The sequence below is a fragment of the Carcharodon carcharias genome, chromosome 7 (genome assembly GCF_017639515.1).
Source record: "Carcharodon carcharias isolate sCarCar2 chromosome 7, sCarCar2.pri, whole genome shotgun sequence".
NCBI lineage: Eukaryota > Metazoa > Chordata > Chondrichthyes > Lamniformes > Lamnidae > Carcharodon > Carcharodon carcharias.
In genome coordinates this window covers 193,027,972-193,172,150 of record NC_054473.1, presented here as the reverse complement: position 1 = coordinate 193,172,150, position 144,179 = coordinate 193,027,972, and the positions used below count along the sequence as shown (strand labels likewise).

Sequence of the window (144,179 nt, the reverse complement as noted above, 5' to 3'; positions counted from 1 at the left end):
GCGCGGGGAGAGCGGCGGATACACAGGATAAAAGAGAACGAGGAGAGTGGAGATAGAGGATAAAAGAGCCCAAGGAGAGCGGTGGAGACACAGGAAAAAGGAGCCCGAGGGGAGCAGAGACAGAGAATAAAAGAGCACGAGGAGATCGGCGGAGACACAGGATAAAAGAGCATGAGGAGAGCGGCGGAGACAGCGGATAAAAGAGGTTGAGGAGAGCGGAGACACAGGATAAAGGAGAGCAGAGACACAGGATAAAAGAGCCCGAGAAGAGCGGCGGAGACACAGGATAAAAGAGACCGAGAAGTGCAGCGGAGACACAGGATAAAAGAGCGCGGGAAGAGCGGCGGAGACACAGGATAAAAGAGACCGAGAAGTGCAGCGGAGACAAGGATAAAAGAGCCTGGGAAGAGCGGCGGAGACACAGGATAAAAGAGAACGAGGAGAGTGGAGATAAAGGATAAAAGAGCCCAAGGAGAGAGGCGGAGACACAGGATAAAAGAGCACGAGCAGAGCGGCGGAGACACAGGATAAAAGAGCACGAGGAGATCGGCGGAGACACAGGATAAAAGAGCATGAGGAGAGCGGCGGAGACAGCGGATAAAAGAGGTTGAGGAGAGCGGAGACACAGGATAAAGGAGAGCAGAGACACAGGATAAAAGAGCCCGAGAAGAGCGGCGGAGACACAGGATAAAAGAGACCGAGAAGTGCAGCGGAGACACAGGATAAAAGAGCGCGGGAAGTGCGGCGGAGACACAGGATAAAAGAGAACGAGGAGAGTGGAGATAGAGGATAAAAGAGCCCAAGGAGAGAGGCGGAGACACGGGATAAAAGAGCACGAGCAGAGCGGCGGAGACACAGGATAAAAGAGCACGAGGAGATCGGCAGAGACCCAGGATAAAAGAGCACGAGGAGAGCGGAGGAGAGACAGGTTAAAAGAGGTTGAGGAGAGCGGAGACACAGGATAAACGAGAGCAGAGACACAGGATAAAAGACCCCTAGAAGAGCGGCGGAGACACAGGATAAAAGAGAACGAGGAGAGTGGAGATAGAGGATAAAAGAGCCCAAGGAGAGCGGCGGAGACACAGGATAAAAGAGAACGAGGAGAGTGGAGATAGAGGATAAAAGAGCCCAAGGAGAGCGGCGGAGACACAGGATAAAGGAGCCCGAGGGGAGCAGCGACACAGGATAAAACGTGAGGATGGCAGCGGAGACACAGGATAAAAGATCGCGAGGAGAGTGGTGGAGACACAGGATAAAAGAGCACGAGCAGAGCGGCGGAGACACAGGATAAAAGAGCATGAGGAGAGCGGCGGAGACACCGGATAAAAGAGGTTGAGGAGAGCGGAGACACAGGACAAAAGAGCACGAGGAGAGCGGCGGAGAGACAGGATAAAAGAGACCGAGAAGTGCAGCGGAGACACAGGATAAAAGAGCGCGGGAAGAGCGGTGGAGACACAGGATAAAAGAGAACGAGGAGAGTGGAGATAGAGGATAAAAGAGCCCAAGGAGAGCGGCGGAGACACAGGATAAAAGAGCACGAGCAGAGCGGCGGAGACACAGGATAAAAGACTGCGAGGCGAGTGGAGACAGAGTAAAAGAGCACGAGGCGAGCGGCAGAGACACAGGATAAAAGAGAGAGAGGACAACGGCGTAGACACATGGTAAAAGAGCACGAGGAGAGCAGCGGAGACACAGGATAAGAGAGCACCTAGGAGAGCGGCGGAGACACAGGATAAAAGAGCACGAGGAGAGCGGAGACACAGGATAAAAGAGCGCGAGGAGAACGGAGACACAGGATAAAAGAGCCCGAGAAGAGCGGTGGAGACACAGGATAAAAGAGCCCGAGAAGAGTGGCGGAGACACAGGATAAAAGAGCCTGAGAAGACCGGCGGTGACACAGGATGAAAGAGCGAGGGGAGAGCGGCGGTGACACAGGGTAAAAGAGCGCGAGGAGACCAGTGCAGACACAAGATGAAGGAGCACGAGGAGAGCGGAGACACAGGATAAAAGAGCGCGGGGAGAGCGGCAGAGACACAGGATAAAAGAGAACGAGGAGAGTGGAGACACAGGATAAAAGAGCACGAGGAGAGCGGAGACACAGGATAAAAGAGCACAGGGATAGCGGAGACACAGGATAAAAGAGCACAAGCAGAACGGCGGAGACACAGGATAAAAGAGCACGAAGAGAGCGGCGGAGACACCTGATAAAAGAGTTTGAGGAGAGCAGAGACACAGGATAAAGGAGAGCAGAGACACAGGATAAAAGAGCCTGAGGAGAGCGGCAGAGACACAGGATAAAAGAGGTTGAGGAGAGCAGAGACACAGGATAAATGAGAGCAGAGACACAGGATAAAAGAGCCCGAGGAGAGCGGCAGAGACACAGGATAAAAGATGGCGAGAAGAACGTAGGAGACGCAGGGTAAAAGAGCCCGAGAAGAGCGGCAGAGACACAGGATAAAAGACCCCAAGAAGAGTGGCGGAGACACAGGATAAAAAAGACCGAGAAGTGCAGCGGAGACACAGGATAAAAGAGCCCGAGGAGAGCGGCGGAGACACAGGATAAAAGATCGCGAGGAGAGCAGCAGAGACACAAGATAAAGGAGCACGAGGAGAGTGGAGACACAGGATGAAAAAGCACGGAGAGAGTGGCGGAGACACAGGATAAAAGAGCACAAGGAGAGAGGCGGAGACACAGGATAAAAGAGCACGAGGAGAGCGGAGACACAGGATAAAAGAGCGCGAGGAGAACGGAGACACAGGATAAAAGAGCCCGAGAAGAGCGGTGGAGACACAGGATAAAAAGCCCGAGAAGAGTGGCGGAGACACAGGATAAAAGAGCACAAGCAGAGCGGCGGAGACACAGGATAAAAGAGCACGAAGAGAGCGGCGGAGACACCTGATAAAAGAGTTTGAGGAGAGCGGAGACACAGGATAAAGGAGAGCAGAGACACAGGATAAAAGAGCCTGAGGAGAGCGGCAGAGACACAGGATAAAAGAGGTTGAGGAGAGCGGAGACACAGGATAAATGAGAGCAGAGACACAGGATAAAAGATCCCGAGGAGAGCGGCGGAGACACAGGATAAAAGATCGCGAGAAGAACGTAGGAGACGCAGGGTAAAAGAGCCCGAGAAGAGCGGCGGAGACACAAGATAAAAGAGCCCAAGAAGAGTGGCGGAGACACAGGATAAAAAAGACCGAGAAGTGCAGCGGAGACACAGGATAAAAGAGCGCAGGGAGAGCGGCGGAGACTCAGGATAAAAGAGCCCGAGGAGAGTGGTGGAGACACAGGATAAAGGAGCACGAGGAGAGTGGGAACACAGGATAAAGGAGCCTGAGGGGAGCGGAGACACAGGATAAAATGTGAGGATAGCGGCGGAGACACAGGACAAAAGATCGCGAGGAGAGCGGCGGAGACACAGGATAAAAGAGCACGAGGAGAGCGGCGGAGACACAGGATAAAAGATCGCGAGGAGAGCAGCGGAGACACAAGATAAAGGAGCACGAGGAGAGTGGAGACACAGGATGAAAAAGCGCGGAGAGAGCGGCGGAAACACAGCATAAAAGAACGTGGGGAGAACGGAGACACAGGATAAAAAAGCACGAGGAGAGTGGTGGAGACACATGATTAAAGAGAGCAGGGAGAGCGGGGGAGTCACAGGATAAAAAAGAGCAAGGAGAGCAGTGGAAACACAGGATAAGAGAGTGCGAGGAGAGCGGAGACACAGGATAAAAGACCGCAAGGCGAGTGGAGACAGAGTAAAAGAGCACGAGGCGAGCGGCAGAGACACAGGATAAAAGAGAGAGAGGACAACGGCGTAGACACATGGTAAAAGAGCACGAGGAGAGCAGCGGAGACACAGGATAAGAGAGCACGGGGAGAGCGGAGACACAGGATAAAAGAGCCCGAGGAGAGTGGCGGAGACACAGGATAAAAGAGCACAAGGAGAGAGGCGGAGGCACAGGATAAAAGAGCACCTAGGAGAGCGGCGGAGACACAGGATAAAAGAGCACGAGGAGAGCGGAGACACTGGATAAAAGAGCGCGAGGAGAACGGAGACACAGGATAAAAGAGCCCGAGAAGAGCGGTGGTGACACAGGATAAAAGAGCCCGAGAAGAGTGGCGGAGACAGGATAAAAGAGCCCGAGAAGACCGGCAGTGACACAGGATGAAAGAGCGCGAGGAGACCAGCGGAGACACAAGATGAAGGAGCACGAGGAGAGTGGAGACACAGGATAAAAGATCACGGGGAGAGCGGCAGAGACACAGGATAAAAGAGAACGAGGAGAGCGGAGACACAGGAGAAAAGAGCACGAGGAGAGCGGAGACACAGGATAAAAGAGCACAAGCAGAGCGGCGGAGAAACAGAATAAAAGATCGTGAGGAGAGCGGCGGAGACACAGGATAAAAGAGCACGAGGAGAGCGGCAGAGACACAGGATAAAAGAGGTTGAGGAGAGCGGAGACACAGGATAAAGGAGAGCAGAGACACAGGATAAAAGAGCCCGAGGAGAGCGGCGGAGACACAGGATAAAAGAGCCCGAGAAGTGCAGCGGAGACACAAGATAAAGGAGCACAAGGGGAGTGGAGACACAGGATGAAAGAGCGCGGAGAGAGCGGCGGAGACACAGCATAAAAGAATGTGAGGAGAGCGGAGACACAGGATAAAGGAGCACGAGGAGAGTGGAGACACAGGATGAAAGAGTGCGAGGAGAGCGGCGGAGACATAGGATAAAAGAGTGCAGGGAGAGCGGCGGAGACACAGCATAAAAGAACGTGAGGAGAGCAGAGACACTGGATAAAGGAGCACGAGGAGAGCGGGAACACAGGATACAAGAGCCCGAGCAGAGCAGAGACACAGGATAAAAGAGCGCGGGGAGAGCGGCGGATACACAGGATAAAAGAGAACGAGGAGAGTGGAGATAGAGGATAAAAGAGCCCAAGGAGAGCGGTGGAGACACAGGAAAAAGGAGCCCGAGGGGAGCAGAGACAGAGAATAAAAGAGCACGAGGAGATCGGCGGGGACACAGGATAAAAGAGACCGAGAAGTGCAGCGGAGACACAGGATAAAAGAGCGCGGGAAGAGCGGTGGAGACACAGGATAAAAGAGAACGATGAGAGTGGAGATAGAGGATAAAAGAGCCCAAGGAGAGCGGCGGAGACACAGGATAAAAGAGCACGAGCAGAGCGGCGGAGACACAGGATAAAAGAGCATGAGGAGATCGGCAGAGACCCAGGATAAAAGAGCACGAGGAGAGCGGTGGAGACACAGGTTAAAAGAGGTTGAGGAGAGCGGAGACACAGGATAAACGAGAGCAGAGACACAGGATAAAAGAGCCCGAGAAGAGCGGCGGAGACACAGGATAAAAGAGAACGAGGAGAGTGGAGATAGAGGATAAAAGAGCCCAAGGAGAGCGGCGGAGACACAGGATAAAAGAGAACGAGGAGAGTGGAGATAGAGGATAAAAGAGCCCAAGGAGAGCAGCGGAGACACAGGATAAAGGAGCCCGAGGGGAGCAGCGACACAGGATAAAACGTGAGGATGGCAGCGGAGACACAGGATAAAAGATCGCGAGGAGAGTGGCGGAGACACAGGATAAAAGAACACGAGCAGAGCGGCGGAGACACAGGATAAAAGAGCATGAGGAGAGCGGCGGAGACACCGGATAAAAGAGGTTGAGGAGAGCGGAGACACAGGATAAAAGAGCACGAGGAGAGCGGCGGAGACACAGGATAAAAGATCGCGAGAAGAACGTAGGAGACGCAGGGTAAAAGAGCCCGAGAAGAGCGGCGGAGACACAGGATAAAAGAGCCCAAGAAGAGTGGCGGAGACACAGGATAAAAAAGACCGAGAAGTGCAGCGGAGACACAGGATAAAAGAGCGCGGGGAGAACGGCGGAGACTCAGGATAAAAGAGCCCGAGGAGAGTGGTGGAGACACAGGATAAAGGAGCACGAGGAGAGCGGGAACACAGGATAAAGGAGCCCGAGGGGAGCGGAGACACAGGATAAAACGTGAGGATAGCGGCGGTGACACAGGACAAAAGATCGCGAGGAGAGCGGCGGAGACACAGGATAAATGAGCACGAGGCGAGCGGCAGAGACACAGGATAAAAGAGAGAGAGGACAACGGCGTAGACACATGGTAAAAGAGCACGAGGAGAGCAGCGGAGACACAGGATAAGAGAGCACGGGGAGAGCGGAGACGCAGGACAAAAGATCGCGAGGAGAGCGGCGGAGACACAGGATAAAAGAGAACGAGGAGAGTGGAGACACAGGATGAAAGAGCGCGAGGAGAGCGGAGACACAGGATAAAAGAGCACAAGCAGAGCGGCGGAGAAACAGGATAAAAGATCGTGAGGAGAGCGGCGGAGACACAGGATAAAAGAGCCCGAGGAGAGCGGCGGAGACACAGCATAAAAGAACGTGAGGAGAGCGGAGACACAGGATAAAGGAGCACGAGGAGAGTGGAGACACAGGATGAAAGAGTGCGAGGAGAGCGGCGGAGACATAGGATAAAAGAGTGCAGGGAGAGCGGCGGAGACACAGCATAAAAGAACGTGAGGAGAGCGGAGACACTGGATAAAGGAGCACGAGGAGAGCGGGAACACAGGATACAAGAGCCCGAGCAGAGCAGAGACACAGGATAAAAGAGCGCGGGGAGAGCGGCGGAGACACAGGATAAAAGAGAACGAGGAGAGTGGAGATAGAGGATAAAAGAGCCCAAGGAGAGCGGTGGAGACACAGGAAAAAGGAGCCCGAGGGGAGCAGAGACAGAGAATAAAAGAGCACGAGGAGATCGGCGGAGACACAGGATAAAAGAGCATGAGGAGAGCGGCGGAGGCACCGGATAAAAGAGGTTGAGGAGAGCGGAGACACAGGATAAAGGAGAGCAGAGACACAGGATAAAAGAGCCCGAGAAGAGCGGCAGAGACACAGGATAAAAGAGCGCGGGAAGAGCAGTGGAGACACAGGATAAAAGAAAACGAGGAGAGTGGAGATAGAGGATAAAAGAGCCCAAGGAAAGCGGCGGAGACACAGGATAAAAGAGCACGAGCAGAGCGGCGGAGACACAGGATAAAAGAGCACGAGGAGATCGGCAGAGACCCAGGATAAAAGAGCACGAGGAGAGCGGCGGAGACACAGGTTAAAAAAGGTTGAGGAGAGCGGAGACACAGGATAAACGAGAGCAGAGACACAGGATAAAAGAGCCCAAGGAGAGCGGCGGAGACAAAGGATAAAGGAGCCCGAGGGGAGCAGCGACACAGGATAAAACGTGAGGATGGCAGCGGAGACACAGGATAAAAGATCGCGAGGAGAGTGGCGGAGACACAGGATAAAAGAACACGAGCAGAGCGGCGGAGACACAGGATAAAAGAGCATGAAGAGAGCGGCGGAGACACCGGATAAAAGAGGTTGAGGAGAGCGGAGACACAGGATAAAAGAGCACGAGGAGAGCGCAGAGACACAGGATAAAAGATCGCGAGAAGAAAGTAGGAGACGCAGGGTAAAAGAGCCCGAGAAGAGCGGCGGAGACACAGGATAAAAGAGCCCAAGAAGAGTGGCGGAGACACAGGATAAAAAAGACCGAGAAGTGCAGCGGAGACACAGGATAAAAGAGCGCGGGGAGAGCGGCGGAGACTCAGGATAAAAGAGCCCGAGGAGAGTGGTGGAGACACAGGATAAAGGAGCACGAGGAGAGCGGGAACACAGGATAAAGGAGCCCGAGGGGAGCGGAGACACAGGATGAAACGTGAGGATAGCGGCGGAGACACAGGATAAAAGATCGCGAGGAGAGCGGCGGAGACACAGGATAAAAGAGCACGAGGAGAGCGGCGGAGACACAGGATAAAAGATCGCGAGGAGAGCAGCGGAGACACAAGATAAAGGAGCACGAGGAGAGTGGAGACACAGAATGAAAAAGCGCAGAGAGAGCGGCGTAAACACAGCATAAAAGAACGTGAGGAGAACGGAGACACAGGATAAAAAAGCACGAGGAGAGTGGTGGAGACACATGATTAAAGAGAGCAGGGAGAGCGGGGGAGTCACAGGATAAAAGAGAGCAAGGAGAGCAGTGGAAACACAGGATAAGAGACCGCGAGGAGAGCGGAGACACAGGATAAAAGACTGCGAGGCGAGTGGAGACAGAGTAAAAGAGCACGAGGCGAGCGGCAGAGACACAGGATAAAAGAGAGAGAGGACAACGGCGTAGACACATGGTAAAAGAGCACGAGGAGAGCAGCGGAGACACAGGATAAGAGAGCACCTAGGAGAGCGGCGGAGACACAGGATAAAAGAGCACGAGGAGAGCGGAGACACAGGATAAAAGAGCGCGAGGAGAACGGAGACACAGGATAAAAGAGCCCGAGAAGAGCGGTGGAGACACAGGATAAAAGAGCCCGAGAAGAGTGGCGGAGACACAGGATAAAAGAGCCTGAGAAGACCGGCGGTGACACAGGATGAAAGAGCGAGGGGAGAGCGGCGGTGACACAGGGTAAAAGAGCGCGAGGAGACCAGTGGAGACACAAGATGAAGGAGCACGAGGAGAGCGGAGACACAGGATAAAAGAGCGCGGGGAGAGCGGCAGAGACACAGGATAAAAGAGAACGAGGAGAGTGGAGACACAGGATAAAAGAGCACGAGGAGAGCGGAGACACAGGATAAAAGAGCACAGGGATAGCGGAGACACAGGATAAAAGAGCACAAGCAGAACGGCGGAGACACAGGATAAAAGAGCACGAAGAGAGCGGCGGAGACACCTGATAAAAGAGTTTGAGGAGAGCAGAGACACAGGATAAAGGAGAGCAGAGACACAGGATAAAAGAGCCTGAGGAGAGCGGCAGAGACACAGGATAAAAGAGGTTGAGGAGAGCAGAGACACAGGATAAATGAGAGCAGAGACACAGGATAAAAGAGCCCGAGGAGAGCGGCAGAGACACAGGATAAAAGATGGCGAGAAGAACGTAGGAGACGCAGGGTAAAAGAGCCCGAGAAGAGCGGCAGAGACACAGGATAAAAGACCCCAAGAAGAGTGGCGGAGACACAGGATAAAAAAGACCGAGAAGTGCAGCGGAGACACAGGATAAAAGAGCCCGAGGAGAGCGGCGGAGACACAGGATAAAAGATCGCGAGGAGAGCAGCAGAGACACAAGATAAAGGAGCACGAGGAGAGTGGAGACACAGGATGAAAAAGCACGGAGAGAGTGGCGGAGACACAGGATAAAAGAGCACAAGGAGAGAGGCGGAGACACAGGATAAAAGAGCACGAGGAGAGCGGAGACACAGGATAAAAGAGCGCGAGGAGAACGGAGACACAGGATAAAAGAGCCCGAGAAGAGCGGTGGAGACACAGGATAAAAAGCCCGAGAAGAGTGGCGGAGACACAGGATAAAAGAGCACAAGCAGAGCGGCGGAGACACAGGATAAAAGAGCACGAAGAGAGCGGCGGAGACACCTGATAAAAGAGTTTGAGGAGAGCGGAGACACAGGATAAAGGAGAGCAGAGACACAGGATAAAAGAGCCTGAGGAGAGCGGCAGAGACACAGGATAAAAGAGGTTGAGGAGAGCGGAGACACAGGATAAATGAGAGCAGAGACACAGGATAAAAGATCCCGAGGAGAGCGGCGGAGACACAGGATAAAAGATCGCGAGAAGAACGTAGGAGACGCAGGGTAAAAGAGCCCGAGAAGAGCGGCGGAGACACAAGATAAAAGAGCCCAAGAAGAGTGGCGGAGACACAGGATAAAAAAGACCGAGAAGTGCAGCGGAGACACAGGATAAAAGAGCGCAGGGAGAGCGGCGGAGACTCAGGATAAAAGAGCCCGAGGAGAGTGGTGGAGACACAGGATAAAGGAGCACGAGGAGAGTGGGAACACAGGATAAAGGAGCCTGAGGGGAGCGGAGACACAGGATAAAATGTGAGGATAGCGGCGGAGACACAGGACAAAAGATCGCGAGGAGAGCGGCGGAGACACAGGATAAAAGAGCACGAGGAGAGCGGCGGAGACACAGGATAAAAGATCGCGAGGAGAGCAGCGGAGACACAAGATAAAGGAGCACGAGGAGAGTGGAGACACAGGATGAAAAAGCGCGGAGAGAGCGGCGGAAACACAGCATAAAAGAACGTGGGGAGAACGGAGACACAGGATAAAAAAGCACGAGGAGAGTGGTGGAGACACATGATTAAAGAGAGCAGGGAGAGCGGGGGAGTCACAGGATAAAAAAGAGCAAGGAGAGCAGTGGAAACACAGGATAAGAGAGTGCGAGGAGAGCGGAGACACAGGATAAAAGACCGCAAGGCGAGTGGAGACAGAGTAAAAGAGCACGAGGCGAGCGGCAGAGACACAGGATAAAAGAGAGAGAGGACAACGGCGTAGACACATGGTAAAAGAGCACGAGGAGAGCAGCGGAGACACAGGATAAGAGAGCACGGGGAGAGCGGAGACGCAGGATAAAAGAGCCCGAGGAGAGTGGCGGAGACACAGGATAAAAGAGCACAAGGAGAGAGGCGGAGGCACAGGATAAAAGAGCACCTAGGAGAGCGGCGGAGACACAGGATAAAAGAGCACGAGGAGAGCGGAGACACTGGATAAAAGAGCGCGAGGAGAACGGAGACACAGGATAAAAGAGCCCGAGAAGAGCGGTGGTGACACAGGATAAAAGAGCCCGAGAAGAGTGGCGGAGACAGGATAAAAGAGCCCGAGAAGACCGGCAGTGACACAGGATGAAAGAGCGCGAGGAGACCAGCGGAGACACAAGATGAAGGAGCACGAGGAGAGTGGAGACACAGGATAAAAGATCGCGGGGAGAGCGGCAGAGACACAGGATAAAAGAGAACGAGGAGAGCGGAGACACAGGAGAAAAGAGCACGAGGAGAGCGGAGACACAGGATAAAAGAGCACAAGCAGAGCGGCGGAGAAACAGAATAAAAGATCGTGAGGAGAGCGGCGGAGACACAGGATAAAAGAGCACGAGGAGAGCGGCAGAGACACAGGATAAAAGAGGTTGAGGAGAGCGGAGACACAGGATAAAGGAGAGCAGAGACACAGGATAAAAGAGCCCGAGGAGAGCGGCGGAGACACAGGATAAAAGAGCCCGAGAAGTGCAGCGGAGACACAAGATAAAGGAGCACGAGGGGAGTGGAGACACAGGATGAAAGAGCGCGGAGAGAGCGGCGGAGACACAGCATAAAAGAATGTGAGGAGAGCGGAGACACAGGATAAAGGAGCACGAGGAGAGTGGAGACACAGGATGAAAGAGTGCGAGGAGAGCGGCGGAGACATAGGATAAAAGAGTGCAGGGAGAGCGGCGGAGACACAGCATAAAAGAACGTGAGGAGAGCAGAGACACTGGATAAAGGAGCACGAGGAGAGCGGGAACACAGGATACAAGAGCCCGAGCAGAGCAGAGACACAGGATAAAAGAGCGCGGGGAGAGCGGCGGATACACAGGATAAAAGAGAACGAGGAGAGTGGAGATAGAGGATAAAAGAGCCCAAGGAGAGCGGTGGAGACACAGGAAAAAGGAGCCCGAGGGGAGCAGAGACAGAGAATAAAAGAGCACGAGGAGATCGGCGGGGACACAGGATAAAAGAGACCGAGAAGTGCAGCGGAGACACAGGATAAAAGAGCGCGGGAAGAGCGGTGGAGACACAGGATAAAAGAGAACGATGAGAGTGGAGATAGAGGATAAAAGAGCCCAAGGAGAGCGGCGGAGACACAGGATAAAAGAGCACGAGCAGAGCGGCGGAGACACAGGATAAAAGAGCATGAGGAGATCGGCAGAGACCCAGGATAAAAGAGCACGAGGAGAGCGGTGGAGACACAGGTTAAAAGAGGTTGAGGAGAGCGGAGACACAGGATAAACGAGAGCAGAGACACAGGATAAAAGAGCCCGAGAAGAGCGGCGGAGACACAGGATAAAAGAGAACGAGGAGAGTGGAGATAGAGGATAAAAGAGCCCAAGGAGAGCGGCGGAGACACAGGATAAAAGAGAACGAGGAGAGTGGAGATAGAGGATAAAAGAGCCCAAGGAGAGCAGCGGAGACACAGGATAAAGGAGCCCGAGGGGAGCAGCGACACAGGATAAAACGTGAGGATGGCAGCGGAGACACAGGATAAAAGATCGCGAGGAGAGTGGCGGAGACACAGGATAAAAGAACACGAGCAGAGCGGCGGAGACACAGGATAAAAGAGCATGAGGAGAGCGGCGGAGACACCGGATAAAAGAGGTTGAGGAGAGCGGAGACACAGGATAAAAGAGCACGAGGAGAGCGGCGGAGACACAGGATAAAAGATCGCGAGAAGAACGTAGGAGACGCAGGGTAAAAGAGCCCGAGAAGAGCGGCGGAGACACAGGATAAAAGAGCCCAAGAAGAGTGGCGGAGACACAGGATAAAAAAGACCGAGAAGTGCAGCGGAGACACAGGATAAAAGAGCGCGGGGAGAACGGCGGAGACTCAGGATAAAAGAGCCCGAGGAGAGTGGTGGAGACACAGGATAAAGGAGCACGAGGAGAGCGGGAACACAGGATAAAGGAGCCCGAGGGGAGCGGAGACACAGGATAAAACGTGAGGATAGCGGCGGTGACACAGGACAAAAGATCGCGAGGAGAGCGGCGGAGACACAGGATAAATGAGCACGAGGCGAGCGGCAGAGACACAGGATAAAAGAGAGAGAGGACAACGGCGTAGACACATGGTAAAAGAGCACGAGGAGAGCAGCGGAGACACAGGATAAGAGAGCACGGGGAGAGCGGAGACGCAGGACAAAAGATCGCGAGGAGAGCGGCGGAGACACAGGATAAAAGAGAACGAGGAGAGTGGAGACACAGGATAAAAGAGCGCGAGGAGAGCGGAGACACAGGATAAAAGAGCACAAGCAGAGCGGCGGAGAAACAGGATAAAAGATCGTGAGGAGAGCGGCGGAGACACAGGATAAAAGAGCCCGAGGAGAGCGGCGGAGACACAGCATAAAAGAACGTGAGGAGAGCGGAGACACAGGATAAAGGAGCACGAGGAGAGTGGAGACACAGGATGAAAGAGTGCGAGGAGAGCGGCGGAGACATAGGATAAAAGAGTGCAGGGAGAGCGGCGGAGACACAGCATAAAAGAACGTGAGGAGAGCGGAGACACTGGATAAAGGAGCACGAGGAGAGCGGGAACACAGGATACAAGAGCCCGAGCAGAGCAGAGACACAGGATAAAAGAGCGCGGGGAGAGCGGCGGATACACAGGATAAAAGAGAACGAGGAGAGTGGAGATAGAGGATAAAAGAGCCCAAGGAGAGCGGTGGAGACACAGGAAAAAGGAGCCCGAGGGGAGCAGAGACAGAGAATAAAAGAGCACGAGGAGATCGGCGGAGACACAGGATAAAAGAGCATGAGGAGAGCGGCGGAGGCACCGGATAAAAGAGGTTGAGGAGAGCGGAGACACAGGATAAAGGAGAGCAGAGACACAGGATAAAAGAGCCCGAGAAGAGCGGCAGAGACACAGGATAAAAGAGACCGAGAAGTGCAGCGGAGACACAGGATAAAAGAGCGCGGGAAGAGCAGTGGAGACACAGGATAAAAGAAAACGAGGAGAGTGGAGATAGAGGATAAAAGAGCCCAAGGAAAGCGGCGGAGACACAGGATAAAAGAGCACGAGCAGAGCGGCGGAGACACAGGATAAAAGAGCACGAGGAGATCGGCAGAGACCCAGGATAAAAGAGCACGAGGAGAGCGGCGGAGACACAGGTTAAAAAAGGTTGAGGAGAGCGGAGACACAGGATAAACGAGAGCAGAGACACAGGATAAAAGAGCCCAAGGAGAGCGGCGGAGACAAAGGATAAAGGAGCCCGAGGGGAGCAGCGACACAGGATAAAACGTGAGGATGGCAGCGGAGACACAGGATAAAAGATCGCGAGGAGAGTGGCGGAGACACAGGATAAAACAACACGAGCAGAGCGGCAGAGACACAGGATAAAAGAGCATGAAGAGAGCGGCGGAGACACCGGATAAAAGAGGTTGAGGAGAGCGGAGACACAGGATAAAAGAGCACGAGGAGAGCGCAGAGACACAGGATAAAAGATCGCGAGAAGAACGTAGGAGACGCAGGGTAAAAGAGCCCGAGAAGAGCGGCGGAGACACAGGATAAAAGAGCCCAAGAAGAGTGGCGGAGACACAGGATAAAAAAGACCGAGAAGTGCAGCGGAGACACAGGATAAAAGAGCGCGGGGAGAGCGGCGGAGACTCAGGATAAAAGAGCCCGAGGAGAGTGGTGGAGACACAGGATAAAGGAGCACGAGGAGAGCGGGAACACAGGATAAAGGAGCCCGAGGGGAGCGGAGACACAGGATGAAACGTGAGGATAGCGGCGGAGACACAGGATAAAAGATCGCGAGGAGAGCGGCGGAGACACAGGATAAAAGATCGCGAGGAGAGCGGCGGAGACACAGGATAAAAGAGCACGAGGAGAGCAGCGGAGACACAAGATAAAGGAGCACGAGGAGAGTGGAGACACAGAATGAAAAAGCGCGGAGAGAGCGGCGTAAACACAGCATAAAAGAACGTGAGGAGAACGGAGACACAGGATAAAAAAGCACGAGGAGAGTGGTGGAGACACATGATTAAAGAGAGCAGGGAGAGCGGGGGAGTCACAGGATAAAAGAGAGCAAGGAGAGCAGTGGAAACACAGGATAAGAGAGTGCGAGGAGAGCGGAGACACAGGATAAAAGACCGCGAGGCGAGTGGAGACAGAGTAAAAGAGCACGAGGTGAGCGGCAGAGACACAGGATAAAAGAGAGAGAGGACAACGGCGTAGACACATGGTAAAAGAGCATGAGGAGAGCAGCGGAGACACAGGATAAGAGAGCACGGGGAGAGCGGAGACGCAGGATAAAAGAGCCCGAGGAGAGTGGCGGAGACACAGGATAAAAGAGCACGAGGAGAGAGGCGGAGACACAGGATAAAAGAGCACCTAGGAGAGCGGCGGAGACACAGGATAAAAGAGCGCAAGGAGAGTTGGGACGCAGGATAAAAGTGCATGAGGAAAGTGGAGACAAAGGATAAAAGTGTGCAAGGAGAGTGGCGGAGACACAGGATAAAAGAGTGGGAAAAGAGTGGCGACAAAAGATCAAGGAGCGAGAGGAGAGTGGAGACACAGGATAAAAGAGCGTGAGGAGAGTGGAGACACGCGATAAAAGAGCATGAGGAGAGCGTTGACACAGCATAAAAGAGCAGGCGGAGAGCGGAGACACTGGATAAAAGACCGCAAGGAGAGCAGCGGAGACACAGGTTAAAAGCGCATGAGTAAAGCAGAGAAACAGGATAAACAAGCACAAGGAGAGCGGTGGAAACACAGCATAAAAGAGCATGAGGAGAGCGGAGACACAGGATAAAAGAGTGCGAGGAGAGCGGCGGAGACACAGGATAAAAGAGCCCATGGAGAGTGGAGACACAGGATAAAAGAGCATGAGGAGAGTGGAGACACAGGATAAATGAGCACGAAGAGAGCGGAGACACAGGATAAAAGAGCGCGAGGAGAGCAGCGGAGACACAGGATAAAAGAGAGCGAGTACAGCGGCGGAGAAACATGGTAAAAGAGCACGAGGAGAGCAGCGGAGACACAGGGTAAAAGAGCGCGAGGAGAGCGGCGGAGACACAGCATAAAAGAGCATGGGGAGAGCGGAGACACATGATAAAAGAGCACGAGGAGAGCAGCAGAGACACAGGATAAAAGAACGCGAGGAGAGTGGAGATACAGGATAAAAGAGCATGAGGAGAGCAGAGAGACACGATAAAAGGGAGTGAGGAGAGCGGCGGAGACACAGGATAATAGAGAGCAAGGAGAGCAGCGGAGACACAGGATATGTGAGTGCAAGGAGAGCGGAGACACAGGATAAAGAGTGCGAGGAGAGTGGAGACACAGGATAAAAGAACGTGAGGAAAGTGGAGACACAGGATAAAAGAGCGTGAGGAGAGCGGCAGGGATACAGGATAAAAGAGCATGAGGAAAGCGGAGACACAGGATAAAAGAGCTTGAGGAGAGTGGAGACATAGGATAAAAGTGTGCAAGGAGTGAAGCGGAGACACAGGATAAAAGAGCACCTAGGAGAGCGGCGGAGACACAGGATAAAAGAGAGCAAGGAGAGCAGCGGAGACACAGGATATGGGAGTGCGAGGAGAGCGGAGACACAGGATAAAAGATCGCAAGGTGAGTGGAGACACAGTAAAAGAGCGTGAGGAGAGCGGAGGAGACACAGGATAAAAGAGAATGGGGAGAGCGGAGACACATGATAAAAGAGCACGAGGAGAGCGGCAGAGACACAGCATAAAAGAGCGCAAGAAGAGCAGCAGAGACACAGGATAAAAGAGCACGAGGAGAGTGGAGACACAGGATAAAAGAGAATGGGAGAGCAGAGACACATGATAAAAGAGCCTGAGGAGAGCGGAGACACAGGATAAAAGAGCGCGAGGAGAGTGGAGACACAGGATAAAAGGGAGCGAGGAGAGCGGCGGAGACACAGAATCAAAGAACGTGACGAAAGTGGAGACACAGGATAAAAGAGCGTGAGGAGAGCGGCAGAGACACAGGATAAAAGAGCATGAGGAAAGCGGAGACACAGGATAAAAGAGCTCAAGGAGAGCGGAGGAGACACAGGATAAAAGAGCACCTAGGAGAGCGGCGGAGACACAGGATAAAAGAGAGCAAGGAGAGCAGCGGAGACACAGGATATGGGAGTGCGAGGAGAGCGGAGACACAGGATAAAAGATCGCAAGGTGAGTGGAGACACAGTAAAAGAGCGTGAGGAGAGCGGAGGAGACACAGGATAAAAGAGAATGGGGAGAGCGGAGACACATGATAAAAGAGCACGAGGAGAGCGGCAGAGACACAGCATAAAAGAGCGCAAGAAGAGCAGCAGAGACACAGGATAAAAGAGCACGAGGAGAGTGGAGACACAGGATAAAAGAGAATGGGAGAGCAGAGACACATGATAAAAGAGCCTGAGGAGAGCGGAGACACAGGATAAAAGAGCGCGAGGAGAGTGGAGACACAGGATAAAAGGGAGCGAGGAGAGCGGCGGAGACACAGAATCAAAGAACGTGACGAAAGTGGAGACACAGGATAAAAGAGCGTGAGGAGAGCGGCAGAGACACAGGATAAAAGAGCATGAGGAAAGCGGAGACACAGGATAAAAGAGCTCAAGGAGAGCGGAGGAGACACAGGATAAAAGAGTGGGAGGAGAGCGGAGACACAGGATAAAAGAGCACCTAGGAAAGCAGCGGAGACACAGGATAAAAGAGCGCGAGGAGAGTGGAGACATAGGATAAAAGTGTGCAAGGAGAGTGGCGGAGACACAGGATAAAAGAGCGGGAGGACAGTGGGGACACAGGATCAAAGAGCGAGAGAGAGTGGAGACACGTGATAAAAGAGCATGAGGAGAGCGTAGACACATCATAAAAAAGCAGGCGGAGAGCAGAGACACGGGATAAAAGACCACAAGGAGAGCGGCAGAGACACAGGTTAAAAGCGCATGAGTAAAGCGGAGAAACAGGATAAAAGAGCACAAGGAGACCGGCGGAAGCACAGCATAAAAGAGCATGAGGAGAGCGGAGACACAGGATAAAAGAGTGCGAGGAGAGCGGCGGAGACACAGGATAAAAGAGCCCGTGGAGAGTGGAGACACAGGATAAAAGAGCACGAGGAGAGCAGAGACACAGGATAAATGAGCACGAGGAGGGTGGAGACACAGGATAAAAGAGGAGAGCAGCGGAGATACAGGACAAAAGAAAGCGAGTACAGTGGCGGAGAAACATGGTAAAAGAGCACGAGGAGAGCAGCGGAAACACAGGGTAAAAGAGCGTGAGGAGAGCGGCGGAGACACAGCATAAATGAGCGTGAGGTGTGCGGAGACACAGGATAAAAGAGCGCGAGCAGAGCAGGGTAGACACAGGATAAAAGAGCGTGAGGAGAGTGCAGACACGGGATAAAAGAGCGCGAGGAGAGCAGTGAAGACACAGGATAAAAGAGAATGGGGAGAGCGGAGACACAGGATAAAAGAGCACAAGGAGAGCGGAGGAGACACAGGATAAAAGAGCGCGAGGAGAGCGGAGGAGACACAGGATAAAAGAGCATGAGGAGAGTGGAGACACAGGATAAAAGAGCCTGAGGAGAGTGGAGACACAGAATAAAAGGGAGCGAGGAGAACGGCGGAGACACAGGATAAAAGAGCATGATGAGAGCGGAGACACAGGATAAAAGAGCCCAAGGTGAGCGGAGACAAAGGATAAAAGAGCGCAAGGAGAGCGGCGGAGAGACAGGATAAAAGAGCATGAGGAGAGCGGAGACACAGGATAAAAGAGCATGAGGAGAACGGAGACACAGGATAAAAAAGCACGAGGAGAGCGGCAGAGACACAGGATAAAAGAGCGCGAGGAGAGTGGAGACACAGGATAAAAAAGCACGAGGAGAGCGGCAGAGACACAGGATAAAAGAGCGCGAGGAGAGTGGAGACACAGGATAAAAGAGCACGAGGAGAGCGGAGACACAGGATGAAAGTGCACGAGGAGAGCAGCGGAGACACAGGATAAAAAAGCTGGAGGAGAGCAGCGGAGGCACAGGATAAAAGAGCGCGAGGAGAGTGAAGATACAGGATAAAAGAGCATGAGGAGAGCGGCGGAGACACATGATTAAAGAGCGCGAGGAGTGCGGAGACACAGGATAAAAGAGCACGAGAAGTGCAGCGTAGACACAGGATAAAAGACCACGAGGAGAGTGGAGACACGGGATAAAAGAGCAGAAGGAGAGCGGCAGAGACACAGGATAAAAGAGCACGAGGAGAGCGGAGACACGGGATAAAAGAGCGCAAGGAGAGCGGCAGAGACAGAGGATAAAAGAGCACGAGGAGAGCGGAGACACGGGATAAAAGAGCGCGAGGAGAGCAGAGACACGGGATAAAAGAGCGCGAGGAGAGCAGAGACACGGGATAAAAGAGCGCGAGGAGAGCCGTGGTGACACTGGATAAAAGAGCGCGAGGAGAGTTCCAGGGAGCAGAGTCAGTGGGCGGTGTTCCAGTGAGCAGAGGGGTGGGCGGAGCTCCAGGGAGCAGAGTATAAAAACCTTACCTCGGAGATTCACGGACCTTGGGTCTTAAAAAAAATTAAACTGACGTCACGGTAAATCTGTGACCCGATTGGCTGGTAGGGAATCTGCACTGAATTTGAAACTAAAACATTGTTAAACTAATTAAACCAAATAAATTAATCACTTACATAATAAGTAGAGGGTATCTAGACCAGAATCAGGGGATTACTGTTCTTAGAATTTAGCATTTATAATAGAAATCCAGCCCTAGGGAACGTATAGTTAATAAGGAGTCAATAGGCAGTTATTAGATTTAAATTAAATTATTAAATAGATCTAAAAATGGCAGTTGCTGGGGTGAAGTGCTTCACCTGTGGGATGTGGGAAATCTGTGACGCTTCAAGTGTCCCGGACAACTACATCTGCAGGAAGTGTAGCCAATTGCAGCTCCTCACAGACCTGCATGGATCGGTTGGAGCAGAAGTTGGATGCACTTAGGAGCATTCAGGCAGCGGAAAGTGTCATAGACAGGAGTTTTGCAGACGTGGTCACACCCAAGGTGCAGACAAATAGATGGGTGACCGCTAGAAGGGGCAGGCAGTCAGTGCAGAAATCCCCTGTGGCTGTCCCCCTCTCTAACAGGTATACCGTTTTGGATACTGTTGCGGGGGATGGCCTATCAGGGGAAAACAACAGCAGTAGCCAGAGCTGTGGCACCACGGCTGGCTCTATTGTTCAGCAGGGGGGTCAAAGCACAGAAAAGCATAAGGGACTGTATAGTCAGGGGCTCAGATAGGCGCTTCTGAAAGAGACACCAGGATGGTACGTTGCCTCCCTGGTGCCAGGCTCCAGGATGTCTCTGATCGGGTACAGGACATTCTGAACGGGGAGGGAGAACAGCCAGAGGTTGTGGTACACATTGGTACTAACGACATAGACAGGAAGAGTGACAAGGTCCTGCAGCGGGAGTTTAGGGAGTTAAGCGGAAAGTTAAAAAACAGGACCTCTAGGGTTGTAATCTCAGGATTACTCCCTGTGCCATGTGCCAGTGAGGCTAGAAATAGGAAGATGGTGCAGCTAAACACGTGGCTGAACAGATGGTGTAGGAGGGAGGGTTTCCGATATCTGGATCATTGGGAGCTCTTCTGGGACAGGTGGGACCTGTACAAGGACGGGTTGCATCTAAACTGGAGGGTCACCAATATCCTGGCTGCAAGGTTTGCTAGTGTCACTCGGGAGGGTTTAAACTAGTATGGCAGGGAGGTGGGAACCAGAGCAATAGGTCAGCAGGTGAAATAAAGGACTGGGAACCAGTGAATATGGCCAGTAGGACTTAGAGGAAGAGCAGGCAGGGAGAAATTACTGAACACAGTGCGACAGGGGTCTGAAATGCATTTGTTTCAATGCGAGAAATATTACAGGCAAGGCAGATGAGTTTAGAGCTTGGATTAGTACTTGGGACTATGATGTTATTGCTATTACAGAGACTTGGTTGAAGGATGGACAGGATTGGCAGATAAATGTTCCAGGATTTAGATGTTTCAGGCAGGATAGAGAGGGATGTAGAAGAGGTGGGGGAGTTGCACTGCTGGTTAAGGGGAATATCACAGCTGTACGACAGGAGAACATCTCGGAGGGCTCATGCAGCGAGGCAATATGGGTAGAGCTCCGGAATAGGAAGGGTGCAGTCACAATGTTGGGGGTTTACTATAGACCTCCCAATTGCTGGCAGGAGATTGAGGAACAGTTATGTAGGCAGATTTTGGAAAGATGTAAAAGCAATAGGGTTGTTGTGGTGGGTGATTTTAACTTTCCCTATATTGACTGGGAATCACTTAGTGCTAGGGGTTTGGATGGTGCAGAATTTGTAAGGTGCATCCAGGAGGGCTTCCTGAGACAATATGTAGATAGTCCAACTAGGGAAGGGGCAATACTGGACCTGGTATTAGGGAATGAACCAGGCCAGGTGGTCAAAGTTTCAGTAGGGGAGCATTTTGGGAAAAATGGCCATAATTCAGTAAGTTTCAAGGTACTGGTGGATAAGGATAACAGGAGTCCTCGGGTTAAGGTGCTTAATTGGGGGAAGGCTAACTATAACAATATTAGGTAGGAACTGAGGAAGCTAGACTGGAGGCGGATGTTTGAGGGCAAATCAACCACTGACATGTGGGGGGCTTTCAAACGTCAGTTGATAAGAATTCAGGACTGACATGTTCCTGCTAGGATGAAGGATAAGTATGGCAAATTTCAAGAACCTTGGATAACGAAGGATATTGTGAGATTAGTCAAAAAGAAAAGGAAAGCATTCGTAAGGGCTAGAAAGCTGGGAACAGATGAAGCCCGTGGAGAATATAAAGAAAGTAGGAAGAAACTTAAGCAAGGAGTCAGGAGAGCTAAAAGGGGTCATGAAAAGTCACTGGCAACCAGGATTAAGGAAAATCCGAAGGCCTTTTATACATATGTAAAAAGCAAGAGGGTAGCCAGGGAAAGGGTAGGTTCACTCAGGGACAGAGGTGGGAATCTGTGTGTGGAGCCAGAAGAAATGGGAGAAGTACTAAATGAATACTTCTCATCAGTATTCACCAAAGAGAAGGACTTAGCGGTCAATTTGTCTAGGGAAGAGTGTGTAGATAGTCTGGGTCATGTTGAAATCAAAAAAGAGGAGATGTTAGGCGTCTTGAAGAATATTAAAGTGGATAAGTCCCCAGGGCCAGATGGGATCTACCCCAGAGTACTGAGGGAGAAAAGGGAGGAGATTGCTGGGGCCTTGACAGGAATCTTTGTATACTCACTGGCTACGGGTGAGAACAAAGAACAAAGAAAAGTACAGCACAGGAACAGACCCTTCGGCCCTCCAAGCCTGCGCTGATCATATTGCCCATCAACTAAAACATTTTGCACCTCCAGGGTCCGTATCCCTCTATTCCCATCCTATTCATGTATTTGTCAAGCTGCCTCTTAAACACCACTATCATACCTGCTTCCACCACCTCCTCTGGCAGCGAATTCCAGACACTCACTACCCTCTGCGTAAAAAACTTGCCCCGCACATCTCCTCTACAGTTTTCTTCTCTCACCTTAAATCAACGTCCCCTAGTAATTGACTCTTCCACCCTGGGAAAAAGCTTCTGACTATCTACTCTGTCCATGCCACTCATAATTTTGTAAACTTCTATCAAGTCGCCCCTCAATCTCCGTCGCTCTAGTGAGAACAATCCGAGTTTCTCCAACCTCTCCTCATAGCTAATAACCTCCAGACCAGGCAGCATCCTGGTAAACCTCCTCTGCACCCTCTCCAATGCCTCCATATCCTTCTGGTAATGTGGTGACCAGAATTGCACGCAATATTCCAAGTGTGGCCTAACCAAGGTTCTATACAGCTGCAGCATGACTTCCCAGCTTTTATACTCAATACCCCTGCTGATGAAGGCAAGCATGCCATATGCCTTCCTGACTACCTTATCCACCTGCGTTGCCACTTTCAGTGACCTGTGGACCTGTACACCCAGATCCCTCTGCCTGTCAATGCACTTAAGGGTTCTGCCATTTATTGAATAATTCCTGCCTGTATTAGACCTTCCAACATGCATTACCTCGCATTTGTTCGGATTAAACTCCATCTGCCATTTCTCCGCCCAATTCTCCAACCGATCTATATCCCGTTGTATCCTTTGACAATCCTCTTCACTTTCTGCAACTCCTCCAACCTTAGTGTCATCTGCAAACTTACTAATTAGCCCAGTTACATTTTCCTCCAAATCATTTATGTTTACCACAAACAGCAAAGGTCCCAGCACTGATCCCTGCGGATCTCCACTAGTCACAGCTCTCCATTCAGAAAAGCACCCTTCCACTGCTACCCTCTGTCTTCTATGACCAAACCAATTCTGTACCAGTCTGCCATGAGGGTAGCAGGGATTATCCAGGAAATTACAGGCCGGTGAGCCTTACATCAGTGGTAGGGAAATTATGGAGAAGGTTACTCGTGACAGGATTTATTATCATTTGGAAGCAAATGGGCATAGTAGTGAGAGGCAGCATGGTTTTGTGAAGGGGAGGTTGTGTCTCACTAACCTGATCGAGTTTTTCGAGGAAGTGACAAAGATGATTGACGATGGAAGGGCAGTGGATGTTATATACATGGATTTCAGTAAGGCCTTTGACAAGGTCCCTCAAGGCAGACTGGTACAGAAGGTAAAGTCGCACAGGATCAGAGGTGAGCTGGCGAGATGGATACAGAATTGGCTTGGTCATAGAAGAGAGAGGGTAGCAGTGGAAGGGTGCTTTTCTGAATGGAGAGCTGTGACTAGAGGTGTTCCGCAGGGATCAGTTCTGGGACCTTTGCTGTTTGTAGTATACATAAATGATTTGGAGGAAAATGTAACTGGGCTAATTAGTAAGTTTGCAGATGACACTAAGGTTGGAGGAGTTGCAGATAGTGAAGAGGATTGTCAAAAAATACAACAGGGTATAGGTCGGTTGGAGACCTGGGCGGAGAAATGGCAGATGGAGTTTAATCCGGACAAATGCGAGGTAATACATTTTGGAAGGTCTAATACAGGCAGGAATTATTCAATAAATGGCAGAACCCTTGAGTGCATTGACGGGCAGAGGGATCTGGGTGTACAGGTCCACAGGTCACTGAAGGTGGCAACGCAGGTGGATAAGGTAGTCAGGAAGGCATATGGCATGCTTGCCTTCATTGGCAGGGGTATTGAGTATAAAAGCTGGGAAGTCATGCTGCAGCTGTATAGAACCATGGTTAGGCCACACTTGGAATATTGCGTGCAATTCTGGTCACCACATTTCCAGAAGGATATGGAGACATTGGAGAAGGTGCGGAGGAGGTTTACCAGGATGCTGCCTGGTCTGGAGGTTATTAGTTATGAGGAGAGGTTGGAGAAACTCGGATTGTTCTCACTAGAGTGACGAAGATTGAGGGGCGACTTGATAGAAGTTTACAAAATTATGAGTGGCATGGACAGAGTAGATAGTCAGAAGCTTTTTCCCAGGGTGGAAGAGTCAATTACTAGGGGACGTTGATTTAAGGTGAGAGAAGAAAACCGTGGAGGAGATGTGCGGGGCAAGTTTTTTACGCAGAGGGTAGTGAGTGTCTGGAATTCACTGCCAGAGGAGGTGGTGGAAGCAGGTACGATAGTGGTGTTTAAGAGGCAGCTTGACAAATACATGAATAGGATGGGACTAGAGGGATACGGACCCTGGAAATGCAAAATGTTTTAGCTGACGAGCAATATGATCGGCACAGGCTTGGAGGGCCAAAGGGCCTGTTCCTGTGCTGTACTTTTCTCTGTTCTTTGAAACCCTAATTCTTATTTTTATTGTGGTCTCCGCCCTGAGCCCCTTTCTTTCCGTTATCTCTCTTTTATTGTATGAATGCAAAAAGGGGTGGACACTGCAAAACCCCTAACCCGCACTATTGTGCTTGCAGTAAAATAAACCAACCCTCTTATTTACCTTAGCTCAAGTTTGCTGTGGGGTTATTAATAGAGGATTGGATCTGATTGGATCCAATGAAAGGGTTGGGCAACATATGCCATCACTTATAAAAGGGGGAATTCAGAAATCAAAAGCACCTTTCTGTTTGCGGATGGGTAGTGAGAGGAGAAAGCAGGGCAGTTTAAAATAAACCCCTGCAGTCCGTAAGAACGAAGTGTACTAGATTTCCAGAAGGCATTTGATAAGGTGTCCCATCAAAGGCTATCGTGGAAAATGAAAGTGCATGGTGTAGGGGGTAACGTATTAACGTGGATAGGAGATTGGCTGGCTGGCAGAAAGCAGCGAGTATGCATAAATGATTTTTCTGATTGGCAGGATCTGGCAAGTGGAGTCCCACAGGGATCTGTACTGGGGCCTCAATGTTTTACGATTTATATCAATGCCTTAGATGAGGGGAGCAAAGGCATGGTAGCTAAATTTGCAAATGACACAAAGATAGGTAGCAAAGTATGTTGTGAAGAGGACATAAGGAAATTGCAGACAGATATAGATAGGTTGAGTCAGTGGGTAAAAACCTGACAGATGGAGCATAATGTGAGAAAATGTGAAGTTGTTCACCTTGGCAGGAAGAATAAAAAAGCAGAGTATTACTTAAATAGAGAACAAATGCAGAATTCTGAGGTGCAGAGGGATCTAGGTGTTCTAGTGCATGAGTCACAAGAAGTTAGTATGCAGGTGAAGCAAGTAATTAAGAAGGCTAATGGAATGCTATCCTTTATTATGAAAGGAATTGAACATAAACTTAAGGATGTTATGCTTCAGTTATACAGGGCATTAGTGAGACCGCCTCTCGAATCCTGTGTGCAGTTTTGGTCTCCTTATTTAAGGAAGGATGTAAATGCATTGGAGGTGGTTCAGAGGAGGTTTACTAGATTGATACCTGGAATGAGTAGGTTGTCTTATGAGGAAAGGTTGGACTTGTTTCCACTGGAGTTAAGAAGAGTGAGGGGTGATTTGACTGAAGCATACAAGATCCTGAATAGTCTTGACAAGGTGGATGTGGAAATGATGTTTCCTCTTGTGGGTGAGTCCAGAACTAGGGGGCACTGTTTTAAAATCTGTCCTTTTAGGACAAGGATGAGAATTTTTTTCTCTCAGAGGGTTATACAACTTTGAAATTCTCTGCCTCAGAAGGTGGTGGAGGTGGGGCCATTGAATATTTTTAAGGTGGAGGTAGATAGATTCTTGTTGGATAAGAGAATCAAAGATTATCGGGGGTAGGTGGATTGTGGAATTCAAAACACAAACAGATCAGCCATGATCATATTGAATGGCGGAGCAGGCTCGAGAGGGCTGCTTCAATGCTGACTTTGTTTTCTCATGTGATGCCAAGGATGTGTCACGACCCTGGAGATGGAGGTTATTGAGCCTCTTTTCTTGGTAGTTGCAAGTTGTCCAGGGTCCGCTGACATATAGCAATGTGCTGTGGATACAGACCTTGTAGGTGAGCATCGTGGTACTGTGGACCAGTTTGTTCTTTTACCATGCCTGTTTTGTTAGTCAACTAAGTATGTGGCTGCCTTTTCAATGCATGTGCTGAACTCTTTGTCAAACAAGTTGTCTGTCATCGTAGATCCAAAGGAGTAGAATTTGCTGGTAGTATTAGTGGTGTCTGATCAGAGGCAGAAACACAACAACCTGTCCCGTTGCTACAGTTTTCTTGACATTGATGGTGAGGGAGAACATGACACAGGAATGAGGCAGATGATTCATGAGCCTTTGGAGCTGGTCTGAAATTAATTTTAACCTTAACCCCTTATGGGATATTCTAGATCAAGAGCAATTCCTTGATAATTACCCTCATTTGAGTTTAAAATAGCCAGCTGCTACAGACACTTGCCTGGGTCTGAAGAAATGAACTATTTCTCTGTTTCTCCTTCCAAGAGGGTAATTAACAGAAAATGTTACTTCTTCTGGATAACCTTTTTAATAAGCATCAGCTAGGTTACAATTACCTGGATATTATAAAGGTCCGGGTTGCCCTCTTCAAAAACGTATCTCCCCACTTCAGAGTATACAGAGAGGGGTTTTGGAATTGTATACAGAACATTATGTGAGATGTTTATATTTTACTAACTTATTTTTAAAATTATTAAAGAACCATACATGCATTACACTTTAAGTGGCTAAGCACATCACAACATTAAAGATTATAAAAAGATGATGGAAAGCATAATCTTAGTTCTAATATAGAATCCAAAAGTTAAACCTCTATAATGCTACAGTCAAAAATATCTTAGAATATCCATCAAAATCTAAAGTAAAATGCTTCCTTAAACGCCCCAAATAGCAAGCCTTTCCACTTAGCAAGACTCTACTTTTCACTTTAGATTTAGAAGTGACTAACCAAATATTTGGCTCTAATGAGAAGCATTGATTTGAGGATCAATACTTCTGAGTTTTCAATGGTGAGGTTCCTACCTTAATACAGTTTCTAATTGATTGGACAATCTTTAGTAAATGTGATTGTTGCCTCCCACCCTAACCCACATGTATGGTTCCTCCCCTTTTCATTATCCTTATAAGATTCTATCATGCCTTCTTGTTGATCATTATTGTTGAGGATTGCCTTATTATGTAGTGTGAGCTTTTACCTGATCAACAAATGTTTGTAATGTCTTCCAGTAACAATCCTTATAACTACGTTTACTCGTTCCTTACTTTCCTATTCTGTATTTTTTTATAAAAAGGTTGTTAAACTTTACACAGAATGATCTGTCTAGATTTTTTTCATGATTAGGCCATCCAAAGACTAAACTTCTTTTATTAAGGTTCAACTCAAGGTGATGTGCAATGTTCCATTTCAGTTGATTTTAATTAATTGATACTAGTTCACAAAACATTAGTTTCAACTAGTACCAGGTTTTAATAAACTCTTTCTGCAAACTTAAAACATTAATGATGCCAGGTTACAGACAAAATTGATATTGATGAATGTTAGTATGCCTTTTTATTGCTAAATACTCTATCATTGGGATTCTGAAATAGACAGAATTTAAATATTGTTTTTTTCTGTATTCACTCATCTCTGGCATGTAAGATTTTGATAATACTAATTTTTAGGATTCCATGTTGGTCTGAAGTAACATCTATGGATTTTATTTTAACCACTTTTTAAACAGTTCAGTTTGAATTTCTGCTAGGGGGATACTTTACAGTTAAGACTGGGAACAGGATGACAGCTGTTTACAAGGAGCTGGTAATGAATTTAATGACTTTAAAGGTACCATAAAGTCTGGGTTCAAGCAGTTGTATGTTATCTTAATTGAATCATGGGCAATTAAGAGTTTTTTTTTGTTAGCTTCAAAGAAATGGCTTAAAGATAGCATGAACATAGGATGAACAAAACCATGTATTGGTTTAATTGATTCACCGTATCTGTAGGGCAGAACATCTGTATTAGAGGAAAATTTTTCTCTTTTGGCCTTATGGTAGGAAGTGTTATTAACATTTGTTCTTAATGGCTTCACAGAATCACAGAATCACACAGTGCAGAAGAGGCCCTTCGGCCCAAAGAGTCTGCACCGACACGTGAGAATCACCTGACTTACCTACCTAATCCCATTTACCTGCACTTGGTCCATAGCCTTGAATGTTATAAAAGCAAAAAACTGCGGATGCTGGAAATCCAAAACAAAAACAAAAATACCTGGAAAAACTCAGCAGGTCTGACAGCATCTGCTTAATGTTTCGAGTCTAAATGACTCTTCATCAGAACTAAGGAAAAATAGAAAAGATGTGAAATATAAGCTGGTTTAAGGGGTGGGGGGGAATGGGACTGGTAGAGCTGGATAGAGGGCCAGTGATAGGTGGAGATAGCCAAAAGATGTCATAGACATAAGGACAAAGAGGTGTTTACGGTGGTGATATTAGCTAAGAAATATGTTAATGTTCACATGTGCTCTACCTGTACCACCCCACCCCCCACCCCCCCCCCCCCCCCACACACAACTTAAACCAGCTTATATTTCACCTCCTTTCTATTTTTCCTTAGATCTGTTGAAGAGTCTACGGACTCAAAACGTTAACTGTGTTCGTCTCCTCAGATGTTGTCAGACTTGCTGAGTTTTTCCAGGTATTTTTGTTTTTGCCTTGAATGTTATGATGTGCCAAGTGCTCATCCAGGTACTTTTTAAAGGATGTGAGGCAACCCGCCTCCACCACCCTCCCAGGCAGTGCATTCCAGACCGTCACCACCCTCTGGGTAAAAAAGTTATTCCTCACAACCCCCTTAACCTCCTGCCCCTCACCGTGAACTTATGTCCCCTTGTGACTGCCCGTTGCTATCTTTGGATGTATGTTGAAGAGAATGTAACATTGTAACTGCTCTGTATCAAAAGGATGTGTCATTTATTCACAATGTAAACTCTGGGGCCCAGGAAATAAGAAATGGACATTTGTCTTCAGTCTACATGACTCTACAGAGGTGGGGTGACACCCGATGACCTGCTCCCTAAGCAATGAAAGAGATGAATTTGGACTATTTCCAAATAAGGGGATTCTGGAATAATGAAAAGTAGGGATAAAAGTTGGAAAATCAGAGTCTTTGTTGGCACAGTCTCACAATGGCTTCTGTGGTATGATTCTTCTGAGACACAGTAACATCACTTCAGAGACATAAGAAAAAGGCATCACCTCTGATCACCTCTGCTGACAACATTTGAAGAACCCTTGAGGGATAAGAAACTTCCATGTTGGTTTCACTGCTTTTTCTGAAGTGTATGTAAAATCTTGTTTACTAAATTCTGCTTGATTCATAAATACTATTTATTCGTACCTTGTTAGGTCAGGCACAACTGAGGATCCCATTGTTAGAAATGAAGAATTCAGAACTTAGAGATAAAAAGGTTTTATACCTCGAAACCCCGAAACCTTACAGGTATCTGTATTCGAAAAGGGCTTTTTTAAAAAATAGAGTAAATTCTAAAATCATTATATAATGCCCATATGTTCTAAGTCAAGTTTCAGAAATATCTCTGTGCATGTGCAAAGCTGTCTGGGTGAAAACTTTAACCCTTTTCTATTTCTTAAAAACAGTGACTACTTATTCAATTAATTTGTATTAACTAAAATGTAATGTCCTAATTATATATGAATTCTGCCTAATGATCTATAGTCCAACTAATTATATCTATGTTTCATCACATGCCTTCTGTCTGGGCAACTAGGCCAGTATCTCAGCATACGGAAGTTCTCTGATCAGGACATGCTGCATTTCTGACTTGGCTTTCATTTCTGATAGTTTGAGGAGTTTCCCATCTGATCATGTGTGACAATACACTCTTCCCATGTTGGCAAGGGAAGTACAGCTCAGGTGGTCAGAGAAAAAGATACCAAACAGAGTAGGGGCTAACATGCAGCCCTGCTGAACCCCATTCTTGATCTCAAATCCGTCAGATGAGGCACCGTTGAGCTGAATGGCACCATGGATATTATTGTGGAAGGATTAAATGAGACTGTAAAGCTTGATATGAAAGCCAATTTTATCCAGTATCTGGTAGAGGCATATCCAGTTCACAATGTCAAATGCTTTTGTGAGGCCCACAAAAATAGGAAGAGTGGTGTTTGCTGCTTCCTACATTTCTCATGAAACTGATGTAGAGAGAAGATCATATCTACCGTGGATCTGCCTGCTCTGAAGCCACATTGTGCCTCCAGGTATATTCTGTTGGCCAATCAATGGGGCCTTCTTGGAATGACTCTGGCAAAGGCTTTCCCAGTGACACTGAGGAGTGAGATGTCCTGGTAGTTTTGCAATCCCCTCAATTGCCTTTGTTCTTCTATAACATGGTGATGTTTACATCACTCAAATCCTGTGGGACAGAGACTTCTCTTCAGCAGAGGAGGAGAAGATCTTGCAGGAATGCAGCAGGTGGGGATTTTCATACTTGAGTCGCTCAGCTGTTATTCCACCCTTGTCAGGTGTTTTCCTTGTTACTAAGGAGTCAATGGCCTTTTCAAGCTCAAGTGATGAGAGTTCTGCATCAAGCTCATTGATGACAGGTAGCTGTAGAAGATCATCAAGCACAGGCAGAGAGATATCTATCTGACATGAGTATAGCTTGTACCTAAGCTACTGACTCCCCAGAGCCTGTCCACCACCCACAAGTCAGGAGTGTGATATAACATACTCCACTTGCCTGGATGAGTGCAGCTCAAACAACACTCAAGAAACTCAACACCATCCAGGACAAAGCAGCCGTCCTGTTTGGCACCCTAACCACCACCTCAAGCATTTTGTCCCTTGCAGGCCATTTGCCCCTGTAGTATGTCCCCATTTGTGGATTTCAAACTGTGGCAATGGTGGGGCTGAGTTGACTTTTGATGCTGTTAGTTTTTATATCTTACTCCTCAGTGTCACTGGGAAAGCCTTTGCCAGAGTCATTCCAAGAAGGCCCCATTGATTGGCCAACAGAATATACCTGGAGGCACAATGTGGCTTCAGAGCAGGCAGATCCACGGTAGATATGATCTTCTCTCTACATCAGTTTCATGAGAAATGTAGGAAGCAGCAAACACCACTCTTCCTATTTTTGTGGGCCTCACAAAAGCATTTGACATTGTGAACTGGATATGCCTCTACCAGATACTGGATAAAATTGGCTTTCATATCAAACTAGGCCAGCATTTATTACCCATCCCAATTGCCCTAAAGAAGGTGGTGGTGAGATGCCTTCCTGAACCGCCACAGTCCATGTGGTGTAGGTACACCCACAGTGCTGTTAGGGAGGGAGTTCCAGGATTTTGACCCAGTGACAGTAAAGGAACAGCAATATATTTCCAAATCAGGATGGTGAGTGGATTGGAGAGGAACTCATCTATCTGCAGCCCTTGTCCTTCTTGATGGTAATGGTCATGGGTTTGAAAGGTGCTGTCTAAGAAGCCTTAGTGTGTTCTTGCAATGCATCTTGCTGCCACTGAGTGTCGGGGTGGAGGAAGTGAATGTTTGTGGATGTGGTAGCAATCAAGCGGTTGCTTTGTCCTGGATGGTGCTGAGCTTCTTGAGTGTTGTTGGAGCTGCACTCATCTGGACAAGTGGAGAGTATTGCATCACATTCCTGACCTGTGCTTTGTAGATGGTGGACAGTAGTGGATGATAGACTGGGGAGTCAGGAGGTGAGTTACACGCCTCAGGTTCCCAGCCTCTGACCTGCTTTTGTAGCCGCAGTATTTATATGGCTAGTCCAGTTCAGTTTCTGGTCAATGGTAACCCCAGGGTGTTGATAGTGGGGGATTCAGTGATGGTAATGCCATTGAATGTCAAAGAGCGATGGTTAGAATCTCTTTTTTTTAACTCATTGGAGATGGTCATTGCCTGGCACTTGTGTGGCGCAAATGTTACTTGCCACTTGTCAGCACAAGCCTGAATATTGTCCAGGACTTGCTGCATCTGGATGTGGGCTGCTTCAGTATCTGAGGAGTTGCGAATGGTGCTGAACATTGTGCAATCATCAGCGGACATCCCCAATTCTGACCTTATGATGGAAGGAAGGTCATTGATGAAGCAGCTGAAGATAGTTGGGCCTAGGACACTACCCTGAGGAACTCCTGCAATGGTGTCCTGGTGCTTAAGATGATTGACCTTAAACAACCACAACCTCCTTCCTTTGTGCTAGGTATGACTCTAACCAGTGGAGATTTTCCTCCTGATTCCAATTCACTCCAGTTTTGCTAGGGCTCCTTGATGCCACACTCAGTCAAATGCTGCCTTGATGTCAAGGGTAGTCACTCTCACCTCACTTTGGGAATTCAGCTCTTTTGTCCATGTTCGAACCAAGGCTGTAATGAGGTCAGGAGCTGAGTGGCTCTGGTGGAACCCAAACTAAGTATCAGTGAGCAGGTTATTGCTAAGCAAGTGCCGATTGATAGCACTATTGGTGACCCCTTCCATCACTTTACTAATGATTGAGAGTCGACTGATGGGGCAGTAATTGGCCGGGTTGGGTTTGTCCTGCTTTTTGTGTACAGGACATACGTGGGCAAGTTTCCACATAGCCGGGTAGATGCCAGTGTTGTAGCTGTACTTGAACAGCTTGGCTAGGGGCAAGACAAGTTCAGCTCAGGCCCCATAGCCTTTGTGTATCCAGTGCTTTCAGCTATTCCTTGATATCCTGTGGAGTGAATCGAGTTGGCTGAAGATTGGCATCTGAAATGCTGGGGACCTCGGAGGAAGCCAAGGTGGATCATTCGCTTGGTACTTCTGGCTGAAGATTGTAGCAAATGTTTCAGCCTTATCTTTTGCACTGCTTTGCTGGGCTCCTCCACCACTGAGGATGGGGGATATTTGTCGAGCCTCCTCCTCCAGTGTGTCATTTAATTATCCACCACCATTCATGACATGTGGCAGGACAGTAGAGCTTAGATCTGGTATGTTAATTATGGAATCGCCTAGCTCTGTCTATTGCTTGCTGTTTGGCATGAAAGGAGTCCTGTGTTGTAGTTTCACCAGATTGACACCTCATTTTTAGGTAAGTCCCCCACCCAGAGTATATTCTGTGCCCTTGCCACCCTCAGTACTTCCTTGCCCATGTTTGACCTGATACCATAAGACTTCATCTGGAGTGATGTTGAGGACTCCCAGGGCAATTCCCTCCTGACTGAATACCACTGTGCCATCACCTTTGCCTGGTCTGTGCTGCTGGTGGGACAGGACATACCTAGGGATGGTGATAGTGATGTCTGGGACATTATCTGTAAGTTATGATTCTGTGAGGATGACTATGCCTTGCTTAACTAGTCTGTGAGACAGCTCTCCCAATTTTGGCACAAGGCCCCAGATGTTAGTAAGGAGCACTTTGCAAGATTTGCTGTCGTTGTTTCCTGTGTCTCAATGCCAGGTGGTCCATCCAGTTTCAATCCTTATTGATTTATTTTTAACAGCTTGATAGACCACTTTAGAGTCAACCATCATTGCTGTGGATCTGGAGTCACATGTAGGCCAGACCAGGTAAGGATAACAGATTTCCTTCCCTACACAACATTAGTGAACCAGATGGATTTTTATGACAATGTTTGTCATCATTAGATTTTTAAATCCAGATATTTATTGAATTCAAACTGCACTATCTGCCATGGTGGGATTCAAACCCAGGTCTCCAGAGCATTTTGCTGAGTCTCCGGATTACTAGTCTAGTGACAATGCCACTATGCCATTGTCTCCACCATCTCTCCATCATATATAGCGCAAAGGTTACCTTTCTCACTGGCAGTTTATATTTCACTACAAAATTGAACCAAAACTTGCAGCACAGTACCTTGTTTTCTGAACAACTGCCTTAGCTAGTGTGAGATTGTCACATTTAGAATGAGGAGACAGGGCTGTAAGCCAGCTGAGATGTGCCCTTTGCTTCAATGACTGGAATCATTTCTGCAAGGTGGAACTCGAACCAATCTTTGTTCCTGTTTCATTCATTGCTAAGTGAGGTTACTGCAGCATTGTAGATGATTTACCACAGAAACATTTATGCTTCAACATGGGGGCACAGTTTAAAAATAATGGGTCTCCCATTTAAGATGGAGATGAGGTGGAATTTCGTCTCCTAGAGGGTCATTAGTCTTTGGAATTCTCTCCCCTAAAGAACAGTGGAGGCTGGGCTATTGAATATATTCAAGGCTGAGGAGGACAGATTTGTGATCTACAAAGGAGTCAAGGATTATTGAGGACAGGCAGGAAAGCAGAGTTAAAACCACAGTCAGATCAGCCATGATCTTATTGAATGGTGGAGCAGTCTTGAGGGGCTGAATGGCCTACTCTTTTTCTCATGATCTTATGATTGCAAGTGGAACTGGATAGTTACAAGCAGACCATTTCCAGTAGGCAGCAGATAGATGGGAACACCACAACCTGCAAGTTCCCCTCCAAGCCACTCACCATTCTGATTTGGAAATATATCACTGTTCCTTCACTATTACTGGGTCAAAATCCTGGAACTCCCTCCCTAACAGCATTGTGGGTGTACCTACACCACGTGGACTGCAGCGATTCAAGAAGACAGCTCACCACCATCTTCTCAAAGGCAACTAGTCATGGGCAATAAATACTGGCCCAGCCAGTGACACCCACATCCTGTGAAAGAATAAAAAAAGTTGAGCGGTCAAAAACAAGGGACCATAAAGAGAAAATTAAATATGAATCGTTTAGAAAAGTGGGCAGTAGAAACTTCCTCATACATAGAATTGTAAGGCAGTGAGACTCCATTTGTGTGTTAGTGGTTGAGGTAGAAAGTGTCAACATTCAGGATTAGATTGGAGAAGTGGATGAAGGCACGTAGTTCAGCACGTAGGACACTTGAACTTCTTGTTCCTTTTGTACTCCTAAACATTGCATTGTGCAATTGATACTGCAGCTGTTTTCTATCAATGCAGCATGTATCTAAAAGTCGATAATGGTCAGTCTGCTGAAAGACTGATCTTTTGCCTTTCAGCAGTTACTGTAGTTGTCATTAAAAGGCCACTGGACACATTAAGTTTGCACTGCCAGCTATTGTTTAATCATCAACAGCATCATGCACAAAGAGTAGCTTATCTATCTCTCTCTCTCTCTCAGCCTTGTCTCTGAATGGTTAATCCCTAACCCCAAACCCAAGCCCAACTATGACCAACCTCTGCCCTGTCACCTTGTGGAAATTTAGCTCATCTCTGGACCCTTCATTCTGCTTCCTATCCCCACCAAGTTGGGCTGGGACCCCTTAATATTTAAACAATCTTAAAGTTCAAACAGGGGAGATAGTAACATAGTGGTAATGTCACTGGACCAGTAACCCAGAGGCCCAGGCCCCTATCATGCAGAACTGTATCAAATGTCCCTCAGAAGTCCATCCTTAGACCCTCCCTTGCTCAAACTGTTTGTGACCTCATCAAAAAATTCAACTGGGTTAAGTCACTCGTGACCTACCCTTCACAAATCTATTATCAGAGTTACAAACTACTGTCCTGGGAAGCCTTTTGAATCAGAGTGTGATAGGAAGGAACAGAGCATACAAACTGAAAAGTGCATCAGCAGATAAGGATAGAGGTTGCAAAAATACTAAAAAGACAGAACTAAAGGCTCTATATCTGAATATGCATTGAATTTGTAATAAAATGGATAAATTGTCAGCTCAAAGAGAAATAAATATACATAACCTGATAGCCACTACAGCAACATGGCTGCAAGATAACAAAGGCTGGGACCTGACTATTCAAGGGTACTTGCCTTTTTGGAAGGGAAGGAAGCTCGGAAAAGGTGGTGAGGTAGCTCTGTTAATTAAGGATAACATTAGTACAATAGTGAGGGATGACCTTAGTTCTAAAGATGAAGATGTAGAATCAGTTTGGGTAGAGATAAGAAATAGCAAAGGTTAAAAAAATCACTTGTAGGAGTAGTTAATAGCCACCTCCCCCCCCCTCCCCCCACAACCATAACTACACTGTCAGATGGGCATACAAAAATAAATAATGGGGGCTTGTGAGATTGCGATAATCATGGGTGATTTTAATCTACATGTTGGACAAATCAGATTGTCAAAAGAGCCTAGCAGATGAGTTCATTGAGTGTTTTCTGGACCATTTCTTAGAGCAGCACATTCTAGAGCCAAACAGAGACTATTCTAAAACAAAAACAGAATTACCTGGAAAAACTCAGCAGGTCTGACAGCATCGGCGGAGAAGAAAAGAGTTGACGTTTCGAGTCCTCATGACCCTTCGACAGAACTTCTAGACCTGGTAATGTTTCAATGAGATAGGATTAATTAATGACTTCATAGTAAAGGCGCCTGTAGGTAGCAGTGATCATATAATGATTGAATTTTGCATTTGGTTTAAAGGAGAGAATTCTGGGTCTAAGACTAGTGTTTTAAACTTAAATAAAGGCAATTATAAGTGTATGGGGACAGAGCTGACTAGAGTGAACTGGGAAATTAGGTTAAGGGATAAGTCAGTAGAGATGCAGTAGCAGCCATTTAGGGAGATAGTTATAACACTCAGCAAAGAAACACTCCAGTGAGAAATACTCTAGGGGAAGGATGTATCATCTGTGGCTAATGAAGGAAGTTAAAGATAGTGTCAAATTGAAAGAAAAAGCATACAATTCTGTGAAGATTAGTAGCTGGTCAGAAATTGGACTGAATATAAAAAACAGCAAAGTATGACTAAAAAATTAATGAGGGAGAAATTGAAGTATGAGAGATAGCTAGCTAGAAATATAAAAACAGATAGTAAGAGTTTCTACAGGTATTTAAAAAGGAAAAGAGTAACTAGAGTGAGCCTTGGTCCTTTAGAGAGTGAGTCTAGGGGATTAATAATGAGAAATAAGGAAATGGTGGATGAATTGAACAGATCATTTGCATCTCTCTTCATGGTAGAAGATACAAATAGCATCCCAGAAATAATTGCAAATCAAGAGGTGAACAAGAGGGAGGAATGGAAAACAATTACAACCACCAGGGAAAGGATACTGAGAAAATTATTAGAATTAAAAGCTGACAAATCCCCAGGTCCTGATGAGCTTCATCCTATGGTCTTAAAAGAAGAGGCTGCTGAGATAGTGGATATATTGGTTTTAATTTTCCAAAATTCCCAAGACTCTGGCAAGGTCCCATCAGATTGGAAAATAGTGCATGTAATTCCTATATGCAAGAAAGGAGGGAGACAGAAAGCGGAGCCAGTTATCTTAACATCTGTCATAGGAAAAAATCTGGAATCTATTCTTAAAAAGGTAATTGCAGGGCATCTAGAAAATCTTGATGCAATCAGAGTCAACATGTTTTTGTTAAAGGCAAATTGTGTTTGACTAATTTACTAGAGTTCTTGGAAGAAGAAACTAGTGACATGGATAAAGAGGAACATGTAAATGTGGTGTACTTGGATTTCCAGAAGGCATTTTATAAGGTGCTACATCAAAAATTACTACACAAAATAAGAACTCATGGTGTAGGTGTAATTTATCAACATGGATAGAGGATTTGTTCGTTAATCAGAGAGTAGGCATTAACGGGTCATTTTTGAGTTGGCAAGATGTAATGAGTGAAGTGTCACTCTGGGGCCTCAACTATTTACAATCTATATCAATAAGTTGGATGAAGGGACCAAATGATAGTTAAATTTGCTGATGACACAAAAATAGGTAGGAGAGTAAGTTGTGAAGAGGACCTAAGGAGTCTGTTAAGAGATATAGATAGGTAAATTGAGTGGGCAAAATCTGGCAGATGGGTTGTCAGTGGGAAAATGCACTTCTCCACTTTGGCAGGAGGAATAGAACATCAGTGTATTATTTAAATGGAGAACTCTGCAGTACAGAGGGATCTGGGTGTCCTGGTACATGAATCACAAAAAGTTAGTATGTAGGTACAGCAAGTGATTAGGAAGGCAAATGGAATGTTGTCATTTATTGCAAGGGGAATAGAATATAAAAGCATGGAAGTTTTGCTACAGTTGTACAGGGCATTGTGAGACCACATCTGGAGTACTGTGTACAGTTTTGGTCTCCTTAAGAGAGGATATACTTGCATTAAAAGCAGTTCAGAGAAGGTTTACTCGACTGATTTCTGAGATGAAGGGTTTATCCTGTGAGGAAAGGCTGGGCTGGCTGGGCCTGTACCCCTAGGAGTTTCAAAGATTGAGGGGTGATTTTATTGAAATGTATAAGATCCTGAGGGGACTTTGACAAGGTGGATGCTGAGAGTATGTTTCGCCTTGTGAGAGAGACTAGAACTATGGGACGCAGTTTAAAAATAAGGGGGTCTCCCATTTAGGATGGGTATGAGAAGATTTGTTTTTCTCTCAGAGGGTAGTCTGTGGAATTCTGTTCCCTAGAGAGTTGTGGAGGGTGAGGAATATTTTAAGGCTGAGTTAGATAGACTCTTGATTGACAAGGGAGTCAAAGGGTATAGAGGGAAGACAGGAAAGTATAGGCCACAATCAGATCAGCCATGATCTTATCAAACGGCAGAACAGACTCAAGGGGCTGAATGGCCTACTCTTGTTGCTGATTTGTATGTTTGTATGTCCACCTTTTGTACTCTATGCCCCTATTAATAAAGCCTTGGACGCTATATGCCTTATTAACAGCCCTCTCAACCTGAGCTGTTACCTTCAACGGCTTGTGCACATATACACCGCAGGCTAAGAGTCCACAGGCAGGAAGGGAATGGGTGACCACCAGACAGAGCAAGAGGACTAGGAAGGCAGTGCAGGAATTTCCTGTGGCTATTCCCCTGCAAAACAGATATACCACTTTGGAAACTGTTGAGGCAAATGTCCTCTCAGGGGAAAGCAGCAACAGCCAAATTTATAGCACCGTGGTTGGCTCTGCTGCACAGGGGAGGAATAAAAAATGTGGGAATACAATAGTTATAGAGGATTTAATTGTAAGGGGAATAGGTAAGCATTTCTGTGGCCGTAAACAAGACTCCAGGAAGGTATGTTGCCTTCCTGGTGCGAGGGTCAAGGATGTCTCAGAGCAGCTACAGGACATTCTGAAGGGGGAGGGTGAACAGCCAGTCGTCATGGTACACATTGGTATAAACAACATAGGTTATAAAAAAGGGATGAGGTCCTAAAAGCAAAATATAGGGAGTTAGGAAGTAAGTTGAAAAGTAGGACATAAAAGCTAGTGATCTCAGGATTACTACCAGTGCCATTTGTTAGAGTAGAAATAGTAGGATATATCGGATGAATACATGGCTGACGAGATGGTGTGAGGGGGAGGTTTTCAGATTCCTGGGACATTGGGACTGGTTCTGGGGAAGGTGGGATCAGTACAAACCAGACGGGTTACACCTGGGCAGGACTGAGACTGATGTCCTAGGGGGAATATTTGCTAGAGTGGTTGGGGAGGGTTTAAACTAAAATGGCAGGGGGATGGGAGCCTATGCAAGAAGTCAGAGAAAGAGGAATCAAGGACAAGAACAAAAGACAGAACAGGGAATAAGAAAAGTGATAGGCAGAGAAATCAAGGACAAGAATCAAACAGGGCCTCAGTGAAAAATAGTGGGAATGGGACAAGTAATGTTAAAAAGACAAGCCTTAAGGCTTTGTACCTTAACGTGAGGAGCATTCGCAATAAAGTGGATGAATTAACCACGCTAATAGATGTAAACAGGTATGATATAGTTGGGATTACAGAGACATGGCTGCAGGGTGACCAGGGATGGGAACTGAACATCCAGGGGTATTCAGTATTTAGGAAGGACAGACAAAAAGGAAAAGGCGGTGGAGTTGCATTGCTGGTTAAAGACAAAATTAACGCAATGGTGAGGAAAGATATTAGCTCTGACAATGTGGAATCTGTATGGGTAGAGTTGAGAAACACATTAGTTGGGGTTGTATATAGACCCCCAAACTGTAGTGGTGATGTTGGGAATGGTATTAAATGGGAAATTAGAGACGCATGCAATAAAAGAACATCTGTAATTATGGGTGACTTTAATCTGCATATAGATTGGGCAAATCAAATTAGTAACAATATCATAGAGGAGGAATTCCTGGAGTGTATATGGGATGTTTTTCTGGAGCAATATGTTGAGGAACCAACTAGAGAACAGGCCATCCTAGACAGGGTATTGTGTAATGAGAAAGGAATAATTGGCAATCTAGTTGTGCGAGGCCCCTTGGGAATGAGCAGCCATAATATGATAGAATTCTTCATCAACATGGAGAGTGACGTAAAAGACAAAAAACAAAAAACTGCGGATGCTGGAAATCCAAAACAAAAACAGAATTACCTGGAAAAACTCAGCAGGTCTGGCAGCATTGGCGGAGAAGAAAAGAGTTGACGTTTCGAGTCCTCACGACCCTTCGACAGAACTAGGTGAATCCCAGGAAGGGGTGAAATATCAGCTGGTTTAAGGTGGTGGGGGGGTGGGGTTGGGTGGGGGGAGAGAAGTGGAGGGGGGTGGTGTGGTTGTAGGCAAAAGCAGTGATAGAAGCAGATCATCAAAAGATGTCACAGCCAGCAAAACAAAAGAACACATAGGTGTCGAAGTTGGTGATATTATCTAAACGAATGTGCTAATTAAGAATGGATGGTAGGGCACTCAAGGTATAGCTCTAATGGGGGTGGGGGGAGCATAAAAGATTTAAAAATATTTTAAAATAATGGAAATAGGTGGGAAAAAGAAAAATCTATATAATTTATTGGAAAAAAACAAAAGGAAGGGGGAAGAAACAGAAAGGGGATAGGGATGGAGGGGGAAGGTCAAGACCTAAAGTTGTTGAATTCAATATTCAGTCCGGAAGGCTGTAAAGTGCCTAGTTGGAAGATGAGGTGTTGTTCCTCCAGTTTGTGTTGGGCTTCACTGGAACAATGCAGCAAGCCAAGGACAGACATGTGGGCAAGAGAGCAGGGTGGAGTGTTGAAATGGCAAGCGACAGGGAGGTTTGGGTCACTCTTGCGGACAGATCGCAGGTGTTCTGCAAAGCGGTCACCCAGTTTACGTTTGGTCTCTCCAATGTAGAGGAGACCACATTGGGAGCAACGGATGCAGTAGACTAAGTTGGGGGAAATACAAGTGAAATGTTGCTTCACTTGAAAGGAGTGTTTGGGCCCTTGGACGGTGAGGAGAGTGGAAGTGAAGGGGCAGGTGTTACATCTTTTGCGTGGGCATGGGGTGGTGCCGTAGGTGGGGGTTGGGGAGTAGGGGGTGATGGAGGAGTGGACCAGGGTGTCCCGGAGGGAACAATCCCTACGGAATGCCAACAGTGGGGGTGAAGGGAAGATGTGTTTGGTAGTGGCATCATGCTGGAGTTGGCGGAAATGGCGGAGGATGATCCTTTGAATGCAGAGGCTGGTGGGGTAATAAGTGAGGACAAGGGGGACCCTATCATGTTTCTGGGAGGGAGGAGAAGGTGTGAGGGCAGATGCGCAGGAGATGGGCTGGACACAGTTGAGGGCCCTGTCGACGACCGTGGGTGGAAAACCTCGGTTAAGGAAGAAGGAGTTCATGTCAGAGGAACTGTTTTTGAAGGTAGCATCATCGGAACAGATGCGACGGAGGTGAAGGAACTGAGAGAATGGGATGGAGCCCTTACAGGAAGAGGGGTGTGAGGAACTGTAGTCAAGGTAGCTGTGGGAGCCGGTAGGCTTGTAATGGATATTGGTGGACAGTCTATCACCAGAGATTGAGACTGCGAGGTCAAGGAAGGGAAGGGAAGTGTCAGAGATGGACCATGTGAAAATGATGGAGGGGTGGAGATTGGAAGCAAAATTAATAAATTTTTCCAAGTCCCGACGAGAGCACGAAGCAGCACCGAAGTAATCATCGATGTACCGGAGAAAGAGTTGTGGAAGGGGGCCGGATTAGGACTGGAACAAGGAATGTTCCACATACCCCATAAAGAGACAGGCCCATGGGGGCCATGTGGGTACCCATAGCCACACCTTTTATTTGGAGGAAGTGAGAGGAGTTGAAGGAGAAATTGTTCAGCGTGAGAACAAGTTCAGCCAGACGGAGGAGAGTAGTGGTGGATGGGGATTGTTCGGGCCTCTGTTCGAGGAAGAAGCTAAGGGCCCTCAGATCATCCTGTTGGGGGATGGAGGTGTAGAGGGATTGGACGTCCATGGTGAAGAGGAAGCGGTTGGGGCCAGGGAACTGGAAATTGTTGATGTGACGTAAGGTGTCTCACACTGTTCTCACACTGAACAATTTCTCCTTCAACTCCTCTCACTTCCTCCAAATAAAAGGTGTGGCTATGGGTATCCACATGGGCCCCAGCCATGCCTGTCTCTTTATGGGGTATGTGGAACATTCCTTGTTCCAGTCCTACTCCGGCCCCCTTCCACAACTCTTTCTCCGGTACATCGATGATTACTTCGGTGCCGCTTCATGCTCTCGTCAGGACTTGGAAAAATTTATTAATTTTGCTTCCAATCTCCACCCCTCCATCATTTTCACGTGGTCCATCTCTGACACGTCCCTTCCCTTCCTTGACCTCGCAGTCTCAATCTCTGGTGATAGACTGTCCACCAATATCCATTACAAGCCTACCGACTCCCACAGCTACTTTGACTACAGCTCCTCACACCCCGCTTCCTGTAAGGACTCCATCCCATTCTCTCAGTTCCTTCGCCTCCGTCGCATCTGTTCCAATGATGCTACCTTCAAAAACAGTTCCTCTGACATGTCCTCCTTCTTCCTTAACCGAGGTTTTCCACCCACGGTCGTCGACAGGGCCCTCAACCGTGTCCGGCCCATCTCCCGCGCATCCACCCTCATGCCTTCTCCTCCCTCCCAGAAACATGATAGGGTCCCCCTTGTCCTCACTTATCACCCCACCAGCCTCTGCATTCAAAGGATCATCCTCCGCCATTTCCGCCAACTCCAGCATGATGCCACCACCAAACACATCTTCCCTTCACCCCTCCTGTCGGCATTCCATATGGATCATTCCCTCTGGGACACCCTGGTCCACTCATCCATCACCCCCTATTCCCCAACCACCACCTATGGCACCACCCCATGCCCACGCAAAAGATGTAACACCTGCCCCTTCACTTCCACTCTCCTCACCGTCCAAGGGCCCAAACACTCCTTTCAAGTGAAGCAACATTTCACTTGCATTTCTCCCAACTTAGTCTACTGCATTCGTTGCTCCCAATGTGGTCTCCTCTACATTGGAGAGACCAAACGTAAACTGGGCGACCGCTTTGCAGCACACCTGCGGTCTGTCCGCAAGAATGACCCAAACCTCCCTGTCGCTTGCCATTTCAACACTCCACCCTGCTCTCTTGCCCACATGTCTGTCCTTGGCTTGCTGCATTGTTCCAGTGAAGCCCAACGCAAACTGGAGGAACAACACCTCATCTTCCAACTAGGCACTTACAGCTTTCCGGACTGAATATTGAATTCAACAACTTTAGGTCTTGACCTCCCCCCTCCATCCCCACCCCCTTTCTGTTTCTTCCCCCTTCCTTTTGTTTTTTCCAATAAATTATATAGATTTTTCTTTTTCCCACCTATTTCCATTATTTTAAAATATTTTTAAATCTTTTATGCTCCCCCCACCCCCACTAGAGCCATACCTTGAGTGCCCTACCAAGCATTCTTAATTAGCACATTCGTTTAGATAATATCACCAACTTCGACACCTATGTGTTCTTTTGTTTTAAAACAAAAACAGAATTACCTGGAAAAACTCAGCAGGTCTGGCAGCATCGGCGGAGAAGAAAAGAGTTGATGTTTCGAGTCCTCAGGACCCTTCGACAGAACCGTTCTGTCGAAGGGTCATGAGGACTCGAAACGTCAACTCTTTTCTTCTCCGCCAATGCTGCCAGACCTGCTGAGTTTTTCCAGGTAATTCTGTTTTTGTTTTGGATTTCCAGCGTCCGCAGTTTTTTTGTTTTTATTTTTGTTCTTTTGTTTTGCTGTCTGTGACATCTTTTGATGATCTGCTTCTATCACTGCTTTTGCCTACAACCAATCCACCCCCCTCCACTTCTCTCCCCCCACCCAAGCCCACTCCCCCCCTCCCTCCACCTTAAACCAGCTTATATTTCACCCCTTCCTGGGATTCGCCTAGTTCTGTCGAAGGGTCATGAGGACTCGAAACGTCAACTCTTTTCTTCTCCGCCGATGCTGCCAGACCTGCTGAGTTTTTCCAGGTAATTCTGTTTTTGTTTTGGAGAGTGACGTAGTTGATTCTGAGACTAGGGTCCTGAATCTTAATAAAGGAAACTATGATGGTATGAGACACGAGTTGGCTATGATGGATTGGGAAACGTTACTTAAAGGGACGATGGTGGATAGGCAATGACAAACATTCAAAGAGCGCATGGGTGAACTGCAACAATTGTTTATTCCTGTCTGGCGCAAAAGTAAAACAGGAAAGGTGGCCAAACTATGGCTTACAAGGGAAATTAGAGGTAGTATTAGATCCAAGGAAAAGGCATACAAATTGGCCAGAAAAAACAACAGACCGGAGGATTAGGAGCAATTTAGAATTCAGCAAAGGAGGATCAAGGGATTGATTAAGAAGAGGAAAATAGAGTACGAGAGTAAGCTTGCAGGGAACATAAAAACTGACTGTAAAAGTTTCTATAAGTATGTGAAAAGAAAAAGTTTGGCGACGACAAATGTAGGTCCCTTACAATCAGAAACAGGGGAATTTATGAAGGGGAACAAAGAAATGGATGACCAACTAAATACATACTTTTGGTTCTGTCTTCACAAAGGAGGACACAAATAACATACCAGAAATGTTGGGGAACACAGGGCTTAGTGAGAGGGAGGAACTGAAAGAAATCAGTATTAGTAGGGAAATCATGTTGGGGAAATTGATGGGATTGAAGACCGATAAATCCCCAGGGCCTGATAATCTACATCCCAGAGTACTTAAGGAAGTGGCCCTAGAAATAGTGGATGCATTGGTGGTCATCTTCCGAAATTTTATAGACTCTGGATCAGTTCCTACAGATCGGAAGGTAGCTAATGTAACCCCACTATTTAAAAAGGAAGGTAGAGAGAAAACAAGGAATTATAGACCAGTCAGCCTGACGTCAGTAGAGGGGAAAATTCTAGAGCCCATTATAAAAGATTTAATAGCTGAGCATTTGGAAAACAGTGGCAGAATCAGACAGAGTCAGCATGGATTTACGAAAGGGAAATCATACTTGACAAATCTATTGGAATTTTTCGAGTATGTAACTAGTAGAATTGATGAGGGGGAGCCAGTGGATATGATTTATTTGGACTTTCAGAAGGCTTTCGACAAAGTCCCACTTAAGAGATTGGCATGCAAAATTGAAGCACATGTGATTGGGGGTAGTGTAATGAGATGGATAGAAAATTGGTTGGCAGACAGGAAACAAAGAGTAGGAATAAACAGGTCTTTTTCCGAATGGCAGGCAGTGACTAGTGGGGTACCGCAGGGATCGGTGCTGGGACCCCAGCTATTCACAATATATATTAATGATTTAGATGAGGCAACTAAATGTAATATCTCCAAATTTGCAGATGACACAAAGCTGGGTGGGAGGGTGAGCTGTGAGGAGGATGCAGAGATGCTTCAATGTGATTTAGACAAGCTGAGTGAGTGGGCAAATGCATGGCAAATGCAGTATAATGTGAATAAATGTGACGTTATCCACTTTGGTAGCAAAAACAGGAGGGCAGATTATTATCTGAATGGTTTTAAGTTAAGGGGAATGTGCAATGAGACCTGGGTGTCCTTGTACACCAGTTGCTGAAGGTAAGCATGCAGGTGCAGCAGGCGGTAAAGAAGGCAAATGGTATGTTGGCCTTCATAGCGAGAGGATTTGAGTACAGGAACAGGGAAGTCTTGCTGCAATTGTACAGGGCCTTGGTGAGACCACACCTGGGATATTGTGTGCAGTTTTGGTCTCCTTAACTAAGGAAGGATGTACTTGCTATAGAGGGAGTGCAGCAAAGGTTTACCCGACTGACTCCTGGGATGGCGGGACTGACTTATGAAGAGAGATTGAGTCGGTTAGAATTATTTTCACTGGAGTTCAGAAGAATGAGGGGGGGATCTCATAGAAACCTATAATATTCTAACAGGACTAGACAGGGTAGATGCAGGATGTTCCTGTTGGTGAGGGAGTCCAGAACCAGAGGTCACAGTCTGAGGATACGGGGTAGACCATTTAGGACTGAGATGAGGAGAAATTTCTTCACCAAGAGAGTGGTGAGCCTGTGGAATTCGCTACCACAGAAAGTAGTTGAGGCCAAAACATTGTAGGTTTTCAAGGAGTTAGATATAGCACTTGGGGCGAAAGGGATCAAAGGATATGAGGAGAAAGTGGGAGCAGGCTATTGAGTTGGATGATCAGCCATGATCATAATGAATGACAGAGCAGGCTCGAAGGGCCGAATGGCCTCCTCCTGCTCCTGAACCCCCTTTAGATTATGGAAGTTGAAAGACTGTAGACCACAAGACTTTCTCATGGACTTAAGCTGATAAACAACTGACATCAAAATCTAAAAACCAAAATCGCTGAGACGGGTCACTTTCCTCGATCTCAGACATATGGTTCAAAAAGCGGGGACCTCCTGCACTCAATGTATATGATTTGGTTAGTGTTTACTGTTATTGAGTAATTCTGGTTTGTTTTCTGTCCTTGTTCTTGTTCAGTCTGTCGAACGTCACTGGGGAAAGTGAGGCTCGGGGTCGGTGGCCGGACACAGCCCACCAGCCGATCCAATGGCCTAATAGCCCCACTCGCCGCCCCCCAGCAGCCCAGCTTTTAGAGGCCAGCGCGCACCCTACTCTCCACTTCACTTCATCGAGACAGCAGAATCCGGACATCTTCCAAACCTTCTCCCAGCGGCAGGTATCCGACTCCAGCACCGAACCATTCATCAAATGGTCTTCATTGGGTTTTTTTTGTTTTGAAACAAAATATTAATCCTAACGAATTCATTTTATTATAACTAATATTCGGTTTAACACTTACACTGATTGTTACAATTGGAATAGTTTGTACCGTTCAAGTTTGGCAAGTGTAGATTTTTTAAAGGGCCGCAGCTTAGTCAGGTGAATGAGAGAGACTTTATTCTTCGAGTTACAGAAATCCCACCACATCAAATCTAGCCTCCTCTCACACCTCTTCTTCCCTGCATCCCTTCACCTTCTCCATCTATCTTTTTCCCCTTCCCTTCATTCTACTTCTGTTCCTCCATTTATTTCTGATCTGTTATGTTTCCCTAGTTATTTTCCAGCGAAATGGCCAGCGAGAACTTTCTGATCCTCGATTCCATCTTGAACGGAAGCACTTTCACTTATTCTGAAAGATTAAAATCCAAACGCACCAAGTGGAATGTCCGCGCCTCTGAAATGTCCAAACGCACATTCAACCCGATCCGCGCCATCGTGGACAACATGAGGATCGAGCCGAACCCGGATAAGGCCATGATCTCCCTGTCTATCGGTAAGAGATGCGCTGAAATCATCTCGTTTTATACTTAATCATGTTAAAAACACAGCATTCGGCCCACACAATTCTTGGCTATCGAATCACCTTTCAGAGCTTTCAAATTCTGGCAGATTTTGCACCTATTGATTCATTTTTCAAGCGAACAGGGCGGGATTCCGGGTACATTGGGAATAAACTACAGTAATAATATAATATAATATAAACCGGTGTCGAAGACAATACACGTTTCAAATATTCAACATAATCAACAATAGAAAACACTGTAACTTAGCTTCGAATCTATTAGAGAAACTTGTCAAAAGTAGAAAAAGCCCTGGGATTGAGTTATAGGTGAGGGGACGGGAGAAGTGGACAGATCGTGGCCACTGGGACACGAGTCTCCTCCCCGAAGCTGTTGAACCACGTGTTTCAGTGATTTCACAGTGAGATTTATCGGCGCTGGGAATGGGGTGAGTTTGAGCAGGGGATTGATTAATCAGCATTTAATAACCTGACTGTCATTTTATTAAAGGTGACCCCACCGTGTTCGGAAACCTTCCGACTGATGACAAGGTTTTACAAGCCATGAAAAATGCAGTGGATTCCGGCAGATTCAACGGCTATGCATCATCCATAGGTACTGATTTAGAATCTTTACAGAGAGTGCTGACATTTGGACTAAACTATTTCCAAATTTTAAGCTTCATCAAAGTCAATTTAGAATATTTCCAAATCTTATGAGGGCTAATTTCAACAAATGACTCAAAGCCACCGTTTCCCCTCCTTTGATGTTTTGTTATACAATAAAACCATTAGTCTCTTTCCCCCAGCCATTCCCCTTGTCAGGCCCTCATCTCCACTCCCTTAAATTCAAGTGATGCAGACTTGAAAGGATAATGCAGAGAACTTGTTTAGCCACTACCCAAACAGGACTGAGCCCTGCTCTTGCCCGCTAAAACGGCTCACTATTATAGAATCATACTGGAATGCAAAGATAACACGTCTTCTTTTCCCGACTGCAGTCTTGATCCTCTCTCACCCTCACCTCCACCAATAAATGCGAGGAGCTCCTGGTCTTTGTCACTAAAATGAAGCTGCCTTTGCCATTTCCCTCCCTCCCACTAGTCCACCAGGCCAAACTTCCTCTAAAATTAATCCCTGCTCTAACCCTGAACTCAAGTCTTTCTCCAGTTACTCTCCCACCTTCTCTCATGCCCTCTCTGAGCTTCTCTTGTCCATGAGACCCACCTCCTGTTCCCTCGATCCTATTCCCATTAAACTGCTGACCACACAGCTTCCACTCCTGGTTCCCATGTTAACAATATCCTTAATGGTTCTGTGTCTTCAGCAGTTGTTCTTCTTTAAGTCATCATCACCTCTCTCCTCAAAATCTATCCTTAACCTGAATGTCCATGCAAACTGCCATCCTATTTCCAAAATCCCTTTCCACTCTAAAGTCCTTGAGTATGTTCACCTCTCAAATCCTTGCTTATCCATTCCAGAGCTCCCTGTTTAATCCCTCCAATCAGATTTCTGCCCTGCCACAGGACTGGAAAGGCTCTTATCAAAATCACAAATGACAACCTATGTGACTGTAAGAAAGATTAAATATCCTACCTACCCCTTCATGACTTGTTTCCAGCCTTTAACATAATTGACCACACCATCATCCACCAACATCTCTCCACTGTCGTCCATCTGAGTGAAACTACTCATCTGGTTCCATTCTAATTTATCTAATTGTAGACAGAATATCACTTGCGATGGCTTCTCTTCCTGCTGCTGCACCATTACCTCTGGTGTCGCCCAAGGATCTTTCCTTGGTCCCTTCCTATTTCTAATCTATATGCTGCCTCTCAGCAACTTCACCGGAAAGTACAGTAGCTTTCATATTATGGTGATGTAGTGGTAATGTCACTGGTCAATTCATCCAAAAGTTCAGACTAATGCTCTGGGAACACAAGTTCAAATCCCATCATGTCAGATGGTGGAATTTAAAATTCAATTGATTAATACAAATCTGGAAATTAAAGTTGGTCTCAGTAATTATGCCATGATTTTTAAAAAATTCATTAATGGAATGTAACCGTCACTGACTAGGCCAACATTTATAGCCCATCCCTAATTGTCCTAGAGAAGGTGGTGGTGAGCTGCCTTACATACATACAAACCACTGCAGTCCATGTGGTGCAGATACATCCACAGTGCTGTTAGGGAGGGAGTTCCAGGATTTTGACCCAGTGACAGTGAAGGAACGGTGATATATTTCCAAGTCAGGTTGGTGAGTGGCTTAGAGGGGAACTCCCAGGTGGTGTGTTCCCATCTATCTGCGAATGTGGTGCTGAACACTGTGCAATCATCCTTGATGTGGCTCCTTGATGTCACACTTTGTCAAATGCTGTCTTGATGTCAAGGGCAGACACCCTCAATCCTTGAGTGCAGCAGTTTTGTTCTTGTTTGGACCAAGCCTGGAATGGGGTGACTCTGCTGGAACCCAAACTGATGATCGAGAGTAGACTGATGGAAGAGTAATTGGCCAGGTTGGATTTGTCCTGCATTTTGTGTACAGAACATTCTGGGGCAATTTTCCACATTCCTGGGCAGATGCCAGTGTTGTAGCTGAACTGGAACAGCTTGGCTACGAGAGTGGCTAGTTCTGGAGCACAAGTCTTCAGTAATATTGAGAGAATATTGTCAATGCCCATCGTCTTTGCAGTATCCAGTGCCTTCAGCCGTTTCTTGATATCACATGGAGTGAATCGAATTGGCTGAAGACTGGCATCTGTGGTGCTGGGGACCTCGGGAGGAGGCTGAGATGGATCATCTGCTCGGCACTTCTGGCTGAAGATTGTTGCAAATGCTTCAGCCTTACCTTTTGCACAGATGTGCTGGGCTCCTCTATCATTGAGGATGGGGATATTTGTGGAGCCTCCTCCTCCAGTGAGTTGTTCAATTGTTCACCGCCATTCATGACTGGATGTGGTAGGACTGCAGAGCTTAGATCTGATCCGTTGATTGTGGGATATTTAGTTCTGTCCATTTTATGCCTCGTATGCTGTTTGGCATGCAAGCAGTCCTGTGCTGTGGCTTCACCAAGTTAACACCCCATTTTTAGGTATGCCTGGTGCTGCTCCTGCACTCATCATTGAACCAGAGTTGATCCCCTAGCTTGGTGATAATGGTAGAATGGGGGATATGCCAGGTTATGAGGTTACAGGTTCTGGCTGCATTCAATTCTGCTGCTGCTGATGGCCCACAGCACCTCATGGATGCCCAGTTTTGAGTTGCTAGATCCGTTAGAAATCTATCCCATTTAGCACAGTGGTAGTGCCACACAACGTGATGGAGGGAATCCTCAATGTGAAGATGGGGCTTTGTTTCCACAAGGACTGTGTGGTGGTCACTCCTACCAATATTGTCATGTCCAAATGCATCTGCGACAGTTAGATTGGTGAGAATGAGGTTAAGTATGTTTTTCCCTCTTGTTGGTTTCCTCACCCCCCTGTCACAGACCCAGTCTAGCAGCTATGTCCTTTAGGACTCAGCCAGCTCGGTCAGTGGTGATGCTACTGAGTCACTCATGGTGATGGACATTGAAGCCCCCCACCCAGAGTACATTCTGCACCCTTGCCACACTCAGTTCTTCTTCAAAGTGGTGTTCAACTTGGGCAAGTGCTGATTCATCAGCTGAAGACAGAGCATTCGGGAAGACAGTAGGTGGTAATCAACAGAATGTCTTTTTGCCCATTTTTGACCTAATGCCATGAGACATCATGTGATCCGGAGTCGATGTTGAGGACTCCCAGGGCAACTCTCTCCTGACTGTATACCACTGTGCCTCCACCTCTGCTGGGCCTGTCTTGCTGGTGGGACAGGACATACCCAGGGATGGTGATGGTGGTGTCTGGGGCATTATCTGTAAGGTATGATTCCCTGAGGGTGACTATGTCAGGCTGTTGCTTGACTAGTCTGTGGGGTAGTACGTCCAATTTTGGCACAAGTCCCAGATGTTAATAAGGAGAACATTGCAGCGTTGACAGGGCTTTTGTCCTTAAAATGCCTGGGTTGATGACGGGTGGTCCATCCGATTTCATACCTTTTATTAGACTTTGTAGCAGTTTGATACAGCTGAGTAGCTTGCTAGACCATTTACAAACATACGAACAAAATAATTTAAATAATACTCTGCCTTTCTGTTTTTTACACCCAAGCGTATAACTTCACATTTATCCATGTTATGCTGCATCTGCCATGTGTTTGCCCACACACACAACTTGTCTAAATCACCCTGAAGCCTCCTTGCATCCTCCTCACAACTCACAACCCCGCTCAGTTTTGTGTCATCAGCAAACTTGAAAATATTGCACTTAGTTCCCTCATCCAAGTCATTTATATATATTGTGAATAGCTGGGGCCCAAGCGCTGATCCCTGCAGTACCCCACTAATCACCGCCTGCCATCTGGAAAAAGACCTGTTTATTCCCACTCTCTGTTTCCGGTCTGTCAACCAATTCTCAATCCATGCCAGTATATTATCCCCAATCCCATGTGCTTTAATTTTGCCCACTAGCCTCTTATGTGAGACCTTCTCAAAAGCCTTCTTGAAATCCAAATACACCACATCCACTGGTTCTCCCTTATCTATTCTACTAGTTACATTCCAAAAAACTCCAGTAGATTAGTTAAGCATGATTTCCCTTTCATAAACTCATGCTGACTTTGTCTAATCCCTTTAATGCTTTCCAAGTGTTCTGTTACCACGTCTTTTATAATAGACTCTAGCATTTTCCACACTACTGATGTTAGGCTAACTGGTCTGTAATTCTGTTTCTTCTCCCTTCTTTTTTAAATAGTGGGGCTACATTTGCCAACTTCCAATCTTCTCCAGAGTCTATAGAATTTTGGAAGATAACCAGCAATTCATCCAATATTTCCAGGGCCACTTCCTTTTGTACTGTGGGATGTAGATTATCAGGCCCTGGGGATTTTTCAGCCTTTAACCCCATTAATTTCTCTAGCACCATTTTTTTACTAATATTAACTTTCTTCAATTCCTCCCTTTCACTAGACCCTTGGTTCCCTAACATTTCTGGGAAATTATTTGTGTTCTCTTTTGTGAAGACAGAACCAAAATATATGTTCAATTCTTCTGTCATTTTGTTGTTCCCCATTATAATTTCCCCTGTTTCTGACTGTAAGGGACCTATGCTTGTCTTCACTAATCTTTTTCTCTTCATATACATAGAAGCTTTTACAGTCAGTTTTTAGGCTTCCTACAAATTTACTCTCATACACCATTTTCCCCTTCTTGATCAATCTTTTTGTCCACTTTTACTGAATTCTAAAGTGCTCCCAATCCTCAGGCTTGCTGTTTTATCTGGCACTTTTATATGTTTTCTCTTTGGATCTAATATTAATTCTAATTTCTTTTGTAATTCATGCTTGAGCCACCTTTCCTGTTTTATTTTTTAACATTGTTAGTCATCTTAGCTTTATTTTGCACTATGATCCCATTTAACGCCCTTGTTTTTTCTGCCTTCCACTTTTGCTTTTACTTTTCTATATTTCATTTCTATCCTTGTTTTCCCTCCTCTGTCTCCCTGCTCAGGTTCCCATCCTCCTGCCATTCTTGTTTAAACCCTCCCCGACAGCACGAGCAAATACCCCCCACCCTGAGGACATTGGTCCGTTCCTGCCCAGATGCAACCTGCCCTGTTTGTACTGGACCTGCCTTTCCCAGAACGGGTCCCAATGTCCCAGGATTCTGAACCCCTCATCCCAACATCATTTCTTCAGCCATATGTTCATCTGATCCTGTTATTTCTACTCTCGCTAGCACATGGCACTGGTAGTAATCCTGAGATTACTAACTTTGAGGTCCTATCTTTTAATTTACATCCTAACTCCCTATATTCAGCTTGTAGGACCTCATCCCTTTTTATATCTATGTCACTGGTACCAAATGTGCCACAGCCACTGGCTGTTCACCCTCCCCCTTCAGAATGCCCTGCAACCTCTCCGAGACATCCTTGACCCTGGCACCAGGGAGGCAACATACCATCCTGGAGTCTCTTTTGTGGCCGCAGTAAAGCCTGTCTGTTCCCCTTACTATTGAATCCCCTATCACTCTAGCCCTGCCACTCTTCTTCCTCCCCTCTTGTGTAGCAGAACCACCCATGGTGGCATGGTCTTGGTTCCTGCTGCTTTCCCCTGAGAAGTCATCTCCCCAACAGTATCCAAAATGGTATATCTGTTAGAGAAGGGACGGCCACATGGGACTCCTGCACTGCCTGCCTTCCTCTGCTCTGCCTGGTGGTCACCCATCCTCTTTCTGCCATCTCAGTCTTTGCCTGCAGTGTGACCACCTCACTGAATGTGCTGCCACGACAATCTCAGCATCGCGGATGCTCCACAGTGAATCCACCCGCAGCTCCAGCTCTGAAACGCGGTTAGCCAGTAGCTGTAGCTGGACACACTTCCTGCACATATGGTCACCAGGGACACTAGAAGTGTCTGTGACTTCCCACATAGTGCAGGAGGAGCATATCACAGGTGCGAACTCTGCTGCCATTACTTCCCTTTAGGTTAAGCTTCCATTTAAAGAATATTAACTATGTGAGGGGCCTTATTCCACTCCAAACACTCCCACCACTGTTCAAATTCCTCACCTTATTTTGTTTAAGGTAATGGACTGCAGGAGTTTAATTAGTATAGAAGTAGAAGTGCTCACCTGATCCTACTTACCAATCAGCTGCCTCCTCTGTATCGGGTCACTTTTTGAATTGTGACGTCACTTCAAAATCCACTGCCTGAAGGTCCTGAGGGTGCGCCTCTCCTCACCGGTCTCGGCCTCTGTTTCTCGCGCCCTTTTATACGGCTCTCACTGGCCTCTCCTCACCGGTCTCGGCCTCTGTTTCTTGCGCCCTTTTATACTGCTCATGCTGGCCTCTCCTCTCTGGCCTAAAACACACCTTCCTCCAAACCTAACAGCAACTTGGCTTGTCCACTCACGGATTTGTCTGGTCAGAACAGGGGAGGAGTCCAGAAAATTTAGCACTAAGACCAGGGGTTATTAACTGGCAGGGGAAGGTGCCCTAGTGTGTTGGCATGTGCGATTTGACTACCCAAACAGTGAAGAAAACTGTGCTCGTAGGCAGCTAATATTAGTGCCCATTTCCAGGTGTGAGCCAATGCGAGAGGGGGTAACGCTTTATCTTCTCCAAATAATCTCAATAGGGGTTTGTGGTCAGTTATAATATGGAAATGGCAACCGTGGAGATATTGATGAAACTTCCAGATGCTGAACACAATAGATAAGCCCTCTTTTTCAATCTGGGAATATTATCGCTCTGCGACACTGAGTGTGTGAGCTGTATAACCAATGGGTCATTCGGAGCCGTCCGCCATCCGATGTGAAAGGATAGTCCCTATTCCATAAGGGGATGCCTCCCATGTTAAAATTAATTCCTTCTTGGGTCAAAGTGGAGGCCGACGATCTTAACAATCGCTTCACTTTCAGGAAGGCATCCTGGTGTGGGGCCTTGTCAACTCCACTTCTGGTTCTTCTTAAGCAGGCCATACAATGGGTCCAGTACAGTAGAGAGGTTTGGGAGGAATCGGCCATAGTAGTTTACCACGCCTAAGAAGGCCTTAAGCTCTATGGTATTTCTCTGGGCAGGTGCCTCGCGAATGGCCTGGACTTTCTCTTCCACAGGATGCAGGCCCTACGCATCAACCTTGTGGCCCAAGTAAACTACCTCCTTAGCTCGGAACAGACACTTCTCTCATTTTAAATGTATCCTCAATTGTGCGAACCTCTTCTAGGTTTGCCAAGTGTTCATCGTCAGTTAGTCCCATGACCAACGATAACATGGGGCAATCCTTGGAGCAAGTTTTCCATTGTTCTGTGGAAAATAGCACATGCTGAGGAGACCCCAAAGGGTAGACGTGTGTATTGATACAATCCTCGGTGCATATTAATGGTGATGAATTCCCCAGAGTCCTTTTCCAACTCTACCTGCTGGTAGGCATGGCTCATGTCTAATTTCAGATATGTGGTGCCCCCTGCCAAATTTGAATACAATTCCTCAATCTTAGGTGTTGGGTGTCTATTAAGTTTGACCATTTTATTGACAGTTAGCTCATAGTCACCGCATAAACACATGCTTTGGTCCAGCTTCAGTACAGGTTCAACGGGTGCCGCCCACTCAGAAAATTGCACTGGTTGTAGGATGCCCAATTTTTCCACTCTATCCAGTTCAGTTTCAGCTTTGTCCCATAGAGCATAAGGGACTGGCCTGGCTCTTATAATTCTGGGGGTTGTGATTGGGTCTACATGAATTCTGGCCAGCAGCCCTCAAATCCTTCCTAACTCATCGTTGAAAATGGAAGCATACCTTTGCAACAATTCCTATAAGCTTTTCATTGTAATTTGAAAAACTTATGCCCATTTCAATTTAATCTTTTCTAGCCAGTTGCGGCCTATTAAGCTGGGGGGCTCTCTCCAGTATCAAGAGCAACCTTTCAGATCGCACTCCATACGTCACTGAGACTTGACATAGCCCTTTCAGTCTTATTTCTTCATCTGTGTATGTTCACAGTTTAGTGTCCGAAACTTCCAATCTTAGAGGATGGGTTCCTTCATTCAATTATCTGAATGTATGTTCTCCAGTGATGGACATCGATGCTGCAGTATCACCTTCCATCTTAACGGGTTGTCCATTGACTATAATGACTACTTGGATTGGCTCAATTCAAACCAATTTCAGGTTTTATAATGGATGGATGTCTGATTCTATTTCTCCTAGTTCTTCCATGAGCCACATTTCACAATTTCTCCTTTTGCCTTTAAAATGCTGTCTTAACCTATCTCTGCAGTCAACTTATGTGACTATGGCAGTGGCAGAAAAAGCATTCGACTTGTTTGAATTGTCGATCGCCCACTGGATGCCTGGATGCATTTCTCTCATTAGTTCTGTGGGTTTTCACTGTGGTACTCCTGCTATTTACTGATCTGTACATTGGGGGCGTTTCCCGCCTTTCTCTGGGGCCCGATGTTTTCGCACCTTTTGTTGCCAGTCTGCCCCGCCCACCAGATGGAGGTTGCCATTTTGTGTATCTCTTGTAGCTTCCAAATTTCTAACAGCACTCTCCATGTCTGTGGCTAATTCTAATGCCTTAATGAAGTCTTGATTAACTTCGGCTCGCAAACGCCTTTGAATAGTATCATCTACAATCCCACATATCAGTCAGCCTCTCAACATATCACTAATGGATGTTCCAAATTCACAATGCCCAGTTAATGCCTTTAAAACGGCCACATAGTCAGCTATTGTCTCCCTTGGAAGCCGATACTTTGAATTGAACTTGAAGCGCTGCATAGTGACTGATGGCTTTTGTCTCAGGTGGTTTTTTACAATTTTTATTAACTCATCGAAAGTCTTCGAGTCGGGGGTGTTAGGTGACGTGAGGCTGCGAATCAGCCTGTACATTTTGCTCCTGCATGCGGACAAAAGAATTACCTCCTTCCTCCCCGCGATGTCTTTAGCGGTAAAAAAGAACACTCGGTATTCGACATGCTGAGACCGGTCATCTGAAATAGGGTTAAATGAATTGACAGGCCCGAGCTGTGGCATCATGAATGACTGCAAGGGGACTTCACTTCTGATGGCTTCCCAGTTAATGACGAATTCAGGTGTTTGGCTTTCCGCGGCTTTCTTGACTGCTGTCGATTGATTCATGTTTTGCCTTCTGCAGAATTGCCCTCTCTCTGGAGTCTCTTATAATTTTCTGTCCATGGCCATTTCTCTTGCATGTACTTCTTTAAATGTATTGCCACTTTAAGAGCAGTCACCGATTTTTTTTTTTAACTCTGTCTCTGCAGCTGTTGGCTTTTCTGTGCTGGGTTTTGTGCTTTTTTCGAGTTTTGTCAGGATCCTCGTGTTCACGATTCTGCAGTTTTTCTCTTTTCTCTTTTTTTTTCAAATTTAAAACTGCAGCACTGCTTTCTGCTCTGATCACTGTCTATTTTATAACACAAGTGCAGATTCTCTTTCTAATATTTTGCTCACCCGTCTTGTGCATTATTTTGCTATATCCCATCCTCCTTGCTAGTTTTATGCCTTGAGTCTATGAGTTCACTAATGAGTAACTCGAATTGCACAAGTTCATGTACTTGTTAGTTGATGTTCGCTGTCAATAACGGAAAGAGACCAACGTAAGAACAAACTGTGATTGTTTATTGCAACAGAAGGCAGAGCACTAAATCCTTGTGTTCTCTCACAACCACCTCCAGCTCTAGACTTACAGTTAACCAGTAGCCCGCACTGTACATTGATTGGTCAGTACTATCACATGGTGAGTCCACTTGCATTCTCTCAAAGGTACATGGTACTCCACTTTACCACACATACCTTGCAGACAATGTCTCAGACACCATCACGACCATCTGAGAGAAAATACTTCTGCTCACCTGTGTCTTAAATGGGTGATGTCTTATTTATAAACAGCAGATTTCCTTCCCTAAAGAAAACTATCATCATTTGTAGTAAAAATCCCTCTGGTTCACTAATGTCCTTTAGGGAAGGAAAATTGTCAACCTTACCTGGTCTGACCTACATGTGACTCCAGACCCACAATAATGTGGTTGACTTTTAAATGCCCTCTGAGATATGGGTCCCTTTCAAACAATGCCTGGAAGTGCGGTGGAAGCAAGCTCAATCGAGGCATTCAAAAGGGCCTCAGATGATTATTAGATTATTTGAATAGAAACAGTGTTCAGGAGTATGGTGAAAAGACAGGGCAATAACACAAGGTCACAATGCTCAGTTAGAGAGCCGGTGCAGACATGATGGGCCGAATAGCCTCCTTCTGTGTCTTAAGATTCTGTGATTCTGTGAAATGGCCTAGCAAGATACTCAGTTGTATCAAACTGCTACAAAGTCTCAAAAAAGGAATGAAACCAGTCAGACCACCCAGCATTGACCCAGGCATCAGAAATGACAAAAGCAATCACAGCCCTGTCAATCCTGCAAAGCCCTCCTTACTAACATTTGGGGGCTAGTGCCGAAATTGGGAGAGCTCTCACAGGCCAGACAAGCAACAGCCTGACATAGTCATCCTCATGGAATCATACCTTACAGATAATGTCCCAGACACCACCATCACCACCCAGGGTATGTCCTGTCCCACCGACAGGACAGGCTCAGCAGAGGTGGAGGCACAGAGGTATACAGTCGGGAGGGAGTCCTCAACATCGACTCCAGACACCGTGAAGTCTCATGGAATCAGGTCAAACATGGGCAAGGAAACCTTCTGATTACCACGTACCGCCCTCCCTCAGCTGATGAATCAGTGCTTGTCCATGTTGAACATCACTTGGAGGAAGCGCTGAGGGTGGCAAGGGTGCAGAATGTACTCTGGGTGGGGGACTTCAATATCCATCACCAAGAGTGGCTCAGTAGAACCACTACTGACCGAGCTGGCCGCGTCCTAAAGGACATAGCTGCTAAACTGGATCTGCAGCGGGTAGTGTGGGAACGAACAAGAGGGAAAAACATATTTGATCTCATCCTCACCAATCTACCTGCCACAGATGCATCTGTCCATGACAATATCAGTAGGAGTGACCACTGCACAGTCATTGCGGAGATGAAGTCTTGCCTTCACATTGAGGACACCCTCCATTGTGTTGTGTGGCACTACCACTATGCTAAATGGGATAGGTTTAAAACAGATCTAGCAACTCAAGACTGGGAATCCATGAGGTGCTGTGGGCCATCAGCAGCAGCAGAATTGTACTCGAACACAATCTGTAACCTCATGGCCCAGCATATCCCCCATTCTACCATTACCATCAAGCCAGGGAATCAACCCCGTTCAATGAAGAGTGCAGGAGGGCATGCCAGGAGCAGCACCAGGCATACCTAAAAATGAGGTGTCAACCTGGTGAAGTTAAAACACAGGACAACTTGCATGTCAAACAGCATAAGAAGCAAGTGATAGACAGAGCTAAGTGATTCCACAACCAACGGATCAAATCTAAGCTTTGCAGTCCTGCCACATCCAGTCGTGAATGGTGGTGGACAATTAAACAATTCACTGGAGGAGGAGGCTCCACAAATATCCCCATCCTCAATGATGGGGGAGCCCAGCACATCAGTGGGAAAGATAAGGCTGAAGCATTTGCTACAATCTTCAGCCAGAAGTGCTGAGTGGATGATCCATCTCGGCCTCCTCCGGAGGTCCCCAGCATCACAGATGCCAGTCTTCAGCCAATTCAATTCACTCCACATGATATCAAGAAACGGCTGAAGGCACTGGATACTGCAAAGGCTATGAGCATTGAAAATATTCCAGCAATAGTAATGAAGGCTTATACTCCAGAACTTGCCACGTCCCTAGCCAAGCTGCTCCAATACAGCTACAACACTGGCATCTACTCGGCTATGTGGAAAATTGCCCAGGTATGTCCTGTACACAAAAAGGAGGACAAATCCAACCCGGCCAATTACCGCCCCATCAGTCTACTCTCAATCGTCAGTAAAGTAATAGAAGGGGTCATCAACAGTGCTATCAAGCAGCATTTGCTTAGCAATAACCTACTCACTGATGCCCAGTTTGGGTTCCGCCAGGGCCACTCAGCTCCCTGACCTCATTACAGCCTTGGTTCAAACATGGACAAAAGAGCTGAACTCCAGAGGTGAGGTGAGAGTGACTGCCCTTGACATCAAGGCCACATTTGACCGAGTGTGACATCAAGGAGCCCGAGCAAAACTGGAGTGAATTGGAATCAGGGGACATCTCTCTGCTGGTTAGAGTCAAACCTAGCACAAAGGAAGGTGGTTGTGGATGTTGGAGGTCAGTTATCTCAGTTCCAGGACATTACTGCAGGAGTTCCTCAGGGTAGTGTCCTTGGCCCAACCATTTTCAGCTGCTTCATCAATGACCTTCCTTCCATCATAAGATCAGAAGTGGGGATGTTTGCTGATGATTGCACAATGTTCAGCACAATTCATGACTCCTCAGATACTGAAGCAGTCCATGCCCATATGCAACAAGGCTGGGACAATATTCAGGCTTGTGCTAACAAGTAGCTAGTAACATTCACGCCACACAAGTGTCAGGCAATGACCATCTCCAACAAGAGAGAATCCAACCATCGCCCCTTGACATTCAGTGGCATTACCATCAATGAATCCCCATCTATCAACATCCTGGGGTTACCATTGACCAGAAACTGAACTGGATTAGCTATATAAATACTGTGGCTACAAGAGCAGGTCAGAGGCTAGGAATCGTGCGACAAGTAACTCACCTCCTGACTCCTCAAAGCCTGTCCACCATCTATAAGGCACAAGTCAGGTGTGTGATGGAATATTCTCCACTTGCCTGGATGAGTGCAGCTCCAACAACACTCAAGAAGTTTGACACCATCCAAGGCAATTGGCACCACATCCACAAACATACACTCTTTCCACCACCAACACATAGTGGCAGCAGTGTGTACCATCTACAAGATGCACTGCAGGAACTTGTCAAACCTCCTTAGACAACACTTTCTAAACTTGCGACCTGTACCATCTAGAAGGACAAAAGCAGCTGATAGATGGGAACACCCACACCTGGAAGTTCCCCTCCAAGCCACGCACCAACCTGATTTGGAAATATATCACTGTTCCTTCACTGTCGCTGGGTCAAAATCCTGGAACTCCCTCCCTAACAGTACTGCGGGTGTACCTACAGCACATGGACTGCAGCGGTTCAAGAAGGGCAGTTAGGGATTGGTAATAAATGCTGGCCTTGTCAGTGATGCTCACATACCACAAATCAATTTGAAAAATGTAAACGTTGTAGTGATGCAGATGGAAGAGGACATGATGGAGATCTTATGGGTCAGTGCAGGGCAGCCTATTGCTGAGGGCAAGGCATGTGTGGAGCCCATGGAGAGTGATTGAATGATGGTTGTATCCATCATTCCTTCAGCCGGATGTGAGCTGTGGCACCCAGTGCGGGCCTTTCATGCTGCTGAAAGCTCCTGATCAACAGCGGCATCATCAGCAATGGCTGAAGGAGCAGCTCTTTCACATAAATCATGTCTCCCCAGCAAGAATCAGTGAGTCAGATGCGGACATCTCAGTGGATCCACTGCCATCTGAGAGGACTCCCTTACTTCTGTCCAGCTCACTTCTGCTGGTGGCCATTGTCATGCGTGTAGAATGGGTGGCACCAGCTGCTGAGCAATGCACAGATGCATCATAGGAGGAAGTAATGGAGACAGTGACAGTGATGGCCACTTCCCCTTGGAGGGGTAAGGAAAGGCCCAGTGATGCTCTGCATGATCAGCCTTGGGTGTCATCAGCAGATCCTTCAGCAGCAGCATGAAACCTATAAATATCTGTCAGAGTTTCCAGAGGCTGTACATTCCTAGTCAATGGAAGAATCAATCCATGCCATGAGTGACGCCTTATCTCAGGGTGATTGCCTGGCCTTGTCCATTGTGAGAGTGTTGACCTCATGGAGAGACACATGAACATTAGCATTGAGTGGATCAGGGGGTGCACGCAGAACCTAATTGCCTCAGATGTGTGGAAGGATAGGTCATCCAGATGGGCCAGCCATGCATCTCCCTGTTACCAGGAGTTGAACCACTCCAGGCAAGTATGGCAGTGCATGTGGGGCTTTAAAAGGCTGAGGATGAGCAGGCTGAAAGCAAAGGGAGCTTCCTTTAAGGTTCTGTGGTCGCTGAAGGCAGATCAGTGGCTCCCTTTGACAGAGACACCAATACTGCATGCTGGTCTGATGACTGAAATGGCCCCTGCACGGGTACAGGTGGCCCTGAATGCGTTAGGCCCTTGTGGGGCTCAGGTACTCATTGGACACAAGCCTCAGCCATCTCATGCGCCATGGCAAGATAGGCAGCAGGCTGCCCCCACATCAACTGCAGGTGCAAGGTGAACACCCTGTAACAGTAGCTGCAAGTGAGCATATAAAAGCACTGTCTAGCACTTGCAGTTTCACTGGGTGATACTTCTTTGCTCAATGCAGCAGCATTACATGTTTGATAAGAGTTAAAGGTACAGTGATGCAGTCATTAATGTTTATCTCTGCAACAATTGGCCCTAACCAGATGAGGTTGCAATTAGATAGACAGTGTGTAAAGGTAAATGCCTCATGAGTGCCGTTGCTGTCAGAAGGGCTTGGCATGTTATGCTGACACGGCCAGAAATGGTAAAGGCGTTTGATGAAAGGACAACAATGCCTCAGAGAGAGGATTTAATGTTTTGGTGACCCTGTGCACTGAAACTCATGAGAAGTGTGTGCTGATGAGAGAGTCACAATTCTCCCTGGTATGCATGTCACTGCCCACAGACCTGGTACCACCTTCACTGGCTGGCAGTTGTTGAGGTGCCTCAAGCTCATCCTTCTCTGAGGTGCCATGCCCATTGTGACCCTCAGCCCCAGCGCTACTCCCCTCTGGAGCGCCAGGTTGTGCAAGGCATAGCATATAACAATGATCAGGATGTCCTTGAGCATGTGTATCACAGGGCATTCCCAGATCTATCAAAGTATCTAAACCTCGATGTTGCCTTAGTAGTGACATGGCAGCGGTGGTATATGGGTTGGGGTTGAATACAGGTGTCAGCAGCCATATCTTCAGTGGACACCCCTTGACCCTCAGGATGCAGCCATGAAAGTGTTCAGTTGAAGAGCTGAGGCACTTGGGACTGGAAAAATGCATCATGGTGGCCTCCTGGATACCTCCCTCATACCTGCAGGATCCATTTACAGTGGTCAAAGATGTCTTGAACAGTCAATGAGTGGATCCCATTCCTAATCAAAAAGGACCCTGGCTGCTCTGAGGAAGCCTTGATGGTCACATGAGAGCAGCCAATCACCTGCTGGACCTGAGGGAATCAGCGAGATTGCCTTGATCGGTGATAAGCCTGACATACAGCCAGCCCAACGTTATGTGTCATCTATCAACTGCTTTATGCAGCCATGGGCCGCTGACTAAGAGATGGCACATAGATCGCAAGACAATCCCTGGAATGAACTACAGTCAAAAAGGTTGAGCACCATTGTGACCTTTGGCACTTCCCTAGGGTCTCAGCTTCTGTTGCAGCATTCTGCCAGCATCTGCTGGGAGAGACCCAGCTTTCAGAGATATTGCTGCTCCGACATCTCCATGAAGTTGATTCTTTGATAGACTTTAAGCTGGGTAGCTCCATCTGCGACCACGAGGCTGCCCGTTTATCCACTTGTGCCCTCCTCTTCCAAGTCCCATCACTTCCCCAACCCACAGCAGGTCCCAAGGCCACAGCACAGGCATTCCATGTGGTTGCATTCCCATTTCTATACCACTCTCCTCCTCACTGAAAGATTCAAAGCCTGAATGTAGAGTCGCCATTGGCAAATGAAGCCTACACAGCAATGAGGCTCTCAAGCAGCTAATCCTGCCTCCATTTTTTGGGGAGGCGATGGCATAGCGGTATTTTTACTGGACCAGTATTCCAGAGACTCAGGGTAATGCCCTGTGGACCTGTGTTCAAATCCTGCCACAGCAGATGGTGAAAATTGAATTCAATAAAAAAAAAATCTGGAATTAAAAGTCTGGTGGTGACCGTGAAACCATTGCTGATTGTCCTAAAAACCCATCTAATGTCCTTTAGGAAACCTGCTGTCCATACTTGGTCTGGCCTACATCTGATTCCAGACCCACAATGTGGTTGACTAAATGCCCCCTGAACAAGGGCAATTAGGAATGGGCAATAAATGCTGGCCACATCCCGTGAACAAATAAAAAAAAAATGACTGCAGTATATCTGGGAGACATCCATCTACTTGCAGCCCTTCACTCTGGCCTCACTCTCTGCTTAACCTGCAAACTTGCCAGCCTTTGTTTCTTTGCCACACAGCTGCAAGCAATGGTGCCTATCCCCACCATTCACTTCCTCGTGAGACACTGACACTCCATAAAAGCCCAAATTGTTGGAAAAATCACTGTCAGTTGGCTGATTAACAGCGTTAATTACCTGCCCACCTCCATTCAGTGTAAATATGATCAGTCTGAACACCTTCATCTGGGAGGTTTGGCCAGCAGCTGTATGATGTCAGGGAGTCACCCGAGGCAGCCCAACCTCTGTTCCCACCAGCTCAGGGCTCATAAAATTCTGCCCATTGAGTCTAAAGTTCACTAAATGCCCTTCATGAATGGTTGGCAGTGCATGAATTTTTGTTCTAATTTCTCATCTATTTCTTTTCAATTCACCAAAGTTTTTGGTTTCTGTTCCAATCTGCATTACTGCACATCTGTCTAAATTAAAATCATTCCACAGCCTATCTGCATAATTGATTGAGATCTTATTAAAAGTTGTTTAATCTTTTTATTTGCCATTGGATTATATGGCTCAATGTGATCAGCAAATGTTATATGAAAATCATTTATGAAATAGTATGAACAGGAAGGACACTGAACTACTGTTAAATTGCTCAATTTGTCTTTGGTGTCAGTGCTAGATCCAACAGCTGATTCAACAGTAATACTATTATCCTTCAATTTATTTAGCTTTGCTTAGTTACTTCCTGATCTCTTCAGAACATCTACTTCTAGGTTTTCTGAACACTTGATTTTTCAAGGTTAAGGCCACAGGATTTCCAGGGTTTCCAAGCATCTTTCTTCTCAAAAGCCTTAAATTTCTTGTCTTGTAGAGGAGAGATGAATTAACTTGTGTAAAATGGCTGAGGAAAGGTTGGAATGCTCATTTGTTCTTTACTCATTTCGGCTTCTTTCTGTGCAGGCTATCAGAGCAGCAGGGATGCAGTGGCAAATTTTTACAGCTGCCCTGAGTCACCTCTCGAGGCAAAGGTAAGATCCAGCAACATTAGGTTTTGTGGTGGGGGATGGAGTTGGGGAGGGAGGTAGGAGAGGGAAGGGAAGGGGGTTTTGGGAGAAGGAGAGATGTAGGGGAAGAAGTGGTGTCTGGGGTGGGGATGCGGGGAGGGTGGGTGACAGTGAGGGGCATGTCTGATGCCGTCGTAAATGTAAATATTGTTGTGGTTAAAGCACCCCATGTATTTCTTATTTGCTATTTATAAACAGATAACATGCAATTAATTAGTTTGATTCATACCAAATGCCTTTTAATTCTTAGGATGTGATTTTGACAAGCGGCTGCAGTCAGGCCATTGAACTGGCCATCTCTGTCTTGGCAAATCCAGGCCAAAACATCCTGATTCCCAGGCCTGGCTTCTCTCTCTATAAAACACTGGCAGTGTCACTGGGCATTGAGGTCAAACACTACAACTTGCTGGTACGTAACAATAGTGTAAAGAAAGTATGAGTTGTGGGTTGAATGGTCCTGGATCTGGTAACATTATCTGCTGGGCTGATGTCTCTCCACCTCACACAATGGAAGGGGATTCCCAACAGCTCTGCAAAAGAGACCACTGTTGAGACTTGGTTTATGGGAATCACAGAATCACAGTGCAGAAGAGGCCCTTCAACCCATCGAGTCTGCACTGACACATGAGAAGCACCTGACCTCCCTACCTAATCCCATTTACCAGCACTTGGCCCATAGCCTTGAATGTTATGACATGCCAAGTGCTCATCCAGGGACTTTTTAAAGGATGTGAGGCAACCCGCCTCCACCACCCTCCCAGGCAGTGCATTCCAGACCGTCACCATCCTCTGGGTAAAAAAATTTTTCCTCACATCCCCCCTAAACCTCCTGCCCTTCACCTTGAACTTATGCCCCCTTGTGACTGACCCTTCAACTAAGGGGAACAGCTGCTCCCTATCCACCCTCATAACCTTGTACACCTCGATCAGGTCGCCCCTCAGTTTTCTCTGCTCCAACGAAAACAACCCAAGTCTATCCAACCTCTCTTCATAACTTAAATGTTTCATCCCAGGCAACATCCTGGTGAATCTCCTCTGCACTCCCTCCAGTGCAATCACATCCTTCCTATAATGTGGCGACCAGAACTGCACACAGTACTCCAAATGTGGCCTCACCAAGGTTCTAAAGAACTCCAACATGATCTTCCTACTTTTGTAATCTTTGCCTTGATTGATAAAGGCAAGTGTCCCATATGCCTTTTTCACCACCCCACTAATATGCCCTCCGCCTTCAGAGATCTATGGACGCACACGCCAAGGTCCCTTTGTTCGTCAGAACTTCCTAGTGCCATGCCGTTCATTGAATACTTCCTTGTCAAATTATTCCTTCCAAAGTGTATCACCTCTCACTTTTCAGGGTTAAATTCCATCTGCTACTTATCTGCACATTTGACCTGTCTATATCTTCCTGTAGCCCAAGACATTCAACCTCGCTGTTAACCACCCGGCCAAGCTTTGTGTGATCCACAAACTTACTAATCCTACCCCCCACATTGTCATCTATGTCGTTTATATAAATGACAAATGTTAATGTTAATGGTAGTGTTTAGAATAAATCACAGAAAGTAATGCAGGGGAGATTAGTAAAATCTCTTTAAACTCTAAACTGAGAAATTAAAAATTTCTATCGGGTAACCAAAACAGGAAGTGAATTAATAAGAGTATAAGCACAGCAGTTTAGAGTCATTAATTTACTGCAGCAGTAGTTTAAACTGATGCTGGGGAAATATAAGTATTGCATTAAATTTCTAAAAAATTTATTCATTCATGGATGTCGGCTTCCCTGGCTGGACCAGCATTTATTGTCCATCCCTATTGCCCTTGAGGAGGTGATGGTGAGCTGCCTTCTTGAACCGCTGCAGTCCATGTGGTATAGGTACACCCACAGTGCTGTTAGGGAGTGAGTTCCTGGATTTTGACCCAGCGACAGTGAAGGAACAGTGATATATTTCCAAGTCAGGATGGTGAGTGAACTTCCAGGTGGTGGTGCTTCCAGCCATCTGCTGCCTTTGACCTTCTAGATGGTAGTGGTCATGGTTTTGGAAGGTGCTGTCGAAGGAGCCTTGGTGAATTCCTGCAGTGCATCTTACACCAAGGCTCCTTCGACAGCAGTCTTAACTAGTTAAACTACTTAATATAACTACAAATAACCATTGAGTGATATTTCTAAAATTGAAACCTGATTAGTTAAATAAAACAAAATAAAGATGGAAGGGGAGGTGATGTGTTGCAGCTGTAGTATGTGGGAACTGGTGGACACCATTATGATCCAGAGCAACCACAACTGCAGGAAGTGTCTGCAGATTGAGGCTCTTTGTCTCAGAGTTGATAAGTTGGAGTCTGAACTTCAGACATGGCAACACTTCAGGGAGAGGCAAGGTTACCTAGACACTTTGTTCTAAGAGACAGTCACATCACTTGGGTTAGGTACTTCGGATTTGGTCCATGGTCAGGGACAGGAGGGTATTACTGTAAGAGAGACAGGTATGGGAATTAAGAAGATAGTAATGGAAAAGCCTAAGCGCTTGCATTTATACAACAGGTTTGAGCATTTACAATTTGTGTGGACAAGAGCAGGGAGGATGAGCAAAATGACCATAGCATTGGAGGTCATTCAAGTAGGGAGAACAAAAATGAATGTTGCTGTATAGCATAGTTGCTCTATAGTTAGAGAGATAGATAATGTTCTCTGCAACAGAGTGTGAGTCCAGAAGGCTGTGTTGTCTGCCTAGTGCCAGAGTTAAGCACACAAGAACAAGATGGGAAAACCACCACCCGATTACAAAAGTAGGGAGGATGTTGGCGTTGTATAGAACCTTGGTGAGGCCACAGCTGGAGTACTGTGTGCAGTTCTGGTCACCACATTATAGGAAGGATGTGATTGCACTGGAGGGGGTGCAGAGGAGATTCACCAGGATGTTGCCTGGGATGAGACATTTAAGTTATGAAGAGAGGTTGGATAGACTTGGGTTGTTTTCGTTGGAGCAGAGAAGACTGAGGGGTGACCTGATCAAGGTGTACAAGATTATGAGGGGCATGGACAGGGTGGATAGGGAGCAGCTGTTCCCCTTAGTTGAAGGGTCAGTCACAAGGCGGCATAAGTCCAAGGTGAGGGGCAGGTGGTTAAGGAGGATTCTAACCTGTCTCTCTCTGAACTTACTGCACTCCATTCTCTCAGGTCCAACCCTGACATTGTCATCAAACCCGCTGACAAGGGTGGTGCTGTTGTTGTCTGGCGCACTGACCTCTACCTCGCGGAGGCTGAGCGTCAACTCGCAGACACTTCCTCCTACCTCTCCCTGGACCATGACCCCACCACTGAACATCAAGTCATTGTTTCCAGGACTGTCACTGACCTCATCTCCTCTGGGGATCTCCCTCCCACAGCTTCCAACCTGATAGTCGCCCAACCTCGGACGACCCGCTTCTATCTGCAACCCAAAATCCACAAACAGAACTGCCCCGGTAGACCGATCGTCTCAGCTTGCTCCTGCCCCACAGAACTCATTTCTCGTTATCTTGACTCCCTTCTCTCTCCCCTTGTCCAGTCCCTTCCCACCTACATCCGTGATTCCTCTGACACCTTACTTCACATCAACAATTTCCAGTTCCCTGGCCCCAACCGCTTCCTCTTCACCATGGACGTCCAATCCCTCTACACCTCCATCCCCCACCAGGATGGTCTGAGGGCCCTTAGCTTCTTCCTCGAACAGAGGCCCGAACAATCCCCATCCACCACTACTCTCCTCCGTCTGGCTGAACTTGTTCTCACGCTGAACAATTTCTCCTTCAACTCCTCTCACTTCCTCCAAATAAAAGGTGTGGCTATGGGTACCCGCATGGGCCCCAGCTATGCCTGTCTCTTTATGGGGTATGTGGAACATTCCTTGTTCCAGTCCTACTCCGGCCCCCTTCCACAACTCTTTCTCCGGTACATCGATGATTACTTCGGTGCCGCTTCATGCTCTCGTCGGGACTTGGAAAAATTTATTAATTTTGCTTCCAATCTCCACCCCTCCATCATTTTCACGTGGTCCATCTCTGACACTTCCCTTCCCTTCCTTGACCTCTCTGTCTCAATCTCTGGTGATAGACTGTCCACCAATATCCATTACAAACCCACCGACTCCCACAGCTATCTCGACTACAGCTCCTCACACCCCGCTTCCTGTAAGGACTCCATCCCATTCTCTCAGTTCCTTCGCCTCCGTCGCATCTGTTCCGATGATGCTACCTTCAAAAACAGTTCCTCTGACATGTCCTCCTTCTTCCTTAACCGAGGTTTTCCACCCACGGTCGTTGACAGGGCCCTCAACCGTGTCCGGCCCATCTCCCGCGCATCCGCCCTCACGCCTCCTCCTCCCTCCCAGAAACATGATAGGGTCCCCCTTGTCCTCACTTATCACCCCACCAGCCTCCGCATTCAAAGGATCATCCTCCGCCATTTCCGCCAACTCCAGCATGATGCCACCACCAAACACATCTTCCCTTCACCCCCCCATCGGCATTCCGTAGGGATCGCTCCCTCCGGGACACCCTGGTCCACTCCTCCATCACCCCCTACTCCTCAACCCCCTCCTATGGCACCACCCCATGCCCACGCAAAAGATGCAACACCTGCCCCTTCACTTCCTCTCTCCTCACCGTCCAAGGACCCAAACACTCCTTTCAAGTGAAGCAGCATTTCACTTGCATTTCCCCCAACTTAGTCTACTGCATTCGTTGCTCCCAATGTGGTCTCCTCTACATTGGAGAGACCAAACGTAAACTGGGCGACCGCTTTGCAGAACACCTGCGGTCTGTCCGCAAGAATGACCCAAACCTCCCTGTTGCTTGCCATTTTAACACTCCACCCTGCTCTCTTGTCCACATGTCTGTCCTTGGCTTGCTGCATTGTTCCAGTGAAGCCCAACACAAACTGGAGGAACAACACCTCATCTTCCGACTAGGCACTTTACAGCCTTCCGGACTGAATATTGAATTCAACAACTTTAGGTCGTGAGCTCCCTCCCCCATCCCCACCCCCTTTCTGTCTCCCCCTTCCTTTTTTTTCCAATAAATTATAAAGATTTTCCTTTTCCCACCTATTTCCATTATTTTTAAAAAAAATTTTTTTTTTTCAAATTTTTTTTTAAATCTTTTATGCTCTCCCCACCCCCACTAGAGCTATACCTTGAGTGCCCTGCCATCCATTCTTAATTAGCACATTCGTTTAGATAATATCACCAACTTTAACTTTAACACCTATGTGTTCTTTTGTACTATTGTTGACATCTTTTGATGATCTGCTTCTATCACTGCTTGTTTGTCCCTACAACCACACCCCCAATCCACTTCTCTCTCTCTCTCTCTCCACCCCCCACACACATACGTTAAACCAGCTTATATTTCAACTCTTTCTTGGACTCGAACTCAAGTTCTGTCGAAGGGTCATGAGGACTCGAAACGTCAACTCTTTTCTTCTCCGCCGATGCTGCCAGACCTGCTGAGTTTTTCCAGGTAATTCTGTTTTTCTTTTTGTTTTTTCATTTGAACCATGCTGGGACCAGTGTCCTGGTGAATCATATAACTAGGATTGTAGATAGGACTTTAAATTAATTAGTGGGAGGGAGGGTTCAATTGAAGGGAAGTTTAGAAAATCAAAAATAATCGAGAGAGCAGAGCTGCAGGTTAGTGAAGAGGTGAACGATAAAGTGTGACACGAAGGAGCAGAAAATGTAAGAAGTGTGCAGCAGAAATTAGAACCAGAATGAGTAATGATGATAAAAGTCAATGCTTAAGGCTCTTTATTTGAATGCACAGAGCATTTGTATTAAGACAGATGAGTTGACGGCAAAAATAGAAATAAATGGGTATGACCTGATAGCTATTACAGAGACATGGTTGCAGGGTGACCAAGACTCAATATTCAAGAGTATTCGATGTTTCAGGAAAATAGGCAAAAAGGAAAAAGAGTAGCTTTGTTAATAAAGGAAGGTATCAGTGTGGTGGTGAGTAGTGATATAGGTGCAATAGATCACGATGTGGAATCGGTTTGGGTGAAAATAAGGAATAGCAAGAGGAAGAAGTCACGGGTGGGAGTCGTCTATAGGCCCCCGAAGAGTTGCCTCACTGTAGGACAAAGTATAAATCAGGAAGTAATGTAGGCGTGTAAGAAAGGCGCTACAATTGTCATGGGTGATTTTAATCTGCTTATTGACTGGACAAATCAGATTGGCAGAGAGGACAAATTTGTAGAGTGCAACAGGGGTTGTTTCTTAAAGCAATACATGCAGAATCTGCCCGGGAACAGGCTATTTTAGATCTAGTAACGTGTAATGAGGTGGGACAATAAGAGATGTCATAGTTAAGGATCCTCTAGGGGATAGCGATCACAACATGGTGGAATTTCAAATTCAGTTTGAGGGCGATCAACCCGGGTCTCAAACCAGTGTCCTCAACTTAAATAAGGGCAATTACAGAGGTATGAAGAAAGAGTTGTCTAAAGCAGGCTGGGAAAATAGACTAAGGGGAAGGTCAGTGGATGAGCAGTGACAGACATTTCAGCAGATATTTCATAACACTCAGTAAAAATTTATCCTGGTCAAAAAGAAGGACTCGATGAGAAGGATGAACAACCTGTGGTTAACGAAGGAGGTCAAGGAGAGTATCCAATCCAAAACTAAGGCATACAAAGCGGCAAAAACTAGTGGTAGGCCAGAGGATTGGGAATTTTTTAGAAACCAGCAGCAGATGGCTAAAAAGCTAATAAAGAGGAAAAAATTGATTATTTAAGTAAATTGGCAAGGAATATAAAAACAAACAGCAAGAGCTTCTACAGGTATATAAAAAGAAAGAGAGTAGCTAAAGTGAGCATGGGACCCTTGGAGGATGCGACTGGAGAATTGATAACAGGGAACAGGGAAATGGCGGATAATTTAAACCAATATTTTGCGTCTGTCTTCATGGTGGAGGACACTATAAACATCCCAAAGATATCAGATATGCAGGGTGCTAATGGGAGGAACGATCTTGTCACAGTTTCTATCACGAGGTACAAATTATTTGACAAACTAATGGGGCTAATGGCAGACATGTCACCGGGACCTGATGGTCTGCATCCAAGGGTTTTAAAGGAAGTGGCTGCAGAGATAGTGGAGGCATTAGTCGAAATATTCCAGAGCTCACTGAATTCCGGGAGGGTCCCAGCGGATCGAAAAACCACTAATGTGATGCCACTGTTCAAGTAGGGAGGGAGACAAAATGCAGGAAATTATAGGCCAGTCAGCCAAACATCTGTCGTTGGGAAAATGCTAGGGACCATTATTAAGCAAGAAATAGCAGGACATTTAGTAAAGCCAAATACAATCAAACAGAGTCAACATGGTTTTGTGAAAGGGAAATCATGTTTGACAAATTTGCTAGGGTTCTTTGAGGATATAACAAGCAGAGTTGTTGAAGGGGAACCAGTAGATGTAGTGTATTTGGATTTCCAGAAGGCATTCGACAAGGTGCCACATAGAATGTTATTGCACAAGATAAGAGCTCACGGTATTGGGGGTAATGTATTAGCATGGATTGAAGAGTGGTTAACACATGGAGGACAGCAAATCGGGATTAATGGGCCTTTTTCAGGTTGGAAAGATGTAACTAGTGGAGGGCCACAAGGATCAGTCCTAGGGTCTCAATTATTTACTATCTATATTAATGACTTGGAGGAGGGGACAAAGTGTAATGTATCCAAATTTGCTGATGATACAAAAATAGGTGGGAGGGCATGTTTTGATGAGGACATAAGGAATGTGCAAGGGGATATAGACGGGTTGAATGAGTGGGCAAAAACTTGGCAGATGGAGTTTAATGTAGGAACGTGTGAGGTTGTGCACTATGGTAGAAGAATCAAAAGGCAGACTATTATTTAAATGGAGAGACTCCAATAAAGTGCAGCACAGAGGGATCTAGGTGTTCTTGTGCATGAAACACAAAAAGTTATCATGCAGGTGTAGCAAATAATTAAGAAGGCAAATAGAATTTTGATCTGTATTGCTAGGGGTTTGGAGTTTAAAAATAGGAAAGTCATGTTACAGCTGTACAGGGTATTGGTGAGGCCACACTTGGAGTACTGTGTACATTTTAGGTTCCCATATTTAAGAAAAGATATTCTGGCATTGGAGGCGCTTCAAAAGAGAGTCACTAGGCTGATTCCTGGGATGAAGGGGTTGACTTATCGCAAACAACTAAATAGGTTAGGCCTTTATTCATTAGAATTTAGAAGAATGAGGGATGATCTTTTTGAAACGTACAAGATTCTGAGGCGGCTTGACAGGGCAGATGTTGAGAAGATGTTTCCACTAGTGGGAGAATCTCGAACTAGGGGACATAGTTACAAAATAAGGGGAAGTTCATTTAAAACTGAGATGTGAAGGAATTTCTTCTCTCAGAAAGTAGTGAATGTCTGGAATTCTCTACCTCGGAGAGTTGTGGAGGCTAGATCACTGAAAGTATTTAAAGAGGAGGTAGATAGATTTTTGAAATATCAGGGAGCTGAGGGTTATGAGGAGCTGGCACGAAAGAGGAGTTGAGGCCTGGGGCAGATCAGTCATGATCTTATTGAATGCCGGGGCAAGCTTGAGGGGCTGAATGGCCTACTCCTCCTATTTCTTATGTTCTTATGTTCTATGTTCTAATAAATTTGTCAAACATACTTTCCCTTTCACAAAACTATGTTGACTCTGCCTGATGGTATTATCAATTTCTAAATGCCCTGCTTTTAGCTCCTTAATATGGATTCCAGCATTTCCCCATGACAGATGTTAGACTGACTGGGCTATAGTTTCCTGCTTTCTTTCTCCCTTCTTTCTTGAATTTAGCAATTTTCCAACTGCTTGGACCTTTCCAAAATCTAGGGAATTTTGTAAGATCACAACTAAAACGTCCACTGTGTCTGCAGCCACTTCTTTTAAGAGCCTAGGATGAAAGCCATCAGGTCCAGGGGACTTGTCAGCCTATAGTTCTAATAGGTTTGCCTATACCTTCTCCCTAGTAATTGCGATTGTTTTAAGATTCTCTTTTCCTTTTAGCTCTTGATTTTTAAATATTCTTGGTATGTTTCTTATGTCTGCTGTAGTGAAGATAGACACAAAACACCTGTTCAAATCTTCTACCATTTCTGTGTTTCCCATTATTAATTCTCCATTTTCATCTTCTAAGGGACCAACACTCACTTTAGTGACTCTTTTCCTTTTTAAATACCTACAGGAACTCTTATTGTTTTTATATTTGTAGCTAGTTTTCTCTCATATTCTAATTTTTCCCTCATTTTTTAATAATTGTTTGCTGATTTCGAAAATCAGCCCCATCTTCTGACCTACCACTAATCTTCACAGTACTGTCTGTTTTTTCTTTCAATTTGATACTATAATTAACATCCTTGGTTAGAAAGGGATGGTATATCCTTCTCAAAGAGTCTTTCTTTCTCAATGGAATATTTCTTAGCTGAGAGTTATGCAATATCTCCTTAAATGTCTGCCACTGTTCCTCCCAGTTCACTTCAGCCAACTCTGCCCTCATAACTTTGTAATTGCATTTATTTAAGCTTAAGACACCAGTCTTAGGCCCACAATCTCACCCTCAAATTAAATGTGACATTATATCACGTTATGATCATTGTTGCCTAGAGGCTCCTTTACTATGAGGTCATTAATTAATCCTGTCTCATGGCACATTACCAGGTCTAAAATAGACTGCTCTCTGGTTGGCACTAGAATGTACTGTTCTAAAAAATTGTCCCAAATACACTCTATGAACTTATCTCCTGGGCTATCTTTGCCAATCCGATTCATCCAATCTATATGAAGATTAAAGTCACCCATGATTATTGCAATACCCCTCTCACAAAGCCCCCGTTATTGTAAGGCGGATGGAGTATAAAAATATGCTACAATTTTACTAGGCACTGGTGAGATCACACCTAAACTATTGTGTGCAGTTTTGGTCTCATTACTAAAGGAGGTTTATACTTGCATTGGAGGCAGAGGCAGTTCAGAGAAGACTCATTAGTTGATTACTGGGATGAAAGGGTTTGGGCCTATACTCCATGGAGTTTAGAAGAATGAGAGCTGGTTTTATTAAAACATAAGGGGTAGAAATTTCACTCCTTTTTTGATTGAGAAGCTATCTGACAATCTCACCATTGTTGATTGATTCCAGTATAGATTCTGAAATGTCCTTTTATCATTTGTCATTTTATAGTTTGTCTGTGCACTCCATTATTTTCTGATGGTAGACTCTATTAAATACCTTCTCATGGTCTATGTAGCACACACAGGTTTTGCGCTTCCCAGTATCTTTCAATGACTACTCTCAAGTTAAAGATGGCCTCTCTTGTTCCTTTCTTTGGTCTGAATCCTAACTGTCTTCCAAATGATTATTAGAATCATTTTCATCACATGGTTCATGAGGCTTGTGCTCTGAACACTCTAGATATTTGGTTTCTTTGGGAGTTTAATAAACACTGACTGCATAAGATCCTCTGGTAGGAATCCTGTTCTGTAAATTTTGTTGCAGAGATCTGTCAGTATTTCAATGTTAACATCATTCAGGACTTTCAGGCATTCTTTCAATATCTCATCGATTCAGGTTCTTTCTTTGCTTTCATCTTTTCGATCATTGCACTGACTCTATTATCTTTGGTCCTTATCTTCCCTCTGATGGGAATATACTAAGAGGGGTAGATGAAGTGAAAGATCTGGGCGTACAAGTACACAAGTCCCTGAAGGCAGTAGTTCAAGTAGACAAGGTTGTAAAGAAGGCATATGGAATGCTCTCCTTCATTGGCAGAGGTATAGAATATAAAAGTAAGGATATAATGTTGGAATTGTATAGAACACTAGAGTACTGTGTGCAGTTCTGGTCACCACATTACAGGAAGGACGTAATAGCTCTGGAGAGAGTGCAGAGGAGGTTTACAAGAATGTTGCCAGGGTTAGGAAAGTGTAGCTACGAGGAGAGATTGGATAGGTTGAGGTTATTTTCCTGAGAACAAAGAAGGCTGAGAGGTGATTTGATTGAGGTGTACAAAATTATGAGGGGACTAGATAGAGTGGACAGGATAAAATTGTTTCCCTTGGTGGAGAATTTTAGAACCAGGGGGCATAGATTCAAGATAAGTGACAGAAGGTGTAGGGGGGACATGACAAATAACTTTTTTATGCAGAGGGTAGTGGGTGTCTGGAATTCGCTGCCCAAGTTGATGGTAGAGGCAGAAACTCTAAACTCTTTTAAAAAGTAACTGGATCTGCACATTAAGTGCTGTAAGCTGCAGGGTTATGGGCCGGATGCAGGAAGGTGGGATTAGAAAGGGTACCTGGGTGTCCTCAGGCTGGCATGGACAAGATGGGCCGAATGGCCTCCTTCTGTGCTGTAACCTTTCTATGGCTCTATGGTACCATTCTACTTCTGTCTTCATCATCATACAGCTCTCTGATTTACTCCACCATCATTCCTCTACATTTTCTTTTTCAAAGACAAGTTCTCCTTCCTTCCTCCTTATACAGCCACAGTTTGTAGTTATTCTTTTCCTCCTATCTGTCAGTGCTTTAACTTTCTTCTGCAATGCTGTCACATTATGCCTTTTCATCAGTTCTTCTATTTCTTGCAGCAATCTTCATACCACTTTTCCTTGGCCTCTCTACATGCATTACCCAGGGTAGGGAATGATGTCAGATTTCCTTCCCTAAAGGATATCAGCGAGCTAAATGGATTTCTTTCCAGCAATTATGGTCACCATTACTTAGACTAGCTTTTTATTCCAGATGTATTTATTTATTCAATTTAAGCTCCCCCAGCTGCCTTTGTGGGATTTGAACTCTTACCCTCTGGATCACTGGTCCAGACCTGTGGATTACTTGAATCACTATGCTTCTGTATCTCCTGCCTCCTTTTAAGTCCATATTCTGACCCACCCTTCATTTGACCATCCATTTACTAGTTTAAATTTAATTAACACTTTTAGGTACCCAGTTATGTTTCCTGCTAATCTATTTTCATGATCTACTGCCATCCATGAATTTATTGTGGATGATTACATCAACATCATGGCCTTAACAGAAACCTGGATGAGGAGTGAACCTACCTTCCCCTTTAATGAAGCCTGTTGACCAGGCTGTCTCTTCCACCATTTTCCCTGCTAAGACCATCACAGTGGTCGCGCTGCACTTACTTCCAGATCATCATGACTTGACCGCCCGCCCCCAACACCACCACCAACACCACCACCCCCTCCCCACCACACCCACTCCCCCTTTCCTCTGGCACCTTCTCATCCTTTGAATATCTCAACTTGTTCCACTCTCTCACCCCTCCCCTCTCACCTTTCATTCAACTCAGTGTTTTCTACATCCAGATGTTATAAAACATTCTCTCATTGAGCTACCTTTATTTTTTCACTGAGCTATCTTTATTTTTTACTGAGCTATTTTTATTGCTTTCCTTCCTCAATCTCTGTATTGAGCAACTTCTCGTTCTCAGTGGGTTCAATCGCCATCTCGACTCCTCATGCTCTCCCTCTCCTCTGAGTTCATTACCAGTTCATCATCCATTAATCTCTCCCTCCATGTAAACCCCCCAGCCATATTCATGGCCACCCACTTGCCATCTCAGGTGACATCATTACTCCTATTATATTATTCACAGATAAGGCCATCTCTTCCTTGTATCACTCTCCACCCACATCCCCTTCCAAATCCTAGCTCTACCTCCTGTGGCTACCCCTGGAAAAACTATCCCCAATTCAATTACAGTGGCACTTTCAAAACCCCAACTGTCTAACCTTTAGCCCTCCATTTACCACAACATTTCTGCAGCTACTGATTTATTCAACCACACCCTCACCTCCAACTTTGATGCGCTAGTTCCTAATAAAACCATTACTCTTTCACACCTGGGCCATCCCCCCCAGTATGATCCTCTTCACCACTCCCATAAGTATAAGAGATGCATAGTGACTGGCTCAGACACAATGGGCCGAAGGGCCTCTTTCCGTGCTGTAAAACTCTATGACTTGAATAGATATGGCAGACAATTGGTTTTGCCTTCCACCACCAAATTTGACTTGACTACACAAAACATTATCAGATCATACTCTAGTCTACTAAACTGCTCACTTGCTTGAGTTCATCCTAGTCTGCAAAGATAATTCCTGGCTTCTTTTCTCTATTGTAAACTGACTTCTTAAACCCCCTCAGCCCTGTTCCCTCCCTCCTTATCTCCAATGATAAGTGCGAGGAGCTCATTAACTTCTTTGTCACAAAGATTGAGACCACCTGATCAGCCTCCTCTTCCACATTCCTACTTTCTACTAGTCCACCTAGCCAAATTTCCTAGGGTTCCCCCTGCCATAACCTTGAACTCACATCTCTCTCTAGTATCTCTCCCATCTCCCCTCATGCCCTTCGTAAGCTCATCTTGTCCATGAGACCCACCTCCTGTTCCCTCAACCCTTTTCCCACTAAACTGCTGACCACCCAACTTCCCTCTTGGTTCTCATGTTAGCCAATATTGTTAACATAGAAACTAGGAGCAGGAGTAGGCCATTCGGCCCTTCAAGACTGCTCTGCCATTCAATATGATCATGGCTGATCCTCTATCTCAACGCCATATTCCCACTTTCTCTGCATACCCCTTGATGCCCCTAATATCCAAAAAATTATCAATTTATTTCTTGAATATACTCAGTGACCTGGCCTCCACAGCCTTCTGTGGTAGAGAATTCCACAGGTTGACCACCCTCTGAGTGAATAAATTTTTCCTCATTTTATACGTTTCAATCAGATCCCCTCTCATTCTTCTAAACTCTAGTGAATACAGGCCCAGTTGAATCAATCTCTCCTCATGCGACAATCCTGCCATCCCTGGTATCAGCCTAGTGAACCTTCGCTGCACTCCTTCATGGCAAGTACATCCTTTCTTAGGTAGAGAGACCAAAACTGCGCGCAATACTCCAGGTGTGGTCTCACCAAGGCCCCGTGTAACTGCAGTGAGACATTCCTACTTCTGAACTCAAATCCTCTTGCAATGAAGGCCAACATACCATTTGCCTCCATAATTGCCTGCTGCACCTCTCTATTTACTTTCATTGACTGGTGTACAAGGACTCCCAGCTCCCTTTGTACAAACAAATAATAATTTAAATAATTAAAGTAATTTAAATAGTACTCTGTCTTTCTGTTTTTCACACCAAGCATATAACTTCACATTTATCCATGTTATACTGCATCTGCCGTGTGTTTGCCCACACACACAACTCATCTAAATCGCCCTGAAGCCTCCTTGCATCCCCCTCACAATTCACAACCCCACTCAGTTTTGTGTTGTCAACAAACATGGGGAAATGTTGCATTTGGTTCCCTCATCCAAGTCATTTGTCACCATCTGTCATCCAGAAAAAGACCCATTCATTCCCACTCTCTGTTTCCATTCTGTCAACCAATTCTCAATCCGTGCCAGTACATTAACCACAATCTCATGTGCTTTAATTTTGCCCACTAGCCTCTTATGTGGGATCTTATCAAAAGCTTCTTGAAATCCAAATACACCACATCCACTGGTTCTCCCTTATCTATTCTACTAGTTACATCCTCAAAAAACTCCAGTAGATTAGTTAAGCATGATTTCCCTTTCATAAACCCATGCTGACTTTGTCTAATCCCGTTAATGCTTTCCAAGTGTTCTGTTACCATGTCTTTTATAATAGACTCTAGCATTTTCCCCACTACTGATGTTAGGCTAGCTGGTCTGTAATTCACTGTTTTTTTCTCTCCCTCCAGTTTTAAGTAGTGGAGTTACATTTGTCACCCCCCAATCTGTAGGAACTGCTCCAGTGTCTGTAGAATTTTGGAAGATGACCACCAATGCATCCAACATTTCCAGGGCCACTTCCTCTGGTACTGTGGGATGTCGCTCATCAGGCCCTGGGGATTTTTCAGCCTTAAACCCCATTAATTTCTGTAGCACCATTTTTTTTTTTTACTAATACTGATATTCTTCAATTCCTCTCTCTCACTGGAACCTTGGATCCCTAACATTCCTGGGAAATTATTTGTGTCCTCTTTTGTGAAGACAGAACCAAAATATGTCTTCAATTCTTCTGCCATTTCTTTGTTCCCCTTATAATTTCCTCTTTTTCTGAACTGTAAGAGGCCTACATTTGTCTTTGCTAATCTTTTTCTCTTCACATATTTATAGAAGCTTTTACAGTTTTTAAGTTCCCTGCAAGTTTACTCTCATACCCAATTTTCCCCTTCTTGATCAATCTTTTTGTCTACTTTTGCTGAATTCTAGACTGCTCCCAATCCTCAGGCTTGCTGCTTTTTCTGGCAATTTTATGTGTTTCATCTTTGGATCTAACACTAATCCTAATTTCTTTTGTAATCCATGCTTAAGCCACGTTTCCTGCTTTATTTTTGCATCAGACAGGAATGAATAATTGTTCTAATTCATGCATATGTTCTTTAAATATTAGCCATTGCCTATCCACCGTCAAACCTTTTAGTAAGGTTCCCCAATCCATCATTGCCAACTCACACCTCATACCCTTGTAGTTCCCTTTATTTAGATTCAGGATCTTAGTTTCGGATTCAACTTCTTCACTCTCCATCTTAATGGACAATTCCATCATTTTATGCTCACTCTTCCCTAAGACTGTTAATTTCTCATTGCACAATATCCAGTCTAAGATAGCCTGCTCTCTAGTTGGTTCTTCACCATATTAGTCTAAGAAACCATCTCATACACACTCCAGGAAATCCTCTTCCACAGTATTATTGCTAGTTTGGTTTGTCTAATCTATATGCAGATTAAAGTCACCCATGATTACAGTTGTACCCTAATTGCATGCCCCTCTAATTTCCTGTTTAATGCCTTCCCTTACATCTCCATTACTGTTTGGAGGCCTGTGGAGAACCCCACCAACATTTTCTGTCCCTTGGTGCTTCTTATCTCCACCCAGATTCCACATCGTGATTTTCTGAGCCATTATCCTTCCTCACTATTGCATTGATTTCCTCCTTTACTAACAGTGCTACCCTACCTCCTTTTCATATTTGCCTGTCCCTCCTAAATATTGAATATCCCTGGATGATCAGTTCCCTTGGTCATCCTGCAGCCATGTCTCCGTAATTGCAACTATATCATAACCAGTTTATATCTATTTGCGCTGTTAATTCATCTACCTTATTGCGAATGCTCCACGTATTAAGATTTGGCTTTTTAACCTTGTTAGTCATCTTAACTTTGCACTATGACCCCATTTGTTTTTCGCCCTTGTTTTTTCTTCTTTTGCTTTTGCTTCTTACTTTTGTTTCTATCTTTGTTTCCCTCTCCTCTGTCTCCCTGCTCAGGTTCCCATCCCCCTGCCATTCTAGTTTAAACCCTCTCCGTCCACACTAGCAAACACCTCCCCTGAGGATATTGGTCCCGGTCCTGCCCAGGTGCAACCCGTCCTGTTTCTACTGGTCCCACCTTCCCCAGAACCGGTTCCAATGTCCCAGGAATCTGAATTCCTCCCCCCATACCATTTCTTCAGCCACGTATTCATCTGATATATCCTGTTATTTCTATTCTCGCTAGCAGGTAGCACTGGTAGTAATCCTGAGATTAATACCTTGAGGTCCTACTTTTTGATTTAAGTCCTAACTCCCTATATTCAGCTTGTAGGACCTCATCCCTTTTTGTAGCTATGTCGTTGGTACCAAAATGTACCACGGCCACTGGCTGTTCACCTTCCCCCTTCAGAATGCCCTGCAGCCCCTCCGAGACATCCTTGACCCTGGCACCAGGGAGGCAACATACCATCCTGGAGTCTCTTTTGCAGTTGCAGAAAAGCCTGTCTGTTCCCCTTACTATTGAATCCCCTCTCACTCTAGCCCTGCCACTCTTCTTCCCCCCCTCTTGTGTAACAGAGCCACCTGTGGTGCCATGGACTTGGCTGCTGCTGCTTTCCCCTGAGAAGTCATCTCCCCCAACAGTATCTAAAACAGTATTTCTGTTAGAGAGGGGGACGGCCACAGGAGACTCCTGTACTAACTGCCTTCCTCTACTCTGCCTGGTGGTCACCCATCCCCTTTCTGCCTGTTCAGTCTTTACCTGCGGTGTGACCACCTCACTGAATGTGCTGTCCACGATAATCTCAACATCGCGGATGCTCCACAGTGAATCCACCCGCAGCTCCAGCTCTGAAATGCGGTTAGCCAGTAGCTGCAGCTGGATCCACTTCCTGCACATATGGTCGCAAGGGACACTGGAGAAGCACATCACAGGTGTGAGCTCTGCTGCCATGACTTCCCTTTAGATTAAATTCGTTAGTTACTCCTTTTAAAAGATACTAATTACGCAAGCGGCCTTATTCCACTTCCAACACTCCCACTACAGTCTAAAGTCCTCACCTTATTTTGTTTAAGCTCATGGACTGCAGCTGTTTAATTAGTAGAAAAAGTAGAAATAGAAGTACTCACCTGACCCTGCTTACCAATCAGCTGCCTCCCCTGCGTCGTGTCACTTTTTGAATCATGACATCACTTCATATTGCACTGCTGGAAGATCCTGAGGGTACGCCTCTCCTCTCTGGTCTCGGCCTCTGTTTTTCGGGCCCTTTCATACCTCTCTTGTTGGCCTCTCCTCTCCGGTCTAAAACTCACCTTCTTCCAACCCTAACAGCAACTTTTAGTCAATTGCTAAATTAAAGACAAGACTTTAGAAAGACTTTAACCCTTAATTTAACCCTTAAACTCCCTCAGTCACCAATGTCCAACTGAAGCTCTCTACTGCAGCCAAACACAGTACTCCTGTGTTGTCTGTGCCCTCAGCAAGGTTCTATCTTTAGGTGTTGCCCCTCTTTTCTTTAAATCTGCCACCACCCCTCTCCTCTTAAAACCAACCCTTAACCTCAATGTCCTTGCAAACTATTGTCCCATCTCTAGCCTTCCATTCCTCTCCAACTCCTTGAACACATTGTCACCTCCTAAATCCATGCTTGTCTTTCCTGAAAATCCATATTTTAATCCATCCAATCAGGTTTCTGTCCATGCTGCTGTACCAAAACAGCATTTATCAAAGTCAGAAATGACATCCTATCTGACTGAAAAAGGAAGGACCTGTGCTTTTTATGTCTAATGTGCCAAAGTGCTTTACAGCCAATGAAATACATTTGGAGTATGGACACTGTTGTAATGTAGGAGACTCAGCAGCTAATTTATGCACAGCAAGCTCCCACCAGCAGCAATGTAATAATGACTGGACAATCTGTTTTTATGATGGTAAACACTGGCCAGAGCACCAGGGAAAAATCCTCTGCTCTTTTTCATAATAGTACCATGGCATCTTTTGTTTCCAGTGAAGAGAGTGGATGGGCCCTTGGTTTAATATCTCATCTGGAAGACAGCATCTCTAACAGTGCAATACTGAGGCAGCACTACACTGGATTGTCAGCCTGGATTTTTGTGCTGGGTGGGGCCTTTTAAGGACAAAGAAGCTGAAATATGCTTAGACTTTTTGCATTTCTCCTCCATCTGCTCAGTCCTATCTCGAAAGTATCCTTTATTCTAGTGCTATTTGTCGTGCTCAGTCCTCTGTGCATCTTGTTTCTCCTCTCTAACATTTCACCCTGGTGCCCTTCCGACTGCCAGATTAGTTTAAACCTTCTTCATAACATGAATTAACTTCCCTGAGTGTATTGTGGGTTAGAGTCACAGAGTCATAGAGTTATACAACACAGAAACAGGCCCTTCAGCCCATCGTGTCCATGCTGCCATCAAGCACCTATCCATTCTAATCCCATTTTCCAACACTTGGCCCGTAGCCCTGTATGCTTTAGTGTTTCAAGTGTTCATCTAAGTACTTCTTAAATGTTGTGAGGGTTCCTGCCTCTACCCCACCCTCAGGCAGTGTGTTCCAGATTCCAACCACCCTCTGGGTGAAAAGATTTTTCCTCAAATCCGCTTTAAACCTCCTGCCTCTCAGCCTTCTCTGTTCTAAGGAAAACAACCCTAAACTAGCCAGTCTCTCTTCATAGCAGAAGCACTCCAGCCCAGGCAACATCCTGGTGAATCTCCTTTGCACCCTCTCCAGTGCAATCACATCCTTCCTATAGTGTGGCGACCAGAACTGCACACAGTACTCCAGCTGTGGCCTAACTAGCATTTTATACAGCTCCAACATAACTTCCCTGCTCTTATATTCTATGCCATGGTTAATAAAGGCAAGTACCCCATATGCCTACTTAACCACCTTATCTACCTGTGCTGCTGCATTCAGGGATCTTTGGACACGTACACTAAGGACCTGCTGATCCTCTGTACTTCCTAGGGTCCTACCATTCATTGTGTAGTCCCTTGCCGTGTTAGTCCTCCCAAAATGCATCACCTCACACTTCTCAGGATTAAATTCCATTTGCCACTGCTCTGCCCATCTTACCAGCCCATCTATATCATCCTGTAATCTAAGGCTTTCCTCCTCACTATTTATGACACCACCAATTTTCGTTTCATCTGTGAATTTACTGACCATACCTTCTATATTCACGTCTAAATCATTAATGTACATTACAAACAGCAAGCGTCCCAGCTGCAGTACAACATTCGTCACAGGCTTCCAATATCAAAAACAACCTTCGACCATCACCCTCTGCTTCCTGCCACTAAGCCAATTTGGGATCCAATTTGCCAAAATTGCCCTGGATCCCATGAGCTCTGACCTTCTTGACCATTCCCCCATGAGGGATCTTGTAAAAGCCTTACTGAAGTCCACATAGACTACATCAGCTGCATTACCCTCATCTACGAGGGTAAAAGCTTCATTCCATGTTTGACATATACTGTGGGTCATTCCCATATACTGCATGTTCTGTGGGTTATATACATATACAACAGGAGTCATCAAACAGGAACTTAGAGATGCATGCAACAAGGGTGCTACAATCATGATGGGTAACTTTAATCCATATATAGATTGGGCAAACCAAATTAGCAATAATACTATGGCGGATGAATCCCTGGAGTGCATATGAGATGGTTTTTATAGACCAGTATGTCGAGGAACTAACTAGGGAACAAGCTATCCTAGATTTGGTATTGTGCTATGAGAAGGGGTTAATTAATAACCTTGTTGTGCAGGGTCCTTTAGGGAACAGTGACCATAACATGATAGAATTCTACATTAGGATGTAAAGTGAAGTAGTCCGATCTGAAACTAGGGTCCTAAATCTAAACAAAGGAAACTACGGAGGTACGAGACTGAGTTGACTAAGATAGATTGGGGATAAAAGCAAAATACTGCAGATGCTGGAAATCTGAAACAAAAACAGAAAATGCTGGAAAAACTCAGCAGGTCTAACAGCATATGTGGAGAAAAAAAAAGAGTTAACATTTCGAGTCTGAAAAGAGTCATAAGAGCTTGAAACATTAACTGTTTTTTTCTCAATATAGATTGGCAGCCTTCGTTAAAAGGCATGCTGGTGGATAGGCAATGGCTAATATTTAAGGAACGAATGTATGCATTGCAGGTTATATATTCCTTTCTGGCACAAAAACATAATAGTATACGTGGCCTAACTACAGCTTACAAAAGAAATTAAGGATAGTATTAGATCCAAAGAGAAGTCATATAAAGTTGCTAGAAAAAATAGCAAGCCTGAGGATTGGAAGCAGTTTAAAATTCAGCAAAGGAGGACCAAGATATTGATTAAGAGGGTAAAAATAGAGTATGCAAGTAAACTTGCAAGGAACATAAAAATGGACTGTAAAAGCTTCTATAAATATGTAAAAAAAAAAGATTTGTGAAACAAATGTAGGTCCCTCACAGTCCAAAACAGGAGAATTTATAATAGAGAACAAGGAAAGGGCAGAGCAGTAAACAACTACTTTAGTTCTGTCTTTATGGAGGAAGATACAAATAACTTCCCAGAAATGCTCGGGAAGCAAGGGTCTAGTGAGAAGGAGGAATTGGAGTAAATTAGTATTACTAAAAAAACAGTGCTGGAGAAATTAATGGGACTAAAAGCTGATAAATCCCCAGGGCCTGATAATCTACATCCCAGGGTACTAAAGGAGGTGGCCATGGAAATACTGGATTTTGTTGGTTGGCATCTTCCAAAATTCTGTAGATTCAGGATCAGTCCCACCAGTTGCAGGGTGGCAAATCTAATCCCACTATTTAAAAAAGTTAGGACGGAGAAAACAGCGAATTACAGACCAGTTAGCCTGACATCAGTAGTAGGGAAAATGCTAGAGTCTATTATAAAGGATGTGATAACAGGACACTTAGAAAATTTTAACAGGATTAGACAAATTCAGTATGAATTTATGAAAGCAGAATCATGTTTGATAAACCTACTGGAGGTTTTAAGGATGTAACTAGCAGAATAGATAAGAGAGAACCAGTGGATGTGGTGTGTTTGGATTCTCAGAAAGCTTTTGATAAAATTCCACATAAGAGCTTAGTGTGCAAAATCAAAGCACATGGGACTGGGGGTAATATATTAGCATGAATCGAGAATTGGTGAGCAGACAGGAAACAGAAGAGGAATAAAGGGGTCTTTTTCAGAATGGCAGGCAGTGACTAGTGGGGTTCATTGCTTGGTCTCGAGCTATTCACAATATGTATGTCAATGACTTGGATGAGGGAACCAAATGTAATATTTCCAAGTTTGCTGACGACACAAAACTAGGTGGGAATGTGACTGGTGAGGAGGGCGTTAAGAGGTTTCAAGGCGCTTTAGACAAGTTGAATGAGTGGAAAATACGTGGCAGATGCAGTATTATGTGGATAAGTGTGAAGTTATCCACTTTGAGAGAACAAACAGAAAGGCAGTATTATTTAAATGGTGATAGGTTGACCTTGTACACCAATCACTGAAAGCAAGCATGCAGGTGCAACATGCAGTTAAGAAGGCAAATGGCACGTTGGCCTTCATAAGAACATAAGAAATAGGAACAGGAGTAGACCATTCAGCCCCTCAAGCCTGCTCCGCCATTTAATAAGATCAGGGGCTGATCTGCTTGTGTTTCGATTTCCACATTCCCATCTAACCCTGATAACATTTGATTCCCTTGCCTAACAAGAATCTATCTACCTGTGCCTTAAAAATATTCAATGTCCCCGCTTCCACCACCTTCTGAGGCAGAGAATTCCAAAGTCGCACAACCCTCGGAGAGAAAAATCCTCCTCATCTCTGTCCTAAAAGGGTGACCCCTAATTTTAAAACAGTGCCCCCTAGTTCTGGACTCACCCACAAGAGGAAACATTCTTTCCACGTCCACCTTGTAAGACCGTTCAGGATCTTGTATACTTCAGTCAAATCACCCCTCACTCTTCTAAACTCCAGTGCAAACAAGCCCAGTCTGTCCAACCTTTCCTCACAAGACAACCCACTCATTCCAGGTATCAATCTAGTAAACCTCCTCTGAACGGTCTCCAATGCATTTACATCCTTCCTTAAATAAGGAGACCAAAACTGCACACAATATTCGAGATGTAGTCTCACCAATGCCCTGTATAACTGAAGCACAACATCCTTACTTTTATGTTCAATTCCAATCATAATAAAAGATAGCATTCCATTCTTCTTGACTACATGCTGTACCTGCATACTAATTAGTTGTGACTCATGCACCTTGGAATTCCTCTGCAGCTCAGAATTATGCAGCCATTCTCCATTTAAGAAATGTTCTGCTTTTTTTGTTCTTCCTGCCAAAGTGATCAACTTCACACTTTCCCACATTAAACTCCATTTGCCAGATCTTTACCCACTCACTCAACCTATCTATATCCATCTGCAACTTTCTTATGTCCTCTTCACAACATACTTTCCCACCTATCTTTGTGTCATCTGCAAATTTAGCTACCATGCCTTCACTCCCCTCATCTAAGTCATTAATGTAAATTGTAAAAAGCTGAGGCCTCAGTACAGACCCCTGTGGGACTCCTCTCGTCACATCCTGCAAATCAGAAAAAGACACATTTATGCATACTCTCCACCTTCTGCCAGCCAGCCAATCTTCTATCCATACTAATATTTACTCTCCACACCATGCGCTTTCATTTTCCGTAATAACCTTTGATGTGGCACCTTATCAAATGCCTTCTGGAAGTTCAAGTGCAATATGTCTACATGCTCCCTTTTATCCATGGCGCATGTTACTCCTTCAAAAAGGATAATTCGTTAAAAATGATCTTCCTTTCACAAAACCATGCTGACTCTTCCCAATTGCTTTGAGCTCTTCTAAAGTGCCCAGTTATAACCTCCTTAATGATTGATTCTAATAACTTCCCCACGACAGACGTCAAGTTAACTGGCCTATAGTTTCCTGTTTTCTGCCTCCCTCCCATCTTGAATAGAGGGTTTATATTTGCTACTTTCCAATCTGATGGAACCTTTCCAGAAACTAGCGAATTTTGGAAAATTAACACAGCACATTGACTACCTCATTAGCCACCTCTTTTAAGACCCTAGGATGTAGTCCATCGGGACCTGGAGACTTGCCAGCCTGCAGCTCCATCAATTTGCTCAGTACCATTGCGAGAGGACTTGAGTTCAGGAGCAAGGATCTCTTACTGCAGTTATACAGGGCCTTGGTGGGACCGCATCTGGAGTATTGTGTGCAGTTTTGGTCTCCTTATCTATGAAAGGATAGATTTGCCACAGAGGGAGTGCAGCAATGGTTCACCAAACTGATTCCTGGGATGGCAGGATTGTCGTAGAGGAGAGACTGGGCCAACTAGGTCTTTATTCACTGGAGTTTAGAAGAATGAGAGGCGATGTCATTGAAACATTTAAAATCTGACAGGGCCAGACAGACTGGATGCAGGAATGATGTTTCCTCTGGCTGGGGTATCTAGAACAAGGGTCACAGTCTCAGGATATGGGGCAGTCATTTAGGACTGAGATGAGGAGAAATTTCTTCACTCAGAGGGTGGTGAACCTGTGGAATTCTCTACCACAGAAGCTGTGGAGGCCGGTCACTGAATATATTTAAGAAGGAAACAGATTTCTGGACTCTAAAAGCGTCAAGGGATATGGGGAGAGAGTGGGAGTATCGTTGTCATGGAGGATCAGCCATGATCCTATGACAGAGCAGGCTTTAAGGACCAAATGGCCTACACCTGCTCCTATTTTGTATGTTTCTATGTTTCTATGGTGTGGTTTATACCAATATGCTATATGAACTGTGAGCTCCTCCATCTAGTATTGCATGGTTGGAAAGAGAGGATTGCCTTGAGGCAAGGACAGAATTCATTTGGTTAGAGCTGGGAAGAAAAAAGTTTTAATCATACTACTAGGGGTATTCCCACTGGCAGGACAGACCCAGCAGAGGTGGCAAACAGTAGTATACAGTCGGGAGTGCTCCCTCCAAGTGGTGTTCAACATGGAGGAGTACTGCTTCATCAGCTGAGGGAGGGTGGTACGTGGTAATCAACAGGAGGTTTCCTTGCCCATGTTTGACCTGGTGCAACAAGACTTCATGGGGTCTGGAGTTGATATTGAGGGCTCCCAGGTCAATTCCCTCCCGACTGTATACCACTGTGCCGCCACCTCTGCTGGGTCTGTCCTGCCAGTGGGACAGGACATACCCAGGGATGGTGATGGTGGCATCTGAGACATTATCATTATGTAAGGTATGATTCCGTGAGGATGACTATGTCAGGCTGTTGCTTGACTAGTCTGTGAGACAGCTCTCCCAATTTTGGCACTAGCCGCCAGATGTTAGTAGGGAGGACTTTGCAGAGTTGAGAGGATGTGTTTGCCATTGTCATTTTCGGTGTCTAGGTCGATGCTGGGTGTCCATCCGGTTTCATATTTCATTGACTTGTTTTTATCAATTTGATACAACTGGGTGGCTTGCTAGGCCATTAAGAGTCAACCACATTGCTGTGGGTCTGGAGTCAGATGTAGGCCAGACCAGGTAAGAATAGCAGATTCACAATCAACATGATTTCATGGTTATCATTAGTCTTTTAATTCCAGATTTTTTTTGTTGAATTCAAGTTGGATTCAAACCCAGGTACCCCAGAGCATTACCCTGGGTCTCTGGATTACCAGTCTAGTGACAATACCACTGTGCCACTGCCTCCTTCTGTTCTTTGCAGCAAAGAGCAACAGTCCAGAAGGTTGTATTATCTGCCCAGCACCAGGGTTCAAGACATTTACTCAGGGCAGGAGAGGAACTTGCAGTGGGAGGGGGTGTATCCAGTTGTCACGGTCCAAGTAGGTACCAATAACATAGGCAGGATGAGGAAGGAGGTTCTGTATTGTCAGTCTGAGGAGCTAGGCCACAAATTAAGAAGCAGAACCTCAAAGATAATGATCTCTGGGTTATTATCTGAGCCCCACGAAAATAGGCATAAGGCAATTAAGATTAGAGAGATGAATGCTTGGCTCAATCTGATGTGAGAGAAATGGGTTCCGGTTCGTGGGGCACTGGCATCAGTACTGGGGAAAGTGGGGGCTGTACCGTTAAAACAGTCTACCCCCGAACCAGGCTGGGGGTGGTGTTCTTGCGAGCTGCATAACTAAGGAAGTAGCGAGGGCTTTAAACTAAACAAGGGGGGTGGTGAGGGATCAAGCTTGGGTAGAGGTAGCAATTCAAGGTGTAGAGTCAAGACAGGAGAGCAAAATTGTAATATGAGAAATGAGAGCCAGAGAATGGCAGGAAGGGGCAGAGAGAAAAAAACCTAAGAATTCACCAACAGTCAAGACTAGATGTTACAAAGATAACAAAAGGCTCTGTACCTGAATGTGCATAGCATTCATAAAGAAAATGAATTGATAGCGCAAATTGAAGTAAATAAATATGATACCCATTATGGAGACGTGGCTGCAAAATGACAAGGATTGGGTCCTGAATATTGAGGAGTATGTGACATTCAAGTAGAATAGGAAGCTAGGTGAAGGTGGAAGGGTAGCACTATTAATCAAGGATGGCATTGGTGCAATAGTTAGAAATGGCCTTGGTTCAGGAGATAAGGGTGTAGAATCGGTTTGGGTGGAGATGAGGAAGAATAGGGGAAAAAAGTCATTACTGGGAGTGATCTATAGGCCTCCTAACAATAGCCACTGTGTAGGACAAAGTGTACAAAAAGAAATATTGTGTGCTTGTGATAAAGGGAGGGCAATAATCATGGGTGATTTTAATCTACACACAAACTGGAAAAATCAGGTTGACAGTAGTAGCCTGTATGAGGAGTTCTTAGAATGCTTTTGAGATAGTTTCTTAGAGCAGCATGTTCTGGAACCAATCAAAGAGAAGGTTATATTAGTCTTGATATTGTGTAATGTGACAGGATTAATTAATGACCTCAGAGTAAAGGCACCCCTGGGTAGCAGCAACCACAATATGATTGAATTCTACATCCAGTTTGAAAGGGAGAAGAGTGGGTCTAAGACTAGTATTTTAAACTTAAATGAGGGCAACTATGTGGGGATGAAATCTGAGCTAGCTGAAGTGAACAGGGATACTAGGCCAGAGGATAGATCAATAGAGAAGCAGTAGGAGACATTTCAGGAGATATTTCAGAATACTCAGAATAAGTATATTCCTAAAATAAAAATTCTGAGGTGAGGACCCACCATCCATGGTTAACAAAAGAAGTTAAAGAAAGCATCAATCTTAAAAACATATAACCACACAAAAATGATTGGTCAGAACATAAAGAACGGCAGAGAATGACTAAAAGGTTAATCAAGAGAAATAAATGAGAGTATGAGAGGAAGCTAGCGAGAAATGTGAAAATGGATAGTAAAAGTTTGTACAGGTATTTAAAAAGGAAAAAAGAGAATCTAACCATCTCCCCTTGACATTCAATGGCTTTACCATTGCTGAATCCCCTGCTATCAATATCCTGGGGGTTACCGTTGACTAGAAACTGAACTGGACTAGCCATATAAATATTGTGGCCACAAGAGCAGGTCAGAGACTAGGAATTCTGTGGCAAGTAACTCACCTCCTGACTCCCCAAAGCCTGTCCACCGTCTACAAATCACAGGAGTGTGATGGAATACTCCCGACTTGCCTGGATGAATGCAGCTCCCTCAACACTCAAGAAGCTCAATACATGGGATGAGAATGCACCTGAGTCGGATGAGTTGGAATCAAATGTTGGCAGAAAAGACAGTGGCTGAATGGGCCACCTTCAAAGAAAAAGTATTGCAGGCAATGTTGAGGCATATTTGAGGTAGGACAAATAAATCCAGAGCACCCTGGATGACGAGAGAGATTGAGGTAAAGATGAAAAGGAAGAAGTCCGCTTTTGACAGATGTCAGGTAGAAAAGCCAATGGAGAATCAGGCTAAATATAGAAGGGCCAGAGGGGAAGTGAAGAAAATAATAAGAAAAGCAAGGAGAGAGCATGAAAGGAGGCTGTCAATGAACATAAAAGGGAATCCCAAGGTCTTATATAAGCATGTAAATAATAAAAGGGTAGTAAAAGAAAGAGTAGGGCCGATTAGGGACAAAAAAGGGGGCTTGCATGTGGAGGCTGGAGAAATAGGGATTTTAACTGAGTACTTTTGACCTGTCTTTACAAAAGAAGAACTTGCTACCCAGGCCAACGTGAGAGAGGAGGTAACTGGTATACTAGAAGAACTTACAATCAAGAGGAATGAGGTGTTGGAAAGCCCATCTTAACTTAAAATAGATAAGGCATCAGGACCAGATGAGATGTTTCCAAGACTACTGAGGGAAGTGAGAGTGGAAATTGCAGAGACACTAGTGTTAATCTTCCAGTCTTCCTTAGACACAGGGGTGGTGCCAGAGGACTGGAGAATTGCAAATGTTACACCCTTGTTCAAAAAGGGGTGTAAAGATAAAGCGGGCAACTACAGACCAATTAGTTTGACCTCAGTGGCAGAGAAACTTCTGGAAACTATAGTATGGGATAAAATAAATAATCACTTAGACAAGTGCAGGATAATTAAGGAAAGCCATCAAGGGAAAATCATGTTTAACTAACTTGCTGGAGTTTTTTGAGGAGGTAACCAAGAAGGTTGATGAGGGCAACGCTGTTGATGTGGTGTATATGGATTTTCAGAAGGCATTTGATACAGTGCCACATGACAGACTTGTGAGCAAAATTCTAGCTCATGGAATAAAAGGGAAAGTAGACACTTGGATAAGAAATTGGCCGAGTGACAGGAAACAGAGAGTAGTGATAAATGGTTGTTTTTCAGATTGGAGGAAGGTTTGTTGTGGAGTTCCCCAGGAGTCAGTGTTTGGACCTTTGCTCTTCCTGATATATATTAATGATATAGACTGTGGTGTAAGGACATGATTTCAGAATTTGCAGATGATACAAAGATTGGAAACGTTGTCAACTGTGATGGAGATAGCCTTGAACTTCATAGACATGTTGATGGATCAGGCAGACAAGTTGCAGACGAAGTTCAATGCAGAGAAATGTGAGGTGATTCATTTTGGCAGGAAATATATGGTAAGTCAGTATGAAACAAAGGGAAAGTCTCTAAAGGAGGTGCAGGAACAGAGGGACCTCGGTGTGTACGTAATGGGTCGTTGAAGATGACAGGGCATGTTGAGAGAGAAGTTAATAAAACATAAAGTACCTTAGGCTTTATTAATAGGGGCATTGAGCACAAGAGTAAGGAGGTCATGTTGAACTTGTATAAGACACTAGTTAAGCCTCACCTGGAGTATTGTGTCCAGTTCTGGGTGCCATACTTAAGGAAAGATGTGAAGGCATTGGAAAGAGTACAGAGGAGACTCACAAGAATGATTCTCGGGATGAACAACCGTAGCTATGAGGATAGATTGGAGAGATTGGGACTGTTTTCCTTGGATAAAAGAAGGCTGAGAAGAAACTTGATAGAGGTATTCAAGATGCTGAGGGGTATGGACAGGGTCAGTAGTGAGAAACTGTTCCCACTCAAGAGAACATCAAGAACCACAGGGCATAGATTCAAAATAATTGGCAAAGGGAGTAAATGTGATGTGAGGAAACACTTTTTCTCCCAGAGGGTGGTTGGAGTCTGGAACAAACCTTCAGAAAGGGTGGAGGAGGTAGGTTCAATCGAGGTATTCAAAAGGCGATTGGATTGCTACCTGAAAAGAGAGAATGCGCAAGGTTATGAGGATAATGCAGGGGAGTGGGACTAGATGGAATGCTCTTTCAGAGAGCTGGTGCAGACTTGATGAACCAAATGGCACTGTACAGATACCGTGATACTGTGACACCATCCAGGTCAAAGCAGCCCACTTGATTGGCACTTCCACAAACATTTGCTCCCTCCAACACTAATGCACAGTAACAGCACTGTGTACCATCTACAAGATACACTGCAGGAATTCACCAAGGCTCCCTAGGCAGCATCTTCCAAACCCACAACCTCTACCATCTAGAAAGACAAGGGCAGCAGATAGATGGGAACACCACCACCTGGGGGTTCCCCTCCAAGTCACTCACCATCCTGACTTGAAAATATATCGCTGTTCCTTCATTGTTACTGGGTCAAAATCCTGGAACTCCCTTCCTAACAGCACTGTGGGTTTACCTACACCACATGGACTGCAGCGGTTCAAGAAGGCAGCTCAGCACCACCTTCTCAAGGGCAACTAGGGATGGGCAATAAATGTTGGCCCAGCCAGCGAAGCCCACATCCCATGAATGAATAGATAAAAAGTAAAGTGAGCGTTGGTCCTCTAGAGAGTGTTAATGGGGAGTTAATAGTAGATAATAAGGAAATGGCAAATTAAATGAACAAATATTTTGCTTCTGTCTTCACTACAGAGGATACAAGAAACACTAACAGTAATAGCTGTAAATCAGGAGGTGGGAAAGGGGAACTTGGTGAAATTACAATCATTGGGGAAGCAGTACTGACTTGGATATTGGAATACAGAATACATTTTCAAAATGTACCAGTGATACCAAACTTTGGGGAATGGCAAACAGTGATGAAAATACCAATTGATGTGACAGGATATAGATAGGTTAGCAGAATGGGCAGACAAGTGGCAGATGGAATTTAATGCAGAGAAGTGTGCGGTTATGCATTATGGCAGAAGGGATAAGGTGAGGTAATATAGGCTTAATGACACTGTGCTAAAGAGTGTGAGGGACAGGGGGACTGTGAGACTGAGGGGGTGCATGTGCATAGATTATTGAAGGATGCAGGACATATTGAGAGAGTGGTTAGCAAAACATATGGGATCCTGGTTTTCAAAAATAGAGGCATTGAGTACAAAAGCAGGGAAGCTATGCTGAACCATTATAAACTCTGGTTAGGCCACAACTAGAGTATTGTATCCAGTTCTGGTCACCACACTTTAGGAAGGATTTGAGGGTCCTTGAAAGGAGCAGAGGAGATTTACCAGAATGGTTCAGGCTGGATATGCCCATTGGCTGATGGCACAGGGACTAGAAGTCACATATTTAAGGGTTTGGGCAAGAGATGAGGAGGATGTTAGGAAGAACTTTTTTACACAATAATTGTAATGACCTAGAACTCACTGCCCATCAAGGTGATGGAAAGGCAGATGATGAATAAGTTCAAAAAGAAATCCAATGGGCATTTGAATGAAGTACACTTACAGGGAAATGGGGGTAGAGTGGGGAATGGGACTGATTGCATTGCTCCAAAGAGCCAGTGTGGACTTGATAGACTGAATGGCCTCCGTCAATGCAAAATGACGCTATAAAGAAAACCCAGTTGAAGGAATAACCCACAATATATGCTGTATAATATGCTTTATAAGAAATATATCTGTGCCACCTAGTCCTTGTACCATCAGCTAATGGGAATAGCTTTTCTTTGTCTACCTTATCTGAACCTGTCAGAATCTTGTAGACCTCTATCAAATCTCCCCTCAATCTCCTTTGCTCCAAGAAGAACAACCCCAGCCTCTCCAACCTAACCTTGTAGCTTAAATCCCTCATCCTTGGAACCAGCCCAGCAAACCTCCCTTGTGCCCTCACAAGAATCCCAAATCCCTCCCAGTGATTGGAAGCAGACACAACATTCCAGCTGTGGCCCAACCAGAGCTCTGTACAGGGTCAGCACAGCTCCCCTGCCACTGCATTCAACCCTCCATCCATGAAGCCCAAGATCCCACACACTGCCCCATCGGTCCTCCCAACATGGCCCACCCAACACCAAAGAGCCACGTACATGAAGCCCAGGCCCCCTGTCCCTGCATACTTCCCAGGACTGCACTATCCAGTCGACACCACCCCTCCCCATTCCTTTTTTCTATTCTTTCATGGAATATCAGTGTTGCTGGAAAGTCCAGCGTTTGTTGCCCATACATAATTGCTTGTACTCTGGGTTATATTGTTATATTGCATGTACAGTATGTTATTCCATGTATTGTGTGTACTATGTCTTATTCCATATACTGTGTGTACTGTGGGTTATGCACATATTGGCCTGAATTTTCAGTTCGATAGGCAGGCCCAGGAGCAGCCAGGAAACGGACCACCGACTGCAATCGGCCCCCGCCTGCAATTTCACGCTGGCTAGCCAATTAATGGCCAGCCAGCTTGAAGCACACACTGAAAAGTTCAGCACTGCCAGGGTGGGGGCGAGAGGAGGGCAGGCGATGACATCAACGCAGGCCTGGGCAAGCCCTGACAGAAAGCTCCCTGAAGGTAGAGAGCAGCCTCAGAGAACTGAAGACCTGAAACCCAGGAAATAAAGTTTTTAAAATCAGGAAAAAAATATCCAAGCATCACTATCAGGCACCTGAACATATCGATTATAAAAATTCTGTCCACAGATTTCTATTTTTATTTTATTCAATAATGGAAACCTCATCCTACCCTTGGATGAGGTTTGATGAAAAATGTAAAGGCCACCTGATCCGATTCACCCATCCACCAACCATAAGATTGGACGGGCCACGTAAATGGCAGACAATTATGCTGTTAATCAGTTTTGGTATTTGTGCCTATTGTGCCATGCTGTATACTGTGCCTATTCACACTCGCTTTATGTTATTAAATGCTGAGAAATTGATTGTCATTTTCTTTTGACTGATTGCAGCCAGAAAGATCATGGGAAATTGACCTGAAACAAATGGAAGCATTGATTGATGATGAAACTGCCTGCATCGTTGTGAACAACCCCTCTAATCCTTGTGGCTCTGTGTTCAGTAAATCCCATCTTCAAAAGATTCTCACTGGTTAGTACAACAATTTGAACATTTTTCAAACCTAGGGGCCAGTGCCTATGGATAGAAGTCGGGTTTGTCACTGGGGATGACTTGAGAGAGCTGTCTATGAATGATGGGAAAATACCAGACATGAGGATCTCTTGATGGACAGTATATATTTGATACAAAGAAAGTTTCATTTGCTCTCCCACAAGTTGTGGTATGGCAGAAGGGACACAATAACAAACTTGCAGAGTGCATAACAACAGGGTTTGCAGTTACGCTGTAGCAACCTCAGAAAACTGTAAATTAGTGGATTGAATAGATGGATGTTGCATGGATCTTAATGCTAAGACATGTTAAGTGATGTATTTTGAAAGAAGCAGTAAAGAGAGGAAATATATATTGAATAATGTTTTAAAAGGACTAGAGAGATTTAAAGTTTGGATGCACAAAACTTTAAAAATAAGGCTGTTGCTTTTAGAAATGAAGTCTGGAATGCAAAAGCCAAGATGTAAAGTGAAACCTGTTTTAGTCGCCAATCTGGCCACAGTTAGGATATTGTGTCCATTTTGGGTGTCATATGTAGAGAAAGAGATCATTTGCATTCATATGCCTTTCACAACCTCAGTGTAGTCACTGTAGGAAACACAGAAGCTAATTTACGCATAGCAAGATCCTACAAACAGCGATGGGATAATGATCAGAAAACCTGATTTCCCTTTAGCGATGCTGGTTGAGAGATAAATATTGGTCAGAACAGTGAGGGGAACTTCCCTGCTTTTCTTTGAATAGTCCCATGGGATCTTTTTCATTCACCTGAGAGGGACAGATAAAACCTTGGTCTACCATCTTGGAAGTTCTGACAGTGCACTGTCCTCTCAGTATTGCCCTTCCAACAGTCCAACATTACCTCAATACTGTCCCTCCAAAATGCAACCCTGCCTCAGCACTGTGGTGGAATCATCCCAGATTTGTACTAGTGTAGTAGTGGGCAGGAAAATCGACATTTTACCCGCTGGCCACAATGGCGGCTTTTCACGCCGTTTTGTCCCAAACCCGCCGCATTAATTAAGTATGCATTCCCGGGATACACGCTGTTTCCAAAGTGAGTGGGCTCCGATTTGCCTGCCACACCATTACCTCACTGCTTCATTACGCCAGGCACCACATTTAAAGTACAGCCGCGCTCAGTGCTTCCAGCCCAGGACTGCAGCAAAGAAGACATGGCCCAGAAAAGACAAGAAGACTGCAGCCTTCGAGCACCTTTTAGATGCCGTGGAGGCTCGCTGTGATGTATTCTACCCCCACTCCGGCCGCAGGAGGGGCAGCTACATTACCACCACAGCTTGGTAGGCAATGGCAGTGGTGATCAGTGCCAACGTTGTACAGGAGAGATTGGCCATCCAGTGCAGATAGAGGATGAATGATCTCATCCATGCAGCCAGGGTAAGGCAACCGTCTCATCCACTCTAAACTCACACTCAAGCCCATCACACATTCACCGGCATCTCACTCACTGCCAGCTCAAGAGACATCACCACCCATTCTCACACACACACCCTCACATGTCCATCTGGCCTCATCTCCTCTGGAGACTGCCTCCTCAGCCCTCACCATCTTGAGGCCACTTGCATAGATCAACATGTGTCTCCACACACACCCTGGGATACCCCCCCTTCCCCAGTACAACCCTCGCCCTGCAGCCTCTTCCCTTGCCTGAGGCCACTTCTCCCCCTTCCCCAGGAAAGCCCTAGCCCTGTAGCCATTGAAAAGCCTCCCCCGTCTTATGGCGGGTCTGGTAGGTAGAGACCACCCATCAGCCCCCCTAAAAGTGATGTGGTGCTGCCTGTGAAGCCTGGCACTGATGACCTGATGCTGACTGAAGCAAGGTAGGCAAACAAACATTGAAGTCCCGAGTGAAGTGCAGCTCGCCAACTGCATGCCTTATATATGCCATTGTGAAACATGTTAGTGTGTTTTCCCGCCAACGTGGGCGGACGACCCAGTGTGGGGGGGATGAGTTCGACGGGCTGGCTGGCCTTATAATGATAAGCTGATGTGTTACAATGATGTTCTCGACATCTGATGGCAGGGAATGTGGCCCTCCATCAGCAGGCTGAGCGGACAAACACAAAATGTTTTCACGACATCATGAAACCGGTTTTTGGCCTTCTCGCCATATTGTCCGCCGACGCCACCAAATACGTCCGATGCCAGTGGGCACGGAAAATCCCAGCCTGTGTCTTCAATAGTGCAATGCTCCCTCAGCACTGACCTTCCAACAGTGAAACACTCCATCAGTACTGCCCTGAATTGTTCGCCTGTATTATATGCTCATGTCTCAAGATTAATAGGACCTCAACCCATGTGCAGAGGAGAAAGTGCTACCAATTTGCCAAGACTGATAACGAGCTTATTTTGGGAAAAGAATCAACAATAATATCCCTGCCTAACAAATGTCCATCAACCTCAGTTTTGAAATGTTCAGTTGATCCCCAACCTCAGCAGCCTTTTGGGGGAGAGAGTTTCAAATTTTTATTACCCTTTATGAGAAGCAGTGATTGCTGACATCACCCTTTTATGGCTCAGCTCTAATTTTAAGATTATGGCTGTCTTGTTCTGGATTTCCGCCCCCTCAACCCCCCATGCTCCACCAAAGGAAATCATCCCCCTTCTAGCCTATCAAACCTCATCATCATAATAAAGAACTGTTGGCCCTGCACATTTTTAATCTTCAGGTACTCATCCAATTTCCTTTTGAGAACTCTGATTGCATCTGCACTCACAACACTCTCAGTTGTTATATTCTGGATCCTATACAATCATCGTGGATAAAATATTTTCCTCGACACATACGAGCAAACGTACATACGAACATGTGAATTAGGAGTGGGAGTAGGCCACTCGGCCCCTCGAGCCTGTGCTGCCATTCAATAAGATCAAGGCTGATCTGATTGTAACTTTCCACCTACCCCCGATAACCTTCACCCATTTGTTAATCAAGAATCTATCTGGCTCTGCCTTAAAAATATTCAAAGACTCTGCTTCCACCGCCTTTTGAGGAAGAGAGTTCCAAAGACTTACTTAAATCTATGTCTCTGGTTCTCCACCCTCTGCCAACAGTTTAAGTCTGTCTACTCATAGATCATAGAAGCTAGTGTTATTGCGGTGCAGAAAGAAACCTTTTAGCCTATTGAATCCATGCTTGTTCTCTGTACAGCAATACATTTAGTCCTATCTCCCCAGTCTATCCCCATAGCTCTGCAAGTTTATTTCCCTCAAGTGTCCATACAATTTCCTTTTAAAATCATTCATTGTTTCTGCTTCTATCACCCTCGTGGGCAGTGAATTCCAGGTCATTACCACTCGCTGCGTAAAAACTTCTTCCTCACATCCCCCTGCATCTTTAGCTGAAAATTCATGTCCCCTGATCCTTGTATCATCAGCCAATGGGAGCAGATTTTCTTTGTCTACCTTACCTGTCATCACTTGTACACCTCCATCAAATATCCCCTTAATCTCCTTTGCTCCGAGGAGAACAACCCCAGCTTCTCCAACCTAACCTTGTAGTTAAAATCCCTCATCCCTGGAACCATTCTGCTAAATCTCCTCTGACCCTTCCCAAGGACCCTCACACCCTTCCTAAAATGTGATGACCAGAACTGGATGCAATACTCTAGTTGGGACCTAACCAAAGGAGTATGAGGGTTCAGCATAATGTCCCTGTTTTTGTACTCAATGCCTTAATTTTTTGAAGCCAAAGATCCCAGATGCTTTGCTAATCACTCTCTCAATGGGTGCAATTTAATGGAACACACTGAAGCAGACATGATGGCAGAGGCTAAGGAGGAATAATGCTAGGAGAATGGGGAGGATGCCTGCATCCAATTCCCAGCAGCAGGAAAAGTGTCCCGAATTTAGTGAGGAGCGGGAAAGGCCTGAAATGGGAATCCCACCTGAAGGCAATTAGCCTCATTAATGAGCTACTTGAGACCAATTATTCCTAGGTCCACTTGGATTTATGATGGCTCAGGGATGTAAATGGACTCACACAGGCCTCCCATGCCACCCGAAAACCACCCAGCAAAGTCTGTCAGGCTCCCCTGCGGCCTCATGAAGATGGTGGGGTGTCCATCATTGACAGACTGTGCTCAATCAAGGGACCTGATATTGGGAAGGGAGGAAACCATTGAAAGTCACCCCCTGCTTTGCATCAGACTCTCCCCCGCAATTCTAGCCGGCGACCCGCTCCCTGTGATCCCAATCCTGCCCCCCCACCTTTCCTCTCTCCAGGGTTGGTCCCTAATGAAGGCCTCAGTGCATTACTAGCAACATCCACCCTCTTTGCCCCTAACTGGACCCACCCCCACCTCCTGCTACCTGCTTACTATTTACATGGCAGGAGAGGATTTAGGTTATCTTTTATGTTAACTGCCATTCTATTCTCATTTTCTCGTTGCCAGTTTTAGTTTCCTTTTCATCATCTCCCTTCTCAACTTATCGTATTTTTTGGCCTGGTTCTTGCTTGAAGAATTTACCTCATATGCATCGTATTTTTTATTATTGTTCTCAGAATTTGAGGGTTGCAGGCAAAGCCAGCATTAATTGCTCAACCCTAATTGTCCTTGAGAAGGTGGTGGTGAGCCACTTGCTAGAAACACTGTACTCCATGTGGCATTGCAACATCACAGTACTTTCTTCTACAGCAGTTTGATACAACTAAGTGGCTTGCTATGTCATTTCAGGTCAGGTCAGGTGAGAGTCAATTGCATAGCTGTGGGCCTGGAGTCACGCATAGACTAGACTAATGGACATTAGTGAACCAGAAGGGTTTTTACAACAATCACGTTCTTTCAGGATCATTATTTTTGATACAAACATTTTATTCCATTTTATTAATTAATTGCATTTAACTTCCCCCAGTTGCCATGGTGGGATTTGAACTCATGTCCCCAGAGCACTAGACTCGGGCTCTGAATTACTATTCCAGTAATATAACCAGTTTGAGAGTGGCACAAGTCCTAAGGACACCTGTACCTCCCGCCTCTTCATAGTTTTTTTCGCATGGCCACCCATCTGTCACCTTGAACTCTCACAACCTGTGGGGTGAGCACCTCCTGGAATGTATAATCCAAGAAACTCTCATCCTCCCTAATGCTCTGCAGTGATTCCAGCTCCACCTCAAACTCGGAATTCCTGAGCCCAGGCTCAAGCCGCTGGAGACACTTGCTGCACACTTGGTGCCCCAAGACACATGAATTGTCCTGAAATTCCACATGATGAAAGTATTGCAAGCTACAGGTCTCCACTGTCCATCCATGATCTAAAATAAATTTCTATTCCCTTTTTTTAGAATTTAATTGGTATCCAGTTTTTTTTAAATTCATTCACAGGATGTGGGCTTCGCTGGCTGGGCCAGCATTTATTGCCCATCCCTAGTTGAGAAGGTGGTTGTGAGCTGCCTTCTTGAACCGCTGCAGTCCATGTGGTGTAGGTACACCCACAGTGCTGTTAGGGAGGGAGTTCCAGGATTTTGACCCAGTGACAGTGAAGGAACGGTGATATATTTCCAAGTCAGGATGGTGAGTGACTTGGAGGGGAAATTCCAGGTGGTGGTGTTCCCATGTGTCTGCTGCTGTTGATGATAAAGGTCGAGGGTTTGGAAGGTGCTGTCGAAGGAGCACTGGTGAAGTTCTGCAGTGCATCTTGTAGATGGTACACACTGCTGCTACTGTGTGTTGGTGGTGGAAAAAGTGAATGTTTGTGGATGTGGTGCCAATCAAGTGGGCTGCTTTGTCCTGGATGGTGTCAAGCTTCTTGAGTGTTGTGGAAGCTATACTTATCCAGGTAAGTGGGGAGTATTCCATCACACTCCTGACTTGTGCCTTGTAAATGGTGGACAGGCTTTGGGGAGTCAGGAGGTGAGTTACCCATTGCACTATTCCTAGCCTCTAACCTGCTCTTGTAGCCACAGCATTTATATGGCTAGTCCAGTTCAGTTTCTAGTCAATGGTAACCTCCAGGATGTTGATAGTAGGGGATTCAGATATGGTAATGCCATTGGATATCAAGGTACGATGGTTGGATTCTCTCTTGTTGGAGATGGTCATTGCCTGACACTTGTGAGGCGCGAATGTTACTTGCCAGTTGTCAGGCTAAGCCTGGATATTGTCCAGGTCTTGCTGCATTTGGAAATGGACTGCTTCAGTAACTGAGGAGTCACGAATGGTGCTGAGCATTGTACAATCATCAGTGAACATCCCTGCTTCTGACCTTATGGTGGAAGGAAGGTCATTGATGAAGCAGCTGAAGATGGTTGAGTCGAGGACACTACCCTGAGAAACTCCTGCAGTGATGCCCTGGAGCTGAGATGACTGACCTCCAACAACCACAACCATCTTCCTTTGTGATAGGTATGACTTCAAACAGTGGAGAGTTTTCCCCCTGATTCCCATTGACTCCAGTTTTGCTAGGGCTCCTTGATGCCACTTTCTGTCAAATGCTGCCTTGATGTCAAGAGCAGTCGCTCTCACCTCACCTTGGGAGTTCAGCTCTTTTGTCCATGTGTGAACCAAGGCTATAATGAGGTCAGGAGCTGAGTGGGCCTGTTGGAACCCAAACTGGGCGTCAGTGAACAGGTTATTGCTAAGCAAGTGCTGCTTGATAGCACTGTTGATGACCCCTTTCATTACTTTACTGATGATTGAGAGTAGACTGATGGAGCAGCAATTGGCCGGGTTAGATTTGTCCTTCTTTTTGTGTACAGGACATTCCTGGGCAATTTTCCACATAGCCGGGAACAAGCCAGTGTTGTAGCTGTACTGGAACAGCTTGGCTAGGGGTGCGGCAAGTTCTGGAGCACAAGTCTTCAGTACTATTGCCGGAATATTGTCCGGGCCCATAGCCTTTGTAGTATCCGGTGGCTTCAGCCATTTCTTGATATCACGTTGAGTGAATCAAATTGGCTGAAGGCTGGCATCTGTGATGCTGGAGACCTCTGGAGGTGGTTTAAACTATGTTGGCTTTGTAGTAATGTTATTAAATTAGTACTCCTGAGGCTTAGGCTAAAGCTCTGGGGACATGGGTTCAAATCCCACCACAGCAGCTGGTGGAATTTAAATTCAATTAATTCATAACAAATCTGACACAATGGGCCAAAGGGCCTCTTTCTGTGCTGTGAAACTCAATGACTTCTACCTAATTTCCTCTCAATCTTCTCTAAAGAGATCAACCTATCCACAAAACTGAAGTGTTTTATCTCTGGAATTATTCTCATAAGGCAGAATTTTGCCCTTGGTGGATGGACTTGGTGCGGAGAGGCGAGGGTGGTCAGGAAGCTGACTGCCACCCATGATCAGGACTGGACCGCGGTTTCACACTGGTGGGTCAATTAAGGCCTGCCCAGCGTGAAACACGAGCAGCAGCGCTGCCTGTGCAGGAGGTCGGGGGAGGATGGCGAATGGGCCAGGCGCCAACTTGGTACATGGGTGCAAGTGAATGCTTTATAACTCCCTGAGGTGCAGAGCTGCCTCAGAAAAATGAAGTCTTGTAAAAAAAGAAAATAACGAAAATAAAAATGTAATAAAACATGTCTCCTCACGTGACTCTGTCATATGAGCAGGGACAAGTTATTAATTCAATTTTAAAACTTTTATTTTTATTTGTTTTTGGAAACCTCATCCCACCATTTGGCCTTTTCGCCTGCCTGCCAACCATTAGAATCACAGAATCACAGTGCAGAAGAGGACCTTCGGCCCATCAAGTCTGCACCAACATTAGATTGGATGGGCAGTGAAAAATTTAAGTTAATTGATTACTTAAGGGCCTTAACAGGCCTTTTAATTGTCAGCGGGCATGCTGCCAACTCCGACTGCGTGTCATTTCACACTCGAGCAGGCCAGACCCGCCCACCAAGCAAAACGTTCCACCCATAAATCTTTTCTGCACTTTCTCTAACGCATTCACATCCTTCCTAAAGTATGGTGTCCAGAATTGGACAGAAGACTCCGGTTATACAGGTTTATCATGGGGAGAATTTTCTGTTTGGCGTGCAGGGGTAGGAACCCCATGCCAATGTGTAAAATGATGCACAGTGACGTTGGGCATGCGTCCTGACATCACACGCGTCATTCCAATCTTCCATTCGGCAGGCACATACCGGAGTCAGCAGTACACCCACCGAACTATCAAAGACCTGTTCAGGCCATTAATAAACTAATTAAAGAAATTGACAGGGCAAAGGTTGGCAGACAGGTGAAGAGCCCAAGCAGCCTTCACATTTTTCATGAAACCTTATCCATGGGTGGGATGAGGTTTCATGAAGGGTTTATTACATTAATAAATAATTTTCGAACATTTCAAAAACATGTCGCAGCTCATGTGATGCTGTCACATGAGGAGACATGAGTAAATGATTTTTCACCTTCTTTATTTAAAGTTCTCATTATGAAATTAATCTCCCTGTGGCAGCTCTGTGCCTCAGGGAGATTTCTGCGCTCTTTCACGTGCATGCCAGTAGAGGGGGGAGGAGGGAGAGTAGGGGCCTGCGCTGTTTTGCACATGCGTGGGAAAGAGGACAGCAATCTCCCTGAGGCATGGAGCTGCCTCAGGGAGATTGAATGAATTAGAAAACTTTTGAATAAATAAAGTAAAAATGTATTTAAACATGTCCCCCTCATGTGACAGTGTCATATGAGCTGGGACATGTTTGTGAAGTTAGGAAGTTTTATTTATTTATTTTATAAAAGCTTTAGGAAACCTCATCCCATCTGTGGATGAAGTTTCCTGAAAAACGCAAGGGCCACTTGGGCTCTTGGCCTGCCGCCAACCTTAAAGTTGGACAGGCAGCATTCTTAACAAGTTTAATTACTTTTTTAATGGCTTTAATAAGCCGTTGACAGTTTGGCGAATGCGCAGCCGCCTCTGGCACATGCCTGCCGAATGAAATATTGAGATGACGCTCGATGACATCGGGACACACGCCTGATGTCATCCTGCGTCATTTTGCTTGTTGGCGTGTCAGGCCTGCCCCGCACGCTGATGGCAATATTCTGTCCTAAAAGTACATCTTCATATCTCTGTATTAAATTTTACCTGCCAGGTGTCTAGCCATTCCAAGAAGATGCTGCCAAAGTCATAGTGACAGGGGAGATAGTTGAGGTACTGGATGGATTAAAAATTAATAAAGAGAAGGTATTGCCCTTAGCAAATCCATGCTGTCTTTCCTTAATTAATCCACATTTCTCCAGGTAACAGTTAATTTTGTTTCGGATTCTCATGTCAAAAAGCTTCTCCACCGCCAAGGTAAAACTAACCGGCCTGTAGTTGCTGAACACAATATTCCAGTTGAGGCTGAACTAGTCTTCTATACGAGTTTAACATAACTTCCTTGCTTTTGTACTCCATGCCCTTATTAATGAAGCCTAGGATACAGTATGCTTTATTTACCACTCTCTCAACCTCTCCTGCCACCGTCAGGGCAGAATTTTACACTTCCCCCTTTGGTGGTTTAGTAGGTGGGGGCTGAGCATAAAATTCCTTGGATGAGCTTCCCGCTGGCTTCCACCCACCCTGACCTCTCTGCAATTTTGTACTGGAGTGGGAGAGGCCACAGCTGACCGGCCCTCCCTTGCCCCAGTTGAATCCCTTAAACGGTCCATTATTGATCACTTAAGGGCCATTTCCCATCCAGCCTCAATTTTCAGGCTGGCGGGAGGAGCTCCAAGGTATGGGGGATGCCCAAATAAAAATGGGGTTCAGATCATGGTGGGAAGGGGCGGAATCGACTCCATCCTTTTTAACATTAGGTGTCCTCCCCTTTAACATCTGGTAACCTTCCCACCCAGCCTCTCCGCCAACACCCCAATCTCCCTCTGTCCACCACCAACCTCACCTCGCAACCCCCCAAGGTGGGACTTTGGCTCTGGGGACTGATTGCAACCTCAACAATGCGCACTGCAGCTTCTGATGGACTAGATGATTGGCCGATAGCTCTCTAACACAGGAGTTCATCCCGTGTGAGGGATGGAAGTCCTGCCTCCTGCCAATTAATGTTCATTGGAGCGTGAGATTGCTGAGGGGCAGGCAGTGTCAGCGGGGGTGTGTTTTTCAGATAGCGGGAAGGGAAACTGCCATCCTAAAAGTCCTGGCCATGGTAAATTGTTTTATTTTTCCGAATTTGTATGTATCTGTAAAGATATAGCTGGGATGAAGGTATCGTGAATATTTGAATCATTTTTTTGTGTTTGTATTGAGATCTTTTCCAACTTTTTTGTCTGGTGTAATGTCGTTCATTTTTCTTGTTTAATAAATGTTTTACTCTTGGTGTTAAAAGTTCATCAGACTCCTGAGAATTTGTTCAGTTACTTGCCTCCACAGTTTTTAAAAAAGTAAAAATTAGGATCTATCAAGCCAGGTTTCACTCTGGGATCTGACTTGTCCAGTACTAACATCAGCTGGGATTGTAACAACAATGAGTTGTTGTGATCGAGAACGCACTGCTTGAAAGAGCAGTGGAAACAGATTCAGTGATAACTTTCAAAAGAGAATTGGGAAACTATGGAGAAAGAGCATGTGAGTGGGACAAATTGGATAGCTCTTTCAAAGAGAAGGCAAAATTCAAAGGGCTGAATGGTTTTCTGTTCTACATCATTCTGTATGGTGGTTGTTGGTGGGGTGCTGGGGAGGCGAAGGGGTGGCTGGGGTCAGCAGTTTTGGGTTGGAAATTCTCAGAGGCAGATTTCTCTCTTTTCCCAGTTTGATAGCTTTAGTGAGGAAATATGCAGAGTCAAGGGTCTTTAGGAACTATATGAGGGATCATTAGAGACAGGAAGGGGACTGGGAGAGTGGGGCCCCATGAAGGGTGAGTTGGGGGATTTGAGATAGGGAGACTCAGAGTGGGTGGTTTGGGAGTCAGCAGAAATTGAAATATAATTTTTTTTTAAATAACTTTGAAAAATATTTACTGTTTAACTGTAAATTTCCTCCATTAGCTGTAACATTTGATGCTCAGGTTTGTTCCTCTTTCAGTTGCAGCAAGAAATTACCTTCCAATCCTGGCTGATGAAATCTATGGAGATATGGTGAGAAAAGTTGAGGGAATCGGATCTTAGGAACATATGTACTAAGATTGCACTTTGAAATTGTAATAGATAGCAGTCTATCTCTTGCCGTACACATACCCACTTACTCATGAACATAGGAACATACGACTTTGGAGCAAGAATAGGCCACTCAGCCCCTCCAACCTGCTCCACTATTTGATAAAATCATGGCTGATCTCATTGTGGCCTCAACTCCACATTCCTGTCTGTCCCCTACACCCAATGACTCCTTTATCAGTCGGGAATCTTTCTAACTCGGCCTTAAAAATATACAATGACCCTCCTCCACTGCTGTCTAGGGAAGAAAATTACACAGACTAACAACCTCCTGAGAGAAAAAAAAATCTCCCCATCTCGGTCCTAAACGAGAGACTGCTAACTTCTAAGCTGGATCCCTTAGTTCTAGACTCCCCAACAAGGGGAAACATCCTCCTAGCATCCACTCTGTCAAGTCCCCTCAGAATCTTACATGTTTCAATGAGATCACCTCTCATTCTTCTAAACTCCAATGGATACAATCTCAATCTGATCACCCTTTCCTCACAAAATAGCCCCTTAATCTGAGGAATCAGTCAAGTGAATCTTCACTGAACTGTTTCTAATGCTTTATATCCTTCCTCAAGTAATGCTGTATGGCTGCATCTGTAGTGAGCTGGGATCAGATCCAGACTCCCACATGTTGCCCTTCTAAGAGTCAAACACTCCTACTGAGTCGTTCTCATTGGCACACAACAGATAAATGGGTTTAGACAGTTGCTTTGATGCAACAATAGCCTTGGTACATGTGCAGCACTTTGTGCGACAAGAACCTTGGTATATACACAGGCCAGAGTGTGATAATAAGCCTGGTATATACACAGGCCAGAGTGTATAATTGGCCTGGTATATACACAGGCCAGAGTGTATAATAGGCCTGGTATATACATAGGCCGGAGTGTATAAAAGGCCTGGTATATACATAGCCCACTTTGTAGCACACTTTATCCTTCATTCTCCTCCTTGCTGACAGCCTAGTGCAGTCTGGGTTTGAGGTTGATCTAGGACAGTCTCTAGGTTCATGCATGGTGCAATCCTAATTCACCTTTATTCCAAAATGTTTATACTCTCCTCATTGCCTAATTTTATGGAATGAATTTAAACACTTTCTATTAACATGGTCTCCAACCAACGATCTGTGTATTCTCCAGGTCTTCCCAGAGTGCAAGTTCATCGCCCTTAGCTCTCTGAGCAGCAGTGTCCCCATCCTGTCCTGTGGTGGTCTGGCCAAACGGTGGCTTGTACCTGGCTGGCGAATGGGCTGGATTCTCATTCACGACCGAAACAATATCTTTAGCAGAGAGGTGAGTCTCATTAGGAAGCTGACTGATCAGTTGATGAGTCACTGGGGAACTAATAAATCAGTAAACAATGGTCACAAGGAGTTAGGGCTACTACGAAACCAACCAATCAATAGGCAAGGGTCACTAGGAAACTGACCAATCAGTAGTTGAGGGTCAATAGGAAATATTATTGGGAGCCAAACATAATCCTTGTCTTAAACTACTGTAAGACAGGAGCAAACAGGAAATTCAGGATAAACTTTCTTACCCAGAGAGTGGGTCAGGGACTCACTACCACAGGGAGTGGGTAAGAGGAATAAATAGATTAATTTATGGAGAATCTAGGTAACAACATGAGGAGTAAGGAATAAAAGGGTATATTTTAATCAGCTCATTCTTACTTATTATTGAGCTAGGAAAGCAAGTTAAGTCATTTAATGACTAATTATTTCGCTTTGAGGATTTATAAACCAAGAGAGATCGAACATAATCAGAAATGTAACCTGTGGATTTTTTTTTACTGCAGTGTTAATATTACCTTCTTATAGTCCCAACGAAATTTATTAGAATCTTCTACGAGCGTTCTAACATTGATGTTCAGTTCAGCACAGAATGAAAGTTGCAAAGAAATGAGATGATTCCAATTCTGTTCAATGTAAAAGGAGCTTTTCCTTTGTGTGATGCATTGTATCCAATCTGTCAGGCTTTGGCCTGAATTTTTCCGTCGTTGGATGTATGTGATTGGCGGGCTTGGGAGTGGATGGGAAATGGTCCTCCGGCTGCAATTGGCTCCCGACCGCAATTTCACACTGGCTAAAATACTCAGCGCTGCTGGGTGGGGGTGGGAAGAGCCAGGCACTAACGTAACCGAGGGCGAGCACTTCAAGAGAGCTCCCTGAAGGCAGACAGCTGCTCCAAGGAGCTGCAGACCTCCACAGACTAAAAGACACAACAAAAATGCTGCAAAGTATGTTCATGGAGCACAATCAAGTTCCTGAAAGTACCTCATAAAAAACCTGTACCCAGGTATCTCTTTTTACTTTATTTCCCTACGGAAATTTCAACCCGTTCTGGATCAAGGTTTGAGCAAAACTGCGAATGCCACCTGCCATCCATCCGCCATGTAAATTCACTGCTGATTGCACCGTTAAGGGGCTTAATTGCCCACTTAACTGTTGGTGGGCGAGCTTCCATAACTTGACAGAATTCTTCATTAGGATGGAAAATGAAGTAGTCCGATCTGAAACTAGGGTCCTAAATCTAAACAAAGGAAACTACAATGGAATGAGGCTATGATAGATTGGGGAACTTCACTAGAAGACATGATAATAGGTAGGCAATGGCTCATACCGAAGGAATGAATGCATGCATTTGCAACAGTTATATATTCCACAAAAACACAACAGGAAGAGCGGCCCAACCATGGTTATTAAAAGAAATTAAGGATAGCACTAGATCCAAAGAGGAGTCATATAAACTTGCTAGAATCAGTAGCAAGCCTGCAGATTGGGAACAGTTTAGAATTCAACAAAGGAGGACCAAGAGATTGATTAAGAAGGGAAAACTAGAGTATGAGTATAAACTTGCAAGGAACATAAAAGCAGACTGTAAAGCTTCCATAAGTATGTAAAAAGAAAAAGATTAGTGAAGACAAATGTAGGTCCCTTACAGTCTGAAGTGGGAGAATTTATAATAGAGAACAAGGAAAAGGCAGAGCAATTAAACAACTACTTTAGTTCTGTCTTCATGGAGGAAGACACAAATAACTTCCCAGAAATGCTAGGGAGAGTTTTACATCCTGTGGGTGGGCACACACCTGACACAAGCAGGCGTAAGATAGCGCGCAATGATGTCGGGCGAACGTCCCAATGTCTGCACACACTCACACGATACGACGGGTGGCAGGCACGCATGAGAGTTGGCAGCGCGTCCACCGACAATTAAGAGACCTGTTAAGGCCATTAGTGTATTAATTAAGTGCGATTTTTCACTGTCCGTCCAACATTACGTTGGCAGGCGGGCAAATTGGCCAGGTGGCCTTTGGATTTTTGAGGAAACCTCACCCACGATGAGGTTTCTGATATTAATTTTAAAAAATAAAAATGTTCCGTCAGAATTTTTATTAACTATATGTTCATGTGAGTGAGTCCTATGTGGGACATTTTTTTCAGAATTTCATAATCTTTATCTTTGTTGTTAAAATTCTTCAGCTCTCTATCTTCAGGGAGCGTTCATTGCGCAACTTCCCTGCACACACACTGACGTCAGCACTTGCCTTCTTCCTGCCCCCATCCGGCAGGTGAAATAGCATTTGGGGGCCAATTGTAGGTGGTGGCTCATTTCCCGGCCACTCCAGGGCCCACCCACCCAACAACCCCAAAATCCTGCCCCAAAGTTCTACTGAGAAGGAGGAATTGAAGGAAATTAGTATTACTCAAAAGAATAGTGCTGGAGAAAATAATGGGACTAAAAGTTGATAAATTCCCAGGGACTGATAATCTACATCCTAGCGTATAAAGGAGGTGGTCATGGAAATAGTGGATGCATTGGTTGTCATCTTCCAAAATTCTATAGATTCTGGAACAGTCCCAGCAGATTGGAGGATGGCAAATGTAACCCCACGATTTAAAAAAGGAGGGAGGGAGACAACAGTGAATTGCAGCCCAGCTGGCCTAACATCAGTATTAGGGAAAAGGCTAGAGTCTATTATAAAGGTTTTATTAACAGGGCACTTAGAAAATGTCAATAGGATTAGACAAAGTCAACATGGATTTATAAAAGCAAAATCATGTTTGACAAACTTACTGAAGTTTTTTGAGAATAGATAAAGGAGAATCAGTGGATGTGGTGTATTTGGATTTTCAGAAAGCTTTTGATAAAGTCCCAAATAAGAGGTTAGTGTATAAAATTAAAGCACATGGGATTGGAGGTAATATATTGGCATGGGTTGAGCAGACAAGAAACAGAGAGAAGGAATAAATGGGTCTTTTTGGAGTGGCAGGCGGTGACTGGTGGGGTACAACAGGGATCAGTGCTTGGGCCCCAGCTATTCACAATATATATCAATGATTTGGATGAGGGAACCAAATGTAATATTTTCAACACAAAAACAAAAATAGCTGGAAAAACTCAGCAGGTCTGACAGCATCTGCAGAGAAGAACACAGTTAATGTTTCGAGTCTGTTTGACTCTTCATCAGAAACATTAACTGTATTCCTCTCCACAGATGCTGTCAGACCTGCTGAGTATTTCCAGCTATTTTCGTTTTTGTTTCAGATTTCCAGCATCCGCAGTATTTTGCTTTTATCTTAGTGTAATATTTCCAAGTTTGCTGATGGCACGAAACTTAGTAGGAATGTGACAGATGAGGAGGATGTTAAGAGGCTTCAAGACGGTTTAGACAAGTTGAGTGAGTGGGAAATACATGGCAGATGCAGTGTAACGTGGATAAGTGTGAAGTTATCCAATTCAACAGGAAATACGGAATGGCAGAGTATCATTTAAGTGGTGATAGATTGTGAATCTATCCCAATGCAAAGGGATTTGGGTGTCCTTGTATACCAATGAAAGGAAGCATGCAGGTGCAGCAAGCAGTTAGGAAGGCAAATGGTATGTTGGCCTTCATTGCGAGGACTTGAGTACAGGAGCAAGGATGTCTTACTGCAGCTGTACAGGGCCTTGGTGAGACCACACCTGGGGCAGAAATTTGCCCTTGATGGGCGGGCTTGGCAGGGGCAGTCAGGAAGCTGACTGCTGCCTGCGATCGGCACTGCACCGCAATTTCACGAATTGGTCCGGCCAGCGTGAAATGCAAGCGGCAGCGCTGAGCACTGCCTGTGCAGGCTGGGAGAGGAGGGCGAGCTGGCCAAACACGTGAGTGAGCACTGCCCAATCTCCCGGAGGCACAGAGCTGCCTCAGGGAGATGGAGACATAAAAAAAATGTAATAAATCATGTCCCCTCATGTGACTCTGTCACTCGTGTTATTAATGAAAAATTAAAGTTTTTATTTTATTTTTATTTGCTTTAAGGAACCTCATCCCGCCCATGGATGAAGTTTCTAAAAAAATGCAAAGGCTGTTTGGCCTTTTTGCCTGCCCACCAACCGTTAGATTGGACAGGCAGCAAAAAATTTACTTTCATTGATAACGTATTGGCTTTAACAGGCCTTTTAATCATCGGCAGGTGCACTGCCGACTCCAGCATGCGCCAGCCGACCAAACTATTGTGCGACTGCGCATTGACATTGGCACGCTTGGCCCACATCATTGCACGCTATTTCAAGCTCGAGCGGGTCGGGCACGCGCCCACCAAGTGAAAAATTCTGCCCCTGGAGTATTGTATGCCGGTTTGGTCACCTTACCTAAGAAAGGATATACTTGCCATAGAGGGAGTGCAGCGAAGGTTCATCAGACTGATTCCTGGGATGGCAGATTGTCGAATGAGGAGAGATTGGGCCGACTAGGCCTGTATTCACTGGAATTTAGAAGAATGAGAGGGGATCTCACTGAAACATATAAAATTCTGACAGGGATGGACAGACTGGGAGCAGGGATGCTGCGGGGTCTAGAACAAGGGGCCACCTTCTCAGGGTACGGGGCATGCCATTTAGGACTAGGATGAGGAGTAACTTCTTATCTCAGAGGGTGTTGAACCTGTGGAATTCTCTACCCAGAAGGCTCTGGAGGCCAAGTCACTGAATATATTTATGAAGGAAATAGCTAGATTACTAGACTCCAAATGCATCAAAGGGTATGGGGAGAGAGCGGGTATATCACCTCAAGATAGTGTGGAAGGGCAACAGTGGTAGGGGATTTGTTAGTGATGGGAGTAGACAGGCGTTTTTGCGGCCGTAGACATGACTCCAAGATGGTATGTTGCCTCCCCGGTGCCAGGGTCAAGGATGTCAAGGCTGCAGGGCATTCTGAAGGGGGAAGGTGAACAGTCAGAGGTCGTGATCCATGTTGGGACCAATGACATAGGAGGATAGAGAAATGAGGTCCTGCAAGCAGACTTTAGGGAGTTAGGCAGGAAATTGAAAAGCTGGACTTCAAAGGTAGTAATCTCCAGATTACTCCCAGTGCCACACAGTAGTGAATATAGGAACAGAAAGATAGAGCAGATGAATGTGTGCCTGGAGAGATGATGCAGGAGGGAGGGTTTTAGATTCCTGGGGCACTGGGACTGTTTCGCGGGGAGGTGGGACCTGTACAAGTTGGACGGGTTACATCTGAACAGGAACGGGACCATCATCCTCACAGGGAGGTTTGCCAATGCTGTTGGGGTCGATTTGAACTAAATTGGCAGGGGGATGGGATCATGAAAAGCAGTTCAGAGGGGAGAGAAGCTGAGATGAATTAGAAGTTAAAACACTAGTAAGTGAGTCTGGAAGGCAGAGGAAACATAGGCTAGATAAGAAAGAAGTGAGTTTAGCAAGGCTAAATGGAATTTATTTTAATGCAAGGAGCTGGAGGAATAAGACAGATGAGCTGAGGGCACAGATAGGCACATGGGAGTATGAGATCATAGCTATAACCGAGACTTGGCTAAAAGAAAGACAAGATTGGCAGCTCAACATTCCTGGTTATAGGGTATTCAGACAAGATAGAGAGGGGGATAGAAGAGGGGCATGGTCGCAATATTGATCAAGGAATCAATTATATCAATGAGGAAAGATGATATCTTGGAAGGATCATCAAACGAGGCCAAATGGGTAGAAGTAAAAAAACACAAAAGGGGCAAACACGCTGCTGGGTGTGTACAATAGGCCCCCAAACAGTTAGGGAGCGATAGAGGATCAAATATGTGATCAAATTTCAGAGAAGTGTAAGAATGATAGGGCAGTAATAGTAGGGGTTTTAACTACCCAAATATTAACTGGGATAGTTTTAGTGTGCAAGTTAGGGAGGGAGCAAAATTCTTAAATTGCATCCAGGAGAACTTTTTTAGCCAGTATGTAGAAAGCCCAACAAGGGAGGGGGCAGTTCTGGACCTAATATTTGGAAATGAGCCCATGTAGGTGGAAGGTGTATCAGATGGGGAGCATTTTGGAGATAGTGCCTATAACTCAGTTAGATTTAGGATAATTATGGAAAAGGATAAAGTTGGGTCAGGAAAAAAAGTTCTAAACTGGAGAAAGGCTAATTTCACTAAGATAAGATATGATTTGGCCCAAGTGGACTGGGAGCAGCTACCTGTAGATAAAATTGTGTCAGCAGTGGGAGGCATTCAGAGAAGAAACAGCGGGAGTACAGGGCAAATACATTCCTGTAAAGACAAAGAGGGGGACCAAGCCCAGAGAACCCTGGATGTCAAGGGACATAAATTTTAAGAAAAAAGAGGTTTTGACAAATACCAAGTGCTCAATACGGCAGAGTCCCTAGAGGAGTATAAAAAGTGCAGAGGGGAGCTTGAAAAGGATAATGGGAAAGCTAAGAGAGTACATGAGTAAGTATTGGTGGGTAGAATAAAGCAAAACCCAAAGGGATTTTTTAAATATATAAAGAGCAAGTAAATAACTAGGGAAAGAGTAGTGCCAATTAGGAACCATAGAGATAATCTGTGTGTGGACCCGGAAGATGTGGGTACGGTCCTCAATGAATACTTTGCCTCGGTCTTCACAATGGAAAAGGACAACGCAGGTATAGAAATCAGGGTGGACAACTGTGAAATATTAAAGGAAATTAACAGACAGAGAGAGGAGGTATTAGCAGGTTTAGTGGCCTTAAAAATGGATATATCTGCAGGCCTGGAAGGGATGTATCTCAGGTTGTCGAGGGAAGCAAGGGAAGAGATATCAGAGGCCCTGGCAGTAATTTTCAAATCCTCTCTGGCCACAGGTGAGGTGCCAGAGGACTGGAGGACTGCTAACGTTGTCCCATAACTAAAAAAGGGAGGAAGGGATAGACCAGGAAATTACAGGCCAGCCAGTCTAACTTCGGTGGTGGGGAAGTTACTAGAAAGAATTCTGAGGGACAGAATATATCTGCACTTGGAGAGACATGGATTAATCAGAGATAGTCAGCATGGATTTGCTAAGGGAAGGTCGTGTTTGACAAATTTGATTGAATTTTTTGAGGAGGTAACCAGGAGTGTTGATGAGGGTAATGCATTTGATGTGATCTACATGGACTTTAACAAGGCTTTTGATAAGATCCCTCATGACAGACTGGTCCAGAAAGTAAGAGCCCAGGGGATCCAAGGCAAAGTGGTACGTTGGATCCAAAATTGGCTAAGAGGCAGGAAACAGAGGGTGATGGTAGACGGTTGTTTCTGTGGCTGGAAGTCTGTGTCCAGTGGGGTTCCACAGGGCTTGGTGGTGGGGCCCTTGCTGTTTGTGGTGTACATAAATGATTTGGACGTAAATATAGGGGGTATGATCAAGAAGTTCACAGATGACATGAAAATTGAAAGGGTGGTAATTAGTGAAGAGGAGAGCCGTAAACTGCAGGAGGATATCAATGGATTGGTCAAGTGGGCAGAGCAGTGTCAAATGGAATTCAACCTGGAAAAGTGTGAGGTAATGCACTTGGGGAGGGCTAACAAGGCGAGGGATTACACTATGAATGGTAGGACCCTGGAAAGTACTGAAGATCAGAGGGACCTTGATGTGCATATCCACAGATCCCTGAAGGTAGCAGGACAGGTAGATAAGGTGATTAAGAAGGCATTTAGGATACTTGCCTTTATTAGTTGAGGCATAGAATAGAAGAGCAAGGAGGTTATGCTGGAACTGTACAAAACGCTGGTTAGGCCACAACTGGAGTACTGCATGCAGTTCTGGGCACCACATTATAGGAAGGATGTGATGGCACTAGAGAGGGTGCAGAGGAGATTTACCAGGATGCTGCCTGGGCTGGAGGGTCTGGGGAAAGATTAGATAGGCTGGGGTTGTTTTCCTTGGAGCAACGAAGGTTGAGAGGGGACCTGATAGAGATGTATAAGATTATGAGGGGCGTGGATAGTGTGGATAAGAAGGCACTTGACCACATCCTCACTAACCTGCCTGCCGCAGATGCATCTATCCATGATAGTATCAGTAGGAGTGACCGCCGCACAGGCATTGTGGAGACAAAGTCTCATCTTCTCTTTGATGATGCCATCATGTTTTGTAGCACTAAATGGTGCTAAGTGGGATAGATTTTGAACAGATCTAGCAACTCAAAATGGGCATCCATGAGGGGCTGTGATCCATCAGCAGCAGCAGAATTGTACTCAACCACAATCTGTAATCTCATGGCCCAGTATAGCCCCCACTCTACCGTAACCACCAAGCCAGAGGATCAACCCTGGTTCAATGAAGAGTGTAGGAGGGCATGCCAGGAGCAGCACCAGGCATACCTAAAAATGAGGTGTCAACCTGGTGAAGGACTACTGTCAATGTCAAACAGCGAAAGCAGCAAGTGATAGTCAGGGCTAAGCAATCCCACAGCTAACAGATCAGATCTAAGCTCTGCAGTCCTGCCACATCCAGTTGTGAATGGTGGTGAACAATTAAACGATTCACTAGAGGAGGAGGCTCCACAAATATCCCCATCCTCAATGATGGAGGAGCCCAGCACAGCAGCGCAAAAGATAAGTCTGAAGCATTCGCAACAATCTTCAGCCAGAAGTGCCAAGTGGATGATCCATCTCGGCCTCCCCCAGAGGTCCCCAGCATCACAGATGCCAGTCTTCAGCCAATTTGATTCACTCCACGTGATATCAAGAAACAGCTGAAGGCACTGGATACTGCAAAGGCTATGGGCCCTGACAACATTCTGGCAATAGTACTGAAGACTTGTGCTCCAGAACTTGCTGCGCCCCTAGCCAAGCTGTTCCAGTACAGCTACAACACAGGCACCTACTCGGCTATGTGGAAATTGCCCAGGTACACAAAAAGCAGGACAAATCCAGCTCGGCCAATTACCACCCTATCAGTCTACTCTCGATAATCAGCAATGTGATGCAAGGGGTCATCAACAGTGCTATCATACGGCACTTGCTTAGCAATAACCTGCTCACTGATGCTCAATTTGGGTTCCAACAGGGCCACTCAGCTCGTGACCTCGTGCTTTGGTTCAAACATGGACAAAAGAGCTGAACTCCCCAGGTGAGGTGAGAGTGACTGCCCTTGACATCAAGGCCGTAATTGACTGAGTGTGGCATCAAGGAGCCCTAGCAAAACTGGGGTCAATGGTAATCAGGGGGGAAACTCTCCATTGGTTGGAGTCAGACATAGCACAAAGCAAGATGGTTGTGGTTGTTGAAGGTCAGTCATCTCAGCTGCAGGACATCACTGCAGGAGTTCCTCAGAGTAGTGCCCTCAGCCTAACCATCTTCAAATTCTTTGCCAATGACCTTCCTACCTCTCTTCCTAACAGCACTGTGGGTATACCTATACCACATAGACTGCAGCAGTTCAAGAAGGCAGCTCACCACCACCTTCTCAAGGGCAACTAGGGATGGGCAATAAATGCCGGCCCAGCCAGCAAAGCCCACATCCCGTGAATGAATTTTTAAAAAGTACTCCATGTATGGTCTCACCAAAGCCCTATACAATTGTACCAAGACTTCTTCATTCTTGTACTCAAATCCCCTTGCAATAAAGGCCAACATGCTATTTTCCTTCCCAATTGCTCACTGTAACTGCACATTACCCATGTGTGTTCCTTGTACAAGTACACCCAAGCCCTTCTGAACATAAACATTTACAAGTTTCACATCTCTCAAAACATCCTGCTTTTCTATTTTTACGACCTCATGCTTCCCCACATAATACTCCATCTGCCATCTGGTTGCCCACTCACTTAACCTGTCTATATCATCTTTCAGCCTCCCTGTGTCCTCCTCACAATTTACATTCTTGCCCAACTTTGTATCGTCAGCAAACTTAAATATGTTACTCTTGGTGTCTTCATCTGAGCCATTGATATCAATTGTAAAATGCTAAGGCCCAATGCTGATCCTTGTGGCACTCCAACTTGAAAACACCCCTTTTCTCCCTACTCTCTGCTTCCTGTCTGTTAACCAATTCTCTATTCATGCTAATATATTACCCACAAGAGCCCTTAATTTTTGGATTAGCCTTTTGTTTGCCAACTTATCGAATGCCACTTGGAAATCCAAGTATGTTTTTTCTACTGGCTCCCCCTTATTCTACCCTCCAAGTTAGCTGTTGAAAAATCTCTCATAAATTTTCCAAATGCAATTTCCTTTTCGTAAAATCACATTGACTCTGTACCATGATTTTCTAATTGCATTGTTAAGACTTCCTTAATAGTAGATTCCAGCATTTTCCTGATGACTAATGTTAGGCTAACTGGCCGGCACAACCCTGTTTTCTTTCTTCTTTCCTTCATAAACAGTCATAGAGTTTTCACATTCCATCCCATCCTATTTCCCCCACTCTATCCTCTTAAACCTATAAGCTTATTTCCTTTGGAAATCATTCATCGTCTCACTTACACCATGCTCAGACATTAAGTCATTGCCATTTGGTGCGTAAAACATTTATCCTGTCATTGCCCCTGCATCTCTTGCCAGGAGTTTTAATCTGTGCCCCTTAGTTATTATGCCACCAGCTAATGAGAAAAGCTCTTTTGTCTACCTTATTTGAATCTGTCATAGTCTTGTAATCTCTATCAATCATGAGATCAAAATAGCCCTCTTGATTGGCACCCCATCTAACACCTTAAACATTCACTCCCTCCACCACTGGCGCACAGGGGCAACAGTGTGTACCACCTATGAGATGCACTGCAGCAACTCACCAACAGCACCTTCCAAACTTGCGATCTCTACCACCTAAGACAAGGCAGCAAATAGATGGGAACACCACCACCTGCAAGTTCCCCTCCAAGCCACACAACATCCTGACTTGAAATGATATCGCTGTTCCTTTACTGTCACTGGGTCAACATCCTGGAACTCTCTTCCTAACAGCACTGTGGGTGTACCTACACCACACAGACTGCAGAGGTTCAAGAAGGCAACTCACCACCATCTTCTCAAGGGCAATGAGGGTTGGGCAACAGATGCTGGTCTAGTCAGCGATGCAAACATCCAATGAACAAATACATTTTCTCTCCTCAATCCTCCTCCTTCCCCACTCTCCAATTCTCTGGCACCTTCCCCTTATCTAGGGAAGATTGGAAGATTATGGAAAGTCCTTTAGTGATCTCCACTCCCACATGCTTTAGCAAAATGGGATGCAAGCCATCTGGTTGAGGCAAAAACTATGACCATTTACTTAAAACAAGACTAGAGAGGTGGAATAAGGAAAGGGGAATAATGGGATACGAGCAGAGGCGAGTAAGTATTTAGAAGTTACATAGAAGAACTGATCATTCAACCCAACCAGTCTGTCTTTGTGATCACATTTACCCATCCTGACTGTAACACAAGATTTACTGATAGTACAGTTGGAACAAATGCCTTACCTCAGCACTCAAAGGGACAAATTCAATTTGGCTAACGTAATATATAATTAATTCTTTTATTCATCATTGCTGTTTTAAGGAATATGGACTGTACTCACTAACACAAATTAAACCAATAATTTGTTCCAACAGATCCGAGCTGGCCTGGTCTCTTTGAGTCAAAGAATTCTTGGCCCATGCACAATTGTACAAGGAGCACTGGAAAATATTCTGAACAAAACAACTGAAGAATTCTATGATGGTACTATCAGCTTCCTGAAGGTAATGCTGTGCTAAGCCCTCTAGCCGGATCAGACTCTGGTCGGTCTCTAGTCAGAGTCAGTCCAGCACAGAAGCAGGGAATACAGCCCATCAAGTCCATTTCAGCTCCCCGTAGAGCAATCCAGTCAGTCTCATTCTCCAGCTCTATCCTCGTAGCCCTGTAAGTTTATTTCCTTCAATCAACAATCCAATTTCCTTTCAAAATCGGTGAGCATTTCCACTTTCTTCACCCTCATAGGCAATGAGTTTCCAGGTCATTACCATTCACTGTGTAAAAAAAAACTTCCTCAATTCCTATTTTTCACTTGCCCAGAACCTTAAATCTGTGGCTCCTAGTCCATATACCATCAGTTTTTGGGAGAGTTTTTCTTTGTATAAAGCTGTCACCATCTTGTGCACCTCCCTCAAATCTCACCTCAATCTCCTTTGCTCCAAGGAGAACAACCCCAGCTTCTCCAACCCAACCTTGTAGTTAAAATCCCTCATCCCTGGAACCATTCTGATAAATCTCCTCTGCCCCTTCCCAAGGCCCTGGCATCCTTTGTGAATTATGATGATAGAACTGGATGAAATACTCTAGATGTGGCCTGACCAGAGCTTTATAAAGGTTCAGCATAACTTACTGCTTTTGTGCTCAATGCCTCCATTTATGAAATCCAAGATCCCAGATGCTTTGCTAACCATTCTCTCAATATGTCCTGCCACCTGTAACGATTGACACACATGCACCCCCAGGTCCCTTGCATTTTTAAAACAGTGTCATTAAATCTATATTACCCAACCTTATCCCTTCTGCCATAATGCATAACCACACACTTCTCTGTATTAAATTCCATCTGCCCATTCTGCTAACCTATGTCCTGTCGCAATCAATTAGCATTTTCCTCACTGTTTGCCACTCCAAATCATTTATGTAGAGCAAAAAAAGCACTCCTAGCACTGATCCTTGGGGAACACCACTGTCTACCTTCCTCCAGTCTGAAAAACAACTATGTCATTATGTCTTGTCCACTTCAATGATTTATGCACATGAACCCTCTGGTCCCTCTGTCCCAGCATACTTCTTAGAACTGCGCCATTAAATCTATATTGGCTTTACCTATCCCTTCTGTCACAAGGCAACACCTCACACTTCTAGGAACATAGAAGCAGAAGTAGGCCATTCAGCCCATCAAACTTGCTCTGTCATTCAAACAGATCATGGCTGATCATCTACTTCTACACCATTTTTCCCCATATCCCCTGATGTCATTAGTATCTAGAAATCTATAGATTTCTGTCTTGAACATGATCAATGATTGAGCTTCCACAGACTCTGGGGTAGAGAATTCCAAAGATTCACCACCCTCTGAATGAAGAAATTCCTCCTCATCTCTCTTTTCAATGGCCTGCCCCTTATTCTGAGATTATGTCCCCTGGTTCTAGACTCACCAGCCAGGGGAAACATCCTATCCACATCAACCCTGTCACACCCTGTAAGAATTTTATAATGAGATCACCTCTCTGTCTTCAAAACTCTAGGAAACACAGACTCAGTCTCCTCAATCTCTCCTCATAGGACAATCCCGCCATCCCAGGGCTTAATCTGGTTAATCTCCGTTGTACTCCCTCTGTGGCAAGTATATCCTTCCTTAGATATGGAGGCCAAAACTGTGCACAATGCTCCAGGTGAGGCCCCACCAAGACTCTAAACAATTGCAGCAATCGAATTATCCATTTGTCACTCGGTATTCCACTTCCAGTTATTTATATATAGCAAGAAAGCAGTAGTCCTAGCACTGACCCTTACTGACCACTGTCTACCATCCTCCAGTGTGAAAAACAACCATTTACCACAACTCACTGTTTTCTGTCCTTAAGACAGTTTTTTATCCAAGCTGACACTGACCCTCCCATTGCATAAACCTCAGTTTTGTTTTATGTGGCACTTTGTCAAATCTCTTTCTTAAAATCTTTATAGACAACATCCATTGCATTCCCTAGTCAACTTACTCTGTTACTTTATCAAAACATTCAATTAGATTAGTCAAGCACAATCTGCCTTTTCTAAATCTGTGCTGCCTCTCCTCAATTAACTCAAAGTTCTCCAAGTGCCTGTTGATTTTTTCCCTGATTATTTTTTCTACAATCTTACCCACCACTGAACTGATCAGCCTTCAGTTACTTGGAATGTCCTTACACCTTTTCTTAAATAAAGTTTTCACATTTACCACTCTCTAATCCTCTGGCACCTTCCTCTCTATCAAGGGAAGATTGAAAGATTATGGCAAGTTTTTCCAATGTCAGTCTCTTGCCAGATTCTGGGCCAACCCCATCAATCCATTTTTGAGGTAAGGGTTTGGGTTCAACTAGGAGCTTGGCAAAAAAAGATTTAATGGGAACATAATTGGTTGACCAATAGAATTTAAAGGGTCTTCATCACCTTTTTGGACCTCTTTTGTTCAATACCTTTATGAATGACCTGGAGCCCGGAATTACAAGCCCAAATGTCCAAATTTGCGCATGATGCAAACTTAATGAAGATACTGGACTCCAAAGCTAAACGGAATAAGCTTTGGGAATTGATGGATGGTTGAAATTCAAAGTAGAGAAATGTAAACTGCTATTCAAAGGGACAAAAAAAACCAAGGAAGCGATCATTATTGAAATGGTAAGAAAATCATGTACTCTATGTAAACAAACTTGGAGCCTGGAAAATGGAAGCTATCACTATAATACTCAGCAACAGTGAGCAAAGTGAATCAAAAGCACAATAATTTGCATTAATATAACATCTTTAATTTGGAAAAGCATTGCAATTGTTTTCAGAGTACTGTTATCAAACAATATTTGTTAATGGGCCACTTTGGGCGATAACAGGGCACGTGACCAAAGATGTAGTCAAAATGGCAGGTTTGCAAGAGTGACTTTGAGGAGGTAAAGAGACAGAGAGGTTTAGGGAGGGAATTCCAGAGCTTAGGGTCAATGGCAGCTGAAGGTATGGTTGCCAATGGTGGATTGATTGAAATTAGAAGGACATGTCTCAGAACGTTTCAAGACAGTTAATGGAGAAAAGTACATATGGAAAATAATTTTCTGATGTTACAGTGGAAGAATGTTATTTCCAAAAGTTCATTCCCATCTCACAGATCTCCCCCTCAATGTACCTTCTTGTGGTTATAAATTGAAAGCTTAAAGCTTGAATGGTCTCCTCCTGTTCTTGTTTAACAGGTTTGACGAGTTGAATAACGTCAAAGGGACTTCACATGGAAGTTCAGAGAGACTTGGGCGTACTTGTACAGGAATACAAAAAGTTAGCATGCAGGTGCAGCAAGCAATTCAGAAGTACTAGGAATAAAGAAGTCTTACTACAATTGCACAGGGTTTTGACGAGACCACATCTGGAATACACTGTGTAATTTTTGTCTCCATTTGTAAAGAAAGACATATTTGCCTTGGAAGTGGTACAGCAAAGGGTCACTAGACTGGTTCCTGTGATGAGAGGCTGAGTAAATTGAGCCTTTATTCTCTGCATTTTAGAAGAATGTGAGGTGCTCTCAATGAAACATGCAAGATTCTGAAGAAAGATTTGTGGCCTGTCAGGGAATTAAGGGATATGTGGAGTGGGCGGGAAAGTGGATGCCCAGGATCAGCCATGATCATATTGAATGGTGGAGCAGGCTAAAGAAGACATAAGATTTACTCCTTCTCCTGTTTCTTATGTTCTATATTCGTTTGTTTGTAACAGCCTCAAGGGGCTGAATGGTCTCCTGTTCCCGTGTAACAGCCTCGAGGGACTGAATGGCCTCCTCCTGTTCCTGTGTCATTGGACATGATGGGGTATGCATCTCTTTCCATCCATTTGCTTTGGGCCCATTTACATTTTGCACTTTGAGTTCTTCTCTGGTACTTATTCCACACTTCATCCATTACCCTGAAGTTTAAAAAATTCCTCCCCACTATTCCCCAAAGGTAAAAAAAAAGGTGCGAAGACATGCTTTAGAAAGGTAACTTTGTCCCTGGGCTTTGAGCTATTTACCCTAGGGAACAATTTGCTCACTTATTATTCTTAATTCACATTCATTACCATTTAATCGTGGACTCATTGAATTTTAGAGATCCCATTGAATATGTGCCTTAAATCTTGAAAACCTGCATTTCAAACAGTTTCCTTAAACTTATCCTACAACATAAAACTCTGATAGCAAGAACCATCTTTGACACTTCACGCTCTAGGGCAACGGACTCATTCTTGTAAGCAACGGGGGAGGGGACTCAAGTGGGCAATTGCCGAAGTGAGAGTTCCAGAGCGGGACAGTCCAGGAGTGAGAGGTCCAGAGTGTGACAGTCTGGGCATGAGAGTTCCAGAGCAGGACATTCCACAAGTGAGAGTTCCAAAGTGGGACTTTTCAAGAATGCGAGTTCCAGATGGGACAGTCCAGGAGTGAGAGTCCAAAAACAGGACAGTCCGGCAGTGAGATTTCCAGAGTAAGATAGCCTAGGAGTGAGGGTTGCAGAGCAGGAAAGTCTGGAGTGAGATTTCCAGAATGCGACAGATGAGGAGTGTAAGTTCCAGAATGGGACAGTCCAGGAGTGAGAGTTCCAGAGTGGGACAGTCCAGGAGTGAGAGTTCCAGAGTGGGACAGTCCAGGAGTGAGAGTTCCAGAGCGGGATGGTCCAGGAGTGAGAGTTCCAGATTGGGTCAATCCAGGAGTCAAAATTCCCAAGCAGGGCCATCCAGAAGTGAGAGTACCAGAGTGGGACAGTCTGGGAGTGAGAGTTCCAGAGCAGGAATTCCATGGGTGAAAGATCCAGATTGGGACAGTTCATGAGTGAGAGCTGAGGAATTGGATAGTCTAGGACTGAGAGTTACAAAGCAGGAGAGCATAGGATTGAGAGTCCAAGAGCAGAACATTTTGGAGTGAGAGTTCCAGAGTGGGACTGTCTAGGAGTGAGAGTCCAAGTGGGACAGTACAAGAGTGACAGTTCCAGAATAGGACAGGCCATGAATGAGATTTCCAGAGTGTGACAGTCTAGGAGTAGGCTGCAGCATGGGACAGTCCAGGAGTGAGAGTTCCAGAGTGGGACATTCCATGGGCGAAAGTTCCAGATTGAGACAGTCCAGGAGTGAGAGCTGAGGAATCGGATAGTCTAGGACTGAGAGTTCCAGAGCAGGACAGTGTAGGATTGAGAGTTCCAGAGCAGGACATTTTGGAGTGGGAGTTCCAGAGTGGGCAGTCCAGGAGTAACAGTTCCAGAGCGGGCAGTTCAGGGGTGAGAATTCCTGAGCAGGACAGTCCATGAGTGAGAGTTCCAGATTGGGACAGCTCAGGAATGAGAGTCCCTGAGTGGGACCATCCAGAAGTGAGAGTTCCAGAGGGGGCTGTCCAGGAGTGAGAGTTATAGAGCAGGAACAACCAGGAGTGAGAGTTCCAGAGTGGAACCATCCAGTAGTGAGATTTCCAGAGTGGGACATTCCCAAAGTGAGAGTTCCAGAATGGGACAGTCCAGGAGTGATAGTCTAGGATTGAAACTTCCAAGCGGGACATTTTGTAGTGAGTATTCCAATGGTGGCAGTCCAGGAGTGAGAGTTCTGTAGTGTGATAGTCTACGAGTGAGAGTACCAGAATGGGACAGTCTTGAAGTGAAAGTTCCAGTATTGGACATTCTAGGAGTGAGACTTCCAGAGTGGGACATTCTAGGATTAAGAGTTTCGGAGTGGGACGTTCTAGAAATTAATATTTACAGAGCAGAACTGTCCAGGAGTGAGAGCTCAAGAGTAGGATAGTCTAGGAGTGAGAGTTCCAGAGTGGGACATTCCCAGAGTGAGAGTTCCAGAATGGTACAGTCCAGGAGTGATAGTTCCAGAATGTGATAGTCTAGGATTGAAATTTCCAGAGAAGGACAGTCTAGGATTGAGAGTTCCCAAGCGGAACACTTTGTAGTGAGTGTTCCAGAGGTGGCAGTCCAGGAGTGAGAGTTCCATTTTGTGATAGTCTACAAGTGTGAGTACCAGAATGGGACAGTCTTGGAGTAAGAGTTCCAGTATTGGACACTCTAGGAGTGAGACTTCCAGAGTGGGATATTCTAGGATTAAGAGTTTCAGAGTGGGATGTTCTAGAAATTAATATTTACAGGGCAGGACAATCCAGGAGTGAGAGTTCAAGAGTGGGAAAGTCTAGGAGTGAGATCTCCAGAGTGGGACACTCTGGAGTCAGAGTTCCAGAGAATAAAATTCTAGGAGTGATAGCTCCAGAGTGGGACAGTCCAGGATTGAGAGTGCCAAAGAGTGGGACAGTCCAGGAGTGAGAGTTCCAGAGTGGCACAGTCCAGGAGTGAGTGTTCCAGAGTGGGACATCCGAGGATCGAGAGCTCCAAAGTGGTACAGTCTAGGAATTTAGATTTACAGGGTGTGATAGTCTAGGAGCGAGATTTCCAGAGTGGAAAAGTCTAGGAGTAAGAGTTCCAGAGTAGGACAATCCGGGAGTGAGTGTTTCAGAGTGGGACAATGTAGGAGTTGGGGTTCCTGAGCAGGACAGTCCAGGAGTGACAGTTCCAGAGCAGGGCAGCCCAGGATTGAGAGTTCTAGAGTGGGACAATCCTGGAGTGAGAGTTCCAGAGTGGGTGTGGCTAGCAGTGTGAGTTCCAATGCAGGACAGTCCAGGAGTGAGAGTTCCAGAGTGGGACAGTTTAGGAGTGAGACTTCCAGAGTGGGACAGTCCAAAAGTGAGAGTTCTGGAGTGGGAAAGCCTCAGAGTGAGAGTTCCAGAGCAGGACATTCCAGGAGTGAGAGTTCCAGAGTGTAATAGCCCAGGATTGAAATTTCCGGTGCAGGACCATCTAGGATTGAGAGTTCTAGAGTGGGAGATTTTTTTAGTGAGAGTTCCAGAGGGGGCAGTCCAGGAATGAGAGTTCCAGAGCGGGACAGTCTAGGAATGAGAGTTCCAGAATGTGATAATCTATGATTGAGATTTCCAAAGCAGGACAGTTTAGGATTGAGAGTTTCCAAGCAGGACATTTTGTAGTGAGAGTTCCAGGGGGGGCAGTCCAGGAGTGAGAGTTCCATAGTGTGATAGTCTACGAGTGAGAGTACTAGAATGGGACAGTCTTGGAGTGAGAGTTCCAGACTTGGGCATTTTAGGGTTGAGAGTTCAAGAGTGGAACATTCTATAAATTAATATTTACAGAGCAGGACAGTCCAGGAGTGAGAGTTCAAGAATGGGATAGTCTAGGAGTGAGATCTCCAGAGTGGGACAATCCTGGAGTCAGAGTTCCAGGGAATGACATTCTAGGAGTGAGAGTTCCAGAGTGGAATAGTCTAAAAGCGAGAGTTCCAAAGTGGGACATTCTAGGAGCAAAAGTTCCAAAGTGGGTCAGTCTAGGAATTAAAATGTACGGGGCGTGACAGTCTAGGATGAGATTTCCAGGGTGGGATGGTCTAGAAGTGAGAGTTCCAAAGTGGGACAGTCCAGGAGTGAGAGGGCCAAAGAGTGGGATAATCCAGGAGTGAGGGCTCCAGAGTGGGACAGTGCAGGAGTGAATGTTCCAGAGTGGGAGTTCCTGAGCAGGACTGTCCAGGAGGGATGGTTCCAGGGCAGGGCAGTCCATGATTGAGAGCTCTAGAGTGGGACAGTCCTGGAGTGAGAGTTCCAGAGTGGGACAGTTTAAGAGTGAGAGTTCCAGAGTGGGACAGCCCTGGAGTGAGAGTTCCAGAGTTGGACAGTTTAGGAGTGAGAGTTCCAGAATGGGACAGCCCTGGAGTGAGAGTTCCAGAATGGGAAAGCCTCAGAGTGAGAGTTCCAGAGCAGGACATTCCAGGAGTGAGAGTTCCAGAGTGTGACAGTTCAGGATTGAAATTTCCAGAGCGGGACCATCTAGGATTGAGAGTTCCCGAGTCGGAGATTTTGTACTGAGAGTTCCAGGGGGAGTAGTCCAGGAGTGAGAGTTCCATAGTGTGATAGTCTACGAGTGAGAGTACCAGAGTGGGACAGTCTTGGGATGGAAGTTTCAGAGTTGGATATTCTAGAAATTAATATTTACAGAGCAGGACAGTCCAGGATTGAGAGTTTAAGAGTGGGATAGTCTAAGACTGAGATCTCCAGAGTGGGACAATCCTGGAGTCAGAGTTCCAGAAAATTACATTCTAGGAGTGATAGCTCCAGAGTGGGACAGTTCAGGAGTGAGAGTTCCAAAGTGGGTCAGTCTAGGAATTAAAATGTATGAGGTGTGACATCCTAGGAGTGAGAGTTCCAGAGAGGTACAACCTAGAAGTGGGAGCTCCAGAGCAGGAAAGTCTAGGAGTGAGAGTTCCAGGATGGGACAGTCTAGGAATGAGGGTTCTAGTGTAGGACAGCCCAGGAGTGAGAGTTCCAGTGCAGGAAAGTGGAGTGAGAGTTCCAGAGTGGGACATTTTAGGAGTGAGTTCCAGAGCGCTAGAGTCTAGGAGTGAGCGTTCCAGAATGGGAAAGTCCAGGAGTGAGAGCTCCAGAGTGGAACAGTCTAGGAGTGAGAACATAAGAGCATAAGAATATAAAAAATTGGAACAGGAGTAGACCATTCAGCCCCTCAAGCTTGCTCCGCCATTCAATAAGATCATGGCTGATTTCCACATTCCCATCTACTCCCGAAATCTTTTGATTCTCTTGCCTAACAAGAATCTATCCACCTCTGTCTTAAAAATATTCAATGACCCCACCTCCACTGCCTTCTGAGGCAGAGAGTTCCAAAGTCGCACAACCCTCTGAGAGAAAAAATTACTCCTTATCTCTGTCCTAAAAGGCTGACCCTAATTTTAAAACAGTGCCCCCTGTTTCTGGACTCACCGACAAGAGGAAACATCCTTTCCACATCCACCTTGTCAAGGCCATTCAGGATCTTGTATACTTCAGTCAAATGCGCCCCTCACTCTTCTCAGTGGAAACAAGCCCAGTCTGTCCAACCTTTCCTTATAAGACAACCCACTCATTCCAGGTAACAATCTAGTAAACCTCCTCTGAACTGCCTCCAATACATTTACATCCTTCCTTAAATAAGGAGACCAAAACTGCACACAATATTCGAGGTGCGGTCTCACCAATGCCCTGTATAACTGAAGCATAACATACTTACTTTTATGTTCAATCCCTCTCGTAATAAGGATAGCATTCCATTAGCCTTCTTAATTACTTGCTGTACCTGCATACTAACTTTTTGTGACTCATGTACTAGAACACCTAGATCCCTCTGCACCTCAGAATTATGCAGCTGTTTTCCATTTAAGTAGTGCTCTGCTTTTTTGCTCTTCCTGCCAAAGTGAACAACTTCACACTTTCCCACATTAAACTTCATTCGCCAGATCTTTTCCCACTCACTCAACCTCTCTATGTCTATCTGCAAACTCCTCATGTCCTCTTCACGCCATATTTTCCTACCTCTTTGTGTCATCTGCAAATTTATCTACCATGTCTTCACTCCCCTCATCTAAGACATTGATTTAAATTGTAAAAAGTTGAAGCCCCAGTACAGACCCCCGTGGGATTCCACTCGTCACATCCTGCCAATCCAAAAAAGACCCATTTATGCGTACTCTCTGCTTTCTGCCAGCCAGCCAATCATCTATCCATGGTAATATGTTACCCCCTGCACCATGAGCTTTTATTTTCCGTAATAATCTTTGATATGGAACCTTATAAAATGTCTTCTGGAAATCCAAGTACAGCATATCTACAGGCTCCCCTTTATCCACTGCGCATGTTACTCCTTCAAAAAACTCCAATAAATTGGTTAAACATGATTTTCCTTTCACAAAACCATGCTGACTCTTCCCAATTGTCTTGGGCTCTTCTAAAGTGCCCAGCTATAACCTCCTTAATAATCGATTCTAATAACTTTCCCATGACAGACGTCAAACTAACTGGCCTATAGTTTCCTGTTTTCTGTCCCCCTCCCTTCTTGAATAGAGGGGTAATATTTGCTACTTTCCAATCTGATGGAATCTTTCCAGAAACTAGCAAATTTTGGAAAATTAACACAGCACATCAACTACCTCATTAGCTACCTCTTTTAAGACCCCAGGGTGTAGTTCATTGGGACCCAGAGACTTGCCAGCCTGCAGCTCCATCAATTTGCTCAGTACCGTTTCCCTGGTGATTTCAATTTCACCAAGTTTCTTTCTCCCATTCACCTCCTGATTTGCAGCTATTACTGGAATGTTTTTTGTATCCTCTATAGTGAACACAGAAGCAAAACGTTGGTTCATTTCTTCCGCCATTTCCTTATTATCTTCTATTAACTCCCCATTGTTCCCTTCTAACGGACCAACACTCACTTTACTTACTCTTTTCCTTTTTAAATATCTGTAGAAACTCTTGCTATCCGTTTTTACATTTCTAGCTAGCTTCCTGTCATACTCTATTTCTTTCTCCTGATTAACCTTTAAGTCATTCTCTGCGGTGCTTTTTATCCTGTGCAATCATCTGTCCTGCAGCTCATCTTTCCGGAGTTATATGCATTTTCCTTAAGTTTAAAGCTCCAGAGCGGGCCAGTGTCGGAGTGAGTTCCATCGGGGGACATTCCGGAGTGAGTTCCAGAGTGAGACATTCCAGGAGTGAGAGTTCCAGTGCAGGATAGCCTAGGAGTGAGAGTTCCAGAGTGGGACAGTCTCGGGGTGAGTTCAAGAATGGGACAGATCCAGGAGTGAGAGGGTCAGAGCAGTACAGTTCAGGAGCAAAGGACCAGAATGGGACAGTCAAGGAGTAAGAGGGAAATGTGGGAGGCTTTAAGATTGAGGACAGAGAGGTCTAGAGCAAGCCAATGCAGGAACAAGGGAGTAATGCTTAAACAGGAACTAAAAGATGCCAGAATGATAGTTTGGGCCGAGTGTTTCTCAAAATTTTGTTGAGCAATCAAAATATGAACATTTATTTGGACAAAGAGCTGATTGTTAATTATAAAACTAAAGGTGTTGGAATTAAGGCTGGACTAATTTTGATTTTTCTGTCCTCAGTCCAATGCAGACCTGTGTTTTGATGCCCTCTCGTTGGTTCCTGGCTTGCAGCCAGTCAGACCCTGTGGAGCCATGTATCTGATGGTGAGTTGGGTGGAACTACATCTTGACCAAAGCTTTGGAAGCTCCAATTCCCATTTATTTCATAATCTCTAATTATCATTTACTAATTTTTTTGTTGTCAGGTTGGAATTGATTTGGATGATTTTCCAGAATTTGAGAGCGACATTGACTTCACTGAAAGGTTGATTGCGGAGCAGTCAGTTTTCTGCCTTCCTGCCACGGTAACTCCATGTCCTCCAGCTCAGACTATTGCCTAATCTTACAGTGAGGCTGAAGGAGACATTTAGGCCCAGAATCCTGTTGTTCTTCAATGACCCCCTCCCTCTCCGACAGGTTAATTTCATGTTTAGGGCTCTGGTCTTCAAAGACACTGGTATCGGCTCAAATGCAATCAAAACTACAAGGGCAGAAAGCCTCACAAAAACATCAATCTTTTTGATACTGGGGCCACACACTGCAGAGATTACAGGGCACAGGACACAGTGCAGCTCTCAACTGATATAGCTCCAATGAGACCTGCCAAGGACATGTTGGGTGATGTGCTAAGATCACACACATTGTGCCACTGCAAGGAATGCAGTCAGAATATTTACCCTCCCACTACCACCACAGGAAAATTCTCAGCTGTTCAAATGGGGCAAATACAAAGAGAAGGGTAGGGAATCTCATAGAGGAAGTACAGTAGTTTTAATGGTTAAGGATGAAATCACTTCCATGATTAGAGAAGATATAACCTAAAGTAAGGAAGGAATGGAGACTTTACGGATAGAATTAACAAATAGAAGAGGATTTAAGAATGTAGGGGGATCATAGGGCTGGAGGCAGAGCAAATCCAGAATTCCCTGAGTAACAAGAGAGGAGATAGAGAGTAAGATGAAGCAGAAAAAGTTGCATATGAAGATGTCAGATGGATAATACAATTGAGAACCAGGCTCACTATAGAAGGTTCAGAAGGGAATTGAAAAAACAAATAAGAGAAGCAAAGAGAGAGGAGAAGAAACTGACAGCTAACATAAAGGAGAATCCAAAAGGAGGAATGGGACCGATTAAGGCCCTAAAAGAAGGTGGTGGCAGACAGCATAACTGAGATACTAAATGAATAGCTTGAATCTGTTTATATCCAAGGGAAAAAAAGTCATAGTGAAAGTTGAGACAATTGATGGGTTAAAATTGATAAGGAGGTGGCTCCACTCAAAGTTGATAAGACTCCTGGACCAGATGAGATACATCCAAAGATGCTGAGGGAAGCGAGAGTGGAAATTGCGGAGGCACTGACCATAATTTTCCAGTTTTCCTTAGAGACAGGGATTGTGCCTGAGGACTAGAGAATGTTACACCCTTGTTCAAAAAAAGGGTGTAAAGATAAGCCCAACAACTGCAGGTCGGTCACTTTAACCTTGAGGGTGGGGAAGGTTTTAGAAACAATGGGCAGGATTTTCTGGCCCCGCCCACCACTGGGACCATCTGGTCCTGCTGAAAGTCAATGGACTTTTAGCTGGGCCACTGCATCTCCCCCGACAGTTCTCGCCACACCGGGGCCAGAATATCCCAGCCGATAATTCAGGACAAAATTCATAGTTACTTGGCCAACAGCAGATTCATTAAAAAAAGCTTGCATGGGTTTGTTATGGGTAAATCATATTTAACTAACTTGATTGTGTTTTTTGTTGAGGTAATAGAGAGGGTTGATGAGGGTAATGCTGTTGATGTGGTGTACATGGACTTCCAAAAGGTATTTGATGAAGCGCCGCACAACAGGCTTGTCAGCATAGTTAGAGCTCATGGAATAAAGGGGACAGTAGCAACATGGATACAAAATTGACAGACAGGAAACAGAGAGTAATGGTTAATGGTTGTTTTTCAAAATGGGAGGAGGTTTATAGTTGAGTTCCCAGGATCCCTGCTCTTCCTGATTTTTATTAATGATGTAGACTTTGCTATACAGGCCATAATTTCAAACTTTGCAGATAAGAGGTGATCTTATTGAAACATTTGAGATTCTGAGGGGAGCTTGACAGGGCAGATGCTAAGAGGAGGTTTCCCCTCATAGAGGAATCTGAACTAGGAGGTATAATTTCAAAATAAGTTGGAGATGAAGAGGAATTTATGCTCTGAGGGTCGTTAGTATTTGGAATCTTTCCCAAAGAGAGCAGTGAAGGCTGCATCATTGAATGTATTCCAAGGCCGAGTTAGATTTTTGATCGACAAGGGAGCCAAGGATTATGGGGCCAGACACGAAAGTGGAGTTAAGGTCACAATCAGATCAGCCATGATCTTATTGATTGGCAGCGCAGGGCTGAGGGGCCAAATGGACTTCTGCTGCTCCGCTTGCTTATGTTCGTATGACACAATACTTTGAAGTATTGTGAACTCTAGAATGCACTGCCTGAGAGTGTGGTTAAAGCAGATTCAATAATGGTTTACAAAAGAGAATTGAATAATTATCTGAAAAGATTTGGAAAGGTGGGGGAGCTGCAGTAGGTGAATTGCTGTTGCAGAGAGCCAGCACAGACATGATGGGCCAAATGGCTTCCTCCTGTGCTCCAACTATTCCATGATTCTATGATTCATAAGAATTGGGAGCAGGAGTAGACCGTTCGGCCCCTTGAGCCTGCTCCACCATTCAATATGATCATGGCTGATCATCTGTCTCAAGTCCACTTTACCCCTTGCCCCCCATTTCCCTTGATTCTCTTTTTATACCAAAGATCTGTCTCCCGGCCTTAAATATACTCAGTAGCAGTAACTATAGTCTAGCTGCTGTGAAGTGGTAGGCTGCATTATTTCAGAGATTTTAACATTATGAAGCAAAGGCAGAAAGGCAGAATGGTGTTTAGTGTTGGTTTCAAGGAATAAGCAGAAAAACTCATGCCAGACAGATGGTGAGTTTCTTGAGTGTGTTCTGTTCATAATGATTTTCCATTAACCATCAAGAGAACAGGCATATTAAACTTAATCATGAGTAATGATTCAGATCTTATTAAAAGCCTATCTACATGAGAATTTATCTAACATCAAACACATTATGATTGAGTTCAATGTTGTGTTTGAAAGGGAGCAACACAAAACAGCTACTAAGATTCCAGGGGCAGGATTTCCTGGTTGGCAAGCAGGGGGGCTGAGCCCACTCGCTGACGTGTAAAATGACGCTGGGATCACCTGGGTCATTTCAATTTTCAGCTCGGCGGGGGCACAGCCAAATCAGCTGTGCATTCGCCAACCTGTCAAGGGCCTGTTGAGGCCATTTAAAAACTAATTGCAGTAGTTAAAGGACCTGTCCATCCAACCTTAAGGTTGGTGGGAAGGGCAGGAGCCCTGGTGGGCTTCAGGAAAAGCATAAAAACTCATCCACGGGCAGGATGAGGTTTCATGTAGGTTTTTAAAAATTTAATAAAAGCATATTTAAAAGTGATGGACAGATTTTTCATTAGTAATGGGTTGAAAGGTTATGGGGAGAGGGCGGGAAATTGGAGTTGAGGCCGAAATGAGATCAGCCATGATCGTATTGAATGGGGGAGCAGACTCAAGGGGTTGAATTGCCTCAGTGTCACATGAGGGGACATGTCAGGGAAATTTTATTTTTTTATTTTTAACATTTTTAAATTTGGCGCCGATCTCCCTGAGGCTGCACTTAGCCTCAGGAAGCTGTGTACACTCTTCCGCACACATGCTCGAAAGAGCGCACTGTTGAACTTACCCCCCCCCCCCTATCCAAACGGGGTAAAATTCTGCCCTAGGTTTAGATAAGGCTGAAGCAGAAAATAGCAGACAAGTTAAAAAATAATTTAGCATCGGTGTTTACAGTAAGGAACGAGTTCAGCATGTTGGACATTTCAAGGAAACTAATATTAAATTAGGAACAAGGTCTCACCAAACTGAACATAAGCAAACTGACAGAAAATACTGACACAAAACAGGGGTGTGGGGCATATCGGAGAGTTACAGTGAGGGGTGTGGGGTATATCAGAGTGTTACAGTGAGGGGTATGGGGTTTACCAGAATGTTACAGTGAGGGGTATGGTGTATATCAGAGTGTTACAGTGAGGGGTGAGGGATATATCAGAGTGTTACAGTGAGGGGTGAGGGATATATCAGAGTGTTACAGTGAGGGGTGTGGGGTATATCAGAGTGTTACAGTGAGGGGTGTTGGGGTATATCAGAGTGTTACAGTGAGTGGTGTGGGGTATATCAGAGTGGTACAGTGAGGGGTGTGGAAGATATCAGGGTGTTATAGTGAGGGCTGTGGGGTATATCAGAGTGTTACAGTGAGGGATTTGGAAGATATCAGGGTGTTACAGTGAGGGGTTTGTCTATTTCCGAGTTTACACTGAGTGGTGTAGCTGAATATTGATTGAAACCCAGCGGAAATATTTGCCTTGACTGCTTTTCCTGAAATTTGTTCTGAGGCCCAGGAACTGCAAAAAGTTTATCGTTATTATTAATTCCATATCTTCCGTCTACAGTGTTTCGAGTATCCAAACTACTTCAGAGTTGTGGTGACTGTTCCGGAGGACTTAATGTTGGAGGCATGTAACCGCATCCGTAACTTCTGCGAGGAACATTTCCAACCTCAGGAGAATTGCCCCACGCCTGACATTGAATGTGACAAGTGAGCAAGTGTTGGAGGATCTGCTGAGTATCTGTTGAGACATAAACTATGCTTCAGTCTGAACTATTTAACTGAAGTTTAATATAATTTAAAGACGCCTGTGCAAAGATTAATTTATTATTTACGTGAAGTAATTCACATGAAACTTAATCTGGATCATGCTGAGTGGAGCCTAGGTGTGTACTGGTGAATCCCTGATTGGTTTCAGCCTTTTTGACACTGTATAGAGAACGTTCACATCATACAGATCTAAGCCTGAAATCACTGTTGACACTACCAATAATCTGTCACACAATCACTTTGTTAGTGAATAACATTTTCTCTAAGGATATTCAGCAAAACTCCCATCTGTGTTACAAACCAGCTCATACAGAAGCACTGAATCAGTGTGACAGTTGGAATATTGAGCAGTATAAACAGGTTGGCTGAATCAAGAATTTCTTTTTATGTATCACCAACTCCAGTAAGTTTAGGATGCCTGGTCCCCACTGGTATTGATGTTAGATCTCTGACCAACTGTAAAAAACTTTAATGATTTTTCCTATTACATCTCCAATGCAAACTGTGAACAGGAACAGGTTTTAGAATACTGCTACCAGTAAATGCAACAAGATCCTGTGACCACAAGGGTAAAGTAGAAGCGGAAAGATTTGGGCTCAAATTCTGAGCAAAGCTATGACAAAGCTAATGTTTTCCAGAGGGGAAACCTCACAGCAATAGAGTAAGTGCGTGCATGCTCTTTTGCATGGGGGGAGAGAGTACCAGACTTCCACTCCTCTTTGTCTTTGTGTGGAACACCCTACCTCGAATTTTAAGTTTATTACAACTTGTCCTAGACTCTTTCACCAGAGGAAGTTATTTCTCTCCATCTACCTATAGAAGAATCCTCTAATCATTTGAAACAGTGCTATTAAATCATCCCTTAGTCTTCTATATTAAAGGGAATATATCCAGTCAGTGCAATCTGTCCTCATAATTTAACTCTTTTTGCCCCGGGATCACTCTGGTGAATCTGGGCTGCACCCCCTCCAAGATCAATATCTCCTTCCTGAGGTGCGGGGCCCAGAATTGAACACAGTTACTCCCCGTGGGATCTAACCAGAGCTTCATACAGCTAGGGCATAATTTCATTTGTATTGCAGCCTTCTTGAGATAAAGGCCATAAATTTTTTTAAATTATTTTTTATATCTGTGCATCTGTGCACAATGATTGCTGTATCTAGCTCCCTAAATCTCTCCTTTCATCTACAGTTCTTAGCTTCATACCATTTGGAAAATACACTGATTTGTTTTTCTTGGGTCTAAAGATGATGATGATGCCTCATTTCCCCGCATTAAATTCCATCTCCCACAGTTTTTCCCACTCACTTATGCGATCTAAATCCCTTTACAACTCACTGCTGTCATCTACATTGTTTACTGTGTCAACCTAACTTCTTCCCATCAGGAAACTTGGATATATGGCTCTCTATTCCTTTATCTGAGTCATATCTGAAAGACTATTCCCTCTAAATGCTCTGCACATCTTTCTGTTGGACGTTTTGAGTAAAGCAATTTTGCACAAGACTGGACAAAGATTTAATTTTGATTATTGCCTTTGTTTCTGTGATGCCTGGTTTGTTTCAGGCTCTTCATGCATCAGATCTACTCACAATTCTTGTTTTTTAAAACTTATTTAATAATATTATTTTAAAGATTTGTTGTGTTTCTAATAAATATTCTGCTGCATTTACCATCTGCCAATCGTTTATTAGTGATTAGTTCAATTCAGGATGTGTAGAGTAAATAATTGTGTGTGCTGGGACAATGGGAGGGCCTGGTACTTTTTTTTAATGCATTCACGGGATGTGGGCTTTGCTGGCTGGGCCATCATTTATTGCCCATCCCTAATTGCCCTTGAGAAGGTGGTGGTGAGCTGCCTTCTTGAATCGCTGCAGTCCATGTGATGTAGGTACACCCATAGTGCTGTTAGGGAGGGAGTTCCAGGATTTTGACCCAGCGACAGTGAAGGAACGGTGATATATTTCCAAGTCAGGATGGTGAGTGACTTGGAGGGTAACTTCCAGGTGGTGGTGTTCCCATCTATCTGCTGCCCTTGTCCTTCTAGATGGTAGTGGTCTAGAGGGTTTGGAAGGTGCTGTCGAAGGAGCCTTGGTGAATTCTTGCAGTGCGAAGGAGCCTTGGTGAATTCTTGCAGTGCTTCTTGTAGATGGTACATACTGTTGCTACTGTGCATCGGTGGTGGAGGGAGTGAATGTTTGTGAATGTGGTACCAATCAAGCGGGCTGCTTTGTCCTGGACGGTGTCAAGTTTCTTGAGTGTTGTTGGAGCTGCACTCATCCAGGCAAATGGAGAGTATTCCATCACACTCCTGACTTGTACCTTGTAGCTGGTGGACAAGCTTTGGGGAGTCAGGAGGTGAGTTACTTGTTGCACAATTCCTAGCCTCTGACCTGCCCTTGTAGCCACAGTATTTATATGGCTAGTCCACTTCGGTATCTGGTCAATGGTAACCCCCAGGATGTTGATTGTGGTGGATTCAGTGATGGTAATGCCATTGTGCATCAAGGGACGATGTTTGGATTCTCTCTTGTTGGAGATGGTCATTGCCTAGCACTTGTGTGGCGTGAATGTTACTTGCCACTTGTCAGCCTGGATATTGTCCAGGTCTTGCTGCATTTGGACCTAGACTGCTTCAGTATCTGAGGAGTCGCGAATGGTGCTGAACATTATACAATCACCAGTGAACATCCCCACTTCTGACCTTATGATGGAAGGAAGGTCATTGATGAAGCATCTTGGGGAGGATATGGTGTGGTGGTATTGTTACTAGACTAGTAATCCAGAGACCCAGGGTAAATCTCTGGTGACCAGGTTCAAAGCCCACCACAGCAGAAGGTGAATTTTAAATTCAATAAAAATGTGGAATTAAAAGTCTGATGATGACCCTGAAAACATTGCTGATTGTTGTAAAAACCCTCTAATGAAGGAAATCTGCCATCTGCCACCTGGTCTGGCCTACATTTGACTCCAGACCCATGGCAATGTGGTTGACTCTTAACTGCCCTCTGAACAAGGGCAATTAGGAATGGACAATAAATGCTGGCCTTCCAGCAATGCCCACATCCCATGAATGAATAAAAAAATGCTGAAGATGGTTGGGCCTAGGACACTACCCTGAGGAATTCTTGCAGTGATGTCCTGGAGCTGAGATGACTGACCTCCAACCACCACAACCATCTTTCTTTGCGCTAGGTATGACTCCAACCAATGGAGAGTTTCCCAGTGACTCCAGTTTTGCTCGGGTTCCTTGATGCCACACTCGGTCAAATGTTGCCTTGATGTCAAGGGCAGTCACTCTCACCTCACCTCAGGAGTTCAGCTCTTTTGTCCATGTTTGAACCAAGGATGTAATGAGGTCAGGAGCTGAGTGGCCCTGGTGGAACCCAAACTGGGCATCAGCGAAAAGCTTATTGCTAAGCAAGTGCCACTTGATAGCACTGTTGATAACCCCTTCCTTTACTTTACTCATGACTGAGAGTAGACTGATGGGGCAGTAATTAGCCAGGTTAGATTTGTTCTGCTTTTTGTCTACCGGACATACCTGGGCAATTTTCCACATAGCCTGGTAGATGCCAGTGTTGTAGCTGTACTAGAACAGCTTGGCTAGGGACGTGGCAAGCTCTGGAGCACAAGTCTTCAGTACTATTGCCAGAATATTGTCAGGGCCCATAGCCTTTGCAGTATCCAGTGCCTTCAGCCGTTTCTTGATATCACATGAAGTCAATTGGATTGGCTGAAGACTGGCATCTGCGATGCTAGCGAAAAGGATAAATAGGGTGGTCAACAGGACTTTAAACTAGAAAGTGGGGCGGAAGGGAAGGGTAAAACTCCAAGTTGTATGACTAATGGGAAACAAAGCAGCAGGTTAGCATGTGGGGAGGTGAATTCAACTTCATGGAAAAATATGAAAAAACTGAAAAGGAAGGAGAGCCCAGGAGAGGCTATTAAAGTCTCCAGAACACAAAATAGGACAGAGTGTTTGGAAAGGGTTAGGAATCTAACTTCAAGCACATCAGATAAAGGGACGACAATGAGAAGGGGGACAGAAAATACAGGACTGAAGGTGTTGTATCTGAATGCACACGTATACGAAATAAGGTAAATGAGCTTGTGGCGCAGATTGAAATGATGTGGTGGGCATCGCGGAGACATGGCTACAGGGGGATCAGGACTACGGGCTAAATATCCAAGGATATACATCCTATCGAAAAGATAGGCAGGTTGGCAGAGGGGGTGGAGTTGCTTTTTTAGTAAGAAATGAAATTAAATCGATAGCAAGAAATGATGTAAGGTCAGATGATGTAGAATCTGTGTGGGTAGAGTTGAGGAACCGCAAAGGTAAAAAAAACCATAATGGGAGTTATGTACAGGCCTCCGAACAGTAGTCAGGATGTGGGGCACAAGATACACCAGGAGATAGAAAAGGTGTGTAAGAAAGGCAAGGTTACAGTGATCATGGGGATTTCAATATGCAGGTAGTCTAGGAAAATCAGGTTGGGAGTGGATCCCAAGAAAAGGAATTTGTGGAATGTCTACGAGGTGGCTTTTTGGAGCAACTTGTGGTGGGGCCCTCTAGGGAACAGGCAATTCTAGATTTAGTGATGTATAATGAGACAGATTTGATAAGGGACCTTAAGGTGAGGGAAACCTTAGGAGGAAGTGACCATAATATAATAGAATTTACCTGCAATTTGAGAGGAAAAAGCTGGAATCAGATGTAACAGTATTACAGTTGAATAAAAGGTAACTACAGAGGCATGAGGGAGGAGCTGGCCAGAATTAACTGGGAGATGAGCCTAGCAGGAAAGACAGTGGAACAGCAATGGCAGGAGTTTCTGGGAGTACTTTGGGTGACACAGCAAAAATTCATCCCTAGGAAGAAGAAGCATACTAAAGGGAGGACGAGGCAACCATGGCTGACAAGGGAAGTCAGGGACAGCGTAAAAGCTAAAGAGAAAGCATACAATGTGGTGAAGAGCAGTGGGAAACCAGGGGATTGGGAAGCCTACAAAGACCAACAGAGGACAACTAAAAAAGAAATAAGGAGGGAGAAGATTAAATATGAGGGTAAACTAGTCAGTAATATAAAAGAAGATTGCAAGAGTTTTTTTAAGATATATAAAGGGTAAGAGAGAGGCAAAAGTGGACATTGAGCCGCTGGAAAATGACGCTGGAGAAGTAATAATGGGGAACAAATAAATGGCAGAGGAACTGAATTGGTACTTTGCGTCAGTCTTCACAGAGGAGGACACGAGTAACATCCCCAAAGTTCAAGAGAGTCGGGGGACAAAGGTGAGTATGGTGGCCACTACCAAGGAGAAGGTGCTAGGAAAACTGAAAGGTTTGAAGGTGGATAAGTCACCTAGACCAGATGGATTACACCCCAGAGTCCTGAAGGAGATAGCTGAAGAGATAGTGGAGGCGTTAGCGGTGATCTTTCAGGAATCACTCAAGTCAGGGAGGGTCCCAGAGGACTGGAAAATCACTAATGTAACCCCCTGTTTAAGAAGGGAGTGAGGCAAAAGACGGGAAATTACAGGCAGATTAGCCTGACCTCGGTCATTGGTAAGATTTTAGAGTCCATTATTAAGGATGAGATTTCAGAATAGCATGGTAAAATAGGGCAAAGTCAGCATGGTTTCATCAAGGGGAGGTCATGCTTGACAAATCTGTTAGAGTTCTTTGAGGAGGTAATGAGCAGGTTAGACAAAGAAGAGCCAATGGATGTTATCTACCTGGACTTCCAGAAGGCCTTTGACAAGGTGCCGCACAGGAGGCTGCTCAGTAAGGTAAGAGCCCAACGTGTTAGAGGCAAGGTACTAGCATGGATAGAAGATTGGCTGTCTGGCAGGAGGCAGAGAGTGGGGATAAGGGGGTCTTTCTCAGGATGGTGGCCGGTGACTAGTGGAGTTCCGCAAGGATCAGTGTTGGGACCACAACTTTTCACTTTATACATTAATGATCTAGATGAAGGAACTGAGGGCATTCTGGCTAAGTTTGCAGATGATACAAAGATAGGTGGAGGGACAGGTAGTATTGAGGAGGTGGGGAGGCTGCATAAGGATTTGGACAAATAAGGAGAATAGGCAAAGAAGTGGCAGATGGAATACAACGTGGGGAAGTGTGAGGTCATGCACTTTGGTAGGAAGAATAGAGGCATAGACTATTTTCTAAATGGGGAGAGAATTCAGAAATCTGGAATGCAAAAGGGACTTGGGAGTCCTAGTCCGGGATTCTCTTAAGGTTAACTTGCAGATTGAGTCGGTAGTTAAGAAGGCAAATGCAATGTTGGCACTTATTTCGAGAGGACTAGAATATAAAAACAAGGATGTGCTGCTGAGGCTTTATAAGGCTCTGGTCAGACCACATTTAGAATATTGTGAGCAATTTTGGGCCCCATATCTTAGGAAGGATGTGCTGGTACTGGAGAGGGTCCAGAGGAGGTTCACGAGAATGATCCCAGGAATGAAAGGCTTAACATATGAGGAATATTTGAGGACTCTGGGTCTACACTCAATGGAGCTTAGAAGGGTGAGGGGGGATCTGATTGAAACTTACAGAATACTGAAAGGCCTGGATAAAGTGGACGTGGGGAAGATGTTTCCATTAGAAGGAGAGACTAGGACCCGAGGGCACAGCCTCAGAGTAAAGGGAAGACCTTTTAGAACAGAGATGAGGAGAAACTTCTTTAGCCAGAGAGTGGTGAATCTATGGAATTCATTGCCACAGAAGGCTGTGGAGGCCAGGTCATTGAGTGTATTTAAGACCGAGATAGATAGGTTCTTGATTGGTAAGGGGATCAAAGGTTATGGGGAGAAGGGAGAATGGGGTTAAGAAACTTATCAGCCATGATTGAATGGCGGAACAGACTCAATAGGCCAAATGGCCTAATTTCTGCTCCTATGTCTTATGGTCTATGCTGG

At 45.3% G+C, this 144,179-nt stretch overlaps 1 protein-coding gene across 1 annotated transcript; it reads left to right on the top strand.

Annotated features, from left to right (window-relative positions):
* The first annotated feature begins 35,659 nt into the window (after window positions 1-35,659).
* On the top strand, window positions 35,660-137,197 carry tat (tyrosine aminotransferase). The gene is made up of 13 exons (XM_041191718.1): window positions 35,660-35,763; window positions 46,643-46,841; window positions 47,219-47,438; window positions 47,956-48,060; window positions 65,222-65,289; window positions 65,576-65,734; window positions 97,346-97,484; window positions 108,486-108,538; window positions 109,747-109,899; window positions 121,430-121,558; window positions 132,522-132,605; window positions 132,707-132,805; window positions 137,048-137,197. The coding sequence occupies exons 1-13, from the start codon at window positions 35,660-35,662 to the stop codon at window positions 137,195-137,197; spliced, it is 1,662 nt and encodes a 553-aa protein (XP_041047652.1).
* Window positions 137,198-144,179: the final 6,982 nt, after the last annotated feature.

Bases quoted from the DNA above. Each gene is read 5' to 3' on its own strand.
- tat (XM_041191718.1), top strand. From the start codon at position 35,660: ATGGATAAATTGTCAGCTCAAAGAGAAATAAATATACATAACCTGATA. The intron at 46,842-47,218 runs GTATCCGACTCC...ATGTTTCCCTAG, and splicing joins AAACCTTCTCCCAGCGGCAG to TTATTTTCCAGCGAAATGGC. The intron at 108,539-109,746 runs GTGAGAAAAGTT...TGTATTCTCCAG, and splicing joins ATGAAATCTATGGAGATATG to GTCTTCCCAGAGTGCAAGTT.